We start from the raw sequence: 144,179 nt of genomic DNA, 5'->3' as shown, positions 1-144,179 counted from the left end.
CACACACACACACACACATTCCCTATAATCAAAAAGACAGACAGACTCACAACCCAACAGAAAGATATATATATTGTACATTTTAGTTTACAGCATTGACACTGGTCTGCTATGATGTCATTGCATGCGTCATCCATGGCCTGGAGAAGGGTGGCTTGTTGGGGGCCTATCATATACCTTCCACCTCCATGTGGAGAAAAATTCCTCAATCGGGTTAAGGAAAGGAGAGTATGGGGGTAAGTAGGTACAGGGTGGTAAATTGTGGATGGGCCTGAAACCTGCTTGCACCATTTGAGCATGGTGGAACCTGACATTATCCAACACAATGACATAGGTCACGCCATCAGCTCTACAGACCTGATTTAGCTAATCAAGGAAGGTTACCAGGAGAGCTGCATTATATGATCCAATATGAGGTATGCGTCCCACCACACCATCTCCGATGTAGCCGCACACATAGTGATGTTGGCACCATGTTGTCCAGGTGCTTGGATGGTTGCCCGCTGGCCAATGAAATTCCGACCTCTCCTCCTTGTCTTGGACAGTGTCATGACGTTGGCTTGTGGGTACAGTTTATGACCCCCCCCCCCCCCCCCCCCATAAATACCTTTCTCCCTTCCCTCTCTCTCTGACTCTACAGAGGGACTCTTTAATAGCCTTTGTTAAACATAGAGAGTATGGGGACATCAAACAAGTGGAGGGAACCATATTTTGGTAATAGAACCAGTTGAAAATATGCGTTGGTACTTAATGAATATGATGTCAGTTCGGTTGTCATCTGAGACATTATGACTGATGACAGGATGACATAAACTGTATCTGGGAAAGTCTACACATTATAGTTATCAGATTCACATGGAATTGTTGTGCGATTTAAATGTTTGTGAGAAGATTAAATGTAATTTTAGCTTCCAAATGAGAGAATTGGGTTTTCATAAGATTAGAGCTCTGCTCAATCAGTGGCCCGCCCCTGTGAAGAGACATGGGTTATAAACTATGAAACACACCCTTCTCTCCCTCCACTATATAAGCCCTTGACGAAAATGTAACCTCCTGTTCCGGGTACATTAGGACGACGGTCCGATGTCAGAAGGATTCAGATAATAACTACAGAACGAAGCCAACCTCAGCGTGAGCTTTGGTTGCGAATGGTATGAACTTTGAACTCTTATTCGCTACAGAAGTGATACCTCCTAGCCATTGAGTTAGCAATGGGCTAGGAGACGTGGGCTAGGAGAGGACAGACAGAGTATCCCGTCTACCACACAACGACGACACTACAACGTTTCCCGTTCACCACCAGAGACACTCTTCAAAGGACAAAGGACTCTGTTGGGCAACATGGCCTTCCATCTATCACCAGCTCAGAGTAAATATTTATTGCATTTTCCTTTTCCAAATGGGCGGTAATTTAGAATGCATAGGATACTGTATTTACAATAGCAGAGCTTCTCCCTTTGTTCCTCAGTCTTCCCGCTCTTTCACTCAAACCCAACCCCCTTTTCTTTGTGTAACCAGCTGTCATATCTGTTCCGTCCGCTAGGGACGTTTTCCTTTATGACATCATTTGTAATCAAGGTATGATTCATTCTGTGTATATGTAATTCTGTGTGATTAGTTAGGTATTTAGTAAATAAACCCAATTTTGTATTGCTGATTCAACTTGTTAGCCAGGGTTTGTTTAGATATCCAAGAATTTACAACTTTCAGATGACTGAAATAAGGTGACAATTAATATTGACTGCTATTGATGTAAAATATTACTAGGTCTTTAAGAGTTTATTCGGAAGATAACTGCTCTATAAATATTATTTCGTGGTGCCCCGACTTTCTAGTTAATTACATTTACATGATTAGCTCAATCAGGTAATATTAATTACAGAGAAAGGATTTTATAGAATAGCATGTCATATCACGACACCAGGTTGAAGCCTGCCTCATCCAAAAAGAGGAATTTGTGATGGTTTTCATCGGCATCCAGCTCCATCCCCCTCTACAATGTTGAGAGTAGCCTAATGTTTAGTGCATGCTGAAGACTTAACGGTTCTCATTGCGGAAAGTTTTGATGATTGGGCCACGGTTGATCTTCTGAGGTTTGGTTGAATCATTCTAGCTGCCTCAGTCATTGCCATGCAATGATTTACGACATGGTCTACAACTATTGCTTGGATTTCATTGGACACTCTTTGCTGTTGCTGCCGCTGTCTTGGTCCATGGCCTTGTCCTCTACCACGTTCACCCCCCTCAAACGAGGCCCACGACCACCTCTCAGAAGGGGTGCTTGTCCCCTGCCATTCCTTTGACCACCACGTCTTCCTCGTCTTCCTCCTCCCACTGCTTGACCTCTATTGTGACCTGGATCACCTGCCGGCTCCATGTTATCACTATGTTGTTGTAGGTGGACACCACTCATTTCACTATATACTCGTACCACAATGTGAAATCAATCATCAGTAACGAGTTAGCAGTGTTGGAAAAGCAATTACAAGGGCCTGCATACATACACTCACCGGCCACTTTATTAGGTACACCTGGGTGTTAACGCAAATAGCCTGCTCCTTCGAACGGCCAATTTTGTGGCTGCCTGCAACTCAACATATAGAGTATATAGAGTAGAGAGCTTTAGTTGTTGTTCGACCAAACATTAGAACGGGCAAGATGCGTAATCTAAGCAACTTTGACCGTGGTATGATTGTTGATGCCACACATGGTGGTTCCAGCATCTCAGAAACAGCTGCCCTCCTGGGATTTTTACGCACTACAGTCTCTTGAGTTTACAGAGAATGGTGCGATAAACGAAACACATTCAGTGAGCGGCAGTTCTGTGGGCAAAAACACCTTGTTAATGGAAGAGGTCAGAAGAGAATGTCCAGACTCGTTCAAGCTAGCAGAAAGGCCACAACTGCTCAAATAACAGCCGTTTAAAACAGTGGTGTGCAGAAGGGCATCTCTTAACGTACAACACCGTGAATAATTCAGGCTGTTGTGGAGGCAAAAGGGGGTCCTACCCAGTACTAGATAGGTGTACCTAATAAGGTGGCCAAGTGCACAGTAATGTGTAGAATAATGTCAAATCTGAAAACGTGGTCTGGAAAAGTGGTACATGAGACCATAGAAACAGTGTCTGATAAAGAATGATGATGAAATATTACATCCATAGATAATGTAGTCCAATTGGTTCATGTTCCACGGTAATTGGTGTCAATGGATCTCGTTATCCTGAAACTTTCATGATCTAAACATGGAAAATTGTTTGTCAGTTTCCATAAAACTACGCATTAAGAGTAATGCAACAGTTACTTATCATTCTGAGCAGTTGTGTCAATTGATAGTTAGATCATTGTAATGAAATTAATAGACAGTCATCTCAGATGTAATGTGTGAATTGCATTTTGAAATGGTAATACTGTGATGTTAAGTTGTGTCATTTTGAACAGGTGATTTTAGTTCAATGAACAAATGATCTTAGCTTTATGTGTGTTGTATCCAAGCAAAAGTGAAAAATGTTCATTTTGATCATCGGTTGTGAGTTTTGTGCCTAGAGTTTTGAAAAATGACATCAAGGTTCTGAAATTTGTGCCAAAGTGATTGTAAAAAACGGTAAATGTCTTTATTTGAACACCCCTATCTACATTTACATTTACATTTAAGTCATTTAGCAGACGCTCTTATCCAGAGCGACTTACAAATTGGTGCATTCACCTTATGATATCCAGTGGAACAACCACTTTACAATAGTGCATCTAACTCTTTTAAGGGGGGGGAGGGGGGGGTTAGAAGGATTACTTTATCCTATCCTAGGTATTCCTTAAAGAGGTGGGGTTTCAGGTGTCTCCGGAAGGTGGTGATTGACTCCGCTGACCTGGCGTCGTGAGGGAGTTTGTTCCACCATTGGGGTGCCAGAGCAGCGAACAGTTTTGACTGGGCTGAGCGGGAACTGTACTTCCTCAGAGGTAGGGAGGCGAGCAGGCCAGAGGTGGATGATCTACTGTACAGAGTCACTGGTTCACTTGAGGCAATAAAGCAAAGTGTTCATAGTGAAAAGGCTCAAACCAGTCAAAACACTGTCATTGGGCACTTTCGTCCAGTAAACTGTACATTTGTATTTATATTCATCCTGCAACAATTGTGCACTGATCACCTTGCGCTTAAGAGAGTTAACAACACAATGACACATGCATGCCACAGACAGCAGTTTAATGAGGGCTATAATGGGACTCTTCTAACTCACAGCTGGAGGCTATTCTATTAAAATGAAACGATTCATGCTTATCTACGTCTATACTGGGTCCCATTGCTCTTCCCCTCTCTTTCGTTGTTATAACTCTCTCTCCCTCAATCTTTATCTCACTTTGTTTCTCTTTGACTCAAAAGAGTCAAAGGTCGCTGTTTCTTTCACTCACATGCTGACACTGTTTTCTCTCTCTCTCTCTCTCTCTCTCTCTTGCTCTCTCTCTCTATCTCTAGGTCTAATTAGAATGGCTGGTAATTCTTTCATTATGGTAACATTTACCAATTACCCATAATTACCTGATACACACTGTATGCTCCCTGACTGGGAAAAACCATTAACCTCTGCCAGAACTCCGGCAGCCTCTCTCTCCGCTTTCCATACTCTGAATATCTGGATGTTCACCCTGTCTGGGAGCGAGCCGGCACTCCGATAGCATGGCAGAACACGAGCGGGAGTCTCCGGTGGGATTTCTGTGGAGATCCGGGGTCGTTGGGCTCCTAATTGCTGTGTGCCACAGAGGCCTCGGGAGCCAATCACATGGGCAATCTCCAAAGACGCCGGCCCGGTAATATGTTAACAATACTCCCACCTCTCTCTCCCTCACTTCATCTATCTTGCTCTCTCTTTGTCTTTCTCTCTCTCTCTCTCTTTATGTCTCTTTCTTCTTCTCTCTCTCTTCCTCTCCCTTTCTCTTGACCTCTCTCACTTTATCTTCACCTCTCTCTCTCTCTCTCTCTCTCTCTCTCTCTCTCTCTCTCTCTCTTCAGCTCTCCCTCTCTCTGTCTCTATTTCTCTTCTTTTATCCCTCTCTTTGTCTTTCTCTCTCCTCTCTTTCTCTGTATCTCTCCTAGTGTTCTCTTGCTGTCCCAGCAGTGTGTAATGACCTTGCTTGGGGTAGAGGTGCTGATGAGAGAGAGAGAGAGTCAGAGGCACTGACAGGACAAGACCACTCCTCAGTAGAACAGGGGATATTTGTGTTAGTTGTTGTGTGTATCTATTTGTCCATCTATTTGTCCAACTTCTAACTCTGTACTTATCTGTTTCTGGGTGCTTAAGTGTGTGTGTGTGTGTGTGTGTGTGTGTTGAAGACACACCTCAGAGAGCGTGAGAGCGGAGCAGCTGTGGTCAGATAGTGAACACACACTTTAGCTTTGGGTTTCATCCTTGGCTTGTTTGGAGGGAATTTGGCAGCTTGTTCTGTGTTTGTGTGTGTGTGTCTGTGTGTGTATTTGTGTGGGAGGGTGTGTGTGGTTCTGTGTGTGGTTGTGTGTGTGTCTGTGTGTGTGTGTGTGTGTGTGTGTTTGTGTGGGAGTGTGTGTGTGGTTGTGTGTATGTGTGTATATGTGTTGTATCATACCTCATATCCTTCTCAGGATCTCCAGCTTCAAAAGACTACTTTAAAAGTGTCTCTTTCACATACTCCACAAAGGCATCTCTCTGTGTGAAAACACACACCTCTTTCTTAAAACATGCTGCTTTCAGGGAAGTGAAGTGATACCGTGCCTTCAGAAAGTATTCTTACTCCTTGACTTATTCCACATTTGAATTCAAAATGGATTAAATAGATGTAATTTTCTCAACCCCTCTACACACAATACTCTATGATGACAAAGTGAAAACATGTTTTTAGAAATATGATGTGTCACTACAACTTGATTGGAGTCAACCTGTGGCTAATTCAATTGTTTGGACATGATTTAGAAAGAAGTAAACCTGTCTATACAAGCTCCCACAGTTGACAGTACATGTCAGAGAAGAAACCAAGGAACTGTCTCTAGATCTCCGAGATAGAATTGTGATGAGACATATATCTGGTGAAAGGTAAAAAATTGTTTTAGAGTGTTGAAAGTTTCAAAGAGCACAGTGGTCCTCATCATTGGGAAATGGAAAAATATGGAACTACCCAGACTCTGCCTAGAGCTGGATGTCCGACCTAACTGAGCAACCGGGCAAGAAAGACCTTGGTCAGGGAGGTGACCAAGAACTCAATGACCACTCTGACAGAACTACAGAGTTCCTTGGCTGAGATGGGAGAACCTGCCAGAAGCACAACAGTCTCTAAAGCACTTCATCAATCTGGGCTTTAAGGGAGAGTGGCCAGACGGTAGCTATTGCTGAGGAAAAGGCACATGACAGCACGCCTGGAGTTTGCAAAAAGGCACGTGAAAGACTCTGAAAGCATAATTATGTGGTCTGATGAGACAGAAATTGAACTCAGCTCATCACCCGTCTAACACCATCCCTACCGTGAAGCATGGTGCTGGCAGCATCATGCTATGGGGATGTTTTCAGAGGCAGGGACTGGGAGATTGGTAAGGATAGAGGGAACAATGAATGAAGCCAAATACAGGCAAATCCTTGATGAGAACCTACTTCAGAGTTCAAATGACCTTAGACTGGGGACGAAGATTTATGTTCCAACAGCACACGGACCTCAAGCACACAGTCAAAGCAACACTGGAATGGCTTCAGAACAATAATATGAAAGTCTTTGAGTTGCCCAGCCAAAGCCCAGACTTGAATCCTTTTGAAAATCTGTGGACTTGGAGATTGCTGTTCACCACCGCTCCCCATCTAACTTAAAAAAAGATTGAGAAAATATGCAAGGAAGAACGGGAGAAAATCCCCAAATCCAGATGTGCAAAGCTGATACAGACACACCCACGACGACTCAAAGCCGTAATCGCTGCCGAAGGTGCGTCTTCAAAGTGTTGACTCAAAGTAGTGAATGCTTATGTAAATTAGATATCTCTGTATTTCATTTTCCAACATTTCTAAAAACATGTTGCCACTTGGTCATTATGGAGTATTGTGTGTCGATGGGTGAGATTTGTTATTTATTTAATTCATTCAGGATTTAACACAACAAAAAGTCAAGCGGTACGAATACTTTCTGAAGGCGCTGTATGTCAGTGTGTAAATCTGGCACAGCAGTAACTGACTCCCTGGGAGAGAAGAGAAAATGAAGAAGACTTGATTTCTTTTAATTCCAGTTAATCTGCTGATGTTGTACCTCAAGCAATAGTTTTGAAACACACACCCCCACACAGACACCGAGAGACAAACACACAGACACAGGCATGCACACACGCACGCATGCACGCACGCACGCACGCACGCACGCACGCACGCACGCCCCCCCCCCCCCCACACACACACAGACACCGAGAGACAAACACACAGACACAGGCACGCACGCACCCCACCCACCCACCCACACACAGACACGCACACACACATGCACACAGACACACACACACACTGATCTCTTTGTCCTCTTATATGTACAAGACAGTATACCTAATGTCAATGACGCTAATGTTAGTTGGAAGCAAGTTACACACAGTCCATCACTTGCCGCGGGCAGCACTGTGGACATGCCCTGAGCTCTCCTAAAGCAAACATACAAACACACCACAAACTCACCTCCGCCTTCCTTCTCCATTTTGAGCTAAGTTAACATTGTGAGTGCACACACAAGTGAAACTAGCAATCTAAGTAAATACATTTCTTGTTTAATGTTATTCACGTTCTTCTTCTTACACTGATCTCTCTGTCCTTTGATATGTGCAAGACGGTATAGCTGATGTCAATGACACTAATGTTCGTGGAAGCTAGTTACACACGGTCATATAATACAACTGTCAAGCAACTCTGCTTCAATTGATCCTTCACAAGGTCAAAGTCCCAAACAGATACAGATTATCTAATTCATGATATCTATTTTGATTATAGCGCCATGTTGATAGCTACTGAAATTACGACTTTAAATCAGTTGTCACCTTGGGAGAAAAGAATGTTGCATTCAATCATAGTCTAATTGGATCTCAGAAGAAATTAATTATATATTCATCTTATGATGTGACAATGGTGGCTGAATACAGTAAAACACACACGCAACCCCCCCCCCCCCCCCCCCCCCCCCACACACACACACACTCGCGCACGCTCCAACGCACATTCACGCACACACACACACACACATGCATGGCAATGTATCTTGTTGGCAAAATGTCATAGACTTATCATGCTGACAAAATGAAGTCAGAGACTTATCATGCTGACCAAATGAAGCCAGAGACTTATCATGCTGACCAAATGAAGCCAGAGACTTATCATGCTGACCAAATGAAGCCAGAGACTTATTATCCTGACCAAATGAAGCCAGAGACTTATCATCCTGACCAAATGAAGCCAGAGACTTATCATGCTGACCAAATGAAGCCAGAGACTTATCATGCTGACCAAATGAAGCCAGAGACTTATCATGCTGACCAAATGAAGCCAGAGACTTATCATCCTGACCAAATGAAGCCAGAGACTTATCATCCTGACCAAATGAAGCCAGAGACTTATCATGCTGACCAAATGAAGCCAGAGACTTATCATCCTGACCAAATGAAGCCAGAGACTTATCATGCCAACAAAATGAAGCCAGAGACTCGTCATCCATTATCTTTAATTACTTTACCATGTAGGTCTGAAACAAGGCGCCCCACAGGTGATTCTAAACAGTTCTAGAAAGATACAGAATATAGCTACAAAAAGTTTCAATGGGGCTAAACCATATGCTTTCAGGATATTATATATAGATCGTGATAACATAACATAGAATGTTGTCTTGTATTCCTCAGATCAAACAGTCACCATGTCACTGTGGACATGCCCCGAGCTCTCCCTTTTGACCTCGGAGGCAGAACATGTCAGCATCCATTGTTAGAACCCAGGCAGGGGCTAGAGGTCATCCCACAGGTCCTCAGGGTCAAGGCATCCTAAGTCTCCTGCTGTGTCTATCCTAAAGGAGGATTTCAACATATTGTTGTGGATGGGCCTCTGGACATCATCGAAAAGACATGAAAATAAATGTGTTTTCTTGACAAGAGAAACCTTTTCTATTACAGCTAAATGAATGAAGAATAGTTGTGTATTACTGAATATACTACTGAATACTTTATGAGTATAAAGCTTTGGCCTTTTCCCTTGTGTGCCCCTGCAGAATGACCATGTAAATCCGATTCATCCTGACATGTGAACTTCAGCGGGTAATAAAAAATGCCTCTTTATCTTCTAAGCAAACATTAGAACGGGGGGAAAATGAATAACTACAAAAAAATGACCATAAGAATGGCTCAGCTGAGTGCGCCTGTAATGCTAAACTAACATTACAGCATGGTCGGGTAGGGCGGGCAGGGCAGGCAAGGCTGGCAGCAACAGCAGCAACACAAACTAATGAATGGTTTCACTGCTTAAGAATGTTGTTCCCGTTAGTGTTGAACACCACGACCGCTTCGCCGTGACGATGAGCAGGAGGAATGCCCCGAGAAGCAGACGATATTGTTCGGCAGCATCCACCCGAGTGCCCACCCCCTGTTTCTTGCCCCTTTACCCCCCCGACCCCCCTTCCCACCAGGCAAAGCCCATGCAGGCATCCCCTCTCTCTCTCCCAGACCCCCTGGAACCCCCCAGAGCCCCATGAAAGCCCCCAGACCCCCAGTCTCAGGCACAGGCCCCGGCTGACCAGGAGGAGCAGGCCGTTGGTTCCCAGGCCCGGCATGCACTTGTCATGTAAATGAAGAAGTCGCAACCAATTAGAGTAATTGCAGCGCATCGCCTTGTCTTCACTACAGAGTCGTGAGTCGCGGAAAGAAAGTGAGGTGGAAGGGAAAGAGGGAGGAAGGGAGGGAGAGCGGGAAGGGGAGGGAGGAAGGAGTGGGCGAGGTTGAGTTGAGAAGGGGTGTTGAGGTTCCCAGTCTCACATTTCTTGTTCCTTCTTGCAGAGCAGCATCCTTGTATGTGTATATTTTACATTATGTGTTTGTGTGTGTGTGTGTGTGTGTGTGTGTGTGTGTGTGTGTGTGTGTGTGTGTGTGTGTGTGTGTGTGTGTGTGTGTGTGTGTGTGTGTGTGTGTGTGTGTGTGTGTACACTTGGGGGGGGGAGGCTTCACAGCAGGTGATAGTGCTAATGGAATCCCCCTTGGCCTAGGGGGGGATTGGGGTGATAGGGGTGGGGTGATAGGGCGCTGTGATGTATCTTTACTGACAGAGCTGTTGTAGTCTACAAGAACCTCCACACACACACACACAGAGAGAAAGAGAGAGAGAGATAGAGGCATGTACAGTAGATAAATGTAAGCCTATAATGACAGATGGGAGAGGAAAAAAGAGAGATAAAGACAGAGAAGGAGGCAAAAAGAGGAGGTAGGAGAGGTAGACAACATGGACAAAATGAGAGAGAGAAAGAGAGAGTGCAAGAGAGAGAAAGAAGTGCAAGAGAGAGAAACATAGAAAGAAAGAGAAAGAGAGAGGAGGAAAGGGCCTGGGGGTCAATCTGTAACACACCGTGGTCAGTCAGCAGGACTACAATGCTTCTCATACATCAATTTACTGGCTCTATCCAACTGAGCACTGTGTCTGTATATTACTGCACAGGGCCTGGGGGTGGCTATATACAACTTACAAAAACATAGCATGGGTATTAGGGGTGGGGGGGAGTGGGGGTTAGTGAATAAAAGCCACTTTTCATGTTTGCCGGTTTCCCAAGAGGTTTCCCAGCTCCTAGACAGAATGTCCCTCACCTACAGTACAGCACAAACACATTTAGACACAAACATACAGTACACACACAAAGTCATAGCACATTGGAGCATCTAGAAAAAAAACAAGACAAGAAAAATAAGAAAGGAGCACAAGAACACAGACACACGCACGCACACACATTGTTGTTCAAAATCATCTGTATCAGACATTGATGTAACGTTACGGTAGTGATACTCAACGTCAACCTGACATATCCTGCGCGCGCACACACACACACACACACACACACACACACACACACACACACACACACACACACACACACACACACACACACACACACACACACACACACACACACACACACACGCACACAATCCCTTCCCTCCACAGGCACACACACACACACACACACACACACACACATTGCATTTAAATCCATTACTCTTTAATACACTGTGAACATTCCCATACAGTGTTTTCCTGTAGCGTTGGTGGGGGGTAGAGGGAGGGAGGGAACAGGGGATCGAGCCTGTCTGCCTCCATTTAGCCCCTGAAACATTCATGTGGAGAGGGACTCTCAGAAAGTCAGAGAGCAGCACCAACACACTCTGACCTCTCTAAAAGCAGCTCTGCTCAGGATTCCCTCCCATCTGCCTCATAAATATGATATGATGGTGTCTGTTAATTGATAAAACTTCATTACAGATATTGAAAAGGTTCAGTGATTCAGCTTTAATGGCTGTCATACTAGCATTAACAAACCAAGCTCTCCTAGCCTCCAGCTTTCACAGTGCGTTATCCAACCTGGTCCTAGCTTTACACTGCAGGAGGATTTCATCAAGTATTTCTCCAAGCTATACGTGCTAGCAGTCATGGCAGTTTGTAAGCGAGTGACCTCATAATAATCTGTAAGCGTGATTTAATGTGCAATATAATCAACAACTATTTATGTTGAGCAAACTCTAGTTAAGTGATGCCCGAGAAGCTTGGAGGATATATTGTCACGGCTGTTGTTTGCACGTGTGCCGGCCAAACAGTGCCAAAATATCCTGCAAACACCGGCTTCTTGGGCATTATCACTTTTATACAACGGGTTACCAACATATTCAAATAATGTGTCACGTTCCTGACCTGTTTTCTGTTAATTTTGTATGTGTTTAGTTGGTCAGGGCGTGAGTTGGGGTGGGCATTCTATGTTTTGTGTATCTATGTTTAGGTCAGGTGTAATTAGCCTTATATGGTTCTCAATCAGGGACAGGTGTTTGACGTTTCCTCTGATTGAGAACCATATAAAGGTAGGCTGTTCACACTGTTTGTTTGTGGGTGATTGTCTTCTGTGTCTGTGTATGTTGCACCACACGGGACTGTTTCGGTTTGTTCGTTCGTTTGTTGTAGTCTGTACCTGTTCGTGCGTTCTTCGTGTTATATGTAAGTTCACATAGTTCAGGTCTGTCTACGATTCGTTTGTTATTTTGTAGTTTGTTGAAGTGTTTTCGGTTTTCGTCTTTACTTTAATAAACTTAATTATGTCTACATTACACGCTGCGCTTTGGTCCAATCCCTACTCCTCCTCTTCTTCCGAAGAGGAGGAGGACACCCGTTACATAATGATTGACATATTTTCATTAAAAACGTTATTTTGATGAATTTATTCATACTATTTCATCCTTCCACAAGATACAGTCCCGAAACAAATCTAGGGTTGCTGCCCAAGCCGGCTGGTCGTTCGTTCTATTGGTTCGGCTGCCAGAGATGCGACCCAGTCGCTCAGGTTTTTTGTTCTGTATCTATGGACGCGGCCCAGTCGTTCGTTCTAAATGTTCCATTGCCGTACTGGCTGGTAATGTTCTTATCCCTTGCTTGCTAGCTAGCCAACTACGGCTAACTTACAGTCACGTCAAACAGTGCAGCCAGAATGACAACAGTAGCTGCATTTGCATTTGTTTAAGATGTTTTCTAGTGACATTTATTTGGATACATCCATAATAATGAGCTAGTGAGGCACAATTTCGCTTGGCATAGAAAATATGTTCTCTCGTCAGGACACTGTTGTTCAGAGGAGCTAGCCAACAACAACAACAATAACAATCACTTCAAACTGAACCTGGAAAGACTGCAAACTAGCTGCACTTTGTTTCATTTCACCTTTTTTCAATTCACATTTCTTTGTATATATCCATAAAAATGATGCCAACTGATTAATGATTTCATAGATTTAGCTGGTGGTAACTTGTGGAATAGACACCGGCTGGAACGCGCTTTTAACCAATCGGCATTCAGGATTAGACCCACCCATTGTATGATAAAATAATAACTTTCTTATAACGCACGTTGTTCATTTACATCACACTGTGAGATTGAGGTTTACATAGGTTTACATGCACTGTCGAAAAGGTCACCCTGAATGTCATAAATGTGATGAAAGTATTAGCCTGCAGCATGGTCTCATATTTAAACCTTGCAATTTGACGTTTATGGCAGTTGGACAAACATCTAGGATCAAATTGACATCAAAGATCGACGTGAGTTTATCCAGAAATAATGTCATGGGTCTGGGTCGGATCTGATCTGATTGTCACGGGTCTCTGGTATGTGTAATTTTAACCGACTGGTCCGAAAGTGTCCGTACAGATCCGAACACGATTTATGCTGCTGCTCTTGCTTTTCACGAAAGTGGAGCGTGGCGTGCGTATCATGTTGTTCGTCAATAATAAACAATCAAAGCAGCAATCGGCTACAGTCATAGAGCCTCTCTCCGTGTGTAGCAAAAGTTAGGAGATATCTCATCAATGGAAGATAGATTTGAATTACAGAATTAAAAGTTGAAAGAGAAGGATAGGCTACAATGACCAAGAACCAACAGGTAGGCTGGTACTTAATATTCTGAATGGAGTTGTTGTTATTTGTAACTGTAGGATGAGAAAGTGCATGCACTGCAGCCTCAGTTAGCCTAGCTAGCTAACGTTAGCTAGCTTAACAAACTTCTCCCGGATGTGATGGAGTCAAGACAGGTACTAAATAATCATATTTGATGATAAGTAACCTAGCTATGGCAGCTATTAGTCTATTATAACGTGAGTCGACTTGGTTGGTTGGTTGATGTCTATCATCTCTCCGTCCCGCCTCCTTGCTCACCTTGTCACTCACTCACAATAAGGCCCCTTCCCTGCCTGCTGGAGCGGCACTGCTGTCCCTCCTCTCGCACTTTATCAGCTCTGGTTAATAAAGTAGGTTAAAAAATGACTTTTCTGCTGCTTCCCTCACTCGGATCGGACCGGGTCTGGATCCAACCAGGTCTATACAGAACGGGTCTCTATATTTAAAAAATGTATTTATGCAGATCGGGTCCGGGTTGGAAAGCCCCAGGTCCATTTCGGAGCAGGTCCAACTTTTTGGACCCTTGAAGACCTCTAATAGGAAGGTTCTACTACATAAATGGTGCCCCCTGTGAGGAGAATCCTGCTGTACAACCAGTGACCAAGACCTCCAAAGTAGTCAGCTCTAATAGCTCTCCATTTATGCTTTCGTGGCATCCATGGTGTGGAGGGTTGCGCAGAGGGAATGAAGTAATCACAGTGAAAATCATGGCAGTGAATATTAGCCGAATTCAATTGGTACACCCGATGCCAGCCACTTTTCACATTTTTAAACAACACGGAAGCCTGCACAGGGCTCTACGTTCAATACATAGACGATGATTGGATGATTGGTTAATAAAACAACAACAAGCTTCTCCCTCTTGAATGTACCAGGGAGGTAGATAAACTCATTTGTTTGAATTATACTTTTCTCTGTCAATGGGCCATTTGTTCTTTCATCTTGAAATAGGAACGTCTACTATTATATTGGATGTTGACATGACTTGTTTTCATGAAGCAAATAATGCAGCTCAAATGGACGGAAGAGAAAATAAATTAGTGAATAAAGGATAGAACTTCAGAGAGGAAAGCAAAACAAAACAGAGAGGTCATGAATATGGAACGGCGATTTCAGTGTGATTTAAATATTCATGACAGGACGATTACTATGTCATAATGCTATTATCGGATTCAACACAGAAAATTTAAAAAACTCTGGCTTGATTGATCTCATCAGGACATCATCAATAATGGATGCCTCCAATCATAGTGCTGGGGATACACACACAGCCACACAGATGCACACACACAGACAGACACATACATACTCACACACAGTCACATAAACGCAAGCATGCATGCACGCACACAAATGCACATGTACACACACGGTTGCATGGTCCTGTGCACCCATGAGCGCACACACACACACGCACACACGCACACACACACACACACACACACACACACACACACACACACACACACACACACACACACACACACACACACACACACACACACACACACAAACCACTTTCTGACAGCATCAAGTATTAAACAAACAACACTTAGTACACAAAGTATAGATAGAAAATGTATGTTTTTTTGCAGATAAGAATTTATGCTACAAATTACAACATTCCATCAAAGCCTCTGTGCTTTTTTACAGTTTTTTTCAATTGTTTAAGCACAATTTTGAAAACAGGGCCCGGTTTGTCAAAACACTACACACAATTAGCACAACCCTACACCAAAGTAGCACAACACTTCAGATCATTTGCAGAATGGAACACTTTTGTCAAAACTATACACGACTTCATAAAAATGATATTTTGTTACCATACGAAACACACACATTTCATATGACTTCAATCTTTTTGAACCAGTTACACACTGCTGTTGCTAACCTAAAACACTTTTAGCAAGTCTAATTGTCAGTGATTAGAGTAGTGTAAATGAAGTACACAGAGAAAGTGCAACTATACAAACACTACACAAGACCAACGCTGCAGACTGAGGAAAATATAATTTATTTCTCTCCATATACCCAAATCAGTCAACATGTCAACATGGAGAATCACAACAAAACATGTCCCAGTTTTCATGCTACTACAGTAGTGTGCATAACACTGTTAGCTCAGCAAACAACAGACAAACTTAAAATACTGTATCCAGTACAGGTTACAATTACAGTAAATAACAACAACAACAAACATAAAAAATTATCAGAAAAAAACTGACAATATTGTACAGAAAATACTACAGTAAACATACTATACATTATCTCTTCGCCTAGCTGGATCTGGCCAGAGAATTTCATCATCACAAGCAATATCATCATTAGCAAGACAACGCGGGAAGAACCGTCTTGAATGTCGAATCCATCCTTGCACAGCTGCGCCGTCGACTTGGTCACAGGCGTCCTCCATGGCCTGAATGAGGGGTACCTGAGCCTGGGGCTGGAGATCGTAAACCTTCCACCGCCATGCAGAGAAAAACTCTTCGATAGGGTTTAGAAACGGAGAGTATGGTGGAAGGTATAGTACTGTCAACTGTGGATGGTGTTGAAACCAGTTCTGGACCAAAGCAGAGCGGTGGAATGACACATTGTCCCAGAAGACCGTGTATTGCATCTGGTGCATTTCATTACCTACTGTGACGATGTGGTGCAATCGGTCCAAAAATGAGAGAATGTGAGGTGTGTTGTAAAGGCCCATTTTGGCATGATGGAGGACAACCCCATGCTGTGAAATGGCAGCGCAAAGGGTGATGTTACCCCCACGTTGCCCTGTGACATTGATTATATTGGTTGAAGGCATTTTGGTTGAAGGCAGGTGAACCTACCTCCTGCATTTTTATAGTGCTTAAACCTGATTGGTGTGTCTACAATTTAGCAATCATGTGTTTGTGCACCTGATGGCTGTGTTTAACAGATTGGCTCATAGGTGTGGTAATTTGACAGTCAGTGCTTTTGAATTGCAAGGAAGTGACATTATGATATACCTCTGTGTCTGATGTATACAAGTGTGTTTAGTGTTTTGCAAATCACTGTGTGTAATGTTTTGCAAATAGTGTGAAGCTGACAATGTGCTTACAGTTGTGCAAATCTAGCCTTGTGTTTTGCTCCTTGAGTGTAAGGTTTTGCTAATTGTGGGAAAAGTTCAATTGTAGTGTGTCAGCAATCGTAAAAAACTGTAAGTTAATGGCTCTATTCAATCAGATCCACTTTAGCCATTGGCATGTCGGAGGTGGAACTGCGACAGAGCTGTCAAATCCACAAGAGGCTCCTGTTGTTATACCTAAAGCGACATTGCCATTGACTTGCATTAATAAAAATCCCATGCAGCCTAGTTTACAATTTCGAACACTAACCTCAATTAGGCTGATAGAAATCCTCATCATGTTGTTTAATGATTTTCAATTTGAGTGTTAATTGTTTCTATATAGCCTGCACTTTCTCCTTCTGAACTTCTAACGCGAGTGGGACGGGTGTGGCTTTGTGACAATGAACAAGAGCAGCTGCTCACCGGAGGGGGAACTGCTCCAACGCAGGCAGTTAGATCTCCGACGCCGTCAAAACATCAGCTATGCGGGTGGTGGCTATTGCCTGTTAACGTTTGATCTGATTGAATCTAGGCCTTAGCATCATCAAATTGTAAACGGTAAATATAAACCAATCATAATACTGACACACAGTGTCATTTGCTCTTTGACCCCCATTGAGTAGGCTAGGCACCCCAACCTCACTGAAGAAGTGTCACTCTACTACCGTGGAAGAAATTAGGCTAAAGAGCTAACATCACAAATTAGCCCTTCTTGACATTGAAGGACACTGAAGTCTAATGCTAGCATACTGTACATTCAGTGCTAGATAGGGAATATTTGTTGTAGTCGAATAATGGCAAACAACTGCTTCTTGTTTTGTAAAACGTCGTTGGGGACAGTATTAGTGAGGAAATGTTGTACACAAGGTTGGTTATTCTCCTCTTCCTCCCATCCCCCATCGCCTGCGGAGTGAATCTAACAGACATATCATGTGGAAGCCTTGAGCTGTGTGTGTGTGTGTGTGTGTGTGTGTGTGTGTGTGTGTGTGTGTGTGTGTGTGTGTGTGTGTGTGTGTGTGTGTGTGTGTGTGTGTGTGTGTGTGTGTGTGTGTGTGTGTGTGTGTGTGTGTGTGCACGTCTGTATTCTGAGAGGGTGAGCAGATAAGGCAGGATAGTGCTTCTGGATGGGTCTTCTACTCATAAAGTGTTCCATTCGTGCATAACGGTGCCCCGAGTGTCTAGACATGCCTACATGTAAAGCTCATTCTGATGCTCTTAAAAACCTTTCTCTTCCTTCTCTCAGTCTGTCTCACTTGCTCAATCCATCTCTCCTCCACAGTCTCTCACTGTCAACCTCCCTAAAGAGGCCTATAAAAACGACTATTCAAGTAAAATTCACAAAAGTCATATTGACATTTTACTTTGACTGTTTGATGAAATAATATGAACAGTAATGTAACTGCCTGGTAATAATGTGCACTTAAATGGTTATGAAGTCATTATGAGAGATGCTGAAAGGCATTAAAAGCATATAATTTAGAATAAGGTGCTCGAGATACACTACTTGACCATAAGTATGTGGACACCTGCTTGTCGAACATCTCATTCCAAAATCACGGTCATTAATATGGAGCTGGTCCCCCCTTTGCTGCTATAACAGCCTCTGGGAAGGCTTTCCACTAGATGTTGGAAAATTTCTGTGGGGACTTGCTTCCAATCAGCCACAAACACATTAGTGAGGTTGGGTACTGATGTTGGGCGATTAGGCCTGGCTCGCAGTCGGCATTCCAATTTATCCCAAAGGTGTCCGGTGGGGTTGATGTCAGGGCTCTGTGCAGGCCAGTCAAGTTCTTCCACACCGATCTTGACAAAACTTTTTTGTATGGACCTCGCTTTCTGCACGGGAGCATTGTCATGCTTGAACAAGAAAGGGCCTTCCCCAAACTGTTGCCACAAAGTTGGAAGCACAGAATCGTCTAGAATGTCATTGTATGCTGTAGCGTTAAGATTTCCCTTCCCTGGAACTAAGGGGCCTAGCCCGAACCATGAATAACAGCCCCAGACCATTATTCCTCCTCCACCAAACTTTACAGTTGGCACTATGAATTGGGGCAGGTAGCGTTCTCCTGGCATCCGCCGAACCCAGATTCGTCCATCGGACTGTCAGATGGTGAAGTGTGATTCATCACTCCAGAGAACGCGTTTCCCTGCACCGTAGTCCAATAGTGGCGAGCTTCACACCACTCCAGACTGCACTTGGCATTGCGCATGGTGATTTTAGGGTTGTGTGCAGCTGCTCGGCCATGGAAACCCATTTCATGAAGCTCCCAACGAACAGTTCTTGTGCTGACGTTGCTTCCAGATGCAGTTTGGAACTCGGTAGTGAGTGTTGCAACCGAGGACAGACGATTTTTATGAGCTACGCACATCACCACTCGGTGGCACCGTTCTGTGAGCTTGTGTGGCATATCACTTAGCAGCTGAGACGTTGTCGCTCCTAGACGTTTCCACTTCACAATAACAACACTTACAGTTGACCGTTGCAGCTCTGGCAGGGCAGAAATTTGACGAACTGATTTGTTGGAAAGGTGGCATCCTATATATAGTGTACGATAAGCCATGCCGGTATTAATTAGGGGGGAAAGCTACTGAAATACATGGTTAATTCAAAATGATTAGTGATCAGGATCAACGATAGCGACAAACAACACCACAAAAGTGCTCCATCCCAAAAAATAATATCCAGTTTTCCTTTTTATCTATATGTAGCTGTTACCCCACCCAGGATTGCACTATCTCTCTCTCTCTCTCTCTCTCTCTCTCTCTCTCTCTCTCTCTCTCTCTCTCTCTCTCTCTCTCTCTCTCGCTCTCTCTCTCTCTCTCGCTCTCTCTCTCTCTCTCTCTCGCTCTCTCTCTCTCTCTCTCTCTCCAAAAGCTTTATTGGCATGGAAACATACTGTATGTTTACATTGATAAAGCAAGTGAATTAGATAATAAACAAAAGTGAAATATACAATAAAAAATGTACAGTAAACATTACACACACCAATGTTCCAAAGGAATAGAGACATTTCAAACATCATATTATGTCTATATCCAGTGTTGTAACGATGTACAAATAGTTAAAAGGAAAAATAAATATGCATAAATATGGGTTGTATTTACAATGGTGTTTGTTCTTCACTGGTTGACCTTTTCATGTGGCAACAGGTCACAAATCTTGCTGCTGTGGTGGCACAGCAGTTTATCAACTTTCTATTTTTAAACTCGGACAAAACAGAGATGCTTGTTCTATGTCCCAAGAAACAAAGAGATCTTCTGTTGAATCTGACAATTCATCTTGATGGTTGTACAGTCGTCTCAAATACAACTGTGAAGGACCTCGGCGTTATTCTGGAGCCTGATCTCTCTTTTGACCAACATATCAAGACTGTTTCAAGGACAGCTTTTTTCCATCTACGTAACATTGCAAAAATCAGACATTTTCTGTCCAAATATGATGCAGAAAAATTAATCCATGCTTTTGTCACTTCTAGGTTAGACTACTGCAATGCTCTACTTTCCGGCTACCCGGATAAAGCACTAAATAAACTTCAGTTAGTGCTAAATACGGCTGCTAGAATCCTGACCAGAACCAAAACATTTGATCATATTACTCCAGTGCTAGCCTCTCTACACTGGCTTCCTGTTAAGGCAACGGCTGATTTCAAGGTTTTACTGCTAACCTACAAAGCATTACATGGGCTTGCTCCTACCTATCTTTCCGATTTGGTCCTGCCGTACATACCTACACGTACGCTACGGTCACAAGACGCAGGCCTCCTAATTGTCCCTAGAATTTCTAAGCAAACAGCTGGAGGCAGGGCTTTCCCCTATTGAGCTCCATTTTTATGGAATGGTCTGCCTACCCATGTGAGAGACGCAGACTCGGTCTCAACCTTTAAGTCTTTATTGAAGACTAATCTCTTCAGTAGGTCCTATGATTGAGTGTAGTCTGGCCCAGGAGTGTGAAGGTGAATGGAAAGGCACTGGAGCAACGAACCGCCCTTGCTGTCTCTGCCTGACCGGTTCCCCTCTCTCCACTGTGATTCTCTGCCTCTAACCTTATTACAGGGGCTGAGTCACTGGCCTACTGGTACTCTTCCATGCCGTCCCTAGGAGGGGTGCGTCACTTGAGTGGGTTGAGTCACTGACGTGGTCTTCCTGTCTGGGTTGGCGCCCCCCCTTGGGTTGTGCCGTGGTGGAGATCTTTGTGGGCTATACTCGGCCTTGTCTCAGGATGGTAAGTTGGTGGTTGGAGATATCCCTCTAGTGGTGTGGGGGCTGTGCTTTAGAAAAGTGGGTGGGGTTATATCATGCCTGTTTGGCCCTGTCTGGGGGTATCATCGGATGGGGCCACAGTGTCTCCTGACCCCTCCTGTCTCAGCCTCCAGTATTTATGCTGCAGTAGTTTATGTGTCGGGGGGCTAGGGTTAGTCTGGTATATCTGGAATATTTCTCCTGTCTTATCCAGTGTCCTGTGTGAATTTAAGTATGCTCTATCTAATTCTTTCTTTCTTTCTCTCTCTCGGAGGACCTGAGCCCTAGGACCATGCCTCAGGACTACCTGGCATGATGACTCCTTGCTGTCCCCAGTCCACCTGGCCGTGCTGCTGCTCCAGTTTCAACTGTTCTGCCTGCGGCTATGGAACCCTGACCTGTTCACCGGTCGTGCTACCTGTCCCAGACCTGCTGTTTTCAACTCTCTAGAAACAGCAGGAGCGGTAGAGATACTCTCAATGATCGGCTATGAAAAGCCAACTGACATTTACTCCTGAGGTGCTGACCTGTTGTACCCTCGACAACTACTGTGATTATCATTATTTGACTATGCTGGTCATTTATGAACATTTGATCATCTTGGCCATGTTCTGTTATAATCTCCACCCGGCACAGCCAGAAGAGGACTGGCCACCCCTCATAGCCTGGTTCCTCTCTAGGTTTCTTCCTAGGTTTTGGCCTTTCTAGGGAGATTTTCTTAGCCACCGTGCTTTTACACCTGCATAGCTTGCTGTTTGGGGTTTTAGGCTGGGTTTCTGTACAGCACTTTGAGATATCAGCTGATGTAAGAAGGGCTATATAAATACATTTGATTTGATCAAAATTGGACTTGTTTTCAAATTCTTTGTGGGTATGTCTAATCTGAGCTAAATATGTGTCTCTAATATGGTCATACATTTGGCAGGAGGTTAGGAAGTACAGCTCAGTTTCCACCTCATTTTGTGGGCAGTGTGCACATAGCCTGTCTTCTATTGAGAGCCAGGTCTGCCTACGGCGGCCTTTCTCAATAGCAAGGCTATGCTCACTGAGTCTACATAGTCAAGCGTTCCTTAATTTTGGGTCATTCACAGTGGTCAGGTATTCTGCCACTGTGAACTCTATGTTTAGGGCCAAATAACATTCTAGTTTGCTCAATTTATTGTTAATTTCTTCCAATGTGTCAAGTAATTATCTTTGTGTTTTCTCATGATTTGGTTGGGTCTAATTGTGTTGCTGTCCTGGGGCTCTGTGGGGTCTGTTTGTGTTTGTTACCAGAGCCCCAGGACTAGCTTGCTTACGGGACTCTTAACCAGGTTTATCTCTCTGTAGGTGATGGCTTTGATATTTGTGAATCACATCATTTTAGGTGGTTGTAGAATTTAACGGCTCTTTTCTGGATTTGGATAATTAGCGGGTATCGGCCTAATTCTGCTCTGCATGCATTATTTGGTGTTTTAAGTTGTACAGAGAAGATATTTTTGCAGAATTCTGCATGCAGAGTCTCAATTTGGTGTTTGTCCTATTTTGTGAATTCTTGGTTGGTGAGCGGACCCCAGACCTCACAACCATAAAGGCCAATGACTGATTTAAGTATTTTTAGCCATATCCTAATTGGTATGTCCAATTTGATGTTCCTTTTGATGGCGTAGAAGGTCCTTCATGACTCTCAGATCGTTCACAGCATTGTGGAAGTTACCTGTGGCACTGATGTTTAGGCCGAGGTAAAGTACCAGTCAAAGGATTGGACACACCTACTCATTCAAAGGTCTTTCTTTATTTGTACTGTTTTCTACATTGTAGAATAATAGTGAAATCATCAGAACAATGAAATAACACATATGGAATCATGTAGTAACCAAAAAAGTGTTAAAAAATCTAAATATATTTTAGATTTTATATTCTTCAAAGTAGCTTCCTTTTCCTTGATGACAGCTTTGCACACTTTTGGCCTTCTCTCAACCAGCTTCACCTGGAATGCTTTTCCAACAGTCTTGAAGGAGTTCCCACATATGCTAAGCACTTGTTGGCTGCTTTTCCGTCACTCTGTGGTCCAACTCATCCCAAACCATCTCAATTGGGGCAGCAGTGGGGTGGCAGCGTAGCCTAGTGGTTAGAGCGTTGGACTAGTAACCGAAAGGTTGCAAGTTCAAATCCCCAAGCTGACAAGGTTGTTGTTCTGCCCCTGAACAAGGTAGTTAAACCCACTGTTCCTAGGCCGTCATTGAAAATAAGAATTTGTTCATAACTGACTTGCCTAGTTAAATAAATAAAATAGAAAGGTTGGGTGATTGTGGAGGCCAGGCCATCTGATGCAGCACTCCTTCACTATCCTTCTTGGTCAAATAGACCTTACACAGCCTGGAGATGTGTGGAGTCATTGTCCTGTTGATAAACAAATGATAGTTCCACTAAGCACAAACCAGATGGGATGGCTTATCGCTGTAGAATGATGTGGTAGCCATGCTGGTTAACTGTGCCTTGAATTCTAAATAAATCACAGACAGCAAAACACCCCAACACCATCACACCTCCTTCTCCATACTTCACAGTGGGAAGCACACATGCAGAGATCATCCGTTCACCTACTCTGCGTCTCGCAAAGACACGGCGGTCGGAACCCAAAATCTCAAATTTGGACTCATCAGATCAAAGGACAGATTTCCACCAGTCTAATGTCCCTTGCTTGTGTTTCTTGGACCATGTAAGTCTCTTCTTCTTATTGGTGTCCTTTAATTGTGGTTTCTTCGTAGCAATTTGACCATGAAGGCCTGATTCACTCAGTCTCCTCTGAAAAGTTGATGTTGAGATGTGTCTGTTACTTGAACTCTGTGAAGCATTTATTTGGGCAGCAATCTGAGGTGCAGTTAACTACAATGAACTCATCCTCTGCGGCAGAGGTAACTCTGGGTCTTCATTTCCTGTGGCGGTTGTCATGGATCCCTTCGGAACTTTCATTACGCACACCTGACCCCTATTCCCACTGATTAGTACTTGTATAAGTGTGCCCTTTGGGCTGTCGATTATTGTTACAATGTCCATTGGTGCGTGTGAGTAACTGTGCTGTGTGTTTTGGGCTTTCGTGGCCTTGTGGATTGCGTAGAAGATTACGGGTCTCGTCCCGTGTGTTAATCATTGTGCGTGTGTGTTATTTATTCAAGGAACTCCTCGCTCTTTTGTTTTGGGTTTCTACCCTGTACCTTTCTACACGTACCATCACACGGGTGTGATCATTCTACAATGGTCCCTGAAGCATACGATCACACCCGTGTGATTAGAACGCTTATTTAGAACGCTTATTTAGAACGGCCAGTTTCGAATGACGTAACAATCAGCATTTGAGCTTTTTTTCAGAAACTATTTACACAAACACTGTCCTTACAACGTTATGTCCAGAATGTGAGCAGTTTATTTTTGGATGCAATGTTCAGATATTCACAGAAGTATCTATAGCATAACACAATCATTCAAACTGGAAAAATGTAGGCTACATTTATCCTAGCGCTAACTGAGGAAAGATTGACGCAACACAAGCGGTCATATTTTCTAACTCTCAGCTGACATAAACTTCAATATTACTATTTATAATTACTCACATCACGGGTGAGCTCACCATTGATAGAAATAATTGAGTTAAGCACTTTCTAGATCCGACGATGATTAGTTTCACGGTGCGCCGCCATGCTTTTTTTCCTCACAGAAACCAAAGATAATAAGAGAAGACAAGATGAGTTTGGTCTGTTTATTGTATGCATGTTGAAGGGGTGTGTCGTCTACCATCATTCACATCCCACCATTCACTTCCTGAAGTTCTCAAAAAATTACTGAACACTTACTCACCTCATTTTGTTACAGCATCTTTGATCCGACAGACGATTACGTGAAACCCAGAATGCATTGTATGTCAACAAACATGGCTCCACACATAGCTGGAATTAGCTTAGCTCATCATAATCAGTACAACCTTCAAAAAAGTATTTTACACACATAATGTGCCCATTACAATCTATGCAAGAATTGGAATGCATGATTTATCACCGGGACTTAACAAACGTGAATAAAACAGTAAATATATCAATAATTACCACACAAAACATTTTCTGATAGTGATTTATGGATACAAGTGGCGCGTGCCGGCAGTCAATCACGTAACCTCTCACTCCCACTCTGAGCCATTCAGTGTTGTTGTTTATGTATGTAGCTAGTGAGCTAAGCTGTAGCATTAGCAATGTCTTTCAAAAGGAGACAACTCACAAATGCGGAAATTCTGGAGATTTAAAAAAATTCTGACAATAAGTCTGAAAGTCAGGAATCAGATTCTGACAGTGACAGTGAGGCACCATTGAGAACCCTGAATCTGAGGACCCCTTGTCCACTGACAAAGTCCCAGTTCCCTTGGAAGATGCTGGTGGTGATGGAGGCAGACCGACAGTGGATGAAGTACAGGAGTGCTTGACTATAACCTCAAAATGGGGGCAGTGGATAGGGCGGACTTGATAAACAGCTTTGTGGAATGCACTCAGAAAACGACCAAGTGGTATAAGAAGATATTTTTCAATTTTCCAGGGTAGCTTCAAATGACAACAAGCCAATACTTCTCTGACGCAATTAGCATTGTTTTACTGAGCTAATAGAAGAATGTAGCTAGCTACATAAGCACGATTGAATATCACACCATCAAGGTTATGAAATGAGTAACGTGTGTTAATCATTGTGCGCGTGTGTATTTATTCGAGGTACTCCTCACTCTTTTGTTTGGGTTTCAACCCTGTGTTTTGTGTACGTGTTTGTTTGGTCTTCATCCTCGTGCCCTTACACGGCACACCGTAATTTGGGCTAAATTTTTTAAAACTCGTCTCTCGAGCTATGATACCAGCGTGACAGCGATTATGATTATTACACGGGACGAGACCCATAATCAACTGCACTTGAAGAAACTTTCAAAGTTCTTGAAAATTTCCAAATTGACTGACCTTCATGTCTTAAAGTAATGCTGGACTGTCATTTCTCTTCGGTTGTTTGAGCTGTTCTTGCCATAATATGGACTTGGTATTTTACCAAATAGGGCTATTTTCTGTATACCTCCCCTACCTTGTCACAACACAACTGATTGGCTCAAAAGCATTAAGAAGAAAGTAAATCCACAAATTAACTTTTAACAAGGCACACCTGTTAATTGAAATGCATTCCAGGTGACTACCTCATGAAGCTGGTTGAGAGAATGCCAAGCGTGTGCAAAGCTGTCATCAAGGCAAAGGGTGGCTACTTTGAAAAATCTCAAATCTCAAATATATTTTGATTTGTTTAGCACTTTTTTGGTTACTACATTCCATATGTGTTATTTCATAGTTTTGTTGTCTTCACTATTATTCTACAATGTAGAAAATGGTGTGTCCAAACTTTTGACTGGTACTGTATTTATCGTTTTTTTGTGTACTCTAGGGCAACGGTGTCTAGATGGAATTTGTATTTGTAGTCCTGGCAACTGGACCTTTTTTGTAACACAATAATTTTTGTCTTACTGAGATTTTCCTGTCTTTCTTTCTTTCTTTCTTTCTTTCTTTCTTTCTTTCTTTCTTTCTTTCTTTCTTTCTTTCTTTCTTTCTTTCTTTCTTTCTTTCTCTCTTTCTCTCTCTCTCTCTCTCTCTCTCTCTCTCTCTCTCTCTCTCTCTCTCTCTCTCTCTCTCTCTCTCTCCCTCCCTCAGATTTCCCTTCCTCGTTCTCTGTGGTTGCTCATCTCCTCGACTGGATTTTACTGCCTGAGGACTTGAGACATGTCCTTAATGTGTCTAGCTGCTTTACAGCTGTGCTCACTGCCATCCCCAGTCACCACGCAGAGAGCTCTGTGCCTAATAAAACAGTTCTGAGGCGAAGGCCAGCCATGCCCAACTCTCCTTCACACTCTCTGCTCTTTCTCTGCTCTCTTTATCATTCCACCAAGCCCTCTATGCCACCATTCTCTGTTTGATTTCTATTTTATTTAACCTTCATTTATTCTGGTTATAGTCTCGTTGAGATCATGAAATGTACTTTGGAAAGAGACGTGGTGCAAAATAGCTGCAGGGTGCTCTCGTCCGGTCTCTACTCTTTAGAAAATATTTATTTGACCTGTGGTGTTTAGAACAGGTCTGAGAGACTAGTGGGTTGAGGACACCAGTCTAATGTAGAGTTGGGATGTTTGGGCTGCACCCTACCATCAGCTCCAACATTACAATAAGCCAGGTGTCTCGGGTTTGATTACTGGATGAGATTTTCTCAACATTTATGAAGAAAAACAATGGATGGAAGCCATGCACACAGGATTCCATGTTACAGACTGTATTCTTTGGGGTAAATAAGAAAGCATTTTTTCTCTTTGCTGATGCTTCTTTTGTTCGCGAGGAGGAAGCAATATCTGCCTACTTCTCAGATTTCCTGTTCATCCTCTCGTATTCATTGGAACCACCGGTTATACAAAAACATACACAAACACACCCACACACACCATTTTTTCAAGACTTTTTGAGGAGTAAAAATGTATTCCCATTCAAAATCAAATTGTCCCTAACCCCTAACCTTAACCATAAACCTAACCTTAACTCCAAACCCATACCCTAGCTATATACATTAAACCTAAACCTAAACCTAACCTTAAACCTAACCCCTAACCTTAACCCCAAACCCTAATCCTAACCCTGAAGTCCAAAATAGCATAAAATCATGACTTTTCAAAAATGGTCTTCTTTTCCTACCTTTTCAGAACATTCTGGTGACTTTTCAGGACATTCTGGTGACGTTTCAGGACATTTTGGTGACTTTTCAGGACATTCTGGTGACTTTTCAGGACATTCTAGTGACTTTTCAGGACATTCTAGTGACTTTTCAGGACATTCTGGTGACGTTTCAGGACATTTTGGTGACTTTACAGGACATTCTAGTGACTTGTCTGGACATTCTGGTCCTGATAAGACAGGAAAACATGTACACACACACTAATAATGAAGAGATCAGAATGTGAGCTGACAGCTGGTGACTCATGGTTGTAGTGGATGGAGCTGTGATCTGCTCTTATCAAGGGAAACATGGGGGATCACATCTGGACTACAGACTTGGAGGGAGTAGGGGAGAAAAGGGGGATGATGGGGGGGGGGGTTACATGGCTAGATTCCCTTTAATGAATCATTGCCCCGCACACATGCTCCCCCCTCTGCCCCTTCTCCATCGCCCCCCTTTACCCTTCCCTACAGCATCCTACACCCTGCAGCACCCACTGCCATACAGCTGCCTCCCCCCCCACACCCAGACACACACGCACACACCTACAATACTACTATCTGACAGTATACTATGCACATGTGTTCTGTAGACATGCTGATTTCAATTCATTATTTGAAATAGCTGGGTTTTATTTCTATTGCCATTCAAAGAAAATGGAAAATACTGCATGCTTACATGTACAATTTATATTCATGAATACCTATATTTGCATGGATGCATCCTTTGAATTTCATATAAATGTAAAGACTGCCTGTAGTTAAATTGGCTCCCATGTAAATATCAACTAATGGCATTTTACTGACATTTCGCCGGGTACATTTTTTCATCGCAGACGGTGTGAATATTTTTGGTAATGCTCATTGTGCTGTGAGGCCTCCTAACAAGCACTCTTGCCCTGTGTGCGTGCGTGCATGCGTGTGTGCGTCTGTGCATGTATGCATGTATACATACATGCGTTCTTATGTATGTGAGTGTGTATGTGTTTGTTTGTGTTTGTGCAAATGTTTTTGTTGTTTCGTGAGTGCCTAGTGCTCCCTCCTGTTTCTGTTTCGGAAGTGAGGTTTCATGTCTGTCACACACACACACACAGTGGAGTGTGCATTGGAGTGCCTCTGTGCTTTGCTGATTGTGCTGGTCAATGTGCTTCACTGTGGGACTGCATGCCCCCAAGACTGAGGCTGAGTCTAGACACGAGCCAGCCGAGCCGCCCCGCTGACCTATATCCTACAGTAACACTGCACACCCGCACAGAGACAGGGAGTCAGAGAGAGAGAGAGAGAAAAAAAAGGGAGGGAGGGAGGGAGGGAGGGAGGGAGGGAGGGAGGGAGGGAGGGAGGGAGGGAGGGAGAACGGCCTGTGATAGAGATTTAGAAATAGGGAGCAGAAATAGAGTGGAGAAAGACACAGAGAGAGATAAAGGGAGGGAGAGAGAAAGACACAGCGGGACAGAGAGAGAGACAGATAGGGAGAGAGAAAGACACAGAGGGACAGAGAGAGAGACAGATAGGGAGAGAGAAAGACACAGAGAGACAGAGAGAGAGACAGATAGGGAGAGAGAAAGACACAGAGAGACAGAGAGAGAGACAGATAGGGAGACATAGGAAGGGCTGTGATAGAGAGTTAGAAATAGACTAACTGGAGAGAGAGCAGAGAGAGTAAAGTGAGATGGGGATGATGGGCTGAGAGGGAGAGAGATGTACTGTAGACATGCAGACATGAGGACAGGAAAGAGGGGGATGAAGGAAAGAAGAGATATTGGTATGGATAATTCAGAACGAGGTCCAAAGGGGGAAGGGATAGCAGGGTATGAGGAGAGATGGAAGTCACTGAAGCAAAATGAGAGAAAAATGGTTAAAGGCGAAGTTAACCCATTTTTACGTGGCCTTATTTTCACTCTTTCTGTGCTTGTAGTTGATCCCCCAAACAACTTTTTTTTAAATATTTTGTTTCGTTACAGAGAAAATTGGTTGTCACATTTTGCTGAGTCATCACTTGCCTTTGACCACAATTAATTATGAAAATATGTCTGAAGCATGTTAGAAAGCACTTCAAAACACTCCAACCAAGAAATATTACGTCAGAATCCCATTCTGAATGATGTCTCTGCAATACTTTTTTTTCCTTTATCTTCCACTGTCCCATAAATCCATGGGAATCCATGTGGAACACACCCCCCCCCCCCCCCCCCCCCCCCCCAAAAGAAAGAAAATAAAAACATCCCAGGAGAAGACAGCTTGGAGTATCTACAGTGCCTTTGGAAAGTATTCAGTGTCTTCGGAAATACTTTTTCCACATTTTGTTCTTGGTCAGGGAGGTGACCAAGAACCGATGGTCACTCTGACATTCTGAATGAATGTCAGAGTGACATTCATTCTCCTCTGTGGAGATGGGATAAACTTCCAGAAGGACAGCCATCTCTGCAGCACTCCACCAATTAGGCCTTTATGGTAGAGTGGCCAGACGGAAGCCACTGCTCAGTAAAAGGCACATGACAGCCCGCTTGGAGTTTACCAAAAGGCACTTAAAGACTCGCAGACCATGAGAAACAAGATTCTCTGGTCTGATGAAACCAGGATTTAACTCTTTGGACTGAATGCCAAGCATTCTGTCTGGAGCAAACCTGGCACCATCCCTATGGTGAAGCATGGTGGTGGCAGCATCATGCTGTGGGGATGTTTTTCAGTGGCATGGACTGGGAGACTAGTCAGGATCGAGACAAAGATGAACGGAGCAAAGTACAGAGAGATCCTTGATGAAAACCTGCTCCAGAGTGCTCAGGACCTCAGACGAAGGCGAAGGTTCACCTTCCAACAGGACAACGACCCTAAGCACACAGCCAAGACAATACAGGAGTGGCTTCAGAACAAGTCACTGAATGTCCTTGAGTGGCAAAGAAGAATGGGAAAAACTTCCCAAATACAGGTGTGCCAAGCTTGTAGCGTTATACCCAAGAAGAATCAAGGCTGTAATCGCTGCCAAAGGTGCTTCAACAAAGTGCTAAGTAAAGGGTTTGAATAATTATGTAAATGTAATATTTAAAAATTGTATTTTTAGTAAATTAGCAAAAAATGTCTCAAAACCAGTTGGGTATTGTGTGTAGATTGATAATGGGGAAAAATGTATTCAATTTTTGAATAAGGCTGTACCATAACAAAATGTGGAAAAAGTCAAGTGGCACTGTATACCTTAATGTCACTGAATGCCATAATAAAATACGCCAAAAACAAAAGTTTTAATAAACTATTGGAACTAGCGCTAGAGCAATGCTAGCAGATACCGTCGACCTCCAGTTTCATAATGTCACGCCCTGACCTTAGAGAGCCTTTTTATGTCTCTATTTGGTTTGGTCAGGGTGTGATTTGGGGTGGGCATTCTATGTTTTGTTTTCTATGTTTCTTTATTTCTATGTTTTGGCCAGGTATGGTTCTCAATCAGGGACAGCTGTCTATCGTTGTCTCTGATTGGGAACCATACTTAGGTAGCCCTTTTTCCCTCCTTTCAGTGTGGGTAGTTAACTTTGTTTGTGGCACTAATGCCCTGTAAGCTTCGCGGTTGTTTCTTTTGTTTGTTGTTTTGTTGGCGACATTTTAAATAAAAAAGGAAAATGTACGCTGACCACGCTGCACCTTGGTCTTCTTCCTCCAGCATCGGCCGTGACACATAAATGTGTCATTTGTAAAGGCGGGAGCTAAATGGTCAATATACAGTACTGCATGTCAAACACTTACAATTTGCATCTTTGGAAATACTTTGTTTGATTGTCTGCCTGTAGAATATGCCACTATTAAATAGCTTGTTAACATTACCAAACTGTTAGTAAATCATTATATATCATTTCCTCATGCATTCATTCATATTAGTAAATACTTGTTACTTTTATCTCTTATTCTTATCCGTATTTTTTTAAACTGCATTGTGGTTAGGGGCTCGTAAGTAAGCATTTCACTGTAAGGTCTACACATGTTGTATTTGGCGCATGTGACTAATACAATTTGATTTGATTTAATATATTCATAAATCATAAATCATGTACACATGTGGACTATGTAAATAAAATAGTTAGCTAGCTAGATAGCTTCAATAAATGTTTAGATTCACACCAGCAATGTATTAAAATCGATTCTTGCCGTTTTGTTCGATACAAATTACCGTAACCCAATAAACATTATTGCCTGGCTAGTATAATCGATTTCCCTTGCAATTTCCATGAACAAGCATTGCGTTGAGCATTCGTGGCCACGGGTTTTGTGATTTCCAGAAGCACAGTGTCCAAAAAACTATCGGCCAACGCAAATCGCCTCTCGAAGGGAGCAACTTATCTGAAACATCCGCAGAATCTCAGACTGCCCTCAAAAGCAAAGTAATGTACCATGACATACTTATAGTTTGTTCAATTCGGATGCAAATGTAAATAAACACTCAATGTACTACTGAAACTGTGCACATCTTGTGACTCTGATATTAACGCTCACTCGAATGTCTTCAAATTAGAAGCCAATCAAACGTGCAGTTGTAGTTGCTGCTGCCACGTGGTGCTCGCGCCGAGCTGCATGGAGAGAAACAACTTTTTCAACTAATGTTTATAAGCAGTTTAGAGCCAGTCCTCCAATTACATTACACTTCACGTCAAGTGTTACGGCATTATTCCTAGAGAAAGTTGAAACAATGATTTTGTAATGGTATCTAAAAACCATAATATCATACCATTCAAATAGTCTGAACAAAGTCTATAATGTAGTTGACATGTTACTTACATGATGAGCAACTGCATTTGATAAAATTGTAATTGTGTTTCACCACGACAAAACTCTAATGAAAACAACAACAGTTTAGATGTGAAATGTGTACGTCTAGCGTACTTGTGGTGGAGTAGTGGTTCCATTGTATTTCTTTATGAAATGGCACAGTATAGCCGATGTGAAGTAAAGTGTTTATCACTTCAACCAGAAACTAAAATGAACAAATCTGTCCACTTTTTCTTTCTCATCCCTCCAACTATGAGCGAGAGAAAGAATGAGCCAGACAGAGGAAGACAAAGACTTTACATGTTTTTCTCTCCTTTCTTCTTCGTATTGAGAGGATCAGCTGGACTGTACTAATGGTCTTTGTGTGTATGAATGGAACAGGGTGCTTTTTGTGTGTGTGTTCCAGACAGCAGCACATAAGGCAGAACTTAAGTATATGTTCATCAAAGCGTACGTAATACCAGAGAAATATCATGTAATCCCCGATGCGTCCCCTCCTCATTTTACAACACTGTCACATTAGCAATCAAATCCCCCCAAAACATTATTACAGTGTGTTTACTTACGAACTTATCCTCCGTGTGGTCAGATGAATCAACATACTGTAAATGAACCAACATCAAGAGTTATGTGAGGTCAAAACTCTAAATCAGATCTCATGCTTAGAGTGAGAGCTGATGATTTGGACTGATTTGGGAATATACTATATTTAGCATATTTTTTAGAATTATTCTTACTATACTGTATATTACGTAAGTCTACTGTATCATGACAAGGTTTTTTTCTTTCCACTAAAATCCGGTAACGTTATTAAACAAACAGAAACACACACACACACGCACACACCTCACCCCAAACAAAGAGAGATGTCAAATATTCGCCAACAGTTAAAGGTTATAGTCATATTAGCATGGTGGGGTGTGTGTGTTTCTATAGTCTAGTGAGTGAGTGATAGCGACACATTGATGGGCACACCTGGATACAAACACACATATATACAGTATATATACACACACACACACACACTGCTGTAGACATACCAGGCCCTGATCATACATGGTGGATGTATGGAGGGATGCTCTGATTGCATATAAAGTCATTGGCCTCGTGCTGACTGTAATATTGTCACATGCGGGGAGGGAAAACTGCTTATAGGCGTAATCTTATAGATGTGCTATAAGAAACGCTGCTTTCTGTCAAACAGTGGTGAGGGACACTGCCTTCTAATCCACATGCTAGACTTGGGATTAAAGAGGAGGGGGCGAGTGAGGGGTTAAAAACATGAGCCTCTGCTCTTCTACCCATGCCCACTCCCCCACATCCATACAGTCACTATCTCCAGATTAAAGTGCTTAGTGCTGCCCCTGTGGAACAGACTGTAAGAGGATCTATTGGTCCCCTGTAAAAGCTTCTGGCCAAGCATCCATCTGATAGGGCAGAAGTCTAAGGGTAACGGTTAGTGGTGGACAGGATTTGATAAAGTGCTGAGCGATAGGGGCCTGTGTGGTGTGTTATCATTCCGACAATAGGGATTTTGTCATTCCAGGTATAGACGTCACACATTGACAGGCCAGAAATGCCTTAAGAAAATAAGATAAATATATGGTGGAAATTCCTGATATTACTGAAAGAAAAACGATGAAAAAGTTCACCTTTTAATGACATTTACGCAGTCATAGCAAACATTACTATTGGAGACTGAATAATCGGAAACGGTAATAGAGTACCACAGTATGAGTCATAATACCCATAAAACCTAGCGGTCAAACAGGAAAATGGTTCCAATTGTTTTTGCAACATTCATTTTTATAGAAACACTTAAAATAAGGGCTGTGTTTCGTGTAGGCTTACCCTGGTGTGACGTTTTGCTAACCGTGTAAATCTCTCTTGGACAAGATTACTTTTATCAATATATTTGCATATATTTAACCCCCAAAAATGAAACGCTAATTACCTGCTAATGTGGCTATCATAAAGAACTACAAATGCCATAATGATCTGGACGAGACTGCCTGTAACGGCTTTCTTCCAGGGGTGAAGGAGAGGACCAAAGTGCAGCGCGGCTAGTGTTCAACATGTTTAATTAAAGAACAAGTGAAACACTACAAACAACATACAAAATAACAAATGTGAAAAAACCGAGACAGACCTATCTGGTGCAGACAAAACACAGAGACAGGATACAACCACCCACAATCCCCAACACAAAACAAGCCACCTATATATGATTCTCAATCAGGGACAACGATTGACAGCTGTCTCTGATTGAGAACCATATTAGGCTGGACACAGAAACAGACAAACTAGACACACAACATAGAATGCCCACCCCAACTCACGCCCTGACCATACTAAACAAATACAAAAACAAGGGAAAACAGGTCAGGAACGTGACACTGCCGAATCGAGGCAAAGGTAAGAATCTCTGGATGAACTGTCTAATGTTAGTTAAATGTAGTAATGAATAAATTGGCAACATTTCTTTAAATTGACAATTCTGTGAACTGTCTTGTACAAGTCTTAATTTGACACAATACCTGTTAGCAAAGGTGTCAGCTAGAGATGATGTGCAGGAAAGGGAAAGGAAAGGGAAAGGGGGATACCTAGTCAGTTGTACAGGAGCTTGCAGGGATTTGTAGTTTTGCTAAATTTGCATTTTTTTATCTGAGAGTAAATAGAGCCACATATATTGATAAAAGTCACGTTGTCCGAGAGAGATTTACATAGTTATCAAAATGTCCCACCAGGGTAAGCCCACACAAAACATTAATGGTGGGGAAATGATTGGAACCATTTCCCTGTTTGACCTCTAGGTTTTATGGGTATTATGACACCTCCACTGTGGGGTTCTATACTGTAGCCAGTGTTCTTGGTCTTTTTTGTTACTCATAGCTGCTATAAAGGATATTTTCCAATAAGGGCTGATGGGACAACCATTATTATTGATTTATGATGAAGTGTTCAACATTTAGAAATTCATCTGAGAACTTTATGTATTGTCTCCCTTGCCAGAGCCATCCAGAACATATCAGACAACAGTCCCTGAAAATGAAAGCTTCTGAGCCTCTGAGTGCTATTCCTCACCATTTCAACGTCAACGTTTATTAAGCTCTCCGAACGAAATCAACGACTAAATTATTTTCAAAGTGCGCCTCAGGCCATACAGTCATATTCCGAAGTGTAGTAAAATAAGGACAGTGGAAAAAAACGACTGACTCAAAGTAAAACGAGATTGAATATCTTAATGGTTTTGGGTGGAAAAAACAGGGATAATACAGAAATCCAATTAAATCAGATGATTGGTACTGTGAGGTATAGTGTTGGAAATAGGCCTGTTTGGTCGGATTGACTGACTCTATATAAAGCTTTGATGATATGATGCTGGTTACCACAGCCTTTTACTGTAACTGGAGTGCAACATTGTTTAACAAGAATAGGATCAGGCCTGTGCCTTGAATCAGATCCTACAGTCATTTTCATTATTCAATAATATTAATATGATTTCCCACATATTACAAATATAATGAAGTACATACATGATGAACAGCATACTGCGTGTGCATGCAGCACGTGCTTATTTTGATATTTTGTGAATTTGTTTGTGTGTGTGTGCGTGTGTGTGTGTGTGTGTGTGTGCGTGTGTGTGTGTGTGTGCGTGTGTGTGTGTGTGTGTGTGTGTGCGTGTGTGTGTGTGTGTGTGTGTGTGTGTGTGTGTGTGTGTGTGTGTGTGTGTGTGTGTGTGTGTGTGTGTGTGTGTGTGTGTGTGTGTGTGTGTGTGTGTGTGTGTGTGAGCTGACTTTTCCTAAAATGCTTCTCAAGGTGACACGGTCTTCCTCCTTCAGGGCTTTCCTTTCGATTCTTTTTGGGATTTAAATTATGATGAAGTAATTTTTCTCCAGAAATTGCCTATGTCACTTGTGGTATATCTCTGCAAATTTCTCAAGTGTATTTTCAATCTCTCTCTCTCCCTACCCCTCTCTCTCCCATTCTCTCTCTCTCACTCTCTCCCATTCTCTCTCTCTCTACTTTGACACTTTTGTCAATGTCATATCACAGTTGGGTAGATGATTGTGAAGCACGGGGGTAACCCCTTCATTTCAACTCAGAAAGTTCAAGGTGGATAATATCACACAGACACCCATTTATGCACACAGACACAAATGTTCCCTCACACAGATTTACACACGCACACGCACGCACGCATGCACGCACGCGCACACACACACACACACATACACACACACACACACACACACACACACACACACACACACACACACACACACACACACACACACACACACACACACACACACACGTTCATAGAGTGAAAATCACCTGCTTGTTTCGGGAGAAAATAAAAGGCAACGTTGTACATGTCATTTGAGACGAGAGGGGGAATCCTCAGAGACCCCTGGCCTAATTTCTTATTTTCAGGAGGAAACTTATCTAATTATATGTAAGTTAACTTCCTGATGGTCGACTCAAGGGCAGGACAGAGTTGTATGAATGAGTTTTACCCCCAAAAAAGGACTATCACATCTTGTTCTTTCTCTCCAGAACACAATCCTATTGCCTATACTCTCCTGTTCCTGCTCACACACAATAGTCCTCCCAATATCCTCTTTAATTATGTGGTGCATGTGTGTCTGTTTAGGTGGGTGGTTGCTTGTGTGTTGTAATAAGAACTGTATGTGGCACAAACTTCCTGACGGATAGGAGAAAAGAAGTCCAGGTTCACTGACTTCATCCTCAGGATGCTAGAATTGGAGGATGTGATGGGTTGGGATAGAAATACACACACAAACACACACACACACACACACACACACACACACACACACACACACACACACACACACACACACACACACACACACACACACACACACACACACACACACACACATATAGAATAAGGAGGATAATAATCCCAAGAAGGTAAAGCAAAGCAGAGGTACTGAATCAAGCAGACAGACAGACAGATGGACAGAGAGAGAGAGGGACCTTGGATTCTCTCTCTGGTCTGAGTGCTTTTCAGTGCTTTCTCTATGCTAAGCCCTTGGGCATGGCCAGATCTGTTCCTTTCTCACTCTGCTTAGACCAGCCAGGTCACTCGTGATACAAGTCAGTATTCGACGTCCATCTATGTCTGAGGCGGTCGGGAGATGACGTGGAAACCAGCCACTAGGAGCAACCTTGAGCGCTGTTACCTTCAAGTAGGTTTGAGTTTTACTAGGACGATGGGGGCGATAGTTGGGTGTAAACATCTGTCTCTGATGCCAAAGGTTCAATGTTCAAATCCAGACATAGAAAGTTGTTTTAGAGATTTTTGTTTTAAGCCTATCGCAAACCTTAACCCTTAACTTAACCATTCAGAGTTCATGCCTAACCTTAAGATTTCTGAGTTAATGCCTAAACTTAACCTTAAACACTTTGAAATTTGACATTTGGAACAACTTCGAAATTTGGGTGAATGTCTAAATCATTTTCAGAGAGCTTGTTGGCTTAGACACCATATGGCATCAGACTTCTTCAATTCAGAATTACACATTTAGTATACCGGCAATAGTATTTACAAGGAGGATTTTTGATAAGCCTATTAATATTATTCTATTTTTTTTCTATGGAGGTCTATCTTCCATTACATATCTAGAGGAACCTCCACTGACAGAACAATGTGTCCTCTCTTTTTTTACTTAACTTCATTTTTTCCCTTCTCAAGGAACAATCATTTCAGTTCCATGTCATCAATAGGTTTTCTCGCCGTTGATAAGGCATCAGTTTGAGAGGTAATCCTGCTTAATGGATCCTTAGTGCTCAGTGGCTCATGCTTGCGCTACTGTATGCCATTAAGATCACTGCACACAGAGATCATATGAGGACAGGTTTTATTGCCTGAACAAAAAGGAAAAGCTTTTGTATTTTGACACAGCTCACTCTTTTCTTTCTTCCCTTGTCTCTCTCTCTTTCTCTCTCTCTTTCTCTGTCTGTCTTTCTCTGTCTGTCTGTCTGTCTGTCTGTCTGTCTGTCTGTCTGTCTGTCTGTCTGTCTGTCTGTCTGTCTGTCTGTCTGTCTGTCTGTCTGTCTGTCTGTCTGTCTGTCTGTCTGTCTGCCTGTCTGTCTGTCTGTCTGTCTGTCTGTCTGTCACTCTTCAGGGACCATCTCACTTTGACCAGTCTAGGCTTTTGTCACGCTTGCTTTGGTCATTACATCACAATTATGGAGCTGTTGGTACGAGAGAAATGAAAGATGAAGAAAAGGATGGATGAAAAAAGCAAGGGATGAAATGTAGGTCAGTGGAGATGTGCTCGGGGCGTTCTGTCTCTCTCCCTCCCGCCTTCCATCTCTCGCACTCTCTCTCTCTCTCTCTTCTCCTCGCCAGGTCCAACACTCTGACGCCACGAATACAGGGGCTTAGTGGGACCTCTTAGGCTATAGCCTGCATTTAAAAACCAACATATACCCTTGCATGTAAAGGTGCTCACATCTGTGCTCAAAGTATGTCCAAGAGCCTAATATTCTCCATGAAATACAAGATGAACTACTGTAGCTGGGCTACTCAGAATGAAAACAAGGCGTGGTGTTAAAATATCAGTAAGGACAGTAATGGTCCCATAAGTGACAAGGTACAGTCTCTGTAATGCATGCTGAAACTGCTACTGTACGTAGGTACAGTGAGGCCAGAGCCGCCAGACATAATAGGAAGTCATGTGGGGTCAGTCTGGGGTCAGGGGTTAGAGCTGGTCAGGCTGGGGTAAGAGTGGCATAATAAGGTCTATGGGACAACTCCATGATCATCACCTCACATGACCTTTAATCACTCTTCATTATACAGGGGCACACATAAAAACTGGGTTTAATTTGAATGAAATCAGTCTGTGTGTGTGTGTGTGGGGCGGTGGGGCCTCAAGACATTGGGCTAAATACTGTGCCTTTATTTAGGTTGAAACGTATAGTGGTGGCAGGCCTTGTAGTAGTAGTAGTAGGCTAGTAGTCATTGTAGGTAGAAGAAGAATCAGGGAGGGTCATGTGCATAAGTGGCATAGGCGGTTGCCCAGGGCCCCGGCCCCAAGGTTTTTTGTTTTGTTTTTTAACAACTCAGTCGGGTCTCAACTTACTGTTGAGCATTAGATTAGTACGCTACACAAAGTGCCATGTCAAAATGTGGTTGGGCATCAGCAGTTTTCCTCTTGTTATGTCAGTCACAAACCAGGTTTCCATCCAACCTTTTTATGCGAGTAAAGTACTGAGAATAATGTCATGACAGGCCTGATGGAAACAGGAAATTGACAGTAAACTTTCCAAATGTCGGCAAAACAAAATACGCTAGACGAGGTGGGATCTTTTTGTGTCGGTGAAATTTATTATGCGAGAAATGTCAGTGGAAGTGCTTTTATGTAGAAATATTGATATACTGTACAGTATTAACCATCTTATCGAAGTAAACTTCAAGTCACAATATGTTGTGTGGTCCTCCAACTGAGACTCGTCGGGAAAGCATGCAGTTTATTAGGCTACAGATGATATAAATGATGATGAACTTCACAGGGTGGTGAAAAATCACGGTGATGAGCTTGATGCTACTTTCTAGTAAATATCGAGGATCTTATTCTGGTGACATGATCATCGTTGCTTGGCTGCCGTTTGAGATATAAAAATAGTGTTGCTCTTTTGTCCATAATAATTTCACCATGTAGACTATATCCACACTTTTATATGCAACTAGTCAATTTGATGGAAACATCTCTGGTAGGAAAATGCGCATATGATTTTTATTTCGTGACACTGATTAATGATTTGTAAATAATGGTAGGCCATGGTCCAGGTGGAGGCCATGTTGAAAAAGTAAGCCCCTTCATTTCTGTCCTGATCAGACAGATAAATGTTGGCATGCTGACAGTTTCAGGAGTACTTGAGGCCTGGTTATTTGGAGTACTCTGCTGTCCTGTTTGTTATTTTGTTTTGTACATGTTCCTGCACATAGTGGATAGTTTGCCAGCGTCTGCACTGTAAATAAACGCCCTCACCCTAGAAATATGCTCTGGGAAATACTTTATGTGCAGTAGAGAGGAAACATTAGACTGTAATATATGTATACTCTCAGTGACACATAAGCATTTAAACAGCTACATTTGACTGACAAACATTTAGTATTTCAATATCTATATTGCAGGTATTCGATATTTTTTCAGTGGTTCTCTTTTACTATTCAATCCACAGCCATTACAGTGTTTAACATCCAATATATTAAATATTTACCAGCGAGAGTGTTGAACTGTGTAACCAATAAACTATTTAGATTCAACCATTTTTCAAATCGCAATTCTGAAGGATTTCAAAATGTGCTAGTCTTACTGATGTAGCTTAATCTAACTAAGTGTGAGAGGTTAAGGCCTGCCTATACATAACAAAATAATTTCTTTGACTGTAAACTGTCTGTGAAATTAAAGAAACGTGTGATTTTGACCTCTTTCCATAGTCAACTCTAAAGATTATTGACGATGTAGGCATACACAGCCTGAACCCAAACGCTCCTCTTTAGTCTATAAAATGTTGTAGAAATATGGTTGTTAGATAGTTAGATGATGTGTTATTGTAGGCTAACTAACTGTTTGTAAACACCATATTAGGGAGGACGATATAACTAAAGTATCTCCACTGTTATGAAGGTACGTGCTGGATTAGGGCCTACAGTATGCTATGGGCTACTACACTGGCTCATTATTGGGGACGTCGAGAGTGGGAGGAGCAGAAAGTGCTAGTCCAATCCCTGCTCCTCTAAACCTCTCTAGCGCTCTCCCCTCCGCCGGGGGAAACAGTGAAAACCTCCCGTAGATGTTCAGGCGCAGATGTCATGTGAAAAGCCGCATGCTCGCTGAGCGGACGACTCAAACCGTCTGACCACCTCTCCACACTCCACGGCCCGCTCTCTGCTCCGCTCTGCCCAGCGCGTCAACAAGCACGAGCCTGTTCTGGTCTGGAATGCTTTTGCACAGAAACAACACTCCCCGAATGAACGTGGACGACGGCAAACATTAACATTGTTGTTGTTTTTTGCCCGAGGATTTTGCTTTTTTAAAGTATTTATGTTTGTTTCTTCATGACTGCTGCATTCGGAAGCGAGTCGCACAAACACCACCATGCGAGGTAAGGATCCGACTGCTTTTGACAGCTCATTTAAATAGCGGGCGCATCTACCCACTCACATCACTGGTATTCCCCACATCCATTCCGTACTGTAGTTCTGTTGTGTGTGCGCTGTGGGAACTTTACTAGGGAAGTTTTTTTTCTTCCAACTTGCTCATGCCTCAGTCTATTAGCCCCAGCTTGAGGATACAATTGCCATTTAGTCTCACTATTTAGTAACCTATTCGGATCTTTATACTGTGTGTGTGCGTGTGTGTTGTTCTCCATGAGACGTCCATGTATGGCCCATTTAAACACCTTGTATAAGTGAGTTAACGTCCCAGTGTTGGAGTTAACTCAACACTATTTAGTTTGGAGGAGCGTCAAGACTTCAGATGCTCTGGCTGAATAGAGATCATCGTCACGAAGGACATCATTTGCTATTGCCGTCAACTATTCCCGTCAACTATTGCCACTGACGATTTAAAGCGGCAATTCGCAGTTGAAACAATAACAAAGCCTTTCCCACCCCTGTTTCGGCAAAAAGCTGAGGGATGAGGCTGGAGAAATGTAAATGGTTTAGTAGAGCGCATGACACGTTGGAACACCTGCTTGGCCCTATAGCACCATGGGCTGCAGGACACACAGCCTATACATATTTGCTCTCTGAAAAAAAAAAATGCTAAGACATTTTTGTCTTTAAAGGGCAATCTGCTGTTGCAGCATCCATTTTTGGACTTAGAAATGATATGTACCCATTAATTCTTGAAGAATATAAGTTAGACATGCCTCATGAGCTTCGTTCAACTGTCGTACCCCATCAGAACCCCAAATATAAGCTTGTTTTCCATGTATAGGCTGTGTCCTACAGACCTCCGTGGTGATATAGGGCCAAGCAAGGAGCTTCTGTGTTGGAGTGCGCTCTACTAACCCATATCCATCAGTCAAGCGCAGCACCGCTCCGTAAGCATCGAAATGCAACATTAGTGACCCCCACGTCACACACACACACACACACACACACACACACACACACACACACACACACACACACACACGAAAGAGTGAGAGAAAGAGAGAGAGAGAGAGAGAGAGAGAGGGTAATGTCCCCATGTCTTCGAGATGGAAGTTCAATCCACAGCTCTCTCTCTCCTTTTCCCTCTTTCTCCCCTTACAATCATGTACATTGGATCCAAGGCCTTTAATACTGACTAGTAGGCCTGTTTTACCATTTACTCCTACAAATGATGTCAGACTAACGAAACATAGTGGCAATGCTGTTCTGTCCAATAATTGAAAATGAACATTTCCGTGATTTGTTGTCAAATTGCGTAGGTCTAGTGTTATTAATTTGTATGACCACTAGCCTATAGGCTACCTTGTGAATTGTAAAATAACTATCATCACTTAAACGGAAACCCGTGATGAATATAAGCCTACAGGAAATATTATGATAGTGTAAAAGTCTAAATGAAGTAACCAGTTTGTTCAATGAAAGACAGGTGATAGCCTCACTTAGAGGGAGTCTATATCTCTGTTGTTCAGGCTGCATTCTCATTCCTTCGTTGTAGGTGTATAGACCTATGACAAATGATGCAAAAACGCCATTGTGTTGATATTAATAAAGTGTCTTTAAACTAAACTGTACTGAATTATGGGTAATTTAACGTTAAACATAGATTATCAATGGCGAGCTTAATTTGAGTGTGTCATCATTAAAGATACAACATGCCCCGTACAGAAATGACTCTTAAAATAAATAACATTAAAATAATAATTATGATTATTCTAAGCCCATTGTTGAAGTTATAGCCATAAGACAATATTTAGACTAATTAATTAATATTTTTTTCAAAGTGCAACAATATTCTGTGATATTAATTAACAGTATTTTCCTATTTTTACATTCATATTATCGAGTCCAATGCTATTGCTATTTGGCTTTGAAAATTAAGCGCCTCATTCAACATTAGAAGGATTAAAATACACCTCTGTTTGCCTCTGAGATTAGCCATTTCAGCAATTTAGCAGGCCTTCTCTTATAACCCTGGAGAAAAAAGAGAACGAAAACTTTGTGGAGGACAAATCTCTCTCTCTCTCTCTCTCGCAAATGACTTAACTCGTCTCTCCCCGCCCACCTTGCAATAACTGTAGCCTACACTCACACTTTATTGGGCTTTGCGACCACTCTCGTGCATGGGCTTCTTGGGGGGATGCCGAAATCTCCGGCTTTATAGTTGTGGTGGGTAGAAGAGGGCCCGAAGCGTCTCTCTCTATCCTCCTGTCTTTCTCTCTCCGTCTATCCTGCTGAACGCCCCAAAGGGTTTGTCAGATAGAATTAAATCAGTGTGCGCCACGCGGCCCCTCTCCCAACCTTCGCAGCCTGTGGAGTCTGCACTGCTCACAGAGAAATGCAATCACATCCACGAGGTTATGAAAAATAGAGCCCCCCTCATATGCCTTGTTTAATGATCATTTAGCAATTGTCAAACCTCCTGTCCCGGCTGACCGACGGACGATGATGTAGCCTATACTAGAATGATGATCAAAACCAACCAAGGGAAGGAGAAAATGCTGTGGTGAAAAAGAGAAAAGTTTCTCGTCTTATACTGTTCAATTTCCGTTATTTAATGACAAGCAGTTATCCAATGACGAGAAGGAAACGTTCTGAAAATAGTTATAACCTGATGCACACGAAACACATACGAAAAGAACGCGCTCAGGGTCAAATGTTTTTTAAGTGCTTTTGATTAATTGTTGCTATTTTAATTTGGCTGATTCCATTCCATTACTTCGTCTTTAGGATTTAATGGTTGGGGTCCAAGCATTTTGTTTCCCAAGTTCAACCTCCCCATACATTTTCATTGCCAATTAAATAATTGAAAGCCATTTTGTTGAGAGGGCTATAGCCTATCGTTAATAGTTGGTTTATTCAAGTTCTGTATCATTCTAATCATGAACACCCTACTTTTTTTTTTCGAAAATTGTCCTTTCGACTTGAATAATTTTTCATTTTGAGGTTCTTTTTGCATCTTTTCCTAGGGTTTCAAACCTAAAAAAATCATATTTGCAGATGGGTTCATTTCTTTCGGTTTGATTATGTTTGGCCAGGGGGCTTCTGGAACCACGTGTACCTTTACACTTACTGTACACTCCCACCCTCATCCACAGTGACCCACAAGATACACCTTCAGTATAATACTATGATGCCACCACACATGCGCACATCACATGCAAACACACATGATCACACACACATGCTCACAGATATGCATACATGCATAAGCCTAACACAGGTGACCAAACGCACAATGTAATAATATGTATATGTTTGTATGTGTGTACATGCACAAATGCATTCCAACAGACACACACACAGACACACAATGACACACTACTGCAATGCAATGCCATTTTCACACAGGCTAACCCTCCCATAGACGGTATTGGTCACTGAGTTCAGTCCAGAGCAGGAGGAGGATGGGTCAGGGGTTGGGTGTGGTCTATGTGATCCTCTCTGTGAGTGAAAGGTGTCAATCACAATCTCCCACACTTCCTCTCTATTGTAAAATACAGAATTCCAGAGAGAGAGAGAGAGAAAGAGGGGTGGCGAAGGGGGTGTGGTGGGTAGATGTGAGACGGCAACACACTCCATAATCTACAGACGGCACCACAGAAGGCCCCACACGCCTTCATCTCTCTGTCTTTGTCTCTCTCTCTACATCTTCCTCTTCTCTCTCACTCTCTCACTCTCTCTGTCTCTCTCTCTACATCTTCCTCTTCTCTCACTCTCTCTGTCTCTCTCTCTACATCTTCCTCTTCTCTCCTCTCTCTCACTCTCACTCTCTCTTTCGTACACACACACACACACACACAAATACACACAAACACATACACCCACTCTGTTCTCAACTCTGGCCTGTAAAACACAAATAGCCACAATGCCATGCATGAGGTCCCAATGCCAATAGAATTTGAGGCATCCAGCATCTGCATTGATCAGCCAATCCCGGCGTTATCAGGGGATCGATGCTTCCTGAAGGTCTACGGAAGCAATCCACAGCATAATCTATACTGTGGTGCACAGTTTAATTTACATAATCTACTCCACATCATTTATATCACATTACACGATCTATCTCATCTCCTCATCAACATTACCCACAGCTTGAACAGCATTCTCTATATTGTCATAATTAGGAACATAAAACTTTATTTCACTGGGTAACATTCATTGTGGGGAAGGAGCAAGCAACACCTTAGTTGGTGGGAGGAAACAGTATAGAGGAAAATATACTCATCGTTTGTATGTGTACAGTGTGTATGTATGTGTATATGTGTGTGTGTGTGTATGTATGTGTGTGTGTGTGTGTGTGTTACTGACTAATGGCCCAGTGTTATGTAACTGGGGGAAAGATTACTCAAAGCCTGGGCCAGGAGAGCTAATCCTCCACACTGAGGCGTTGCACCATTACTCACACACACACATACACACGCGCGCACACACACACGCACATGCGCACACACACACGCACATGCTCACACACACACGCACATGCTCACACACACACACACTGTCACACACACACACAATTCATCCACGTATGACTACAGTATGTATAGCCTCTCGCTCTGTAACTGTGTTCCTCTATCCCCTCTGTCTCTTGGTCAGTGGTGGAAAAGTATTCAACTGTCATACTTGAGGAAAAGTAAAGAAAAGATACCTTAATAGAAAATGACTCAAGTAAAAGTGAAAGTAACCCAGTAAAATACTACTTGAGTAAAATTCTCAAAGTTTCTGGTTTTAAATATACTTAAGTACAGTGGTGGAAAAAGTACTCAACCGTCATACTTGAGTAAAATTAAAAAGTAACAGCTATTCATCAAATTCCTGATATTAAGCAAAGCAGACGGCCCGATTTTTTTCTTTTTTTATGGACAGTCAGGGGCACACTCCAACACTCAGACATATTTTACAAACACAGTATTTGTGTTTAGTGTGTCTGCCAGATCAGAGGCAGTAGGAATGACAACTTGTTATATTGATGGTGCGTGAATTGGACCATTTTGCTGTCCTGTCTGAGCAATCAAAATGTAACACGTGCTTTTGGGTGTCAGGGAAAATGTATGGGAGTAAAAAGTGCATATTTTCTTTTGGAATGTAGTGGAGCCAAAGCTGTCAAAAATAGAAATAGTAAAGTATAGATAGTCCCAAAAAACGACTTAAGTAGTACTTGAAAGACATTTGACTTAGTTACTTTACACTACTGCTCTTGCTCTAACCCTGTGTCCCTGTCTCTCCTCACTCGACCTGTCTGCTCTTCCGTCACTTGTGCTCTCAACTCAAATTAAGAGAGCTAATGTGTGTGTGAGGGTTTGTGTGTGTGTGTCTGCCTGCTGTTGCATGTTTGACTTATCAGTGTGTTTGAGATAATGTGGTTAACAGCAGCCTGTAGACCGTGCTTCTCTATCAGTGTGTGGTCCCAGTGGTTCTGAGCGTGAGGGTGGCATCCAAGCGCGCTTACTTAGCGACTGCTCCGTGTTGATTTTATTCCTCGGTGTCTGAGGGATTGTATGCGATACCCCGCTGAGAGGGATGGAATATGTTCAGTCAGTGGGGTGTGTGTGTGAGAAAGAGATAGAGAGTGCGTGTGCGTGACTAGCAGTACATTGCATCTAGTTTATATTGGCTGTGAGGGATCTCTTGCTATCGCCCCAGTGCTGCCTGACCCTGAGTTAAAGAAGTAGCCTTTCTCTCTTTAGAATGTCCTTGTTAAACACACTGGAAGTATCTCTCAATTATGCAGTGTATCCATACGCTGGCTGGTGGTGGTAGCAGAGGCACCCTGGTAGTATGGTGGAGTGTGATGTGGTGCACTATGGGATTGAACTTTGATCTCATCAGCTCACTTTTGTTCAGTAGTAACTAGACGTGTCTATTGTGGGTGGTAGTCATCATGACGTGAGTCACGTGGATACAAGAACAGGTAAGGAAGAAAGAGGGATGGGAGAGGGAAAGAGGGATGAAAGAGGGATGGGAGAGGGAAAGAGGGATGGGAGAGGGAAAGAGGGATGGGAGAGGGAAAGAGGGATGGGAGAGGGGGAGAGGGAAAGAGGGAAAGGAAAAAGATAAAGACAGTCAGATCGTGTGATCGTACAATCAGATCATGTGAGCGGTTAATTCAGCTTTCTGAATGTGTGCAATTCACCACCTGTGTGCGTGCGTCTATGCGGTGTCTTACTTAACAATTCAACAATGACAGCTAATAAACAGTTAATAAAATTTCTTGGACACAGTGTGAAGTCAGGCAGAACCCTTAGCTGTACTTTCTAGAGGCATTACAGTAGCCTCCACCATTCTCACATAAAAAAAAAAAATATTAATGGAAAATAAAACACAAATATATCTTGATTAGATAAGTATTCAACCCCCTGAGTCAATACATGTTTTGAATCACCTCTGGCAGTGATTACAGCTGGGATTATTTCTGGGTAGGTCTCTAAGAGCTTTGCACACCTGGATTGTACAATATATGCCCATTATTCTTTAGGTCTATCAAGATGGTTGTTGATCATTGCTAGACAGTCATTTTCATGTCTTGCCATAGATTCTCAAGACAATTTAAGTCAAAACTGTAACTAGGCCATTCAGTAACATTCAATGTCATCTTGGTAAGCAACCACTGTATAATTGGCTTGGTGTTTTAGGTAATTGTCCTGCTGAAAGGTTAATTTGTCTCCCAGTGTCTGTTGGAAAAGAGACTGAACAAGGTTTTCCTGTAGGATTTTGCCTGTGCTTAGCTCTACATTTCTTTTTATCCTAAAAAACTCCCTAGTCGTTGCCGATGACAAGCATACCCATAACATGTTGCTGCCACCACCATGCTTGAAAATATGAAGAGGGGTACTCAGTGATGTGTTTGCCCCAAACATAAGCCTTTCTATTCAGTATTTTACAGATAATTGTATGTGTGGGGTACAGAGACGCAGTAGTCATTTAAAAATCATGTTAAACACTATTATTGCACACAGAGTGCAATTTATTATGTGACTTGTTAAGCACATTTTTACTCCTGAACTTATTCGGGCTTGACATAACAACAGGGTTGAATACTTATTGACTCAATTACATTTTAGCTTTCTATTTGTAATTCATTTGTAAACATTTATAAAAACATAATTCCAATTTGACATTATAGTGTATTGTGACACAAAGTTGCAATTGAATCCATTTTAAATTCAGGCTGTAACACAACAAAATGTGGAATACTTTCTGAAGGCGCTGTAGTGTTACGTTATGTCCCTGTTACATTCCAGACTTTACTATGTCCTGGGAGGAAACTAGGTGTAATTTCTGTACACTTAATAGCGTGACCATGGCTACCATGGATGCAACTCCTTTTTAGTTACCTAAAGCTCTTTTCTGAAGACTATTTTATATAAGGACACTATTCAGAGCACTGAGGTTAGAGAAGACCTGGGTTAAAATACTACACTTTGAGCGTTTGCTTTGGCCTGTCTGTGGTACCAGATGGGCAGGGTTTATAGTTGTGGGAGCTACCAGCAGGTCAGTACCAGCAGATCTGCTACTGAGGTTCAAGATGAAGTGCAGCTCACAAGAGAGAAATAGAACTGATGATGCCCTGGAGAATCTCCTCAATGAGATTAGCTACTGACGCTAACACAGGCTAATCTTTGCCACTCACAAAACGCTAACCCCTATTAGAAGCTCATCCATATAGTTGACACAGTAAGTGCTATAAGTATGCTACCACAAACTTCCTTCTATGGAATACGATGGTGGGCAATACCTTTTTATAGCAGCTAATTGAGTTGTAGAATACACATGCTAAATGCATAATATAAAAAAAAGTAATATTTCATTATAGCCTCTTTGTTTTAAGCAGTGCCTTCATATTAATTTTCATAAAATACTGATATTGTGTGTCTGTGAGAGAGAGAGAGAGGGAAAGAGAGAGTGCAGGTGAAGCGAACACTTTGATTGTCTTTGTGATCAATTTGGCTCTTTGCGAAATATGCCCCTGGGGCCACTTTGGGGAAAACCTTGTTAGACTGAGTTAAATTGTGGCCTGAGGCGAGCTATTAGCGTCCATCCCTGAGAGAGACACACACACACACACACATTCTCTCTCACTCACTCACTCACTCACTCACTCACTCACTCACTCACTCACTCACTCACTCACTCACTCACTCACTCACTCACTCACACACACACACACACACACACACACACACACACACACACACACACACACACACACACACACACACACACACACACACACACACTGTCATCTACAATTAGGATTAAGACCATAGGAAGAACAGTGTGAGGTTAAGGGAGGGTTAAGGAGCAGGCAGTGACAACAAAATCATTTTTTCTCGAACCAGAATAGGTGGGATGCTACGATGACAGTGTGTGTCCATGCCTCCATGTGCTCCAGGCGTTTACTTATTTTTGTACACTCCAGCAAATACATGATTTGGATCATTCTTATCATTATCTCTGTACACAGTGTGTAGGCTACCCCTGCTCTCAGAATAGAGGGGGAGAGACCAGGTGCTGTGGTCACACATCATCCTTGGACTTGTTCCTTCCAGTCCGATGCACCCCCCCCCCCCCCCCCCCCCCTCTCTCTCTCAGGCCTGAAAGAAAGGTCAGAGGTCAAGCCCGGAGAGGCCTTACAAGTCACAGAGGATGGTGTTGGGAAGGAGATGGCACAGTGTACTTGAGAGGTAGACCTGAGGGGGCAGGGGGTGGGAGGGACGGGTTGGGGGCGATGGGATTGGGTCTACCCTGTGGAATATTTCCCACGCCTCCTTTGCATGCCTCCCCATCTCAGGGCCACTCACTAGGAACCCCACAATGTGTTGTGTGGGCTTCATTTCTAGTGGGCAGGGGGGTGAAGGCATGCAAGGGAGACGTGGGAAATACTCCACAGGATGGAGAAAAATACTGTATACTCATGCACACAGTTGTAGTTAAAACATAGGATGTATCAATGCCACATTAACACTATAGAAACACTGTCATGTGCGTACGTATGAGTGCATTTGTACGTGTGTATACATATGTACACTTTTGTGCGCGTGCATGTGTGTCTGTGTGTGTGTGAATCGATGCGTTGAATGTCAGCCAGTGGCCCCCTTCTGTTCCCTCTCTGGGGTGTACAATAGGAGCACAGAGCTGGATTCCATGAGCCCAGCGCAGCTGATCCCAGACCTGCCCCATGAGCAATTACCCACAGAGCATTGCAGCCTTGCGGCAAACTGGACGAGCCTGTGCCCTCTTACACATAAGGGAGGGGAGGAGGGCAACGGGGGAGTAACTAACATCCTTGATGCATCATGGCTACTGTCAACTGGACAAAGACATGTTTGCCCCACAACACAGGCAGGCATCAGGGGAGGGAAGGGGGAGGGGGGATAGTTCCCTGCTTGCCTGCCCTGTGTTATTCTTCACTCCAGCAGACTGTACGGAGACCATGGAGACAGTGCCAACCATACAGACAGGTCTGAGTAATTACCTACAATACCCGGCTGCTGCCATGATGCCAGAGCCGTCCAAGTGGGTCAATGTAGCCGTTGCTGACCCTAGTGAAAACACAGGTGCGAGGGTCTGGGAGTGTGTGTGTGTGTGAGCAGCAACGCAAGTAGCTACATAACCCCTATTGTTGCTACTCCACGGTCCCATCCCATGTAACAGCATGCTGAACATAGTACAGCCCCGGGTGTGTTTTTTTTGTAGCTAGTCCCCTCTAGTTAATAGATGAAACATGCATGTCCAATCTGCCCCTCCTGTTCACGCTGACACAAATAGCCGCTACGGCTGTTGAAATACAGCAACACCTAGTGGTAGAAAGATCACCCCACAGTTTATTGCTGTTCTAATAAGGGCTGGTATTGCGCTTGGTATTGATGTTTTTTTAAGGGGGGGTGGATCAGCTATGAAATTAGCAGATAGAATTGGAGTCTATCAAATACCATTACTGCATAATTTCTAATCCCCTTTTTATATATGTTTTATTATGCCCCTACTCCCCTCTTTCCTAGTTGAAGGACTTGGTGGAAAACATTACAGTTCAATATATAATGTTTATTTCCTAATCATACTGGATTCCAAGTTAATCAGCCAATCAACCAATCACTCTAATCTTAATTCCAACACTCAGATTTCCACAGACTAACCCATCTTTCCGAGTCAACTACCATTGTACTATTTCCTTTTGCAAACATCCTTCTATTTTACTGTGGTGTCTTACGAGGGTCTAAACCTCTCTCTTTGTACCATTTCTATCGAGATTGACCCCCAAAATAAATTGTTTACCTAAGAGTATAATCATATTTCCAATTGTTTGATCGTGGTTCTTCAGATCTCCTAACAGTACTGTTTGTAGGTCCATCTGAACACAGAAATTATGACTTAACAACCAGTCTTGGACCTGATTCCAAAAGTGAGCCACCGAAGGACAGAACCAAAAGAGATGATCTATTGATTATGTTTCCTCGAGTCTGAACAGGGCTGACTGTTCATTGCCATATATATTGAGCATGCTCTTTGTGGCGAGAATGACTTACTTAGGCCCATTGCTCCGTTGGGAACATAGGGCAATCGACGCAGTGGTGTTAAGTAGTACTTTAAAGTATTTTTACTTGGAATCTTTTTTTGTACTTTACTTTACTATTTATATTTGACAACTTTTACTTTTACTCCACTACATTCCTAAAGAATATAATGTACTTTTTACTCCATACATTTTCCTTGACACCCAAAAGTACTCGTTACATTTTAAATGCTTTGCAGGACAGAAATGGTCCAATTCATGCACTTATCAAGAGAACACCCCTGGTCATCCCTACTACCTCTGATCTGGCGGACTCACTAAACACAAACGCTTCGTTTGTAAATGATGTCTTGGTGTTGGAATGTGCCCGTCTATCCGTAAATAAAAGAAACAAGAAGAAAATCGTGCCGTCTGTTTTGCTTAATAAAAGGAATTTAAAATGATTTATTTTGATACTTAAGTATATCGATTACATTTACTTTTGACACTTAAGTAAATTTAAAACCAAATAATCAAGAAACATTTTAATGAGTGACTTTCACTTTTACTTGAGTCATTTTCTATTAAGGTATATTTACTCAAGTATGACAATTGGGTCCATTTTCCACCAGTGCGTTGACGACTCCTCTCTGTTCTAGGCAGTGTTCTCAGGCTCGTTCCACCCCATACTGGTTCTCCTTGTATCTGCCTCAAGCTCCTGCCTCCAAGTGTTTCTCGGGAGCCCTCTTTTTATTTTCCCTTGAGTTCCAGGATAGAGTTTACCTGGTGATGTTGGAGGGGGGGCTTTCAAAGGGTGTGGCCGAATCATCATCCCCATCTTCTCCTCTGGATCTCCTCTTCCACCGATACCTGGTTGGTGGGCTCCCACAGGTCAATGTTACTGACTCTGTCCATCCATTTGTTGTTAAGGATGCGTCGCAGGCACTTGTTTAGGTTGTTGTTATTGTGACTTTAGTTGGCCTCCATGTTTCCGAGCCATACAGCAGCACTGACTTAACATTGCTGTTGAAAAGACAGATTTGTGTGTTTATATTCTTGGAGCTCCAGATGTTTCTTAGGGAAACTAAGGTTATTCTTGCTTTTTGTTGTCTGGCCTTTACATCCTCCTCAGTTAGGGATACCTGGTCAGTTGCACAACTGAATGCATTCAACCGAAATGTGTCTTCTGCATTTAATCCAACCCCTCTGAATCAGAGATGTGCATGGGGCTGCCTTAATCGACGTCATCGGGACACCCGGGAAGCAGTGGTTGTTGGAGGTTAAGTGCCTTGCTCGAGGGCAGAACAGCAGATTTTTCCACCTTGCCATTTCAGGGATGCAAAACAGCAACCTTTCTCTTGCTGGCCCAACGCTCATAAATGCTATGCTACCTGCCATGCCTTGTTTGATGATAATGCTGCCCAGGTAGGTGAAGGGGATCACATCCTCCAGTGGTTATTTGAGGGTGATTGGACATTTGGATTTGTTGTTTTATTTAACTAGACAGGTCAGTTAAGAACAAATTCGTATTTACAATGAAGACCTAACAAAAGGCAAAAGGCCTCCTGCAGGGACGGGGGCCTGGGATTCAAATAAATGAATACAATATAAATATAGGACAAAACACACATCACAACAAGAGAGACAACACAACACTACATAAAGAGACCTAAGACTACAACATAGCAAGGCAGCAACGCATGACAACACAGCATGGTAGCAACACAACATAACAACAACATCGTAGCAACACAACATGGTAGCGGCACAAAATATGGTACAAACATTATTGGGCACAGACAACAGCACAAAGGGCAAGAAGGTAGAGACAGCAATACATCACACAAAGCAGCCACAATCTGATAGCCGAATGGTAAAGAACATCTAGCCACTCTAGAGCACCCTTACCTGCCAATCATTGAATTGTGTCTCCATAATCTAGCATGGGTAGGATGGTCATCTGAATCAGGGTTAGTTTGGCAGCTGGGGTGAAAGAGGCGCGATTACGATAGAGGAAACCAAACCACATGACCTTTGTTTTGGAGGTGTTCAGAACAAGGTTAAGGGTAGAGAAAGCTTGTTGGACACTAAGAAAGCTTTGTTGTAGAGCATTTAACACAAAATCCAGGGAGGGGCCATATATATAGATGAGAGAGCTTCCTACTGCCTGAGCTATGTTGATGTAAATTGAGAAGAGCGTGGGGCCTAGGATCGAGCCTTGGGGTACTCCCTTGGTGACAGTCAGTGGCTGAGACAGCAGATTTTCTGACTTTATAAACTGCACTCTTTGAGAGAGGTAGTTAGCAAATGAGGCCAAAGACCCCTCAGAGACACCAATACTCCTTAGCTGGCCCAGAAGAATGGAATGGTCTACCGTATCAAAAGCTTTGGCCAGGTCAATAAAAATAGCAGCACAATATTGCTTAGAATCAAGGGCAATAGTGACATCATTGAGGACCGTTAAGGTTGCAGTAACACATCCATAACCTGAGCGGAAACCAGATTGCATACCCAAGAGAATACTATAGACATCAAGAAAGCCAGTCAGTTGATTATTGACAAGTTTTTCCAACACTTTTGATAAAAAGGGCAAAATAGAAATAGGCCTATAACAGTTAGGATCAGCTTGATCTCCCCCTTTAAATAAAGGACGAACCGTGGCTGCCTTCCAAGCAATGGGAACCTCCCCAAAAAGAAGAGACAGGCTTGGCGATGATAGGGGCAACAACCTTAAAGAAGGAAGGGTCTAAACCATCTGACCCAGATGGATTTTTGGGGTCAAGTTTAAGGAGATCCTTTAGCACCTCAGACTCAGTGACTGCCTGCAGGGAGAAACTTTGTAGCGGGGCAGGGGGAAAATGGAGAGAAGCATCGGGGATAGTCTCATTAGAAGGGGTGGGAGATGAGGAAATGTTGGACGGGCAAGGAGGCATGGCTGAGTCAAATAGGAATCCTGACTTAATGAAGTGGTGATTAAAGAGCTCAGCCATGTGCTTCTTGTCAGTAACAACCACATCAACATTAAGGGACAGGGGTAGCTGTGAGAAGGAGGGTTTATTCTCCAGGTCTTTAACCGTTTCCCAGAACGTCTTGGGGTTAGACCCACAGAGAGAGAACTGCTCCTTAAAGTAACTACCTTTGGCCTTCTGGATAGCCTGAGTGCACTTATTTCTCATTTGCCTAAACGATAGCCAGTCAGCCTGAATGTGCTTGTGCCGAGCCTTTCGCCAAATGCAATTCTTGGAGGTGGAGTAACTGCAAGATCACGGTCGAACCAGGGGCTGAACAGTTGTTGAGCCTTATTATCTTGGTTTTGTTTCTGTGGATATGGAGTCCTAGTTGGGAGGATGTGGTGTCCAGGTCTGGTATTTTATCTTGAATTTGCTATTGACTGTGTGACAAAGATTATATTTTATGCATTTCTCCCAAGAAATTTGATCTTTCCTCTATAAGTACATTGGAGTTTTAGGCATATTATTTGCTGTAATATTTGTTCTGCCTCTTCTGGAGGATAAAATTGGAATTGTAACCAACTCTGTATTGCTTCATTTAAAAAGGATCATACTTTAAGCAGGGATCCGTTATCAATCCACCGGAAATGGTTGGTTTTAATCTGTATAATGGCAAAAAGACCACTTTGAACCTTGGATGTGCCTCTCTTAGTAGTCTGCTGCAAAACCAGTTTTGATTTAAATATCATCTCGAGAGAGGTTTAATGCCTTAATATTTCCTCGTTTTAACCCTCCTAACTCATGTTCATAATATAACGGTGGCCGTTTAATGGTTTGCCATTCCAAATAAAAAAGAAATCAAAAAATGTCTTGCATGGCTTGAAAAAGGACTCTCCTGGAGTCAGTAGAGCCATGAATAAATATGGAACCTGCGATATCAATAGAACATTAATCTGGGTAATTCTCCCGTAGATGGACAGGTATTTCCCTCTCCACAGTTTCGACATCCTATCTATTTTGATGTTTTCTGGGATATGTACATCAAGCACATCAACTTCAACTTCCGCCCATTTAATCAGGAGACCACATGGCAATTTCAGGTTTTGATGTTGTCTTGCTTTGTGCTCATATCCTCTGTGTGTGTGTGTGTGTGTGTGTGTTCTTTATAAATTGAGTTATGGTAAGCCAGTCCTCATGTACGGATGCTCCCATCTCCTCTAACGAAGCTAATTAAGGCTCTATTTAGAGAGTTGGGAACCCAGGAGACTGAGTGGAGTTCCTCACTTCATTAAAAATCAATTAACACACTCCACGTGCCAGTTCACTAAACATCACTCACTGCACCAACCAGACTACCCTACAAAACTGTCTCCCTTACTTTACTGTAACCCACCTGTCTGTCTGTTTGTTGGTGTCTGTGTCTCTCTCTTACTCTCTCTTGCTCTCTCTCTCTCTCCCTCCCTTTGAGGAGATTGTGGGGCTGAGCTCCTCTTAGCCATGGAATCGCCAGCGCTGCACTCTTACATAACCTTTAGATAACAAACAGCCAGCCAGTCAGAGGGTCAAAGGGCAGCCACGCCCACACAGCCAGCCAGTCAGAGGGCCTAGGAATCATTCATGCAGCTATTTATCTGCTATCTATATGCTATCTATCTGTTCTAAACTCATGTAGAATAGGATCCTGAAGCACGTGTTCCATATATACAGTAGTAACTGCACTCAATGTACCTGTCTGCATTACTACTACGTAAATACAGTTTTAGAGCCACTTGATTTGACTTGGTGAAAAATGCGACCATAGTGTTGGTGCACCAAGTGAGAGGAGGCAGTAAGAAGGGTAGGATGGTGATAGTAAGCAAGAAATACTCCAGAGTTTGGTGACATCACTTCCTGTAGGCGTGTGTGTGACAGCTCAGCAAATCATTGCTCTGACAGCCAGACGACAGAAGCGAGTGGGTGGTCGTCTTAGCAACAGCCAAGCTGTCACGACTGGCTCCTTATTCCACCTGACAGGCCCGGTGGCTATACACACACACACACACACACACACACACACACAATCTCTAACACACACAGAGACACACACACACACACACAGACACACACATAAGAATACAGACGCCTACACACAAATTCACATACACAAAATCACCCAAAAGCTTACACACTCATCCACACTCACCCACATGAACACAGAAACACTGACAGCCGGATTATAATCTTCGTCGGTTCACACCCCTCAAAACGTTATTATAAACTGTAGACTGGTCAGTTGATAAATGCGTTTTTAAGATGTCCATACTTGAAGTTCAATTAGGAGTTGTTCCTAAAGGAGCTACAAAGAGACATTCTGGGGAATATAGCAGAACGTGGTTGTAAATGAGAGCGGCTGAACACACACACAAACACAAAGAGTGTTGTTCTCTGTTTATTACGGCCATTTCCTGAGGCACAACTGACCTGTTTTTCACACTATAAATAGACATCTTCACTGCATCACACTGTGTGTGTTCCTTCCCAGTCCGGCCCAGTCCAGCCCGCTGCGCTGACCCAGTTTGTCACTGGCCAGGAACTGGTGGAAATGGGTCACCTCTAGAACAAACCCAGAGAGTCCTTCCTTCATGACACTCACAGTCCCAGTCCACACACACACACATACACACACCCCCTGAACACACAGTTAATGACTCGCGTTCACAATGGGTATGTAGGGCTTGTAAATCGATAAGGGAAAGGAATAAGTGGAAGATTATATAAATGGGGGTAAGCACAAACTGTCCTGTCTGCTGAGGGTTTTCAGCTCTCAAGAGGGCCTTGTCTTACCCCTCATCAGTTTTAACCCCTACTGTACCTCCTCTGTGGCTGACCACACCAGAGGGCCTTGTCTTACCCCTCATCAGTTTTAACCCCTACTGTACCTCCTCTGTAGCTGACCACACCAGAAAGAATGTTACAAAGACTGTTACAGTATATGGAGTCTCCATAACCCATACATGAATTCGGACATTGTTATCTTCAATCTTTCAGTTTCTGTCTATCTTGCTGATTCTGTCTGTCTGGAACATAATAGTGTCCTGGGTCGTGTGGGGTCAGGATCTTGTGTTACCACATGGTCTTAGACTCCGGGGTCACAGGGGTCAGGGTCTAACTAACCTTGTGTCACCACATGGTCTTAGACTCCATGGTTACAGGGGTCAGGGTCATTAAATCCGCAGTCGGAGCCTCTCTTACTCAGGCTTTGTGGGGGGAGTGGGACATCCCTCCCTGGGTAAAGAGGTACAAGACAGCTCCAGCTTAGGCAGCAGACAACTCTGAGTAGTCATTATCTCCCTGAGCTAATCCCATTGACACTATACACACACACAGATGACATACAAACCACATACACACACTCCATAAACACTGCTAATGCAGTGACGTAAACCAATCAGACACCCACACAACACGCATATGCACACAATCATTACCACACGCACATTAAAACACCTGTTATCCTGTTGTAGCTGCAACACAGAGCGGTGTGTGTAGGCTACATGTGTTTATGCATGTGTCTCCGTGGAGAATGAAAACGGATGCCATAGGTAAGACATACTTTTGGACATTGCCTTTGACCACAAATTACTACATTCATAGGCTAAAACGTTAGATGTCATTTCTCTGTGTACTTTGTACAGTGTACAGTTTTTCTGCTATTGCTCTACCACAGATCGTAATGAATAATTGGTTGTGTTCATTAGGGCACACGTAAAAATAATGTTTGCAACGTAAAATGAAAACTTGTGTTTCTTATTGGACAAATCCAGGTAGTCCCTTCCTGTTTCTGTCCATTTTTCTTCCGTTTGGTTCCAAATGAACACAACCCAGTTGGGGTCCCTTGTTTTTAGTGGTTTTGTGCTATTCTCAGGGTCATCAAAGTGCTATGTGTTTTTATCTGTTTCAGACTAAATCTGAAGGCTATTCATTCTCGTAGATTTGTGGAATATTACTGTTTCAGAAACTGAAAATAGGGCTATATTCAATCCGTATCACAGACGTTCTGCGTTACAGGGTAATTGAAATTTAAAGGCAATGTTCCCGTGTTAACAGAGACTGCAGTCATGGTAAATGCTGCATATGTCGCCTCAATTGGAAATTACCTCTACATTTCTAACATGCAATCTGTAACGCTTCAGCAACGCAGATTGAATAGTCCTAAAGCCTTGTTTATAATACCCATAAACACTCCATTACGTTGTGCCGGATGTCAATGGAAGACGGATACCGCATATTTTGAAAATGTTCAATCTTTGCGTCGTCTTTAGTCCAGCCAGAGTCCGTTGAAGAACAGGAAGTTACCAAAACAGGGAAGATGAAAATATGTAGTTTTTGGTGATGGCTTTATGGTATAGCTAGCAACTTGTAAACAATTAACCATTACTATAAGTGAGTACTGTTTTAATAGTAATGTTAAATAATAAACATGTTTAAAAAAGTATCATCTTTGTAAATTATATCATAACTCCACCAGTCCTATTTATGTCACACAGATTTACAATCAATTTTTACGGCATTACCGTAAAAATGGAAGAGGCAAGTGGAAGGGGGAAAAAGTAAGGAACTTGTCTTTAGGCTCTGCATTATAGACCAACATTTGTTAAAGATAATTGTGATAAATAAAAAAGTATACCAGTTTCATTTAAGGACCAAAAAATTGACAGCTATGCCATATAGATTGCAAAACAGTTGGGAAGAGATTTTCGATGTATCGATTCCGTGGCACATGCTTTATGAACTGATACATAAAACGACACCCGATTCAAAACATATAATTTTTCTATTTAAATGATCATACAAAATTCTTGCAACCAATAGAATTGTATATATATGGGGAATACAACCATCCCAGCTCTGCAACATTTGCTGTGAAGAGACAGAATCATTAGATAATTTGTTTTGGTACTGTCCATATGTAGCTTGTTTTTGGTCGCAGGTTCAGGAATGGCTGAAGGACTGCAACATTTACCTGGAGCTAACTCTGCAAATAGCACTGCTGGGTGATTTGAAAAATCTAAGTCAATCGATCAATAATTGAATAATACTTTTGGCAAAAAAATATTATTTCATTTACAATCTGTAAAATCGATGAGAATAGAAAGGTTCAGAACTTTTGTGAAACATCACAGCACAGTTGAAAAATATATGGCAAATAGAAATCAAAACTGGATGGTCTTGAGAGATAGATGGGAGGGGTTGAGGGAAGCTCAAGGATTGGATTAAAAACAAAAGATAACTACTGTAAAATGCATTGTGTCCGTAAAATGTATATAGTATATATAAGCTGGAAGTAGAAGCCTGGGTGTTGTCCATTAGTTTACTCCAATTAGGGGAGGGGTGGTAGGTTTAGGGGAAAATATTAATACATACATACATACATAGATATTTTTTATTATTTGTATGTATGTGTACAGTACCAGTCAAAAGTTGGGAAACACCTACTCATTCAAGGGTTTTTCTTTATTTGACTAATATATTGTTGAAGAATAGTGAAGATATCACAACGATGAAATAACACATTTGGAATCATATAGTAACCAAAAAAGTGTTAAACAAATCAAAATATATTTTATATTTGAGATTCTTCAAATAGCCACCCTTTGCCTTGACAGCTTTGCACACTCTTGGCATTCTCTCAACCAGCATAGATATGCCAATAGTGGGCAACCTTGTTTAACTCCTCTTGAGAGTTTAAAACTTTCTGATAAGTTATTTACTACTTTACAACTAGGGATACTATACATGACTTTAACCCATCTTATAAGAGACTCTTGAAAAGTTCTTGAAATTTTCCGTATTGACTGACCTTCATGTCTAAAAGTAATGATGGACTGTTTCTGTTTGCTTATTTGAGCTGTTCTTGCCATAATATGGACTTGGTATTTTACCAAATAGGGCTATCTTCTGTATACCACCCCTACCTTGTCACAACACAACTGATTGGCTCAAACACATTAAAAAGGAAAGAAATTCCACCAGTTAACTTTTAACAAGGCACACCTGTTAATTGAAATGCATTCCAGGTGATTACCTCATGAAACTAGTTGAGAGAATGCCAAGAGTGTGCAAAGCTGTCAAAGGCAAAGGGTGGCTACTTTGAAGAATCTGAAATATAAAATATATTTTGATTTGTTTAACACTTTTTTGGTTACTACATGATTCCATATGTGTTATTTCAAAGTTTTAATGTCTTCACTATTATTCTACAATGTAGAAAATAGTAAAAATTAAGAAAAACCCTGGAATGAGTAGGTGTGTCCAAGCTTTTGACTGGTACTGTATATATACAGTGCATTCGGAAAGTATTCAGACACCTAGACTTTTTCCACATTTTGTTACGTTACAGCCTTATTCTAAAATGGATTAAATAAAAATATACACACAATAAGCCATAATGACAAAGCAAAAACAGGTTTAAAAAAAAACAGAAATATCACATTTACATAAGTATTCAGACACTTTACTCAGTACTTTGTTGAAGAACCTTTGGCAGTGATTACAGCCTCGAGTCTTCTTGGGAATGGCACTATAAGCTTGGCACACCTGTATTTGGGGAGTTTCTCCCATTCTTCTCTGCAGATCCTCTCAATCTCGTGTCAGGTTGGATGGGGGAGCGTTACTGCACTGCTATTTTAAGGTCTCTGCATTGATGTTCAATCGGGTTCAAGTCCAGAATCTGGCTGGGCCACTCAAGGACATTCAGAGACTTGTCCTGAAGCCACTCCTGCGTTGTCTTGGCAGTGTGCTTAGGGTCGTTGTCCTGTTGGAAGGTGAACCTTCGCCCCAGTCTGAGGTCATGAGCACTCTGGAGCAGGTTTTCATCGAGGATCTCGCTGTACCTTGCTCCTTTCATCTTTCCCTCGATCCTGACTCGATCCCAGTCCCTGCCGCTGAAAAACATCCCCACAGCATGATGCTGCCACCACCATGCTTCACCACAGGGATGGTGGCAGGTTTCCTCCAGATGTGGCGCTTGAAATTCAGGCCAAAAATATCAATATTGGTGTCATCAGACCAGAGAATCTTTTTTCTCATGGTCTGAGAGTCCTTTAGGTGCCTTTTGGCAAACTCCAAGCGGGCTGTAATGTGCCTTTTACCGCCGGAGTGGCTTCCGTCTGGCCACTCTACCATAAGTGCTGCAGAGATGGTTGTCCTTCTGTAAGGTTCTCCCATCTCCACAGAGGAACTTTGGAGCTCTGTCTTGGGGACCTTCAATGCTGCAGAAATATTTTGGTACCCTTCCCTAGATCTGTGCCTCGACACAATCCTGTCTCGGAGCGTCGATCTCATGACTTGGTGTTTGCTATGGCATGCACTGTCAACTGCCTAGAAGGCCAGCATCCCGGAGTCGCCTCTTCACTGTTGACGTTGAGACTGGTGTTTTGTGTTTACTATTTAATGAAGCTGCCAGTTGAGGACTTGAGGAGTCTGTTTCTCAAACTAGACACTCTAATGTACTTGTCCTCTTGATCAGTTGTGCACCGGGGCCTCCCACTCCTCTTTCTATTCTGGCTAGAGCCAGTTTGCACTGTTCTGTGAAGGGAGTAGAACACAGCGTTGTACAAGATCTTCAGTTTCTTGGCAATTTCTCGCATGGAATAGCCTTCATTTCTCAGAAGGATAGACTGACGAGTTTCAGAAGAAAGTTTCTGGCCTGTAATCGAACCCACAAATGCTGATGCTCCAGATACTCAACTAGTCTAAATAAGTCCAGTTTTATTGCTTCTTTAATCAGGACAACAGTTTTCAGCTGTGCTAACAAAATTGCAAAGGGTTTTCTAATGATCAATTAGCCTTTTAAAATGATAAACTTGGATTAGCTAACACAAAATGCCATTGGAACACAGGAGTGATGGTTGCTGATAATGGGCCTCTGTACGCCTATGTAGATATTCCATAAAAAAATCTGCAATTTCCAGCTACAATAGTCATTTACAACATTAACAATGTCTACACTGTACCTCTGATCAATTTTATGTTATTTTAATGGACAGAAAAAATGTTTTTCTTTCAAAAACAAGGACATTTCTAAGTGACCCCCTAACTTTTGAATGGTCGTGTGTATATAAATATATATACATAACTGTTGCCTCCCATTTAAGTGTATTGTGATGGTAATTGTTAGGTTGAGGTTGCTAGCCACTATTTTATATTCAACCTATCTTTTAACTAGCTAACGTTTGCTGCTCTGCAGTGCAAGCTAGCTTGACTTGCAGTAAAGTTAGAGAACCATTTCAAGAAAAAAGTAACTAAACAAAACATGTTTTATTATCACCTGAAATGTCTGTTTAGTTTTTTAATAACCATCTTACCTGAGTCTACCAGGTACAGAAAGAATATTAGGGAATTGGTGCTTTGGATAAGCCAGTGTGCATCGCAAGGAAACAGCTTGGGAGGAAGGAAGTCATTTAGGATTAGATTGAGTGTCTAATCTCTTTATAGTGAGTGTGCAGTCTCAGCAGATATGTGCCACCTATCGCTCGATCTATCTGCCACTCTCCTTCTCCGTCTTGAACTACGTGGCTACACTGGTTACTGTGGTCACTGGACACTCCTAATGGTTTCTGTGTGTGGCGATTTCAGACCTACAGTACACAGTCCAGTCCCATAGTACACTACGTTTACAATGCGAGTGAGTGAATAAAGGAAGATACTTTGGTGATGTAACCCCACTACAATCCTGGGAGCACATCTAAGGACCCCTGTTCGTCCTCATGACAAAGTCTGTCACTAGTGTTCCTGTCATTACCACTACAAAAAAACACTGCTAAAATCAACAGGATGTCCCAATGTCACAGTGACCTGCTGACTGGAGAGGTTCCTTCTGATTGGGAGTGCTGTGCCCCCTCATATGTGACAGAAACACACACACACTAATGAGCCCCCCGACAGTGGGGGGCAAAGTTGAGCGGCCATTAACACTTGTACAGTACAGGCAAGTGTGTGTGATACAATAAAACGGTTATGTAACTCAGGTATGTGTGTTTTCCCCTCCCCCTCTCTCTGTCCACAGCCCAAATCGAAGTTATACCATGCAAAATTTGCGGAGACAAGTCATCAGGAATCCACTATGGAGTCATCACGTGTGAGGGCTGCAAAGTGAGTTGTCAACACAGCTCTGTTGTTCCCTCTGTCCATCCTTCTCCTCTGTCATTTTGTTTTATATCTTCTTTCCTATTCCGCCGTCTCCTTCCTACTCTCCGTGAGATCTCTTCTATTCTATTATTTTGTATTCTTTTCACGTCTTTTCCTTTATTTCCAAAACATTGACTGACCGCTCGTGTTTGTGATTGTCCTGTAGGGGTTCTTCAGACGTAGTCAGCAGAACAACGCTGCATACTCCTGCCCTCGCCAGAGGAACTGTCTGATCGACAGGACCAACCGAAACCGCTGCCAACACTGCCGCTTACAGAAGTGTCTCGCACTCGGAATGTCCAGAGATGGTGAGACCGCTTCGACACACACACACGAACGTACACACAAATACATACACAAACACAAGTGTAGACACTTGCTTACTTAAAGGGATAGTTTGTGATTTTGACAATGAAGCCCTTCATCTATTTCCCTAGAGTCAGCTGAACTCATGGATATAATTTTTGTCTCTGCGTCCAATATGAAGGAAGTTAGAGGTAGTTTTGCGAGCCAATGCTAACTAGCTTAGCGCAAAAACTGAAAGTCTTGTATCTGGACTTCCGGTCTTTACACTAAGATAGCGCTAACGCATTGGCTTGCGAAACTACCTCAAACTTCCTTCATACTGGGCGCAGAAACAAAAATGGTATCCACAAGTTTCTGACTCTAGGGAAGTAGATAAAAGGTCGTCATTGACAAAATCCCGGACTATCCCTTTAAGATTGTCAAATACTATTGTAATCTCTGGAATGTAAAAGCACAGGTGAAGCTGAGAGAGAAACCAAACACAATGTGACTAATAAAGATCCCTCCCTCTGTGCGTAGCGGTGAAGTTTGGCCGCATGTCAAAGAAGCAGCGAGACAGCCTGTACGCTGAGGTGCAGAAGCACCAGCAGCGGATCCTGAATGAGCGGCAGCAGCAGACTGGTGAGGCCGAGGCCCTGGCGCGCGTCTACTCCTCCAGCCTGACCAACGGCCTCAACACCCTCAACCACGAGATCGGAGGCACCTACGCCAACGGCCACGTCATCGAGCTTCCCAAGGGCCAGGTGAACGGTGGTGCCCCCGGCGGCTACTACCACAGTATGGACTCCACCCAGCCCTCCCCGGATCAGTCAGGCCTGGACATGGCGGGCATGAAGCACATAAAACAGGAGCCTGTGTACGACCTGACCCCTGTGACCAACCTGTTCAACTACAGCTCCTACCAGGACAGTCAGCTGGCGCCAAGCAATGTCAGCATGGGAGAGCTAGGTAACTAAGGGTTAGGGTTAAGTTTATTCACAGGTGTTAAATTGGACCATCAGTGCCGCCTTCAAAAACATTAGGTGCATGACATAATGAGGCCCGAGTGTTGTACGGGGCAGGAAGACACCAGGCCTTAGTTGAGGATTTGAACAGGAAGGTGTCATGGCGAGGCTAAGTGTGATAAGCTGTCAGTGTGATAAGCAGTGTGAGGGACCTGAGATCAGACTTTCTTAGGGGGGGGGGGGGGGGGGGGTTGGTGCGAGTGAGTGAGCTGACCCTGCATCATATTGAAGCTCAGCCCATCAATGCAAGAAACACCCTGTCAAATTGCAGAGTGAAGCTTGAGTGTTGCCTGCCTTACTAAGGTTGCAATGTCAACTCAGCTGAACACAGTTTTACTAGTGCACTCTCTATTGGAGTTGTCACATACTTGGATGGGGGTACACAATACATTAGCTGATTCTTTTAAAGATCCGTTCTGCTGTTTTCTCCACCTCGTTTCAATTAGCCCAACAATTATTTTCTACAATTCAGATTCAGATACATAAAAATAAACTTTGTCCCCAGGCTGGTGGACGAGACTACATAGAAAGTTGCATGAGGACTGAAACCTTCGGAAGTTGAATAAAGTTAGTTTTCATTAACCGTGTGTACGGTTCATCGGTTTCATGCTCCATAGACAATGAATGGTAAACTACCGTTTTGCTCGAATTGCGATCAAAGTGTGTCTGACTCTGTATCTTCACCCCCTCTCCCTCCATAGATCGTATCGCCCAGAATATTATAAAGTCTCACCTGGAGACCTGTCAGTACACAGCAGATGAGCTCCAGCAGCTGGCCTGGCAGACACACTCCTACGATGACATCAAGATGTACCAGAGCAAAGTGAGTGTGACTAGTGTGTGTACCTCACAGGAGGTTGGTGGCACCTTAATTGAGGAGGACGGGCTCGTGGAAATGACTGGAGCAGAATCAGGAGAATGGTTTCCATGGTTTCCAGGTGTTTGATGCCATTCCATTTGCACCGTTTCCGACCATTATTATAAGCCGTCCTCCCATCAGCAGCCTCCTGTGGTGTGTGTGTGTTCCTTGTGACCAGCCGAGTTTACACTGCTCACTAACCTACAGTACAACCTCTGAGCACCTCCCAACTCTATTGTCATCCAATGTCTCTTTTGTTCCCTATACCAACTGCCCTCATTCTCTCCCAAACTCTGGTTGTCTATAGAATCTCACCCCCCCTCTCTTTCTCTCTTTTTCCCCCCTCAAGTTCTCTCTTTCTCTGCTCGTTTCTCCTTCTTCTGTTTCTATCGCTCTCTCGCTCCTTTTCTCCGCCTGTGTGTGTGTGTGTGTGTGTGTGTGTGAAACAGCACTAGTTCCTTTATATCACCGTGACTTCTCTCATTCCTCTATGTCTAATGGATTATGGGTCATTACAGAAGAACCCTTTGAAATATTCTCCATAGAGATTCATCTTACAGACAGACACTATAGAACACACAAAAGCAATTTGCTGATATTGTACTTTGGATATTCTGAGTAGCGAGGGAGCTGACTATTTTCTAAGTATGCATTTTCCCAATTCCTGTATTGTACTTCATTGAACTGTTAAAAAGGGAGGACTTACCCAAATACAATTCTGCTTGTCTTGTTGTGTGCATAGTCCTGTGGCATAAACATGTGTGTTAAATACGGTTTGTGTTTGTTTGCACTTGCGGAAGTGCTATAGCAGTGTTTGAAAAGTGTGTATACGAGCTGTCATTACACGCGTCGATAGGTCTGCACAGAAGTCCCGAACTTGCCAACGTGTGTATTTTTCTGCAGACGCGAGACATGCTGTGGCAGCAGTGTGCCATCCAGATCACCCATGCCATCCAGTATGTGGTGGAGTTTGCCAAGCGCATCTCAGGCTTCATGGAGCTGTGCCAGAATGACCAGATCCTTCTGCTCAAGTCAGGTGAGCTGGCACTGCTGACCCACTGGAAACAAGCTGCTTGAAACACGTTTCCACATCCTTTAAAAAAAAATAAAGAAATGTATCAATGATGTAGCACCAACATGAAAAACATATTGGATTAGCAAAAAGTCATCAACGTCTCTCTCTAGGTTGTCTGGAGGTGGTCCTGGTTAGAATGTGTCGGGCGTTTAACCCGCTCAACAACACAGTGCTGTTTGAGGGGAAGTACGGGGGCATGCAGATGTTCAAAGCACTAGGTAAGGCACTGCTGCTAGCACTACTGTACCACCTCATCGACTGTCATCTAAGTAGCATGATGTACTACAGTACCCATAATGCTCTGGACAAGATATAACTATGACAATGAATTGACCGCCTCTCTATTGTCTCTCTCAGGCTGTGACGACCTGGTCAGCGCGGTGTTTGACTTTGCCAAGAGTCTGTGCTCTCTGCAGCTCACTGAGGAGGAGATCGCTCTGTTCTCCGCAGCAGTGCTCATCTCCACAGGTCAGTACTGACTACACACAGCCACAGCTAGCCTTCTGCCGCCACCTACAGGCACACCTTACTGAGGCAGTGCCTGGCTGGAGAATGCTGCGGTCACAGTGACTGACATTACTGAAGCTGTCTTTATTAGTAGTAAGACAGGCACAATTTATTCCTAGATTCCTGCCTTTACAGGGAGTTTTACGTAGCCACCGTGCTTCTACATCTGCATAGCTTCCTCTTTGGGGTTTTAGCCTGGGTTTCTGTATAAGCACTTTGTGCCATCTGCTGATGTAAAAAGGGCTTTATAAATACATTTGATTGATTGACATGTGATGTGGTTGCGTGTTCCTTTGTCAGACCGGCCGTGGCTGATGGAGCCCAGGAAGGTGCAGAAGCTCCAGGAGAAGATCTACTTTGCGCTGCAGCACATCATGCAGAAGAACCACATGGATGAGGACACGCTGGCTAAGGTAGGGCGCATCACCACTCAGATCACTGAGCCTCATACAGTACATCTGTTGTGAGGCTTCACATCGAAGAGCGTCACACCTAGGCACTGTTAGATGGCAGCAGCGGTGCAACTTTTGTTTTAAAAGTGGGGGGGACAATTATATATTTTTTTATCCAATCGGATAAACACTCCAAACAGCTTACCTGACCGCTTGGAGGCGTCCGCGTGGTCCTAAAGCACACCGTTGCCTCGTTTTGTATCACATTCCAATGATAAAACTGGGGGGGACAAAAATGCATTCCCCCCTTCCCCAGTGAAAGTTGCACCCCTGGATGGCAGTGTATTTTAGACAGCCTTTTTTGCTTTAGCTGCGGTTTGTACAGCCTGAGACTTCTTGACCCATCACCCCTGACCGCTGACTCCTCTCTGTCCTCTGTAGCTGATTGGTCGGATCCCCACGCTGTCGGCCCTGTGTACTCTCCACACCGAGGAGCTACAGGCCTTCCAGCAGCTTCATCCCGAGACGGTCAATGTGCTCTTCCCCCCACTCTACAAGGAGCTCTTCAATCCCGACCCCAATGCAGCCATCACCATACCCAAGTGACTGCCTACGGTCCAATCTCAGAGAGTGGACCACAACGTGAACGCGGACGCATCATTACCGCAACCGCAAAGCCCGGACCCCAGGCCCGGACCCTCCAGACACTTACAGCCGCAAACACTAGGAATGTCCAGCACTTATCCAACCCTATTCACCGATACAGTCTAAAGAATGTATATAATGCACTCATGACCAAGGGGCTCTTCAGAACTGATCAGAAATGTACAGACTTTAACTAGCACATTTAAGCTGTCTTTTAACTGGGTAAGTCAATTTGTTTATCTTTGATACATTTTTTTTTTTTTTTTTTTTACATGATATTATGATATTGAAGGTGGGGGAGGGATTCGTGTGGATTCAGAAAAACTATTGTAGGTATTCTTTAGTACAGAGCGGATTCCAGTATTACTTATTTTTCTGTTCATATTTTAGTCCTAATTTAAAACTACAGCTGCCCTATGTGGCTGATACCTTGTCTATGTGTTTTTTTTATTTGATAGATTCATGTGTACAGAATTTGTCAAGTTTAAATGAGACTTGTTAAAGAATATTGGGTTAAACCTGGGGGGTGCTTTCGGTACGTCGAGAAACCTTGTCTGGGCTCTGTTGATATGTGAAGAGGGTAGTGCATCTTTCAGTTGAGAACTATTAAACTGTAAAAGAAGGAGTAAAACAATTATGGCTACTCTTCAAGGTGAAGATATGTACATAAATATTCTATTTTGTGTGAAAAAAAGTTTCTGGCAGATTGCCATCCTGCCAGCCCCCCTAAACCTACCACCACCTCTGTCCACCCCACCTAGCCAAAACGACTGTGTTGATCTTGGTGTCTTTTCATGATGGCTTACTTAGTCAGTGAATATAAGAACCCCAGTCACTGCATAAACCTCTTCCTCTCTACATCCCCCTCATTTTGCACAATCTACGCCCATGCTAATCACTGGGCATCTTAAATGAAGAATACTTTCTTTCTCTCTGAGGAGATAGAACTTTCAAACTGCTTTATCCTTATCTTTGCATTTCTCTGTTCAGCCTCATCCTTCTAGAACAGTCAATCACAGGGTAGTCATGATTAGCTAGAGTGGATACACCGGGATGTCCACTGATCATTTCTTTCAATTTGACTGACAATCGGACGTTCAATCTTTCAGATTAAAATGGAAACTTGAAACACATTCCACATTACAGAGAGTGCTCTCTGGGACTGTAGATCTTGCACTGCTTATTCTAGGGGTAATGGATATTCTTCACTGAAACGTTTGCCACTTAAAGTTGCAATACATTGTATAATCTTTATAGTAAGCTATGATAGACAATCACTTCCTGTTTTGTTTAATTTATGAACAGTTTAGAATGTTTTTCAAATGCTTTTTAAATGTTAATGCTGAAGATCTTCGAGGATTTCCTTAGATGTTATAATAGACACGTTTACGTGTTTCGCACAGTTGCCAAATCCCTCTGAGCTTTTAGTGGAGAATAGATGCTAGCCAGTGCCAGTGTACAGAACAGTATGACCTGAGACATTTTCCTCCACTTCCCATATGCATTACCCCCCACCCTTTCCCATATGCAGTGAACACTATGTTGTCCTGTCATCCTCTGTATACACAGGATGAGCTTCTAGTCATAGCTCCCCACCCCCAACCCCCCATTCCATACACCCCCCCCGGCCCAAAAGTAGTTCCCATCCCTCTCCCCTCATAGGTCAGAGGTCAGTTGCTCGTTAAAGACAATCACTTGCATTTCGATGCACAACACAGCATCTCTCTCAGGGAGCAACAATTTTTCTGTCTTTGCATGAAAAGAAAATGTTTACATTTTTGAAAAATGTAAGCGTTTTTGGGAGAGATAAATAGGCTGGTGGCTCCCAGCGAAGGAACCTACCCAGACAAGGTGTGTGTGTGTGGGAAAGATTCACTGTCCGGGTCCATATAATGGGGAGAGCCATTATCTACAATAGTCCCAGAAATTCCTTTAATAATGTCCTGAAAATAACATTTTTGGGTGCATTCATAAAACCACCCCTGTTCTAGATATGCTGCTTGTGTTACAATGAAGGAAGACCATAACTAAGCTGGCGCCCAACCATTCCACGCCTATAGGACAGTGAATTCAAACCCACTTTGTTTTTATTTTCCATTTCTAGACTGTGAATCGGGGGGTTGGGTTTGGGGTTTGGGGTTGGTCATCTGAGTGACAAATCAACACTGTAAGGTACTGTAGCAATAATATCTGGAAAGCATTTACTACTGTATTGTAAGATTATTTGAATTTTATTACTATTACTATTATTATTATTATTGTTATTATTATTACTATTACTCTTATATTACTATTAGCCTATTGTCGTTCTGTTATCTTTGCATGCCGTTTCATGGCAATGAAACATTGGGGCTTTTGTGTTTTCTCAAGCGATGCTGTGGGTCAGGGGTGGGAGTGATGGCTGGGTTTGGCAGGGGTGGGATTATTTTATTCTGAATGTTATGGAGTAGCGTTTTCAGTGTGAGGGACTGAACGCATTATGCGCCTTTTACTCCATCAACAGACACCATGGAGCGCAGACAAAATGTGGTTGTTATCCCAACGAGACCACTGAACAACGTGCGCCGCCATTTTATATACTTAATCAAAAAACATTTCACATGCTTAGTCAAATACACTACACCCCCAACTTCTGCCTCCTTAGAGAACCTGTGTATGTGTGTGTTTGTGTGTGTGCGGGCTTGTGTAAGAGAGAGAGAGTGAGGCTGAAAGAGTGAATGAACGAGAGAGAGGGAGAATGAGGTTCTTTGTTCTATTGATGCGTTGTATACTTTCTTAATGCATTAAACGTGTGTGCTATTGGAGTAGTGTTGAAATTGTTAATTTATTGATTAGAATGTCTTTGCTTCCCAGGGTGAGAAAGTAAAGTAAATGTAGCATCTGTGACCAAAACCCTTAAAGGTATGGGGTACAGAAACTAAAAAAAAGGAACACGTTTTTTCAAGTGCCATAGTTAGAGAGGACAAGCTCGATTGGCGAAATGGGAAATAGTTGCTTTACTGTGTGAGTTTACTTGAGAACCAATCAAAAAGGGGGATTTTGAGGCAAATGTGTATTTCATTACATTGAATTGTTTGTTTATATGTTTGCTTTTTTCACTTGTTGAGTCAGCTCAGACCTTAGAACTTTGACCCAGCTTCGACCCAGCTGTGTGTGTGTGTGTGTGTGTGTGTGTGTGTGTGTGTGTGTGTGTGTGTGTGTGTGTGTGTGTGTGTGTGTGTGTGTGTGTGTGTGTGTGTGTGTGTGTGTGTGTGTGTGTGTGTGTGTGTGTGTGTGTGTGTGTGTGTGTGTGTGTGTGTGTGAGAGAGAGAGCTAGTGACATAAATGAAGAGCTTTGGTGATCCAGTTGTGTTGAAGTTCTGAGTTTTCCTGAGCCATCTCAGTGTCTCCTCCTTTAAGATGTAAATAATGAAGTCAAGGTCTGAAGTGATTTTTGTTAAATTCTATATTTTATCGCTTTTGTAGACATTTCTTTGTGGGAAGAAAAATAAAAGAAATGTTATGGATGCATTTCTGTCTTGTTCTTTTTCTATTCACACACAAACACAAACACACAAACACAAACTAGCATTTTGAGGGTAACAATGCTGACATCTTCAATGGGAACTGTGAAGGGACTAATAGCAGTATCTAAAAACCTGTGCTATCCATTATAATAATTGTAATAGTTTGAGTCTGAGCCATGCAAATTCCAACCACCAAGAGATCAGATCAGATTGAGTTATTCTTGTATTTTAATTCTGAATGTAAGCCATAAGCCATGCGTCAGCCCAGTTATGTCAATGCTCGATGAGAATAATCGTTTTTTTCATGTAACCAGTTTGAACATAAGCAGCATAAGAACACATTTTAGCGTTCAGCATTGCTAAAAAAATGAAAATATGAGTGTTTGAAAACAGAAAAAAAACATTTGAGAGGGACTGTTTTGCTGAAAAACAAATCCCATATTGAAGCTTTAATGTGCAATGTCTGATAAACAAATAGTATTTTTTTAGGTCAAGTTTTGTTATAATTTCATAAAGAATAACATCCTTGAGTCCAGCCAGAGTGATTTGGTCAGTGTCTCTAAAGACGGTTTCCTGTTGAGTCACAAGCTTGATAGTCGTTGCGTGCTAGGATTATGGGACCAAATACTAACTTTTGACTACATTAATACACTAAGTGTATTTGTCCAAATACTTATGACAACTTCAAATGGGGGACTAGATACATAAAGTGCTTTCATTTCTAAACGGTAAAACATTTCTAAACGGTATGAAAATACCCTCAAATAAAAGGTGACATTCTGAACTGTCGCCTCGTATGAAACATTTGATCTCAAATCCAAAATGCTGGAGTATAGGGCCAAATTTCACTTCACTGTCCAAATAAATACGGCGGGGAGTGTATGTACATAAAAGGTATTCGCCTTGGCCTCCCTCCACTATACACTCCATAGGTGGAACGAATGCAAGACTACGGCATCTGGCTTGCTGTTGAGACTAGTGCAATGTTAACCATTTTTAAAACCAAAGCCCTACCAGCCATCTAACACAAGAGGTAGTCCATATGAAGTTGTACACTATCCATTCAAAGCCACAAGTGAGTGCTTTTATTCGTGGTAGAAGTTTCCCTTAAGCACACCTCTGGATCAAGTAAGCCTTCCCAAATCCTATCCATAACCATTTAGGGAGATAAAAACTAAACTGATCAGTGTCTTTATGCTTTAATGGCAACTTCATCCCACCTGAACCAGAGGTTAGGATGGCGTACTTCTGCTTTCAAGTCAGAGGTTACACTCTGGTCACGATCACTCCACTTTCCTCTTCAGAAGATCTGTGTTCTGTTTTCCCGCAGCTGTCCGTGCTCCTCTTCAAATCTGACAACACAAACATCAATCAGCTACATGGCAGTCGACGTAGTCATTGCCACTTAAAAGATAATTGGATCAGACCGGAGAGGAAGTCCATGGATTTTTCATTAATAATATGTTTTGACTTTATGGGAATCTTGGAGAGATTCACAAGAAGAAAAGAAAAAAAAAGCACCTTTGAAAATATCAAAACCAGTATGGCTGAATGTTTGCGTGTGTGTTTGCTCACTTGTTTGTTTTGGAGTGAATTTCCGAGGCGAGGCTCCCTCTAGATGCTAGTATCGTGCATCTCGGGTCTACCCAGAGACTGCAATTAATATCTAATCAAAGCTAATGTCTCCACAGCACTCTGCCAGCACAAAGCCCTGTTTAATATGTAATCAAAGAGAGCCCAGCACACCGCACAAAGCAAGTCCCTCCCCCTGCCTCCAATGCTTTGTTGTCATCGAAATAAATTCTTCCCTTGGCTTAATTAGCTGGTTCTATCTTCATTTGAAGTTCAGGCATTCATCTCCAAGCCAACGAGACTCCCGGGTGAAGACATGAATGTGACACACACACACACACACACACACACACACACACACACACACACACACACACACACACACACACACACACACACACACACACACACACACACGTGTGAGCACTACAGGTCCACTCTCTGATTACAAAGGCCAAACAGACGACACATTCTCACACATTACAAGCACGCATACACACACACAATCTATCTCCTCCATAACCCCATTATGACAGTGGTGGTCTGAATAGTTCCTTTCTCTTACCTGAGAGTCCGAGGTTCTTGCAGCAGGAGTTGCAGGTGTGTTTGAGGACAAAGCTCTGGATGGCAGTGTCTCCCAGGTTAGCAGGACCAAACACCATGTCACCAGTCAAGCTACAGGTAGACCAGGGGCAGAAGAGGGTACCTCAAAAATCTATGTTTGTCAGATATACCTTTAAACCTCAAAAGAATGTATGTCAAGAAGATGATAAGTGTCGGTGTCACACACTGAACCTCCACCATGTGAGGCAAATACCTTTTGTCGTCCGCTCGGATGACTGATGGGTCTGTAAGCTCCGACCCCACTCCTGTGAAAGATTAAGGAAAGACAGAAGAGACTTCAATTCAATGTAGTAGTTTATAGGACAACCCTGTTAGGTGACGTGGGTGCAAAACAGTATAAATAATAAAGAGCAAAGCATGATGTTAACAAAATTCTGATCTATTCATAGTCAGACATACAGACAGCGCAACAGAATGTGACGGAGGGACAGACAGACAGAACAGGACAGAGAGACAGACCCTGTATGTCCAGCACCAGTAGTTCTCTACAGGAGTATTGGTAGGTCCAGTGGGAGAAGGCCAGGAGCGTTTCCTCCATTCCACTGCAGGGGGCGATCTCCTCTCCGCTGTTATTGTTGTACTTCCTGAAGTCACCCAACATGTTCCTCTCTATGGTCAACCACTGTCCGTCTGAGTGACAGTGAAGAAGAGACACATCCAGGAACCTAGGAGGGAGAAACACATTCAAATATGTAACACATATATCTCACACACACATTAGTTGATGCACATATGAACACACATGTGCACACATTCAAACTGTCATGGATTCCCCTGGTACTGCTGCTTATTCCGTTCACCAGCCTTCTAGCTGTCACTGAACTGGATAATCACCACCAACCGCGGACTGTCTTTTCTCATTATGCACACCTGGTTCCCATTCCCCCTGATTAGTATGTGTATATATGTGCCCTCTGTTCCCCCTTGTCCTTGTCGATCATTGTCCTATGTCCGTTGGTCTTCTGAGTACCTGTGCTCTGTTTCATTTGGTTTTTGGTGCTACATGTATTTTTGTTATTACGGGTCTCGTCCCATGAATTATTTTAGAGGTTTACACCTCGCTCTTTTGTTTTGGGTCGATAATTTTAAAAAACTATTACGTATTCCTGCGCCTGTCTCCCATCCTTACTCAACGTTACACAGACAGATTCAATCAGCTCACACAAGCACACACACACACACGTGTAATGTAGACAAGTCCTAGATGTTGAGTACAAACCTGGGAGAAAGGGGCACGTTTTCTGATTTGACTTGGTTGAACACATGCATGAGTTTCTGAGCAGCTCGCTGTTGCTGTATCTCCTGTAAGAACATGATATGGCCAGAATGATGCTATTAGTGGATGTAATACATGCCAAGTAAAACATTAGGGTAAAAATAAGAAGACAACGAATAGACACAACAAAAAAAAGGTGATGTGAACAGCTGTCTGTGGAAAGTGGATATACATAAGTAGGAGCTACACCAGGAGTTTTCCCTGATTATGTGGCCTGAACAAGTAAAGACTCTGAGCGCCAGTTATAGCCTATAACTATAGGATACTATAGGCTAACAATAACCAGGGCCCAGAGTTTAACAGGTCTCATAGTCAGAAAACACTCCTGGCCCAAACAACAATATATGATGTTACAGTATACAGTGTATATGATGAAGTTATATATTAATTGTATACCCGCAGACAGAGTTGGAGGGGGGTGTCGCTGTGGAAGACCCTCTGCCAGGTGCGGATCACCTTGGGCTGGAAGGCTTTGACCACGTACACACAGCCCACACTCAGGACGTCCCCCTCGGCCCAGGTACACAACACGCGCATGGCCCTCCGCAGCGCCCCATCTAGACAGCCCTCGCTGGACAGCGGCTGCAGCACTGCAGACAGCCCCCGGGGCGACCAGGAGATTACGGAGGACTCCGCACCTGCAGCTTCCACCTCCTCCAGGGAGTAGACACTCACCTCCTCTCCTGCTGCCAGGGACCATGCAACCACGGGGAAGATGGGTATTAGGGAGGCAATGGCATGCTTCTGAATCAATCCCTAACAGAGACAGCCAATTCCAGTAGCATTGCTATATTCTCATAAAAAGCTAGCCAGATTATTCTAGAAATTGCTACATAACCAGCTAACAAATTTTTGAACATTTTAGAGGAAACAAGTAACAAATCATCTAAAATTCAAAAACAGTGAACTATTCCTTTAACGTAACTGACTGATGACTTACCCATTATGGAGACAGGTGTGAAAGGTATGGTGTGAGCAAGCCTCATCAGGTTGTTCTTTTCCATGGCTAACATGGCAACAACACAACACATTTACAACGCAACACAATATAACACATCATAACACAACACAATGGAACACAATATAACACAACATAACCAGATAAAAACACACATGGAATGAGGTAATATAGTATTAGATATATTTTTGGGGTTCACAAAAAAGCTGTGAAACCTATTGTTTCTGTGTGTAATTTTTGTATTTTCTTGACATGGTCAAATAACTCCAGCACAGATTCACAGATTGTTTTTTTTTTACAATTATTTTCTAAATAACACCAAATGTAGTAGGTAAGCCCATGGTCCATCTCTTGACTTAGTTTGAGAAAAGCTAAGGGGTTGGTTAAGAGATGGCTGAATTATAGATAAAATCAGGAAATCAGATGTTATGTGTCTATTTAAATCCTTCATAAATCGACTCCACAATGGCCTATCTACTTGAAACATTTTAGGTTCATTAAAGCCATTACCACGATGAACCATATTCCGTTTGGCATTGATATCTTAAAAAATAACAAAACTATTAAGAATTCACTTTTTTTACAATGCTAATGCTTAAAATTATCATACAAAATCTACCTGTCATGAACTAAAAGTCAGATTCACTACAAATATGTTCTTTAGACTCATCACAAGTCCCTAAAGAGATTGAAAAAATAACGTAAATGCATTAAAATATGGCCACATTATACCAGTAGATGCATATTAGCACATTCGCTAATATGCTAAAATATGCACACAAAAAAAAAAAAATCTTCTCATGAACCATAGGAATGCAGGCCCATGGTACATGTCTTAACTTAGTTGAAAAAATCTAAGAGATTTGTCAAAAGATGGCTGAGTTATTGACAATAACCATCTGCAATCATCTTCTCCTCATGAACCACATATCAGATTCACTCCAGATGTTGGATTTAGACTTACTACATCAGTTTTTAATGGTTTGGAGAATGATTCATTGCTGCATTCAAATATGGCGGCACTGTACCTATAGATGCACGTTAGTACATATGCTAATGCTAAAAAACTTCTCATGAACCATAAAGTCAGATTGACTCCAGATTTGGTATATACTGTAGACAATGAATTAGCCTCTAATGAATTTGAGAATGATTCGCTGCTGTATTCAAAGTCAGACACGCTACACCACTGAGCCGATGGACATTGGGGCATGAAATTTGGTATGTAAATTTGATATATAAACTTTATGTATTTGTCCTTAGAAGCTGTGTGAATATAAAGTCACTGCAACCTTAGATGTCTGCACCAGACCCGTTGGTGGCACTCTGGATGTCATTGGCACCAGTGACACTATAGCATACAGGAGCAATAACTATTGATCAAGTGGACTTTGTCTTGTGCAAATTATTGTTAGATTTAAATTATGCAGACAAACAACGTGAAATATTGTGAAAACAACACTAACATAAACCATTAGTCGAATTAACCCCAGAATTGGTATATAAACTCAATACATTAAGTAATGACTTTAAGAATAATTCTGTGCTGCATTCAAAGATAATCAACCTACAGCACCAGATTAAACTTAACTTGCGTCAAGGGCCGGACTAGTCTATTTGGGGTGTTTTTCCAGTCTCCTTACATAATTGTGATGAGAGGTGTTTCAGACATAATTATGCACTATAGCAGTGTTTTAGAATTTTTGCGTCGGGAGAGTTCAACCAATGACGTCATTGTTTGATTGAGCCATGTTTTGTAGCAATTATTGTGGCCTTTGTGTTTCACCGATTGCATTATCACGCTAGCAGTGAGTAGATATGGTTGTCCTTGTTCAATAGAGCCATTGGACTTGTCTCAACGATGTTCCTGTCTGCCAGGACAATGCCGGATATCTAGTGTTATGACTTGCCAGTCCTGAGATGGAGATAGGGGGTGCTGGCCAGTTTTATGATGGTCGTAAATATCTTCCCTTGTCAAGCAGTATGGAAGGAGAGACCTTAGCAGAACAAAGGACCTTCTCCCACCAAAACTCCTACCGCCCCAAAATTGGAGAATTAAACAATATTTATATTTTTGAGAATGTGTAAATGTTCAGTGGAGACTGAAAGAACCCTTGTTGTGACATCATGAAAGACGGTAGAACCACATAACTGTACCTCTGATTGTATACACTTCTCAATTATGAGGTTTGCATCTGAATGTTGTATAAAATGAATGATTAATATCAGAATACTTTTAAAAATATAGAAATGTGATTTTAGTCTTCTAAATGAGAAAAAGGTTTTTTATGTAAAGTTTACCAAGTCAGTAACTACGCCCACGTGAGCACGGAGATTATGCAAAACGTAATGGAACACTGTTTTCCCCAAGTGTTTAAAAGGACGCACTGAATAATTAACATATGAGACCAGTTACGTGCAGCGCCGGCTGAATACGTTAGAAATGGTTCAGAAATCTACCGCTCTATAGACCAAGCAGACTGAGGCACGAGCCAAATGTTGTAAAACGGTTATAAACTCTGAAACTATTGATCACTACAGAAGAAGCAAATCCTAGACGTTGCGTTATCAGTCTGCAGCTGGAAACGTATGTACAGTCAAAGTCGGAAGTTTGCATACACCTTAGCCAAATACATTTAAACTCAGTTTTTCACAATTCCTGACATTTAATTCTAGTAAAAATGTCCTGTCTTAGGTCAGTTAGGATCCCCACTTTATTTTAAGAATGTGAAATGTCAGAATAATAGTAGAGAGAATGATTTATTTCAGCTTTTATTTCTTTCATTAAATTCCCAGTGGGTCAGAAGTTTACATACACTCAATTAGTATTTGGTAGCATTGCCTTTAAATTGTTTAACTTGGGTCAAACTTTCGGGTAGCCTTCCACAAGCTTCCCACAATAAGTTGGGTGAATTTTGGCTCATTCCTCCTGACAGAGCTGGTGTAACTGAGTCAGGTTTGTAAGGCCTCTTTGCTCGCACACGCTTTTTCAGTTCTGCCCACACATTTTCTATAGGATTAAGGTCAGGGCTTTGTGATGGCCACTCCAATACCTTGACTTTGTTGTCCTTAAGGCATTTTGACACAACTTTGGAAGTATGCTTGGGTCATTGTCCATTTGGAAGACCCATTTGCGACCAAGCTTTAACTTCCTGACTGATGTCTTGAGATGTTGCTTCAATATATCCACATCATTTTCCTGCCTCATGATGTCATCTATTTTGTGAAGTGCATCAGACCCTCCTGCAGCAAAGCACCCCCACAACATGATGCTGCCACCCCCGTACTTCACGGTTGGGATGGTGTTCTTCGGCTTGCAAGCGTCCCCCTTTTTCCTCCAAACATAACGATGGTCATTATGGCCAAACAGTTATATTTTTGTTTCATCAGACCAAAAAATACGATCTTTGTCCCCATGTGCAGTTGCAAACCGTAGTCTGGCTTTTTTATGGCGGTTTTTGAGCAGTGGCTTCTTCCTTGCTGAGCGGCCTTTCAGGTTATGTCGATATAGGACTCGTTTTATTGTGGATATAGATACTTTTATACCTGTTTCCTCCAGCATCTTCACAAGGTCCTTTGCTGTTGTTCTGGGATTAATTTGCACCTTAAGCACCAAGTACGTTCATCTCTAGGAGACAGAACGCGTCTCCTTCCTGAGCGGTATGACGTCTGCGTCGTCCCATGGTGTTTATACTTGCATACTATTATTTGTACAGATGAACGTGGTACCTTCGGGCGTTTGGAAATTGCTCCCAAGGATGAACCAGACTTGTGGAGGTCTACAAAATCAGGCCTTGGCTGATTTATTTTGATTTTCCATTGATGTCAAGCAAAGAGGCACTGTCTGTGAGATGTCTCATGTTATACATCATGCTGCTACAGTAGAAATACAGACAGTACACAACAATTGCCCATGAATGTCTAATGGACACAGACAATACCACTTGGATACAAAGAAGTTGATGACTCTCAAGAGGAGATGTGAAAGGTCACATAACAACAATCTCCCCTTGTAGCAAAGTGACTGCGAACACCTAATGCACCACCCAAACACACCGTATGCAAGTATTCCCTTTGTAGAACTGTAATACTTATTAAAGGCGTTAGTAGTACATTTTAATTCTACGGTATGTATATGTCATACATTGCCATAACTGTTCCTGCATACTGCTTTGTAAACTCACTTCAGTCTCTAGAGCAAATAAGCCATGTCTTCTTATTTGCTATATTGACAGACTAATGTACTGTTTTATTGAAACTTTACTTGCGAACAAATGAAAGTTTAAATGATACACCAACTTCCTGCATCATTTGTTTTAGCAGGGAGATTGGAGCTAGTTTATCCAAATACATTTCATGGATATCACAATGAACCGATCCAGAAGTTGAAGTCAACACTTTATTGGTTTCTGATGCAGCTGGAATCATTTAGTCAGTTGACAGTACTTATATAAAACAAAATTATATACATATGTGCAGCTAGCAATATCTATACCACAATGCAGTTGGGAGCATACTAGGCATTCTATATTATACTACAACATCAGTCTAACTGAATATGGATATTGTGTTGGTTGAATATTGCAGCAGGTTCCAGAATGTTCTTCAACTGGTGCGACTCTTGTGTTGGGTAATGGTTTAGCAGGTTTTGGCGCTGTGGCGATGTTGGCAGGGATGTTGGCTTTGGGGAGCTGTGACTCTGGCTCCTTGTAGACATCTATCTGGTCCTTTCTGCACTCCACAACAAGGTGGAAAAGCCTCTCCCTGAAGTGGTGGGTTCTGGGCTTGTACACTTTGTTCAGCCCCCACTGCTTCTACCACTCGCAGAAGATTTGTTTGTACTGCAAGTGTCCTGGAAAGACATGAAGACTGATCATGAGGATGTGTAACTATACAAGAAACCATGTTAATCTGTAAATTAAAAAAAGGTACAGCAGACTGGTATGTGTCAATAACGGGGCAGTGAGATGGGCTGTTAACAAAGATGTGAAAAGTTTTAGGGGGGCTTGACTTGTAGAGTCTAGTCATGTATTTTTGTGTATAAGCACCTACAGCATCTACACCTAGCGTGAATAGGCTAGAAGAAAATACTAACAGACCCTCTCCCCATGCCAAAGAACTGACTGCAATGGTGTGGTAAAGTTTTGTTTTCTCAAGAGGGTATTGTGCTTTCAGAATCAGATGACGTGGAGCTCGCGCTTGTTCCGGGCTGAAATCTTTGTCCAATGGGTCTACAGGCTGTGTTCTACTAAAGCTGGTGTCAAGGTCATAGTCATCAGTAGCAGGGTTAGTCTGTAGGACACACAGTAGTCAATGATTAGCCAACATGTTACTACTTTGTCCCCATCAATACACACTCAAACAAGGTACTATATCCACCCACCCCCCTCGTGTCAATAGGTCATGCATGCTAGCCTTTACACACAATACCACCCCCAACAGACACCAGTCAGCTACCCCACACCATCCCCTCCACACAATACCCACCCCCAACAGACACCAGTCAGCTGCCCCACACCATCCCCTCCACACAATACCCACCTCCAACAGACACCAGTCAGCTGCCCCACACCATCCCCTCCACACAATACCCACCCCCAACAGAAACCAGTCAGTCACCCCACACCATCCCCTCCACACAATACCCACCCCCAACAGAAACCAGTCAGTCACCCCACACCATCCCCTCCACACAATACCCACCCCCAACAGAAACCAGTCAGTCACCCCACACCATCCCCTCCACACAATACCCACCCCCAACAGAAACCAGTCAGTCACCCCACACCATCCCCTCCACACAATACCCACCCCCAACAGAAACCAGTCAGTCACCCCACACCATCCCCTCCACACAATACCCACCCCCAACAGAAACCAGTCAGTCACCCCACACCATCCCCTCCACACAATACCCACCCCCAACAGAAACCAGTCAGTCACCCCACACCATCCCCTCCACACAATACCCACCCCCAACAGAAACCAGTCAGTCACCCCACACCATCCCGTCCACACAATACCCACCCCCAACAGAAACCAGTCAGTCACCCCACACCATCCCCTCCACACAATACCCACCCCCAACAGAAACCAGTCAGTCACCCCACACCATCCCCTCCACACAATACCCACCCCCAACAGAAACCAGTCAGTCACCCCACACCATCCCCTCCACACAATACCCACCCCCAACAGAAACCAGTCAGTCACCGAGACCTTATTTTCTGCAAATTAGACTTCAAGTCTTGCATGAACAATCAACTTAGTCTCCATAATACAGATAAAACTACAGTAGAAGTTGTAGCTTACTTGTAAATACGCCAACTATGACAACAAAACATGGACCATGTTTATGCCTCAGTATATTTATAGTGCGTTCGGGAAGTATTTAGACCCATTGACTTTTTTCACATTTTGTTACGTTACAGCCTTATTCTAAATGAATTAAATAGTTTTTTCCCCTCATCAATCCACACACAATACCCCATAATGAGAAACCAAAAACAGGTTTTTATAATTGTTTGGGAAAAAAATTAAATATAACATTTACATAAGTATTCAGGTACTATTTAATGAAGCTGCCAGTTGAGGACTGTGAGGAGTCTGTTTCTCAAACTAACACTAATGTACTTGTCCTCTTGCTCAGTTGTGCACCGGGGTCTCCCACTCCTCTTTCTATTCTGGTTAGAGCCAGTTTGCGCTGTTCTGTGAAGGGAGTAGTACACAGCGTTGAACGAGATCTTCAGTCTCTTGGCAATTTCTCGCATGGTATAGTATTAATTTCTCAGAACAAGAATAGACTGACAAGTTTCAGAAGAAAGTACTTTGTTTCTGGCCATTTTGAGCCTGTTATCGAACCCACAAATGCTGATGCTCCAGATTCTCAACTAGTCCAAAGAAGGCCAGTTTTATTGCTTCTTTAATCAGAACAACAGTTTTCAGTTGTGCTAACAAAATTGCAAAAGGGTTTTCTAATGATCAATTAGCCTTTTAAAATGATAAACTTGGATTAGCTAACACAACATGCCATTGGAACACAGGAGTGATGGTTGCTGATAATGGGCCTCTATGTAGATATTCCATAAAAAATCTGCCATTTCCAACTACAATTGTCATTTACAACATTAACAATGTCTACACTGTATTTCTGATCAATTTGATGTTATTTTAATGGACAAAAAAAATTGCTTTTCTTTCAAAAACAAGGACATTTCTAAGTGATCCCACACTTTTGAATGGTAGTGTACAGTCGTGGCCAAATGTTTTGAGAATGACACAAATATTAATCTTCACAAAGTCTGCTGCCTCAGTTTGTATGATGGCAATTTGCATATACTCCAGAATGTTATGAAGAATGATCAGATGACTTGCAATTAATTGCAAAGTCCCTCTTTGCCATGCAAATGAACTGAATCCCCAAAAAACATTTCCACTGCATTTCAGCCTTGCCACAAAAGGACCAGCTGACATCATGTCAGTGATTCTCTCGTTAACTTCTTTGGGAAAGGGGGGCAGTATTGAGTAGCTTGAATGAATAAGGTGCCCAGAGTAAACTGCTTGTTACCCAGGCCCAGAAGCTATGATATGCATATAAGTAGTAGAGTTGGATAGAAAACACGCTAAAGTTTCCAAAACTGTTAAAATAATCTCTGTGAGTATAACAGAACTCATATGGCTGGCAAAAACCTGAGACAAATCCAACCAGGAAGTGGGAAATCTGAGGTTTGTAGTTTCATTTAAGTGATTGCCTATCCAATATGCTGTGTCTATGGGGCCAGATTACACTTCCCAAGGCTTCCAGCAGATGTCAACAGTCTTTAGAAAGTTGTTTGAGGCTTCTATTGTGGAAGGGGGTCGAATAAGAGCTGTTTCAACAAGTGGACTAGGCTGAGGCCAATGAGTTGTTTAATGCGCGGTCACGCGGGCGCGCCGTTCCTTCTTTTTCCTCTGTAATGAATACGCTATTGTCCGGTTGGAATATTATTGAAGATTTATTATAAAAAGACCCTAAGGATTGATTGTAAACATCGTTTGACATGTTTCTACAAACTGTAATGGAACTCTTTTGACTTTGTCTGGATTTTGCGCTCGCGCATTGTGCCTTTGTAATAGTGAACTAAACGTGCGAACAAAACGGAGGTATTTGGACATAATCGAACAAAACAAACATTCTTTGTGGAAGTGCTCCCAGTCAAAAGAGTTCCATTACCTCCGTTTTGTTCGTGGGAGAGCATTCCGACGAAGATCAGCAAAGGTAAGTGAAGATTTATAATGCTATTTCTGACTTTTGTTGACTCCACAAATTGGCGGGTAACTGTATGGCTTGCTTTGGTGGCTGAACGCTGCACTCAGATTATTGAGCTGTTGCGCCTTCTTCACCACACTGTCTGTGTGGGTGGACCATTTCAGTTTGTCCGTGATGTGTACGCCGAGGAACTTAAAACGTTCCACCTTCTCCACTACTGTCCAGTCGATGTGGATAGCGGGGTGCTCCCTCTGCTGTTTCCTGAAGTCCACGATCATCTCCTTTGTTTTGTTGACGTTGAGTGAGAGGTTATTTTCCTGACACCACACTCAGAGGGCCCTCCCCTCCCTGTAGGTCGTCTCGTCGTTGTTTGTAATCAAGCCTACCACTGTAGTGTCGTCTGCAAACTTGATGATTGAGTTGGAGGCGTGCATGGCCACGCAGTCATGGGTGAACAGGGAGTACAGGAGAGGGCTGAGAATGCACCCTTGTGGGGCCCCAGTGTTGAGGATCAGCGGGGTGGAGATGTTGTTTCCTACCCTCACCACCTGGGGGCGGCCCGTCAGGAAGTCCAGGACCCAGTTGCACAGGGCGGGGTCGAGACCCAGGGTCTCAAGCTTAATGACTAGTTTGGAGGGTACTATGGTGTTAAATGCTGAGCTGTAGTTGATGAACAGCATTCTTACATAGGTATTCCTCTTGTCCAGATGGGTTAGGACAGTGTGCAGTGTGATTGCGATTGCGTCGTCTGTGAACCTATTGGGGCGTTAAGCAAATTGGAGTTGGTCTAGGGTGTCAGGTAGGGTGGAGGTGATATGATCCTTGACTAGTCTCTCAAAGCACTTCATGATGACGGAGGTGAGTGCTACGGGTGGTAGTCATTTAGCCCAGTTACCTTAGCTTTCTTGGGAACTGGAACAATGGTGGCCCTCTTGAAGCATGGGGGAACAGCAGACTGGGATAAGGATTGATTGAATATGTCCGTAAACACACCAGCCAGCTGGTCTCCGCTTGCTCTGAGGATGCGGCTAGGGATGCCGTCTGGGCCGGCAGCCTTGCAAGGGTTAACACGTTTAAATGCTTTACTCACATTGGCTGCGGTGAAGGAGAGCCCGCAGGTTTTGGTAGCGGGCCGTGTCGTTGGCACTGTATTGTCCTCAAAGCGAGCAAAGAAGTTGTTTAGTTTGTCTGGGACCAGGACATCATGGTCCGCGACGGGGCTGGTTTTCTTTTTGTAGTCCGTGATTGACTGTAGACCCTGCCACATACCTCTCGTGTCTGAGCCGTTGAATTGCGACTCTACTTTGTCTCTATACTGACGCTTAGCTTGTTTGATTGCCTTGCGGAGGGAATAGCTACACTGTTTGTATTCGGTCATGTTTCCGGTTGCCTTGCCGTGATTAAAAGCAGTGGTTCGCGCTTTCAGTTTTGCACGAATGCTGCCATCAATCCACGGTTTCTGGTTGGGGAAGGTTTTAATAGTTGCTGTGGGTACAACATCACCGATGAACTTGCTAATAAACTCGCTCACCGAATCAGCGTATTCATCAATGTTATTGTCCGACGCTATGCGGAACATATCCCAGTCCACGTGATCGAAGCAATCTTGAAGCGTGGAATCAGATTGGTCAGACCAGCGTTGAACAGACCTGAGCACGGGCGTTTCCTGTTTTAGTTTCTGTCTATAGGCTGGGAGCAACAAAATGGAGCCGCGGTCAGATTTTCCGAAAGGAGGGCGGGCAGGGATTTGTATGCGTCGCGGAAGTTAGAGTAACAATGGTCCAGGATTTTTCCCGCCCGGGTAGTGCATTCGATATGCTGAACATTTTTTGGGAGTCTTGTTTTCAGATTAGCCTTGTTAAAATCCCCAGCTACAATGAATGCAGCCTCAGGATATGTGATTTCCAGTTTACATAGAGTCCAATGAAGTTCATTCAGGGCCATCGATGTGTCTGCTTGGGGCGGATATATACGGCTGTGATTATAATCGAAGAGAATTCTCTTGGTAGATAATGCGGTCGACATTTGATTGTAAGGAATTCTAGGTCAGGTGAGCAAAAGGACTTGAGTTCCTGTATGTTGTTATGACCACACCACGTCTCGTTAATCATAAGGCATACCCCCCCGCCCTTCTTCTTACCAGAGAGATGTTTGTTTCTGTCGGCGCGATGCGTGAAGAAACCAGGTGGCTGTACCGACTCCGATAGCGTGTCTCAAGTGAGCCACGTTTCCGTGAAACAAAGAACGTTACAATCTCTAACGTCTCTCTGGAAGGCAACCCTTGCTCGGATTTCGTCTACCTTGTTGTCAAGAAACTGGACGTTGGCGAGTAGTAAACTTGGGAGCGGTGCGCGATGTGCCCGTCTACGGAGCCTAACCAGAAAACCGCTTCTTCTGCCCCTCCTACGGCGCCGTTGTTTTGGGTCGCCGGCTGGGATCCGATCCATTGTCCTGGGTGGTGGACCAAACAGAGGATCCTCTTCGGGAAAGTCGTATTCCTGGTTGTAATGTTGGTAAGTTGACGTTGCTCATATATCCAATAGTTCCTCCCGGCTGTATGTAATAAAACTTAAGATTTCCTGGGGTAACAATGTAAGAAATAATACATAAAAAAACTAAATACTGCATAGTTTCCTGAGAACGCGAAGCGAGGCGGCCATCTCTGTCGGCACCAGATGTTATGTACTATATATTTTGCTAGGATTTTTGCATCACAACATTGTAAGGGGCCTCGGAGATATGGCTTTTTCTTTGCGACAAAATATTAAAGAAAAAATTGAAGAGTGGGAGAAACTCCCCAGATACAGGTGTGCCAAAGGGATCTTTATATTTACCACTTGTATCCTGTTTCAGTAATAATGAATTCAGACCTTCTTGTTGAGTGTCCGATAATCCACCATTTACATAAGAGTGGTTAAAACATGCTAATAACAGTCATCTGAGTATATCAAAAAAAGTTTGGTATACCTCAACTGGTATGCCATCCAGCCCTGGAGTTTTCCCAGACTTAAAACCTCTTAAGGATTGGCCCCTTTCTTTTCCAATTTTCGCCTAAAATGACATACCCAAATCTAACTGCCTGTAGCTCAGGCCCTGAAGCAAGGATATGCATATTCTTGGTACCATTTGGAAGGAAACACTTTGAAGTTTGTGGAAACGTTAAAGGATTGTAGGAGAATATAACACATTAGATCTGGTAAAAGATAATACAAAAAAATATATAATAATATTTTTTTTGTACCATCATCTTTGAAATGAAAGACAAAGGCCAGGTGCAGTTTAGATTTTGGCCAGATATTGTCCCTAACATTCTTACCCCCTAGCAACAGATGTGGGATACACACACACACACTTACATACTCAACCCCTTTCCCCCACAATCAACCATAAGCGCATATGCTTAACAGTTGTTACATCCCAGAGCTCAACTCAAAAAAGGACTTGATTTACGAATGCATATACAGTTACAGCTGTTTGAGAAAGCATGCAAGATTGAGAACATTTGCAAAAATGGGGAGATTTGATTAACCAATGTCAAGTCCTAGGTGATGGAGATCAGATACACCCCCTTCCCCTGAAACACACACATTGGTCCCCCGTTGTGACCATTTTCCCAAGCACCTCTGTGCAGTCAGACCTTTGATTATTTTGTGCCACCAGGGTCACAATAATATAACCTCTCTCTGATTGTCCAAGTGTGACCCCCCCCCCATAGGTTACTGCAGCCAGTGTTGTCAGCACTACCACTACCTAGGTGGGGGTACCCCACCAGAATCCACACCGGCTAGGTACAAGGTCGTCAAGGTTCTCATTAGCAGCTTTGAGATTTTCTTTGTATATTATGCTCTCCCATCAGGGGGTTCTGGCTTTGTAGGACCAACCCTGCATTTACCACAGGTGGACTGCAATCAAGTTGTAGAAACATCTCAAGGATGATCAATGGAAACAGGATGCACCTGAGCTCAATTTCAAGTCTCATAACAAAGGGTCTGAATACTTATGTAAATAAGGTATTTCTGTTTTTTTGTTTTAATACATTTGCAACGTTTAAAAAAAAAAATGGTTTTGCTTTGTCATTATGGGGTATTGTGTGTAGATTGATTAGGAAAACAATTAATTTAATGCATTTTAGAATAAGGCTATACTGTAACAAAATATGAGAAAAGTCAAGGGGTCTGACTACTTTCTGAATGCACTGTATCTGCTCATCATGGAGCCATAGTGCTGAGCTTGATGTTGATGCGATCGGACTCTAAATACGTGGTCATGTTAGCTCATTAAAAAAAACGTGGTCAGCCTCTCCGGTAGTTAGCTAGCTAGCTAACGGTTAGATACGGTCCGGTAGGCTGTAACTGACGTAATCTAACGAAGCTAACGTTAGCTTGCAAAGATACAAATCACGTCACCAGATAGCAGCTGGCTAATTATATTGATTTGCTTTGGAATGTCTAGCAAGCATATTATTAAATCTAGCTAGCTAGATAGATTTTGGTTTAGATAAACAAATGTAGTTCGCTAGCTAATTAGCTAGGTAATGTTAGCTACGTTACCTCAGCTTGACTTCTTTTCTGCTGCGCTGATGCTGGCTGATCGGATGCCTTCTTTTTTTGATGGGAAAAATCGATGGAATAGCTTCACTTTTCAACACTTGACGACCTGGCAACCCCATCAGTTTAGAAATCCTCTGGCCGAAAGTGCTGGTTACAAACACAGACATTTTGCTATTTCTCAACATAAACTGGATCCACCTTCAACGGGGCGGTACAATGTCCTGAAATCGCAATGAATTCTAGATATTGTGTTTTGCTTACAACAATGAAATGAGATGCAGTAACGCTGGTATTTGCGTGTAGTGAAGAAATTATCTATTTTTATGACACATGATATGTTAATAACATATTAATGGACATATATAGTGGAATATTTTTAACATTTTTAAAGCTAATTTCCTGCAATTCAACACATTTTGCTATCATATGCTATCTGGGGGGGCCCCGACCTCCAGGGGGCCCACAACCCAAAAAATGAATAAATACATTTGGTTGGGGGGCCCCGGAGGTCGGGGACCACTTTGTGCCCGTTCTGTAATCTGGTCCTGCTAGTGTCATCCTTGTGGTATTGAGAGATAAACATGGTAATGCTTTCACTGTTTGCACATAAAGGAAGATAGTTCATACATGATAAACTGCTTACTTTGTTATCCAACTGATCTTGTGTCCTATCTGTAAACCTGTGAACACCGTTCATTGCTGCTTGCAGCTATATTTTTTAAATATGACTTATGTGATTGTTGGGGAGTACCTGAGTAGTGTGGGTCCAGGTCTTCCATCGATTGAAATGTAACAGACAAACACAGAGGTAACAAAGAACAGAACAAAATGAACAATTACAGTTAACAATTACGACTTTGATTTGGAAGGTGAATATTCTAGCAGAGGGGAAAGATGAGAAAAAGAATGAGAGGGAAAACAAATATATACATTTTTTACATACAAGCAATTTATCTAGACATGAGTCAGGTTACCTACCTTCAGGTGCGATCCCACCCTGCACTCTAAAACAGAAGAACATACAGAACTGATAAAACTATCCTACTATACACAACTTCAGTACTTCCACAATGACTACTTTCTCCACAATTCCACCACTACTCCATGCAGACCTGAGATCAAATGTGTTTTCTTTCAAATACTAGCTGCTCGCTAACTGCTAGCCAATCACTAGCTGTGGTTGATTGATCTTGCCTGGCGCAATGGAACCAATGGGATAGTACAAACACAGTAAACCCCGCCCATCTGTCACTCCAGGTAGGCTCAATCAAACACTGAAAGTATTTGAAAGTTCAATAACATTTTTTAACCCAGGTTGGACTCCATTTGGGCTTTTTACACTACTAAGCCGAACAGAGATAGTGTAAAAATGGTACATGTACAGTACATGTGATCTCATAAGCTCGTTCCGCCCCATGCAGACTTACGAAGAGCAGGCCCAGCTGGTCCACACGGACTGACTGGAGTCCTACAGGACAAGAGCAGAGCATCCATAACAGTTGTTGCATTGCATCAACCAATAGTTGATTGCTATGTCATCGACTGCACAGTCGGGCATCAGATTGCTACAGTGCCTAGTGAAAGTCTACACACCTCTTGCACAGTGTGCACATACTGCTGCCTTAAATATTTATTTTAAACTATTAAATTAGATTTTTTTCCTTCCGATCAACACAACTTACTCTACATTTTCAAAGTGAAAGAAAATGTATAAAACATTTCAAAAATGACTAATAATAATAATAACTAACTGATATCTTGATTGCAAAGGTCTTCACACCCCAGAGTTAATACTTGCTGGAAGAATCGTTGGCAGCAATTGCAGCTGTTGTCACGTTCGTCGTAATGTGGAAGAGAGGACGACCAAGGCGCAGCGTGATATGAATACATCTTCTATTTATTATAACGAAGAACACTTAACCAAACTTTACAAAAACAACAAAACGAACGTGACACTATATAGAAAATAGTGCTGAACACAAAACATAGACAATCACCCACAACCCACAATGACAAAACAGGCTACCTAAATATGGTTCCCAATCAGAGACAACGACTAACACCTGCCTCTGATTGAGAACCATATCAGGCCAAACACAGAAACAGACAAACTAGACATACAACATAGAATGCCCACTCAGATCACACCCTGACCAAACAAAACATATAAACATACAAAGCAAACTATGGTCAGGGCGTGACAGCTGTGAATCATTTTGAATAATATTCCACCAATTTTGTACAACTTTTAGGCCGACATAATATCTATTGTTCTTGTCAAAATTGCTCAAGCTCAGTCAGTTTGGTTGGAAATGATTGATGTATAGCAATATTCTCTATACACTATCCTCTGACGTTATAGAGGCAGTGTCACGCCCTGATCTGTTTCACCTGTCCTTGTGCTTGTCTCCACCCCCCTCCAGGTGTCACCCATCTTCCCCACTTATCCCCTGGGTATTTATACCTGTGTTTTCTGTCAGTCTGGGCCAGTTCGTCTTTTTTTGTCAAGCTTACCAGCGTTTGTCCTGTCAGCTCCTGTCTTTTCCCAGCCTCTCTTTTTCTCGTCCTCCTGGTTTTTGACCCTTGCCTGCCCTGACCCTGTACCCGCCCGCCTGACTTACTGAACTCTGCCTGTCCCTGACCCTGAGCCTGCCTTCCGTCCTGCACCTTTGCTCCTACTCTGGATTATCGACTCTTACCTGCCATGACCTGTCGTTTGCCTTGTTGTTACAATAAACATTGTTACTTCACACCGTCTGCACTTGGGTCTTACCTTGATACTTGATAGGCAGAGGAAGTTGCTCTCAAATTAAGAGAGCCACTACTTTTGCAAACAGATGGACCCCAATCAAGAAATTGTGATTCTTTATGAAAATATTTGCTCCTGAATGTATTTAGATGTGTCACAGCAAGGGGTGTGAATACCTTTGCAATCAAGAAGTCTTGGTTAAAAATGTTGCATTCATTTCTGATGACATCATTTTTCTTTGACTTAAATGTGGAGTAAACTGTAGATCAGTGGTGGGGAAAATAGAAATTTAAGGCAAAGAAATATATGGTTAGCTGATAATTAAACAACTATCCAGATGCTGTGAGATCTGGCAGGCAACTGCAATGTAGTCAGCTTGGAACGCAGTCATAATCTTAGCTGAACATTTTTAAACAGTCTTCAACCTATATAGAGATATCGCTATACAGTATACATCTCCACGTTTTTATTACTTAAGGGCCCAGTGCAGTCAAAAACGTGATTTCCCTGTTTTTTGTATATATTTTCACACTACGAGGTTGGAATAATACTATGAAATTGTGAAAATTATGATAATGACCTTTTAGTGTAAGAGCTGTTTGAAAAGACTGACATTTCAGCCTGTTTAGGTGGGATGGAGTTTTGGCCTTCCAAGATGACATCACTACACAGTAAATTAGTTAATAGACAAATACGAAAGAATTCCAAACTGCTCTGCCAATAACAGAAAAATTCTTGCTTGAGAAATTGCCCATTGCTAAGAAGCTTTTTTTTTAACCATTTTAACTGAAAACAATCACAGTTAAGGTACTTCATTGTTACCCAGAAATTAATTGATATTGAGATAAAAACGACTGCATTGGACCTTTAACATGTTTATAATACAGGAAATATATCTGCTTATACACAACATAAAATCTTACCTGATGTGAAAAATGTTCTTTCTGCAAAGAATCCAGGGGTTCAAAATCTGTAACAATATTGACATGAGAGGGTGTTTGGTGAAACGATAATGGTGAATCGTCAAAAGCTGATATGAAGTCAATTAGGTGCAGTTCATCAACACTCTCAGAAAAAAGGTGCTATCTAGAACCTAAAAGGGTTCTTTACACAGAGGGTTCGACATGGAAACAGAAAAGCCTTCTACCTGCAACCAAAAAGGGTTCTCCTATGGGGACAGCCGAAGAATCCTTTTGTAACCCTTTTTTATAAGTGTAGGATATATCCATAGCTTTAGGTTAGGGTACATTCAGACATTTTGGGTAGAGCACTGTCATAGAGATGGAGAGCAGCTTTAGCATGCTGTCACAGAAGTGATCTATGGCAAAGAAAGGAGGTGTGCCCTGTTTCTGTCTCTATGGGAACTGCACATTGACACATACTGAACTTGTTGAGGCTAGCAGATGCAGACCAGCATACAGGCTCTCCTCCCCTGCGCCTCCTCTTCCTGCACACGTCAGAGAGGTAAGAGTCCACCTGTTTCACCTGAGAGCAAAGAGGTCAATGAAGGGTCATCTCAAATCAATCGATATACATGGGCTATAAACAGCTTTACATGTACTGATATAAATAGCTATGGATCCATTAGACTGGCACTGTGCAGGACCTAGTAGTAAATGGCTGATGCCGTTTGGATATATGATTGAACAGATTCAGTGTTCAGACGTCTGTCTGTCTGTCTTACAGCATCTGAAGAACTCCCCTCCAAAATCTTGACTGTCTTCCTGGCCTGACACCTCTCTCTGCTCCCTGAGGTCATCGCCAGGTCAGATGACTTGGACCACTCTGCATAACACAACCAGGACAGGTAGAATCACTAGAGATACATTGAGAAATGGATTAGTGTCATGGAATCTTTACCTTATGGGTATTCGTACATGGGTATGTGGCCAAGGTAACGTCAAGGTAACCTGTCTAAATAACTATCGTCCCATAGCATTCACATCTGCACCGTTGAGAACATCTTGACTGGCTATATCACCGCTTCGTATGGCAACTGCTTGGCATCCGACCGCAAGGCTCTACAGAGGGTAGTGTGGATGGCCCAGGACATCACTGGGGCCGAGCTCCCTGCCATCCAGGACCTCTATACCAGGCGGTGTCAGAGGAAGGCCCTAGGGCCCTAAAAAGACTCCAGCCACCCAAGTCATAGACTTTTCTCTCTGCTACCACACGGTAAGCGGTACCACTGAACAGCTCCTATACCTAAGCTATAAAACTGCTTTTAATTTTAGAATTGTTTTATTTAACCTTTATTTAAGTAGGCAAGTCAGTTAATAACACATTCTTATTTACAATGACGGCCTACAGCTAAATAGTTAGTTAAATAGTTAACCAATAGCTACATTGAACTATTTTGCCTCATCAAATACTGCACGCTGCTGTTACTGTTTATTATCTATCCCATTGCCTAGTCACTTTATCCCTACCTATATGTACATATCTACCTCAATTACCTCGTACCCCCTGCACATCAACTCAGTACTGGTACCCTGTGTATACAGCCAAGTTATCGTTACTCATTATGTATTTATTCCTTGTGTTATTATTCTTCTACTATTTCAAAAAAAAAATCTTTCTGCATTTTTGGGAAGGGCCCATAAATAAGCATTTCATTGTTAGTCTACACCTGTTGTTTACGAAGCATGTGACAAGTAACATTTGATTTGATTTGAAATGTGGTACATAATACAAATGTGATGACAAAATAAAATATTGGGTAACTGAGCCTTCTTTGCATGTTGTTGCTAATGCTCACCAAGCATAAGAGGGTGGTACAGTACCTCTGCTTTTACTGCAGCCAAGGGGTATGTCAGCTGTGAAGCTCCGCTCCCCTGATAGGCAGTCGAGGGCGGGGAAAGAGGCTTGTAGTGGCCTCAGGGAGGGATTAGATAGAGCCATGTTCTCCATGCTAGAGGAAGGAGAGCGGCTGTGTCTGTGCGGCTGGTCCCTGGACAGACATGTCCACCGACGAGGACACTTCCTGCCCCACTGGCCCAGTCTGGAGCTTGCTGCCCCAGGGTCGTCATCCTTACAGAAGGAAGGGTTCACCAAACCCATGGCCCCACAGCCTCTCTCGAACTGGGGGTCCAACAACAGAAAGTCATGGCTAGAGGCCCTCGACACATCCACATCAAAGGGCTGCCCAACCTCCCCCTCTTCGTCCTCCTCCATGGACATCTCAGGGTCGCAGTAGGCCCAGGGTTTGCAGTGGGGGGGTTCCAGAGAACCCTCTACAGCCCAGGTCCAGGGGTGCAGAAGAGAGCCACAGTGGGATGGCCCGCACGACTCACAGGGGGTCCTGTCCCTGAGCCCTGCACCGCCCAGTTGAGGGAGAGAGTCATGGGGGGCAAAGCCATAACCAAGCGGCCATACCTCGCCACCGTGATGCACTATGATACTCTGTACCTCCTCTTCCTCTTTCGTCTCGCCAGCCCCCCACCCCTCACAGCCACCGTCCCCCCATGTTCCCGGGTGCCACTCCAGTGGCGGACGGTGGCTGCGGGAGGTGTGTTCCCACAGCAGGGAGGGTGGGGTGCTGCGGTAGGCCTTGGGTGTGTGGCAGGGCGTGATGTCAATGTGGGGGAGGGTACAGCTATTGGGTGAGTGGTGATGGGAGTGGGCAATTGGCCGGCAGTGTCCCAGGTGGGCTTCCTTCTGCTGCAGGCTGTCAGAGGCTGACAGTAGGGTGAGGGTGTCCACGGCCAGGGCGGACAGGACCTGCAGCTGGCCCAGCTGGCTGTCCAGCACCTGCAGGCTGTCCTGGATGAAATTGACCCTTTCAGACACCTCACCAATAACTACACCCATCTCCTCAGCCCTGTCAGGTCAAGGACACAGAGACATTCAGGGGAGTCACAAAAAGGGTATCTCTATGGCTATTGAGAGGTAGTTGGACTCTTTCGAAATCTCAGACTCACCTTTCTGCAGTGGCTCGGATCCTGTGGATCTGGCTGCAGAGAACATCTTGTTTTTTCTTGTGGAAATACGCTACCACACACCTATCCTCAAACTCATGAAGCCTCTTCAGCTCCTCTCGGCCCAGGTAAAGCTCTGACAGAGGGAGAGAAAATTACAAACAAGTCCATATTTCAAACAAACTCACTTAGAAGTACTGTAGCATTTTCCTACCACGTGAAAATGCTTTGAATCAATACTGTCATAGAACAACAGCGTAGTAGACTAAGGCTAAATCAGTTGTACTCATCCAAAAACACACACACACACACACACACACACACACACACACTCACTAAGCCGACAGGAGTCCCTCTCCTTCTCAGACAAGCCCCTGTGTTTCCGGTAAATGGCGGTCACACACAGGGTCATGTGACTCAGGCTGATGAGGGGCGGGGGCAGCCACGGCTTCTCCTGATAGGTCATGATGTAACGGTAACGGTTGTACATCCACAGCTTTTTGGACGCGAACTTCATTTTAAAGTAGACATTGCTGTCAAAAAAAGATCCATAACAAACCATAAAGCACTGAGAGATGCTGCAAAACCCAATTTGTACATAAAGCATAAACATCAGGCAGAAAAAGACAGATTCAAAAGACAATTTATATTTTTGATGGAGGGTTTAGAGTCCCTACTTGAGAAGGGCAAGGAGGACATTGACCATGATGAGGTACTGGAAGAAGAGGTAGACGGCCTGGAGGAAAGGGTGGAGGAAAGCCCCGGGGGCACACGGCTTGCCTTCTGCACAGGCTGCCATAAACACAAAAGGGACGGGGGTCTCAAATGGCATCATATTCCCATTGACTGTGGCCCATACAGGAGTCACCCCCACAACTCTGGTGTTGCAAGCAACTCCAATCAAACGGAACCACTACTGTAACTGGTCACTGGTTAGTAGTTACTCACCGTCTATTTCATCGGGGTACCCTTCTCCAAACATCATCCAGTACGGCTGGTTGACCACATCTCTGAGCAGGGTCCATGAAGGAGCTTCGTCTGGAGACAAGATGGCCTTCCTGGACACCCCGAAACTCAGCAGCACGATGGCCATCATGACCACAATGTAAAACATGTTACTGGTCTGAGCAAATGGGTCGAGAACATAGAGGATTTTTTTTTTTAAATGGGCGATTCCACGCAAGCGGGAGTGGTAAATATTTTTGGTATCTCAGAGTGTTCTGGCAATTCTCACATGGAAACTTCATTGAGAGGAAGGATGTTTGACATACTTTTTACATTTGTATCAAACATTGTTTTTTGTTTTTTCACCATGATAAAATGTTCCATTTTAAGCCCTTTTTAGAACTACGGTGCATTCGGGAAGTATTCAGACCCCTTGACTTTTTTCCACATTTTGTTCCGTTACAGAATTATTCTAAAATTGACAAAATAAAAATAAATCCTCATCAATCTACACACAATACCCCAAAATGACAAAGTGAAAACAGGTTTTTACAAATGTTTACAAATTTATTAAAAAAGTAAAACTGAAATACCTTATTTACATAAGTATTCAGACCTTCGCTATGAGACTGGAACTTGAGGTGCATCCGGTTTCCATTGATCATCCTTGTTTTTACACCTGTGGTAAATTCAATTGATTGGACATGATTTGGAAATGCCCACACCTGTCTATATAAGGTCCCACAGTTGACAGCGCATGTCAGAGCAAAAACCAAGCCATGAGGTCGAAGAATTGTCCGTACAGTTCCGAGACAGATTGTGTCGAGGCACAGATTTGGGAAAGGTTACCAAAAAATGTCTGCAGCGTTGAAGGTCCCCAAGAACACAGGGGCCTCCATCAAGTAAAGTGGTCTGAATACTTCCCTATGCTGTGGCATTAGGGCTGGCACAGTTACCGTATAACTGTGTAACCAATGGTTATGAATGAAGACCACCATGAAAATAAAATAACCGGCATAACTGTTTTCTTTTTTGTGGAACGAACAGCTGACTGAAGAAGAGATGGCCAGGCATTTGTGTGGTTGAGCCCGTTTCTGCGGTAACATGGACTCTTTACAACATAATGAAACTTTGTTGCTCCTTGCTGAAACAAGCCTTCGGGTGCCTAGGCAACGCCGCGCTCCCTGCAGCAGCAGCACACCTAGAAATATAATGAATAGAACGGGCTTGGAACATCTAAGCCTGGAAATTTGGCTAGTAAACTCATGGATACCCTCGCAATGGCTGGCTGGTAATTTCCATGGTAATCACATCACAAATCGCAAATCATAGGACATATTGATGGGTACACTTCCTGCTTTTATTTCCTGCTTTGATCCTATGGGTACACTCGCAATGGCCACCAGTACACCCATTATGCCATAATTTATTTGAATGGGGACGCCGGTTCTACTAATTCTATAATGGTGACCACGGTCATTTGGCTGACCAATAAATGTTATCCAAAATTCCATGACCGTCACATCCCTATGTGGCATAAGTCAGTGTTTTTCATTCTGGTGTTAGGGGGGCACACAAGGGTGCACATTTTAGTTGTACAAGCAACAAAATAAAATCCCTGATTCTCATCAACAAGCCCTTGATTCGCATTATCAGGTATTTTATTGCTAAACTAGAACTAAAATGTTCATCCCTTTGGGTCCCTATAGACCAGGGGTATTCAACTCTTACCCTACGAGGTCCGGAGCCTGCTGGTTTTCTGTTCTACCTGATAATTAATTGCACACACCTGGTATCCCAGGTCTAAATCAGTCCCTGATTAAAGGGGAACAATGGAAAAATGCAGTGGAACTGGCTTTGAGTTCCAGAGTTGTGTTTGAGGGCTATAGACCAAGATTTTAAAAACACTGGGCTGTGATTAGGTGGAGCTATGTATTTTATTTAACTTGGCAAGTCAGTTAAGAACAAATTCTTATTTACAATGACGACCTACCCCGGCCAAACCCTCTCCTAACCCGGACGACGCTGGGCCAATTGTGAGCCGCCTGTTGTGATACAGCCCGCGATTGAACACTGGCCTGTAGTGACGCCTCTAGCACTGCGATGCAGTGCCTTAAACCGCTGCGTCACTCAGGATCTCTATTACACTAACCCAGTAGAGTGTGCCTGAAATGGCTTACAAAAGTAGTGCACTATATAGGGAATATAGTTTTGTACGTACCCTAGATGTTAGCCCAAGGAAGGAAACGCTGTACTCACCATCTTGGTGATCATGGTGAGGTAGTGTCCAGCGTGCTGGTTGACCGCTAGCAGGTCCAGCATCCGGACATACCAGAAGATGATGTCCAGGCAGTAGGTGATCCGCCCTGCTGTCCGGTAGGACCCGCTGTGCCAGCGCAGTGCCAGCCCCACCAGGAAGAGGAGGATGGCCAGGAAGTCAGACACGTTCCAGTACTCTCCGAACCACACCTTCAGCTTCTGACTGGGCTTCCTCGGCTCCGACATGAACACCTAACAGGTAGACACAAACCACACATTTGTCACATTTACTGATTTCTTTGGCTATACTAGGCGGTATTACAGTCGTAGTTTGAAAAGAGCCAAGTTGGAGAGACTTTCCATTTCTCTTGAGCTACGTTTTATAGCCTACCTTTTAGGAGTGCGATGATTTTTAACGGAGACAAATATGAGTGTAACTGACATAAAGGCCACAAGATGTCACCCAATTATTTTCCAAACACTTTCACTGGCTGCCACTGCTCTTGCTCAACAAAAAATTCCCTCTGTTTCATCACAACTTTTGGGGATATTTCAACAAATCTGCTAAATGACTTAAATGTAAATGTAAATGTAAAACGATGTTGTGGTTAAATTGATCTAATTTTTTGAAATTTTGAAAAAGTTGTAGATATATTCCAATGACGTTAGATCTATAATTTCTTTTTTTAAATATACAAGTAGAAAAGCCTTAAGGTAAATGTAGATCATTTGAGTAAAGTAGTAATATGTTGGATGAGTGTGTTGGGGTCAACCGCCCCCCCTCTACTATGAGGTAACTGGCCCCTCTTTTTCATGAATTAAAAACTATTGAAACCCTTTTGCTCCTGAATATCATTTTAAAGACTACAGGGATTTAAAATATTGCATTATTCAAATACTACTTAGTGTAATTGTACATAATGTATTGTTTTGAAAAGGAACAACAAAGAAAATTAATGTGCAGGTGAGTTAAAAAGAGGGACTTTACATCAAATCTCCTCATAGAGTGGATATTAATGGTGACATGCGCAACACCCCCCCACCCCCCATATTTTATTTAAATAATTAGTATTACTTACTAAAGAATTTCCAAATAAAACTGATTAAATTGATTTTAACACACCCACACTGTGTGAGATCCTATGCCATGCTTCCCAAAATATTTGACCAATAAAAATTACAACATTTCTCTCATCTCTGTTTTCATAATTTCCCATCAATTCGGAAGTGGCTGAATCTCACCGGAGAAATTATCTGAGCGAGAAATGCAGAGCCCCTTTCTCAGTATGTGTAGCCACGATGCTGTCTGGAACAAAATAGTATAGCTGGTAGCATTTGATTGATTGATGCCAGAAAGCATTTGGCCTACCTTGATCATTTAAAAAAAATAAAGGACAGCCAATCAGCATTGAGCTGAGCTCAACTGTGGGTAGTCCTGGTGCAGCAAAACTCCCACCAAGGTAGGCAGACCAGTTTGGATTTGGCTTCACACCAATCAAATCACATCCTAAGCAAAACATTGTCAGAAAAACATGTCTGTTTCTGGTCTGCTTGTGTTGATGTCCTGCAGTAGCTAGCTTGCTAAATCAACCCTTTCCTAAGACATGGATGGGGATTTAGACTTGTGGTTTTGACTTAATTCTCTGTACGGGCCAATTATTATGATGGCGATTCTGACCTAACCATAAATTAACATATTATGCCACTGGCCTGAGAGGCTTGAAGTTCAATATGTGGCCTAGATGTTAACTAGCTAGCTAACCTAGCTGGTTCATTGTTGCACATGCGAGGAAGTTAGGCTAGCAAGCATTTTAGCTAGGTAGCCTATGACAACAAAAAGTGTAGTGTATGACAGAGCCATATAGGTTTTGCCAACATGAAAGAGAGGAGGATGGCATTGACATTCAACTAGTACAAGTAGAGTAAGAGAAACCTTTTTTATTGTACACACACACTCTCACTCACACACACACACACACACACACACACACACACAGAGAGAGAAACCTGCACCATGGACAGCCACATTATATTTAGCAACATTGACTTGACTAAATCGTTTTTTGGTATCTATAAGTTTGTTTTCAGTATATTAAACTGAACATGTATAGCCCTGTTGATTTGATGTTTAAATGTTTACGTTGAAATGGTGCTGGAATAACAGAGGCAGTGCTCCTGGTTCTAAATCAGTAGCCAGTTGTTAAGTAAACTCTAGAAAACATTAACTTGCTTGACCATGCTGCAGGTCATATTACTGTTTGTTACATGTAATATTTGCTTTGTGGACTTCATGAAACAGATGTTGGTCTCTGGTTTTGGCATTAAACAAATGTATGTGTAGTTGAATTTATTCTGCCACTGACTGTTTTCTTTTTGTTGTCAAGGTCTTATTGTAGACCTATATCAAGGTGGCATATTATTAAGGAATGGGTAATAGAGCAAAAAACGTATATATGTGTATATGTATGTTGTAATATAGATTTTATTTTTTACTAGTTTGGCATGGCTTCATCAGCTGTAGCCTACATTATCTACTTAATTACAGCGCCCCTGATCTCTCACGTATGGCTCCTGAACTTGAATCAGCAGCAATAACAGAGGACACTTGCACTTTTTCTCGAGCTAGGTTTTGTAGCCTAAAAGCCTAACTTTTAGGAGGATGATTTGCAGGCAGAGACAAATAACTGGGGATTCAATGTTAATTGAAAATGAAAACGAGCAATGCTCGCTCACCATGGTAGACTGTGTGCGTGTTGCGCCTTTTCCCTTTCAATGATGATCACATTTTTGGATTGCACATCGACTCACTTGCCCTCCTCCTTTCCATTATAAATATTTGTTTACGGACACTGTAAACAAATATTTGCGCTACAGTCCCATAGCCCTCTAGTGCAGAGGGAGTTTAACACTTTCTTTACTGCAATACTGTAGCGGTAGAGGTTGTAGTAGTATGAGTAGACTACAGCGGTCTGATCCTTTTTTTAAACCTTTATTTTATCAGGGAGTCATACTGAGACCAAGGTCTCTTTTACAGATGAGCACTGAATTACAGAAATGAGTCAATTACAGAGGGAAACTGAAGAAGGTGGTTTGGTGTCTGATGTATTGTTGCCTATGGAAACTGTCTGCATCACAATGATGTCACAGAGTATGTTTTTGATGTAATAATGGTGAACAGAATAATTCAATCAGTGTTTGCCACTGTTGTTGAACCATAGCCTATGATTTGCAGTAACATGATAATACAGCTTAATTTGTTGTCAGATAGTGTTCCTCAAGTAGGCTACATTAGGCTACAGGTAAGTAGCCTAAATATGTAGTCAGAAAATGTTATTAATTTATGTTTTACTAGTTGTAGGCTACTGATTCTGAAATAGTGTAGTTGTGGTGATTTTATACCAGGGGTTAAATGATAATACAACAAAGTTGAAATCCATAAAAAATATAATTTTATACCCTTTTCAGACACAGGGGCACAACTTTCACTGGTGACAGGGAGGACATGACCCCCCACACACACACATTTTGAAATTGCATTTTTCTCCCCCCCAGTTTTATCATTCTATTGTGATACAAACAGAGGCATCGGAGTGCTTTAGGACCATGTGGACACCTCGGAGCGGTCGGGTAGGCTGTTTGGTGGTTTCAGCCAGATGGATTTAGGACTGCGCCGGACACCACAAAGCGTGCAGAGGTACTCTTTATTTAACTGATGTAGCTGGCAAGGTAACTACTGTTTGACTTAATAGAAGAAGAAGAAACATGTTCCCAGAGCTGAGCTAGTAGTGTAACTGACATGTAATGTTCGCTAATGTTTCATCCCCTCTCGACTGAAGTTCAGTCTGAAGTGAATGAGCTAGCTAGCTAGTAGCTGCTAGAGGCTAGAGCTGAACTGGCTATCTGTCAGGTAGTTGTGTGTGTGGAAATGTTTTGTCCCGTTTCAACAGCCAGGGAAGACCAGTCTGAATTTTGCAGTAAATTGTGACAATCAGTGAATGGATATAACGTTCCATCTTGAGTTGATGGGTAGACTACAGTCTGGGATCTGGGAATTATGGTCATTTCAATGATTGAACCATTGATTCTGTTCTTGGATAATATAATGTATAAATGTACACCAAGGTCATTCTTTGTTATGCCTCATCTGAGCAGGATCAGATGGTGACAGGTCTCCGCTGGGTCAAGCAACCAGAGAAGACCAGTCTGTGGTGGAGCTGAGGTGAACTTTTGTAGATGCAATACTTTATTATCTCTGAGCAGAAAACACTGGACAAGCAAGAAGCTTCATGCTATTTTAAGAGTCTGACAAACCTCAAGTTGATTTCCAAACTGTATCAAAGGTTGATAGGCTTTTCCCAATGGCACAAAACATGTAGAACAAAAATGTGAGAAAGACCTTCGAGACACTATTGATGATAATGAATGGATACAGATATGTTAGAATGCCCAGTCATGGAGACTGTTATCAGAAGAAACTGTAGCATTTATAGCGGCTAAGAAATGCATTGCTATTAATTTGAAGGTTGGTTATCCTCCCACAATGTCACAATGGATGGCAGAAATGTCAAGTTATCACTAGATTTGATTTATTACCAGATTAAGGGTATATTGTGCAACTTTCATAAGGTCTGGATGCCTTATATGGAATACTGTACGACAAAGGAGTCTGTACTGAAAACAGGCCCACGTCAAGGGAGATACCTATTTAGGCAATCCCTAGCTGCTGGGCTGCTCAGTCCTGGTACTGGGGGTCTGCTGTACTGTTGTCTCTCTGACCTTGGCTTAACACACCTGAAACCAATAATGAATGTTTCACTAAGATCCGAAAGCTGAGTGGGGTGGGTTGTGGCGATGTAGGGCGGTGAACCCCTAGGGGCAGGACGAGGCGACCCAGCTATATTGTGTGCAAGTATAAAGAGCTCTACAGTACTATTAGGCCTACGATATGATTTACAGTGCCCTCTGTAATTCTTCTTTTGGCTCAATGCTCAAAGTTTGGATTTGAAATCAAACAATGACTACGAAGTTAAAGTGCAATTGTAAATAAACGTAAGTATCAAAAGTAAAAGTAAGTAAAATTCCTTATATTAAGCAAAGCAGATGGCACCATTTTCTTGATGACATTTTTTACAGCTAGCCAGGGGTACACTCCAACACTCAGACATGTTTTACAGCTAGCCAGGGGTACACTCCAACACTCAGACATGTTTTACAGCTAGCCAGGGGTACACTCCAACACTCAGACATGTTTTACAGCTAGCCAGGGGTACACTCCAACACTCAGACATGTTTTACAGCTAGCCAGGGGTACACTCCAACACTCAGACATTTTTTACAGCTAGCCAGGGGTACACTCCAACACTCAGACATTTTTTACAGCTAGCCAGGGGTACACTCCAACACTCAGACATGTTTTACAGCTAGCCAGGGGTACACTCCAACACATCATTTACAAGCCATGTATTTGCGTTTAGTGAGTCTGCCAGATGGTAGTAGGGATGACCACGTGTTCTCTTCATAAGTGCGTGAATTGGACCATTTCCCTGTCCTGCTAAGCATTCAACATGTAATGTGTACTTTTGGGAGTCGTGGAAAATATTTGGAGTAAAAAGTACATCCTTTTCTTTAGGAATGTAGTGAAGTAATTGTAAAAAAAAATACCCCAGAAAACTACTTACAGTAAGTAGTACTTTAAAGTATTTTTACTTAAGTGCTTTACACCACTGATTGTTGAATTGTGAGGTGGCAGGTAGCCTAGTGGTTAGAGCGTTGGGCCACTAATCGAAAGGTTGCTAGATCGAATCCCCGAGCTGACAAGGTAAAAATCTGTTGTTCTGCCCCTGAACAAGGCAGTTAACACTAGACCGTCATTGTAAAGAAATAATTTGTTCTTAACTGACTTGCCTAGTTAAATACAAATTGTTTGTCAATTTCTCAGAGATTGTTACTACATTCAAAATGTGATAGGAACAACTTCCATCTGTCTGCTACAAATTTGTATAAGTACACTCAAAAAATTAGGGGTTCAACAAGGGTTCTTCTAAGATCCCCAAAGTTCTTTGGAGAACCTTTGGGTTCTTGGCACTGAACATGGCCCCAAAATGTTCTTCCAAGAACCCCATTGGAGGTAGGGTTCATCGAGAAGGCTCCTTAGTTGGTGGGGGATCTTGCAGGAACCTAACTGCTCAACTGAAACATTTGGATTTGAAAGAACAGTAGGTCTAGGCACTTACCCTAAATTGAGGAGGTCGTTACATTTCAGTTAAGGTTTGTCCCTATATAGAAAATGTGTCCCTATAAAGAAAATGGTGAATGTAATCTGCATAATACTAAACCAATACCAATTGACATACCTTTGTTTGCCTCCTTGTCTGTATACCTACAGACACAAAAGTGAGCAGTTCAGTCATCTGCACGCAATACAGCTAGCCTTCAACATATTCTTATGGCCTACATATTCTCACCTCTTTGTTTATTGATATCCATTGAATTGTGTCCATTTTCTGTTTTAGAAAGATTTGCACAAATATGAAAAGATAGATGGTATTGTCATAAAACAATATCAATTTAGATCATATAAGGGACAAACCTTAAATTGAAGAGATCTTTACATTTTTCAGTTAATACCTGCACCTGCTGTCCTTTTAAAATTCAAATTCAAATGTTTCAGTTGGGCTGTTAGGTTCCTGCAAGAACCCCCACCAACTAAGGAGGTTCCTTGATAAACCCCACCGCCTATGGGGTTCTTGAAAGAACCTTTTGGGGGCAATTTTCAGTACCAAGAACCCTAAGGTTCTTCGACGAACTTTGGGGATCTTAGAAGAACCGTTGTTGAACCCCTCATTTTTTTTAATGTACTTTGAAGTTTGTTAAATACAATGACTTACCAATACAGTTAGTAGAAAGAAAACACATCGAGCTACCATAAAAACTGCTGAAAAACAACCCAACAGCACATCAATCAGCAATGTTTGTTGTTGTCAGGGAAACAATACTGAACATTCTATGCCAGAGTACTCTACTTTCTGAAAAGGTACAGACTCTTCTGATGCAACACTTTTTTTTTAATTGTCTGAAAGGTTAAACACTTTGAAATGTGATGTTTGGAACAACTTCAAATGTGCCATTTGAGAAAAATGGATGAACGTCTAATTCTGATGTGAAACTGTGAGAGTTGGTAGGAAGAATCACTATGTAAAGTCTCATGCAAAGTAGGAACAGTCTATTATTGTGGGGTTTAAAGAGATTCTCCGGTAGTTTTGTATACTTTTTAGCCAGCAGTTCTGAAAGTAGTGCTCGAGCCAAAAGTGGTCCCAGAAAATTGCATACTACATCACATATGTACACAACGTCATTGCTCTCTCTCTCTCGCCACTTGCTAGCTCACTTAAATGGCAAGGGGCTGAAGCTCATTAGCTAGAACTCTAATTGCTAGGGGGCTTACCCACACGTGGGGAAAATGTAGGGATAATGGCACTGCACAGCTACCAGTAAACCGTCACTTTCAAACTAGGGATTTTGTGGCTAATTGAGGTAAGACTAATTCCGCTCATAGATTATGCATGTATGAACTACACATTAACATATCCAGCCCAAAGCAGGAGGTTTATAAAATACGTGTTAGTCACCAAAGTTCCGGCGCATGTCTTTAAGTCATACAAACATGATGTCAATAGATGTATTGGTCTTGATGAAATGAATGATAACTTAAATATAGATTGAAAAAAACTGGTGGCACTTAATGCCCCTGACACAAGGTCCATTTAGCAATGCTCCTCTCCCCATTAGTAGGTATCCTCTAGGCTAATCTCTATTTCCCTTAGTTCAGTTATGCACTACACTCTCCTCAAAAGTAGTAGCCTATTCCAGAGATTGCCTACTCTATGTAGGATGTGATTTGAGAAGCATAATGTGGCTAGTGATTTGTTGGCTCCCGTGGCAACCTCTTACTTCACAATGGTGACGTCATAAAACATACTGTATAATTAATGACAGGCAGTGTGATTGGTTATCATTGTGATTCTCATATGCTTGATGGTCAGTTGAATTAAAAAGAAGAAGAACTTTATTTTCCCCGCAAGGGAACTTCTTTTTGGAGTGGTTCAGAAAATAAATAAATAACATAAACATAATAGGTTAGGCTACACAGCAGCTACCAGGGCGTGTTCTCAGAGCATGTACAGAAAGGGATATTAACAGTAATTTTCAACCTCTCCTTGTCCCAGTCTGTAATCCCCACATGTTTTAAGATGACCACCATCATTCCTGTTCCCAAGAACTCTAAGGCTTCATGCCATAATGACTACCGCCCTGTAACACTCACATCTGTAATCATGAAGTGCTTTGAGAGGCTGGTTATGGCACACAGCAACTCCATCATCCCAGACACCCTAGACCCACTCCAATTTGCATACCGCTCCAACAGATCCATAGACGATGCAATCTCAATTGCACTCCACACTGCCCTCACCCACCTAGATAAGAAGAATACCTATGTGAGAATGCTGTTCATTGACTACAGTTCAGCGTTTGTCCACACACTATGGTCCACTCCAAGCTTAGGACTCTGGGACTGAACTCCTCCCTCTGCAACTGGATCCTGGACATCCTGACGGGCCGACCCCAGGTAGTGAGGGTAGGCAACATCACATCCGCCACGCTGACCCTCAACACGGGGGCCCCACAGGGGTGTGTGCTTTGTCCCCTCCTGTACTTCATCATTAAATCATTAACGACTCCAACCACCCAAGCCATAGACTGTTCTCTCTGCTTCCACATGGCAAGCGTTACCAGTGCATTGTCTGACACCAATAGGCTCCTAAACAGCTTCTATCCCCATGCCAAAATGACTGCTTAATAGCTAAAAATATGCACTGTCTCTATGCACACTCACAGCGCCCTACACACTTACTCACACTGACACTCCAACACACATACAAACACTCACTCTATCATTTGCTCACACGCACACATTTATACTGACTCTACACACATCCACTCACATACAATCATCATATACGCTGCTGGTACTCTTCAATCATCAAGTTTGAATTACAAACAAGTGCATTTTTAAGGTTAGCAATTACAATGTCCTGCTAAGTTAAAGACGAGACTGCATGCAAAATAAAGGAAATGTGTGAAGTTGTATTCCTACTGGGTATGAGGTTGAACAGTGATAAAAGAGGGGGAGAACATGTGAAAAGAGAACGAGACGAGTGAGAGCAAGAGAAATAGAGAGGAAAATGATAGAGATGTGAAATTCCCTATCAGGTATAACAGATAAACTGTGTCAGACCTTTTGAGTCTAACATGCCAGAAATAAGACCGCTGTTCTCAGAGCAAGTTTAGTCTTCAATTTATTACACACTCACCTCTCTTATTTTCTCCACCGCAGTGGATACAATATAGGCAATGACCAGCCACTCCTGAGTGCTGGGCCGATCCTCCATCTTCACCAGAACAATGTAGGAGAACAGCATGAGAAAGGCCAGGTAGGACATCTAGACCACACAGTGAAAAAGCATCAGCTCACGGACCAGAGTGAAAACATCACCAAGACACAGGGATCTAGTGAATCGAATCACTGTCATTCGTATCAGACTGAGGAATATTTTCAACAAAAGGTCTTTGTATAATACGCATGTCCTGAGGCGTAGAAGAGTATGATTCCTTTTTTCCCCCTCGACATATTGCAAACTGTATGGGAGAAATGACAGTGATTAACAGACGTGGGGTGGGTGCATGCTGCTAGCTCACCGTGTGGAACATGAACTTGACGACAGGAGCGTTGTAGAACTCGTACAGCCTCCTGGTCCAGAAGAGACACGGCGTGGTAACGGGTATGACTGTGTCAGCTTCGGGGTCTGAGATCCTCTCCCAGCATGCTGACCCCTTCTCCACATCCTGGCCCTCCTTCAGAGCACCACGAGATCCGGGCCACGTTCATTAGGGCACACATCAGAAAAGGTTTTGCAACGGAAATCAATAATGAGAAAAGTCCCTCCCTGTTTCAGTCCATTTCCTACCATTTGATGTCTAATAAAAACGACCCCGGTATCAACATTAGCATCAATCTCACATTAGAATACCAACCTAGATGACAGGAATTTGAAGGACTGAAATTCAGAGTACGGTGTACATTTTGGCACCTTAGTTACTGTATGCCCCTCCTCCTGGGCTGCCTCTGGTCTCCCCGTGTCCCAAATAAACTGCAAAGCCTCCTGGGACTGGGGCACATGGGACATATCCGCCTGGCTCTTAAAGTCTAGTAGCAGGATGGCAGGGGGCATGAGGATGCTCAGGATGATCTGACACACACAATATTGAGACACATAAACAAAAATCTAATCTGAGGGGTGACTGTTAGAACAGTACAACATCGACTGATATTACTACAATAATAATATTAATAGACTAATAGACTATTAATAGACCAATCATATGAATATACTAATTGACATAAGAATACACTTGAACTAATGCTTATTTATGCTGTCATTCAATCTTATCATGGAAAGAACATTGAGGTGCACGGGTTTTACATTACTTTCCAGAATCTTAAAAGGAGACAAGGTGCCTAGAACACTCAAACTGTTGGCCCTTGGGCTAGATACAGCCCATGAACTGATTTAATGCGATCTGCGGTTGTCTTAGTAAGTACGGCCCGTGGCTTTTGAGGGCAAGGCCATACAGGGTGGCCCTCCAGACCGTGTTGAAGACAAAATGAGTTTGAGACCCTCACTTTGAACCAGGAGTTCTTCCTCATGTTGAGGCGGCCGGTCCACAGGTCGGTGAGCAGCATCTGGGTGCAGGAGTGGGAGACGAAGGGGCGGAGCCGGGAGGACACGGCCATCTGCAGGCAGGTGAAGTGGCTCCAGGCCTCCATCTCCGAGGTCAGCAACTTCATGGCCATGCGCTCGTTCTGCCTGAAGGCATTGTCCAGTACGTCTACAGCCAGTTGACCAAAGTCCCTGCGGCCATCCATGCCACAACACACGAACATTGATAAACACAGACCGGAAAACACACACTCATAAACATAGTAATATACACACACAACCACAAAAGTCCACTCTGCTGAAACAACATACACAAAACCCCAGAGACACACTACTACTAAACAAACATTTCAAGATGTGTACAAGGAAAGACTGACAGCGAGTAGGTTTTGAGTTGCTCCGCTGTGGTGTCATCCATGTTGTTTTGCTGAGCCTCGTGGGCCATGGCGCGGTACAGCTTACAAGCCACCGTAGCCCGGACCATGGCCTCCTCCCCGTGCTGCCACAGGAACAGCGCCATCTGCTGGCGTCTCTGCAGCACGGCCCACACAAACAGGTCGTTGAAGTTGAACACAACCAGAGAAGAGTCGCCTAGCTTGGAGCTCTGCTGCTGGGCTTCCTTCGGGTCCCTGGGGACCATGGATCTCTCCTGGAGAGAAAGGAGGGATGGGAGAGGCGGCCAGCCAATGAGAACACTAATGCACATGGGGTATTTGTAGCCACAGAATATACTAGCAATCAATAGGCTGTGTGTGTGTGTGTGTGTGTGTGTGTGTGTGTGTGTGTGTGTGTGTGTGTGTGTGTGTGTGTGTGTGTGTGTGTGTGTGTGTGTGTGTGTGTGTGAGTGAGTGTGGAGACAAGTGTCTTTAAAAGACTGCATTTGTAGGTGAAAAGTTAGCGTAGTCCCAGATCGGTTTGTGCTTGTCCCAGATCTCTCACAGACCTTGCGTTTGTAGGGCTGAGCAGTGTGGAAGACAGGTGGGCTTGACGGACTGTTGTTAGGGCTTTGGGGTGGGTGAAGGGTGCAGGCTTCCCTGTTTGGTCCGGGGTCCTGAACTATCCTGTCCAGTCCAGTGTCCTGGAAATGATGGCCACTCAAATCAGTGCAAAGTGAAATGTACACCAGGTTACATTTCAAAATAAAAACATAACAAACAAAAAAGAATACTGCTATATTATTGGTGTCCATTTTTACAACTGCTTGACGGCCAAGGGTGATATCTTGCCCTGCGTGTACTGTACACAGACATTTAACATGGGCTTTGTTATAGACCAACTACATTGTAGTCACACTGCATGCAACATCCAATGGCTGTGTGCCATGCTATCGACTAAGTAGTGGGGCTCCACATTACTATGGTTGTGTTCCTCTGCCAAGACGTTGCTGACGCATGCCAGATCTTACAACACCTGGATAGGTATTATATGTAGGCTGATGAAAAACTTGAAATATCCTTATTCATGTCACTGAGCGAGAGAGGGGAATGTAGAACGTTTACATTCTGTCAGAATATTCTAGTGCTAGACATCAGGGATCCTATGGATGGAGAATGGCGACAGTCTGGTACAAGTCATGACAGCCTTGAGTTGGGGAGAAGTGAGGAATTTGGACATAGGTCAGATGAAGTGAGGAAGAACAGATATCACTAAAGTTCTGTCTAGCACAGAGGTGTATTGGCTGTTCAGCGATGTAAGGAGGAGACTCAACATGGGAGGAATGGTTAAATACCAGGGCTTGTGTGAATATGTCTTGGTCTGTTCAGCAGTCTGACCCTTTGGGGGAATAAACTTGGTTTGAGCTTTAACAATCGTCCGTGAGTTTTTACTCAGTTCATTTAGAACCTAACAAGGCCAATCAGCTAACCACATCACACACTGAGTATACAAAACATTTAGAACACCTGTTCTTTCCATGACATAGAATGACCAGGTGAAAGCTATGATTCCTTATTGATGTCACTTGTTAACTCCACATCAATCAGTGTAGATGAAGGGGAGGAGACAGGATAAAGAAGGATTTTTAAGCCTTGAGACAATTGAGACATGGATTTTGTATCTGTGCCAATCAGAGGGTGAATGGGCAAGACAAAAGTGCCTTTGAACGGGTTATGGTAATAGGTGCCAGGCCCAGGTTTGTGTCATGAACTGCAACGCTGCTGGGTTTGTCACACTCAACAGTTTCCTGTGTGTATCAAGAATGGTCCACCACCCAAAAAACATCCATCCAACTTCACACAACTGTGGGAAGCATTGGAGTCAACATGGGCCAGAATCCCTGGGGAACACGTTCGATATGCCCAGACGAATTGAGGCTGTTCTGCGGGCAAAAGGGAGGGGTGAAACTCAATATTAGGAAGGTTCCTAATGTTTTGAATACTCAGTGTACGTTATAGCAATATGGTGCCCGACGGCACAGTCGATGACTTGACACGCAAACATTGGTTGATGCATGCAACGTCTGAGCAGAGGAACACAACCTATATCGTATGATGCGGTCAGTTGATAGGACTAGGTTAAACACCTATCCAGACGCTGTGACATCTGGCAGGCAACTGCAAAATAGTCGGCCTGAAACGCGACCATGGCCACTTACCATGCAGTGGGCATGTAAGCGGTTATAGTAGGCCCGGAAGTGTTTCCGTGTGTATGTGCTCCGATAGGCTCCTCCTATCAGATACTCAATCACCTGCCCCACGTCTATGAGGGAGACTCTGTATCCTTTGGGTATATGGTTCTACACACAAATGCACACACACGCACAAAAACACACGCACACACACACATAAATATTTCCACACACAAATACTATAGAAACACACATAGGAAAACCTTACATTTTCACCAATGTTGCATGTTCAACAGTATTCACCTGTTTCACATCTTCCACAAGGTGATGGAGGAAATTGTCTGTTGGTCCCTGTTGCTACAAAAAGTGATGACATGTCATGTCTTCATTATCCACAATCAACTCAGAAACAACCAAATGCCAACCAGAATAATACATAAATGGCTAGTTATCTGGATTATAATACATTTGTTCCTACGGAATGAAGTGGTAGACCAGATAAAAAATGACCATAATTTTAACTTTCAGAAAACAAACTTCCACAATTTTATATGATCATATATGTTGTTACTTGTCTCCTTATGGAGCTACATCGTTTAAAAAGTGATGAATTATTGAATATTGTTTATAACTGGAAAGATCATACACAGCTGGACTCATGACAAAGAGCTATGTGTTCTACAAAACATCTTCAAACAGTGGGAAAACCAAACAATCAAAGAGATACTTCCACTGTATTTTTTTACCTTTATTTAACTAGGCAAGTCAGTTAATTAAGAACAAATTCTTATTTTCAATGACGGCCTAGGAACAGTTGTTCAGGGGCAGAACGACAGATTTGTACCTTTTCAGCTCGGGATTTGATCTTGCAACCTTTCGGTTACTAGTCCAACGCTCTAACCACTAGGCTACACTGCCAGCCCCACTGTATTATTGTGATTGCAAATAAAACCACTGCTATGGCAATTATGGTATATGAGTAAGCTAATAGTACTGTCAATATGAAAACACAGAATTGCTTCTTTATGTACAGCATACAATATATTGTAACTCATAAATACAGAGCTGAAAAGGTGATAAGAGAGAAAGAGATTAAGTCATTACCGTGTTATAGAGCTCTTCCAGACGTGAAACGGTCAGGAAGTGGTTCATGGTCATACCGTTGTCGATCAACAGTTTGACAAAGCCAACCCGGTCCATGATGAGAGCATCCAGCATGGCCTGCTCCAACGAGCCAACCTGACAGACAACAACCACCACCATCAAGCATGACTGTCATACCATCAAACACAGCAGTTCCATTTTACTTCCTGAATACAAAAAAATACAAAAAAAATTCAGCATAAAATCAATGACACTGGGCAGCCTTGCCCTGGCTGCCTCCTTGTCTGTGTTACCTGCCAGTACTGGCCGTACACTTGGATGTGTTTGTTAGCCACGTCTGCTCTGTCCCAAGCCAGAGCCGTACTGAGCTGCTCCGCTGGAGATGACTTGGTACCTGTCAATTGTCACAAAATCTGTTAACGACTGTGGGCCGATCCTAACGCAACATCTGCCCTGCCTAACTCACAATTTTAAAGATCATGTATAGATTTATTGGACATTTGAGTGAACTCATATTTCAAGTTAGGATTCAGCCCTGAGAACACATAGAACAGGCACGACTAGGGCTGTTATGGTGACCGAGACATGACCGCGGTCAAATTCCATGTGACTGTTAAGTCACAGTCTCCTCCAAGCTCTGATGCTGCTGATGGTCATTAGTAGCCTACCAAACTTGCTAGCTGCCTGGTACTCAGCACTCTATTGTCCCTCTAATCACTCTGACCTTTCCAATAGTTAATGCAATTCCATGAGAAAACAAAGTTTTGATGGCCTCTATTAAAATGAGGATCCCCTCAGCTTTCTATAGGCTAGGTCAACTATATTTATTTCTCAACTTCCCTAATATTAAGCACTTTGTTTCTCTTTACAACAGGTTTACAGCCTACCTGGCTGGCATGAAAACGAACCACGGGAAATGTGTCCTCCATTCCCTATTTAAGAGCATAAATTATATGTATTTTTTCCCCTGCCCGTTTCGAAACAGGTGCATGATAATGGTCAATTCGAAATCAAAACAAATTTCACAGATATATTATTTATAAACTCAAAAAAAGCAAAAAAAGAAACGTCCTCTCACTGTCAACTGCATTTATTTTCAGCAAACTTAACATGTGTAAATATTTGTATGAACAGAACAAGATTCAACAACTGAGACATAAACTGAACAAGTTCCACAGACATGTGACTAACAGAAATGGAATAATGTGTCCCTGAACAAAGTGGGGGTTAAAATCAAAAGTAACAGTCAGTATCTGGTGTGGCCACCAGCTGCAATAAGTACTGCAGTGCATCTCCTCCTCATGGACTGCACTAGATTTGCCAGTTTTTGCTGTGAGATGTTACCCCACTCTTCCACCAAGGCACCTGCAAGTTTCTGGGGGGAATGGCCCTAGCCCTCACCCTCCGATCCAACAGGTCCCAGACGTGCTCAATGGGATTGAGATCCCGGCTCTTCGCTGGCCATGGCAGAACACTGACATTCCTGTCTTGCAGGAAATCACGCACAGAACGAGAAGTATGGCTGGTGGCATTGTCATGCTGGAGGGTCATGTCAGGATGAGCCTGCAGGAAGGGTACCACATGAGGGATGTCTTCCCTGTAACACACAGCGTTGAGATTGCCTACAATGACAACAAGCTCAGTCCGATGATGCTGTGACACATCGCCCCAGACCATGACGGACCCTCCACCTCCAAATCGATCCCGCTCCAGAGTACAGGCCTCGGTGTAACGCTCATTCCTTCGACAATAAACGCAAATCCGACCATCACGCCTGGTGTGACGACCCTCCCACTCTGTCTGCCGTATTCTTTCTCTGCTCGTTTTCCTTATTAGGATGTCGGCGGGCGGAGCTGGGAGGGTTGTCAGCAACATGGGACACACCTGGGCCCGGGTGTGCAAACACTCACTCACACTACTGATTACTGACTACACACATCATTGTTAATTGTATTTAGTTTACTTCCGTTAATAAATATATTTTGTTATTCCTTATCTCCACTTTGTCTCCCTTTTTGTTACGAACTTCGAGCCGGTTCGTGACAAGTGGGGGCTCATCCGGGATCGTAAGGTTGGTTCCTAGACATTTTGGCGTATAGCACTTTGTTGCATTATGAAGGACTAATACTAGTGTCGTTGGGCTTACTAGTATGTGTGTTGTGTTTGGGAGAAAATGTGGAGTTAATGTTAAACTCTGTAGGTGCTTTGTTTGCATCTTTTGTTACAGCTTGTTTGAGTTGTAATGTTTGGTAGGACCAGTACTGGTTGCCTTTGTTTGTTTGGTAAACTTGCCACTGCAGTGGATAGTTGGTTGTGTGCTGCGTTGGAGAGAGTACACTGGTTAGTTTCCAGGCCCCTGCCCAGGCTGGAAACTCTTGCTCTACTTGCTGTTGGGACATCGGTTTGAGGAGGTGAGTACTGTGTTCCTCAGTGGGAGATTTGGGTAGGGTAGTGACACTTACTACCCGGAGCTATAGCCTTTCTTCTTCCCCTGTTAGGCTTAGTGACGTATCTCACTTTGGAATACGTTGGGCATGGTTATTTTGTTTGTAATTTTTGTGGTGTCTGTGGACTGAGCAGTTGTCTAGGGGGCACATCCGTGGCTTGGGGGAATCTGCCAGCACGTGCTGGGTGTTTTTCTTTTCTTCCCTTGCCAGCTGGCTACAGTGCGTAATTACCCACCGAAAATCCGCACGAAGACTAGGGTTGAGTTGTTGTAGGTTTTGGGGAAGCTCCATATATATCTCATCTCTCTTCTGTGGTGCCCGGTGTGATTGTCATTTCTCTTGTGGTCCGGTCTGGTGTGCTCACCAGAGGGGAAGAGCAAGATTTTTTTTTTTTGTATTTACTTGTGACTATATCGTCTTACGTAAACGAGTTTATTCGCTTTCCATCAGAGGAACTGTTAGAATTATGTACTAAAGAACAGCTGTTGAAGATCGCTGAACACTACAAGGTTGAAATTAGTGGTAAACATCTAAAAAATTATATTAGGTTAATATTGAAGGCCAATCTGATGGAGGTATTCTTGAAGTTACCACTATTTCTGTCCTCACCGTCTCCCCGTAACGTTACAATGGCCGCTCCATCGGTTAGTCCTAGTAGTCTTCTTTTTGAACAGCAGAAAGAACTGCTTCTGTTACAGCTAGAGCATGATCGTGAGAAGCTAGAGCATGACCGTGTAAAGTATGAAAAATAATTGGCATTTTAACAGGATTTGGAGCTTGATGATCGGGTAAAGTATGAAAAGGAATTGGAATTTAAACAGGATTTGGAGCGTGCTAAAATCAAGCTGCAACAAGAGCGGCTAGAGTTGGTTAGGGAAGGAAAGCACTCAGGGGAGAGTTTGCTCTGGGAAGGTGACCCAGATTTACCTAGGTGTTGCTCCTCTTTCGGTCGTGCCCCGAACACATTTGATATTGTTGGGAACTTACGGTTGTTGCCAAAATTTAATGAGAAGGACCCTGAGACATTCTTTTTGTTGTTTGAGCGTGTTGCTGACGCTAGGAGTTGGCCTAATTCTGACCGCACTTTAATGTTGCAGTGTGTGTTGACTGGTAAAGCGCAGGAAGCATATTCAGCTCTTAGTGTAGCCGACAGTGTCAGTTATGATGAGGTTAAAATGGCTGTGTTACAGATTTACGAATTGGTTCCTGAGGCTTACCGCCAACGATTTAGAACTTTAAAAAGGGATGATAAACAGACTCATGTTGAGTTTGCGCGAGAGTTATCTTCACAGTTTAATCGATGGTGTTCCGCCTCGGCAGTTATGACTTTCCATTGGCTGTGTGATCTGATTATGCTAGAGCAATTTAAGGACACAATCCCTGATCGTATAGCCGCGTACATCAACGAACGAAAAGTAAAGACTGTCACTGAGGCTGCGGTTTTGGCGGACGAGTATGTTTTGACTCACAAAAGTGTCTTTGCAGAGCCCCGTATTCGGAGTGAGTGGGGGCTTTCAGAGAGATTTGGGCCTCGCTCACGGAGATACTCTGGTTCACAGGCAGAGTTTCATTCAACTAGGATTGAACCTGACTCCCGTGGTAAAGCTGACTTTGGTCAAGAGTGTCACTACTGTCAAGGTTCAGGTCATTGGAAAAACGAATGTCCGGTTCTCAGGGCTAAGGGTAAATTCAATACTTGCGCTTACGTTAAATCTAAGCCTACGTCGTTAGCAGCGCCCGTCCCACATCAGTTCACTTCTGACACACTGTCTCGTGCTCAGGGGCATGTGAAAGTCCATATTGACCCAGACTATTTACCTTTCATTACAGAGGGTTTTGTGTCTATGTTAGAAAGTAACGACCTTGTGCCAGTGAAGATCCTGAGAGACACAGGTGCCTCTGAGTCGTTTGTGTTGGAGTCTGTGTTACCCTTCTCTGCTGAGACTGATTCAGGAAGTAGTGTTCTAATTAGGGGAATAGGTTTGAACACTGTCAGTTCCATTGCATAAACTGATGTTGTGGACTGGTGAAAGGTGAGGTTGTTGTGGGGGTGCGTCCTTCGTTGCCTATTGAGGGTATCGACGTTATCCTTGGGAATAACTTGGCTGGTGAGCGTGTATGGCCTGTCGTGCTTTTATCTCTAGTGGTTTCCACTAAGCCGTCATTTGTAGGGATTCCTGATGAGAGGAGATGCTAAATGTGTTTATGTTAATTAACGGTCAATTAGCGAACCGGCAGTTATTTGCTTGACAATCACCAGCTGACAAAATGTCATGACCACCACAGACGTAGGCACGACATGACTAGGTCAAGTCTCATCTGAGTATCTACTGAATGACATCACACATTCCAGTGAAAGACACAAGCATAAAGGGCAGGAGGAGGGGTACCTTTCAGTGTGGCCATCAAAATGGCGCAGTCTGCCTCCTGTTGACCTTCGGATTCTGAGTCGAAGATTGTGATCTGTGTTTTATAAATATAGAAATAGTTCTATGCAGTGAACGACAGTCATTGGATTTCCACCCTTTATGTGAACATTATACTAAGCCTGGGAGCCTGTTGAAAGGTAGAAAATAATCATGAACTGAACATGGATGGGATGGTTTCCTAGACCCAGGTTCAGCCTAAATCATTCTTTAAAGGAGAATCTCAATTGAAAGTGCATTTCAGTCCATGAGTAGGCAACCGGCCCACAGTCACATTACTCACAGACTGTTTGTAGTCCATACACTCCATCAGAAGGTTGTAGAGCTGGTTGACGTCTGCTCTCTCCAGACCAAACATGCCCCCTATCCTCAGAAGGAAGTCCTCCTTGATGTCTGTGTCCAGCTGCCTGTGCACAGTACCAACACAGTAAGTATAGACTGATACACCAGTGAGGTACAGTAAGACACAGGCTAACAACATGGGTCCATTTGGCATGACCATATGCTGAGATATGAGGTCTCGGTTGGCTTCCTCTTCCGCTCAGTTCAAATTTTTGTCATGTTTTGGCCCAAAAAACGGCATGTTATGCGTTTGTATACTGTACCTACATACAGTATTCTGCATACACACTGACTACAGAGCTACGCATACACATGAGTAGAGCCCTGAGATTTTCCTGAGCCCGTAACCTGACCAGGAAAAACTCTGGGTCTTCCACTGGATTAGGGACAGATCTAAATTTACTGTTGGGGAGGGGTGATCCAAATAGGGGAGGGTTGTCCAATTGTTTTTGTTGTTGCTTTGGGCAGGGTTGTGTGTTTTTTGGGGGGCACAGGGGAGATTTTGTCTTCTGCTTGTATAAACAATGGCTTGACTTACTTTTGATATTACCCTAATGAAGTTTAGAAACGTTTGTGAAGGTTTGGTATGGTATGGCTATTATTAAGCTTTAGCTACTGTATGCCTATGATATGAAGGCAGTGCACCCTGACGCTCCAACAGAGTTCGACAGTTGAACTTGAGGTGAGGAAGACTGTTTCAGGCCTACCAGATTTACTCCTATAATCCAACAATATCTGAATGTATATGGATGTCTGTAAAATTTATAAAATATCCGGTAAAATAAAATGAAAACTCTGAAATGGCCTATTGTTTTTATGAAGATTTTAGAATATTCACATAAATCTGTCGCCAATTGGATGGAAACTAGCGCACTCTGGCAAGTGCGTTAGTCCAGTGTCACTGTGATTATACCTGCACATCATGGTTCACCAGCAGCCCCAAACATCTAATGAATAAGCTACCAGCCAAACAAGCTTGTAAGAATTGTATTTAACCCCCCCCCCCCCCCTCCCATACTCATCTTGAGGTTGAGCATTTGTTGTCTCTATCTCTGTAATGTGTCTGTATCTGTGTAATTGTATATGTATTTGTGTAATGTATCTCTGTAATGTGTCTATCTATGTAATTGTATATGTATTTATGTAATGTGTCTGTATCTATGTAATTGTATATGTATTTATGTAATGTGTCTGTATCTATGTAATTGTATATGTATTTGTGTAATGTATCTCTGTAATGTGTCTGTATCTATGTAATTGTATATGTATTTATGTAATGTATCTCTGTAATGTGTCTGTATCTATGTAATTGTATATGTATTTATGTAAAAGAAATAAGGACCACAATGGAAATAAGTTCCCGACTTCATTGTGCAATCTCGGGCACTTAAAATATTTGTGTATACAGTGCATTCGGAAAGTATTCAGACCCCTTCACTTTTTCCACATTTTGTTAAGTTACAGCCTTATTCTAAAATGGATTAAATTGTTTTTTCCCCCCTCAATCTACAATCAATACCCCATAATGACAAAGCAATTTTGTTTTAAATGAAATATCAAATTTACATAAGTATTCATACCCTTTACTCAGTACTTTGTTGAAGCACCTTTGGCAGCGATTACAGCCTTCTTGGGTATGACGCTACAAGCTTGGCACACCTGTATTTGGGGAGTTTCTCCCATTCTTGTCTGCAGATCCTCTCAAACTCTGTCAGGTTGGATGGGAAGCGTTGCTGCACAGATATTTTCAGGTCTCTCCAGAGATGTTCAAGTCTGGGTTCTGGCTGGGCCACTCAAGGACATTCAGAGCCTTGTCGCAAAGCCACTCCTGCGTTGTCTTGGCTGTGTGCTTAGGGTCATTGTCCTTTTGGAAGGTGAACCTTTGCCTCAGTCTGAGGTCCTGAGCGCCCTGAAGCAGGTTTTCATCAAGGATCTGTCTGTACTTTGCTCCGTTCATCTTTCCGATCCTGACTAGTCTCCCAGTCCCTGCCGCTGAAAAACATCCTCACAGCATGATGCTGCCACCACCATGCTTCACCGTAGGGATGGTACTGGCCAGGTGATGAGCGGTGCCTGGCTTCCTCCAGACGTGACGCTTGCCAAAGAGTTCAATCATGGTTTCGTCAGACCAGAGCATCTTGTTTCTCATGGTCTGAGAGTCCTTTAGATGCCTTTTGGCAAACTCCAAGCGGGCTGTCATGTGCCATTAACTGAGGAGTGGCATCCGTCTGGCCACTCTTCCATAAAGGCCTGATTCATTCAACCTCATGGCTTGGTTTTTTCTCTGACATGTGCTGTCAACTGTGGAACCTTATATAGACAGGTGTGTGCCTTTCCAAATCATGTCCAATCAATTGTATTTACCACAGGTGGACTCCAATCAAGTTGTAGAAACATCTCAATGATGATCAATGGAAACAGGATGCATCTGAGCTCAATTTCGAGACTCATGGCAAAGGGTCTGTAAATAAAGTATTTCTGTTTTTATTTTTAATAAATGTGCAAACATGTCTAAAACTATTTTCGCTTAGTCAATATGGGATATTGTGTGTAGATTGATGAGTAAAAAAATATTTAATCAATTGCAGAATAATGCTGTAAAGTAACAAAATGTAAAAAAAGTGAAGGGGTCTGAATTCTTTCAGAATGCACTGTATGTGTATTTTTTTAACCGACAATTAAAATCAATCAATTCATCCAAACTGTGCAGCGGCCAATTGATGAAAAGAAAGAGACATCTGTTACGAAACACCAAACAGTTTAATGACATTCAGACATTGTCAAGCCAAGCCTTCGATACTGGGTAAGCCTACAAGGTAGGGAGGGATGTATTTTCTGTTTGTCAGGATTGACAAAGCCTATCTATTGCAGTGTTGAAAACGCAAACCATGATATTGAAGTGCACGAATTCGACATGCTTTGTTGATTGGTTGTGTGGTGCATTGACACAGAAATCTGTTGGTGGAAAATGAGTTGCATATATTTTACATAATTATAAATACTGCATCAAAATGTTGAAAATCAGATTTTCCCCTAGCTGATCATTGTCTGCAGCCAGCTCTGATCGTAGTGTAAATGAAACAGGCAGGGAGAGTGAGCTCGTCTGTGGTGGTCGATTAACTCTCAACCTTCTGGCCCGTAGCCATGCAGGGCATCGACAGTGCCACAAAAGTGGCAAAGTCAATATCCCCGTTTATTAACACAGGGTCGCTACAGTTATTTGTGGTCGTAAACATTATTTGGAGTTAATTCTATGAGGGGGGAGGGTGTTCAATTTATTTTACAGTATAAGGGGAGGGTCATGTCAAATTATGTTTTACTTTTGGGAGGGGGGGTGTGCCTTTTTTTATTACACCTTAAGTTGGACCAGCCCCTCCCCCCTAGTAAATTTCAATCTGTCCTTTAGGGCTCAGCATTTTCCTTGGACAGGTCACGCGATAGTCAGGGAAACCTCAGGGCTCTATTCAGTCATGTGTCTCTGTAGCTCTGTAGTTCCTCTACATGGACAAGCACCAAAGTCTTCAACATGTAAGCAGTGTTTCCCCTGTATTAATTTAGCAGTGACGTACCGCCGCTGCTAAATTGTTGCCGCCACCCCCAAAAAATATTGAACCGTAAAAAAAAATGCGATGTTAATGAAAGCCTTCTGGTAGATGGAAAGGAGTTCCAAAAAACTTCCCAAATAAATGTGAACTATGGAATGAAGCCTATGCCTACCTGGCAGAATGATATCATGATTATTTGCATCAATCCAGTGGGAATTTGTTTTGCAAACTCCATCACGTGTGCCCCACAGAAACGCTGCTAACCAAACAACAGTGCTAGATGCATTCACACTTGAAGTAACCGGTAACTACGCAAAAAAAATGTAACTTTTCTTTTTTTACTTTTGGTTTTATCATTGTTGTGTACTTAGAACATCCAATTATGTTGTTTTTCAATTTTTTTAAGTGTTATTTTTGAGAGCGAAAACCTGAAAAAACATATAGATGACTACAGTGGCACCGCACACCTATCCATAGCGGTCTGTTTGTGTAAGAATGCCAGCAAGTCAGCCGCCCGGCCTGATCCCTCGAAGACGAACACAGGCACGGGGGGCACACTGCTCACATAGTCCAGCACCATGGACACAATGTCAGGGCCACCCTCCACCACCACACACACCACTGGCACACCCTGGTTAACCCCTGCCAGAGAGAGATACACACACACACACACACGCATAGACTGTTAAACACGTATGTATTACAATACTCACACACACACATTGCAATCTCTCTTTTTCTTACACACACACACACACACACACATCAACACATTCACATACACACTCTCATTCACACACACAGACAAACACATGCACAAAGCCACACACATACTCACTAGGATGGATCTTCTGCAGTTGAATGTGTCTCTCCAGCTTCCTCCTGAGTCCCAGCTGGCAGCCATGTTTTCCCAGAGTTCCATCGTCCACTAACAGGAAGTGGGAGTGCAGGCTGTTCAAACACACCGTTTTGCTCAAGGGGCTTCTCAGGGGCTGGTAAGGCCTGAGCACCTGGGTTAGGTATCAGAAAACAGGTCAGAAAAGCAGGTCAGGAAGCAGGTTGAGAGAAATTAGAGGAGGATTTGGGATAGTCCAAGCAGAAAAGTGAGAGCACATGGCAGCTCAAAGGAGATAAAAGGTGACATTTCTGTGGCTAAAATTAGTACAGATCTGTGCAAAAAATACAGCAAACTTTCTTACAAGGTGGCAGAATGGTGTAGCTCTTTCCTGCAGTCAAATGACCTAGTGGCCTCATGGGTGGAGTGTTATTCATATTTTTCATAATTTCATAAAGAAACAAAGATTATTTCAAAAAAGCCGCTTAAAATCCAGTGTTTCTATGTCAAATGGTTTTATTATATTTCAGTCTTCTGTGATGTATAAAAGTGTAATATTGGGATGCACTCAAAATGGAATACATTTCAACTCTATATCTGACATGGTCGTTGCGTCTTCTTTTTTTAAGCCCATAACCATGTGTGTGAGGTGTATGCTTTTGTTTCAAAGTAAATTTGTTTAAGACTACCAAGAAACATTCTGTGTGACCCTGATTTAGCCTGCTGCAGTAAAAGGTTCATTTGAAACGTTCCATTAAAGCACTGATATCTTTACAGAGAACGACACTCACATCTCTCCCTATAAGGTCACCGTGGTTGTCAATTACGCCCCAGGGCGTGACCCCTACAGCGTTCCTCTTCCGGTGGCCATTGGTGCCGTATGCTTTCACAGCCTCCCCTACATACAGGGACACACCTAGGAAGGGTCGGATACTCAGTCCGCTTACACACATATAAACGTAATCCCACACACACAGTACAATACATGTAGTCAGCCAAAATCACACACACAGATGCTCACATTCACCCATGCTTACTGTCTTAATTAAAGCCCCAGTGCAAAATGAATCTGCATTATTTCACACACCTGTGTTGATGCCGTCTGTGATTATCCAGGCTCCAGTGCTCTGAGCTGCGGTGATCAGGCCTTTGCTGAAGGCCTGTCTAACCTTGAGGGGGAGAGGGAAGTTCTCTGCCCCCCCGTGGACCGTCAGCAGTAGTTTAGGCCGTTCCATCTGCCACTCCCTCAGCATCAGCTGCAGCAGAGCCTCAGCCTTTGCGTCGACCGCAACACGAACGTACTGCACAGTCATCACATAAAGCATGGTCAACCACATGAATATGAGATAACAGTTCCTAACAAGCTTCCAAGTGGTAAATACAAGTGGGAAACTCGGGTAGCATCGTTACACGCCCAGTTGGATATTTCTGAGTTTCCTAGTTTCGACTAGCACATGAATGCAGCAATAGCTACAGACCTTGGCATGGCAGTTACGTTCAGCGCTGTCCTGGAAGTCAATGGTTCCATAGGCATCGGTGGCACTGGCTTGTGTGTGACACTCCACTGACCACCTCTCTTCTTGCACTGCCTGGGGCCCAGGCCAGCGGGACATGAAGGGGCCAGTCTCCAGCCAGGTGTGCTCCCCTACCAGACGTCCGCAGCAGCATCTGGGGGGAGAGAGGAAAAACTCAAACCTTTCTAGTTGTTAAACATTGGCACAAAAATGCATTGCTGTCCCTATAAATGTCATGATAGTATAAATGGAATTACTGTGTTAGTTTACCTTCACACTAAAATGGGAAATCTCACTCTCAAAATATACACACACGCACACACTCACACACAAACACAGTAAAGTCATACCTTATTAGGTTTTGGCATACTTGACACACAGTCCCTTCAGGATTCCGCAGAGATTTTTTATGATATCTGTGGGCTAAAATTCTGCTGCTGCAATTATGACATTTTACATGGCAATATGTGAAGATTTTGTCAAATTTGTTTTAAAAAATGCAATGAGGAGGGAAAACATTTGTTGGCATGTGGCTTGATTGAACCATATTACGCTGTAAATGTGAGGTGATTGGTTGAAATTACAAGCCCTCTTCTTGTACTGCGGCAATGGGTCCATTTTATGCAATAATATTGGAATGATTTGACTGTTTTATGCGGTCAAATATGCAAGTCCTCGCATAACATGCGAATTGTTGATTTTGCAAAAAAATTCTGCTATCACAGAATCGAGGAATCCTGGAGGGACTGAACATCTGCAATAAACAGGAAATGATACATGAGCAACATAACCACATAGCTAGAGTTTCCCTGGAACCGTTAGTATGGTTACCAAAAGTTAGCTTTTTCAAAAACCAGACATGGTAAAAGTTATTACAATTATTATTCCAGCACTTCTATCATATGACATATTGACATTTTTCAGCAAATACCAAATCCAGCTCACCTGTGTATGTCTCGACATGCTGGGATGAATTTAATACACTCTCTCTTGCAGAAGGTGTCGTCAATCCAAGACCTCTGTGACTGGAACACAACACACAACATTAAGGTCTAAGGGCCTGGGGCTGACTTTCTACTTAGCTAACATATGGAATTGTTTTAAGATGGTACCAAGGACCATTTAGATATTTGATTTTGAATTTCAGGACCCCTGTAGCCTCACAAAGCCGCCTGATCCCGCAAGCTTACATTAAACGCTGCACGGATATCAGTCTGGCAGGGCTGTGATTCAAACAATGAGGTATAACTAGATTGTAACTTTACAAGTAAAATTGTGAGGCTTGCTAAAGCTCTTTAAAAGTTATTTTTGTGGTAGTGGAAGAAAATGAGAAAGACCAACATTTTGTCTATACTCTGATTAAAGTGATACACGAGAAAAACATGAAAACTGCCTATCTTGTTACACCGTTTGACTTGTTCTGAAAAATCTACTTTCCCTGAAAACATCTTGCATTTTTTCAATATGTTTTCTCGTTCATATTAACATAATGATGCTCATTCATGATTGTTTTAATCTTGTGTAGAATAATGACATACTGTACAGTCAACTGCTAAGGAAGAATTGATTCTGCCGGATCATCCTACACATAACCACTGTTTGTCTACAGTACATACACATATAGTTTTAATGAATTTTTCTGCAAAAGGTGGGTAAACTGTATTTGCATTTACCATCTACTACACCGCTGCTCTTGATTTTTTCACATCATAAGAAACAGAAATTCCGGAACGTTTCTTTTGAAACGTCTCTCGGGTTGATGAGAGAATGGCCAGACTGTTGCTATTGATACACTAACAGGTACATTTTCCAGAAAGTATATATTTCCATCTGTCTTGTAGGAGTATTTCTCATCCATCTTCACTTAATGCTGCTCACATATTTTTGGTCAGTAGTTATGGTCAGTATTTGTGTGGTTGTGGTCAGTAGTTGTGGACAGGAGTTGAGGTAAGTAGTTATGGTCTGTAGTTGTGTTGGTGTGGTCAGTAGTTGTGGCCAGTAGTTGTGTGGTCAGTAGTTATGTGGTTGTGGTCAGTTGTTGTGTGGTTGTGGTCAGTAGTTGTGGTCATTAGTTGTTGTCAGTAGTTGTATGGTTGTGGTCTGTAGTTGTGTGGTTGTGGTCAGTAGTTGTGGTCAGTAGTTGTGTGGTCAGTAGGTGTGTGGTTGTGGTCTGTAGTTGTGTGGTTGTGGCCTGTAGTTGTGTTCTGTGGTTGTGGTCAGTAAGTACGCTTTTCTTTAGGAATCTAGTGAAGTAAAAGCAGTCAAAAATATAAATAGTAAAGTACAGATAACCCAAAAAACTACTTAAGTAATACTTTCAAGTATTTTTACTTAAGTACTATACCCTACTGGATTAGACTATTGCAATGCTCTACTCTCCGGCTACCCGGATAAAGCACGAAATAAACTTCAGTTCGTGCTAAATATGTCTGCTTGAATCTTGACTAGAACCCAATTTTTTTTATATATTACTCCAGTGCTAGCCGCTTGACACTGGCTTCCTGTTAAGGCTAGGGCTGATTTCAAGGTTTTACTGATAACCTACAAAGCATTACATGGACTACGATTTGGTCCTGCTGTACATACCTACACGTACGCTACGGTCACAAGACGCAGGCCTCCTTATTGTCCCTAGAATTTCTAAGAAAACAGCTGGAGGCAGGACTTTCTCCTATAGCGCTCCATTTTTATGGAATGATCTGCCTACCCACGTGAGAGACGCAGACTCAGTCTCAACCTTTTAAGTCTTTACTGAAGACTTGTCTCTTCAGTAGGTCCTATGATTGAGTGTAGCCTGGCCCAGGGGTACGAATGTGAACTGCAAGGCACGGGAGTGACGAACTGTCCACGCTGTCTCTGCCTGGACGGCTCCCCTCTCTCCACTGGGATTCTCTGTCCCTGACCCTATTACGGGGGCTGAGTTATTGGTTTACTAGTGCTTTTTCATGCTATACCTAGGAGGGGTGTGTCACATCGTGGCTTTTTTCGTTATACTCGACTTAAGTGGGTTGAGTCACTGACATGATCTTCCTGTCCGGTTTTGCTCCCCCTCGGGCACGTGCGGTGGAGGAGAACTTTGTGGGCTATACTCAGCCTTGTCTCAGGGTAGTAAGTTGGTGGTCTGTTGATATCCCTCTAGTGGTGTGGGGGCTGTGCTTTGGCAAAGTGGGTTGGGTTATATCCTGTCTGGTTGGCTATCGTCGGACAGGGTCACAGTGTCTCCCCCTGTCTCAGCTTCCATTGTCTATGCTACAATAGTCTATGTGCCGTGGGATAGGGTCAGTCTAAATTGAAGTATGCTCCCTCTAATTAATTAATTAATATCTCTCTCTCTCTCTCTCTCTCTCTCTCTCTCTCTCTTCTCTCTCTTCTCTCTCTTCTCTCTCTCTCTCAGGACTACCTGGCCTGATGACTCCTGGCAGTTTTGCCTGAGGCTATGGAACCCTGACCTGTTCACCAGACGTGCTGCTGCTCCAGTTTCAACTGTTCTGCCTGCGGCTATGTAACCATGACCCGTTCACCAGAGGTGCTACCTTGTCCCGGACCTGCTGTTTTCGACCCGCTCTCTCTCTCCTGCACCTGCTGTCTCGACCTCTGAATGCTCAGCTATGAAAAGCCAACTGACATTTACTCCTGAGGTGCTGAACTGATGCACCTTCTACAACCACTGTGATTATTATTTGACATTGCTGGTCGTCTATGAACGTTCTGGCCTTAATGGCCATGTACTCTTATAATCTCCACCTGGCAAAGCCAGAAGAGGACTGGCCACCCCTCAGAGCCTGGGTCCTCTCTAGGTTTATTCCTAGGTTCCTGCCTTTCTAGGGAGTTTTTCCTAGCCATCGTGCTTCTACATCTGCATTGCTTGCTGTTTGTGGTTTTAAGCTGGGTTTCTGTATAAGCACTTTATGACATCTGAGGATATGAAAATAACTTCATAAAAACATTTGATTTGATTTGTTTTACTGTAATATCTGTGTTTTTGCATGTACATTGAATGGTTGATAAATTTTATGCTACACACTGATAAAGAACATACAGTTTTCTAAACTAATCCAATCTGTTAGTGATTGGATTCATTGCAAATGTTACTGCGATTATTGTTTCAGTTTAGATGATTGAGGTAGTCTCAGTATTCAATTTTCCCTACCCTGGCACTCATTCTGAATGCAGGTTGCGGGTGATTTGACAATTCCACGTGTTGGATATCCTAACTGGCTGGATTCCAATAGGAACTTCACATCACTTTGCAAGCCAGCATAGTGTGACTTGCAGGCCTGATGCAACCTGTAAACCAGAAGATTCCTAACACTACTATATTAGGGTATAACTAGGGCCTCAAAGAAAGGCCTTATGACATATGTAATGTCATTAATAATTCAATTTAAAAGGCTAATAAGGCTGGTGGGTGTAATATTTGTGTTGAGGAGAAAATTACCAGGCACGAGACGGGAGTAGAGTTTAGTGTTGTTTAGTAAGAACATCTTGTGCCGGGCCAATAGTGCGCATGTCAAATCCAAATCAAATGTTATCGGTCACATACACATGGTTAGCAGATGTCATAACATAACACTGCCTTAATATATTAATGATTAGTAACAGCATAGTAACTAATATTAGACAGCTATTGGTCACCAATAATACTACAGTGAGTTCTACCCGTTCATAGAGGGTTCTAGGAAGAACTCTCGAAATATAAAAGGGTAATTTTCTTGCATAGCATGTAAATGTTTTAATCAAACTATTGTATTCATCTGACTATCCACAATAATCACAGTGTGCATGTAACCATGTAACTCAATGCTGAATACTACCTCTAGCGCTGGGGTGCGCAGGACTTGGGACGCGGAGTAAATGAAATGGCACAGAATACTCAGGGTGTTCTCTCTATAAAAGTCGATGGCCACATACCAGATTTTCATAACATTCGAGGCTCAGTCCTGTAGAACAGAGGCTGAGGGGGTTGCGGGTCAGAGAAAAAAATAATTTCTTACAATTCTAGGAAGGACTAGACATTACAATATTTTAAAAAGTATACCACACAAAATGACAAGCTCCTCTGACATTGGCATACTGAGATCATTAAACAAACGACCCAAGTCTTAAATGCAACCAATGGCCAATGAAGAGTGGATGCACAGATCTTAGGTCTACAATATGAGGAAATTATAGTCCACCAACTTTCCAGTGGCACTCACTTATCCAAACAGTTTTTTCCAGTTTTTCCGTTTAGCAGGATTCCCGACTGTAGGCCTATAAGCTCGTAATGTTATAAAACACAAATCTGCAGAAAAAATAATTATGTGGCTAAATTATTATCTCTGGTGTAGTATTTAATGATTTTATTTATTTCTGTAGACACAGGAGTAATTATAGAATTTGGCAAATTGATTTCAATTTATCTGCAGCCCAATGAAGCCAATAGTGGTTTCAGCTATTTTGTTATTGAAACAGTGTAGGCCTTATGACCTTCTTAACCAATAAGAAAAGATGACTTGAATAACCTATGGGAAAAGTGTAAAAATGTGTATTGGAAAGTTCAGGAAACATTAGAAGGCATTAGGCCTAATGTGTGTGTGTGTGTGTGTGTGTGTGTGTGTGTGTGTGTGTGTGTGTGTGTGTGTGTGTGTGTGTGTGTGTGTGTGTGTGTGTGTGTGTGTGTGTGTGTGTGTGTGTGTGTGTGTGTGTGTGTGTGTGTGTGTGTGTGTAGGCCTAAATGTAACCAAATATCCAAAGGAGACTCAGTGAAAATAAAAATCTGATGTTGATTGGTTTATCAAGACGAGTTCCGATGCTTGTCTCAAAGCAGCGCAATGACACTGTCCCAATCAAAACGGTGCTGGAATTATCAGTTGACCACACATGGCAAATGCTTTACATTTATTATAACCAGTGGTGTAAAGCTATTTTTTTAGGTAGCCACAATGTTTTATTATTACGTCATCATTTCAGAATGAAAGTTGGTACCGACATTTAGCCTATTGTATAACATCCTTTTAGAATATACATACATTGCATCATCCAAATTGCACGATTGCCTATGCCTACGCATACAGTACCAGTCAAAAGTTAGGGCACACCTACTCATTCAAGGGTTTTTCTTTATTTTTAAAATTTTCTACATTGTAGAATAATAGTCAAGACATCGAAACTATGAAATAACACATGTGGAATCATGTAGTAACCAAAAACCATCAAGCGCTATGATGTAACTGGCTCTCATGAGGATCACCACAGGAAAGGAAGACCCAGAGTTACCTCTGCTGCAGAGGATACGTTCATTAGAGTTACCAGCCTCAGATTGCAGACCAAATAAATGCTTCACAAAGTTAAAGTAACAGACACATCTCAACATCAGCTTTTCAGAGGAGACTGCGTGAATCAGGCCTTCATGGTTGAATTGCTGCAAAGAAACCACTATTAAAGGACAACAATAAGAAGAGACTTGCTTGGGCCAAGAAACATGAGCTATGGACATTAGACCGGTGGAAATCTGTGCTTTGGTCTGATGAGTCCAAGTTTGAAATTTTTGGTTCCAACCACCGTATCTTTGTGAGACGCAGAGTAGGTGAACGGATGATCTCTGCATGTGTGGTTCCCACCATGATGCATGGAGGAGGAGGTGTGGGGGTGCTTTGCTAGTGACACTGTCAGTGATTTATTTAGAATTCAATGCACAATTAACCTGCGTGGCTACCACAGCATTCTGAAGTGATACACCATCCCATCTGGTTTGCGCTTAGTGGGACTATCATTTGTTGTTCAACAGGACAATGACCCAACACACATCCAGGCTGTGTAAGGGCTATTTGACCAAGAAAGAGAGTGATGGAGTGCTGCATCAGATGACCTGGCCTCCACAATCACCCGACCTCAACCCAATTGAGATAGTTTGGGATGAGTTGGACTGCAGAGTGAAGGAAAAGCAGCCAACAAGTGCTCAGCATATGGGGGAATTCCTTTGTTGGAAAAGTATTCCAGGTGAAGCTGGTTGAGAGAGTGTGATAAACTGAAATTAGGTGAACTATTTGAATTATAGCAAACAGGAAATGGATGAGCGATTTCTGCATAGTGCATCTTTAAGCAGTGCGACACCCCAAACGTTTGCTCCCCTGTTCTATTGATTTCAGCGTGATATCGATGGAAGTGATTAGGGCGTGAATGTTATTTATATTGAGGGATACCTGGAGGTATCGGACCTCTTTGAAATGAAAATGGGTGGCCCTCCTCCTGAGGAAAATATTTTTTTACCTGGCCCTCCCCGAGAGTTTGAAAAATGATAATTGAAAATCAAATAGCAGGGAATATTAAATAACTTTTTATTAGGCTATCAACGTTGCAGTCGTGATTTCAAACAAATCAATCCGTGGTTGAGAATCACTGCTGTATTCACACCCCAAAACATTTTTGCCCGCGCTACAGAAGGCTGTATAGGTCCGCTAATACAGGATTAGTAAAGGCCCAGTGCACTACTTTTGTGAGAATAAAATAAAATCCACCCAAAAATATTCATTTTTTATTATAATTTTTCATAATTGTATAATTTTTATAATTGTAGCACCCTCAGCACCCCTACGTCCTGCAGCTATGCATCATGTCATTGCTTGCCTCCTCAAGTGGTTTGCAAGGGATTTCCATTTTTCTAATGATGTCAATTCGTTTGGATCTTCTTCTTCCATATGCTCGTCACTGTCTGTCCTGTGCAACCACTTACTACATCAGTGCAACAATGTTATCATCACTGGACTGGCCAGTGATGCACTCTCTCGCTGCATCTTTCCCTGACAGTGTCATGTTTTGTCTTTGATCATGTCTTGTCCCTGTGCTTCCCTCTGCTGGTCTTATTAGGTTCTTTCCCTCTTTCTCTCTCTCTCTCTCCTCCTCCCTCTCTCCCTCTCCCGCTCTCTCTCTCTATCGTTCCGTTCCTGCTCCCAGCTGTTTCTCATTCTCCTAACGACCTCATTTACTCTTTCACACCTGTCCCCTATTTTGCCCTCTGATTAGAGTCCCTATTTCTCCCTCTGTTTTCCGCTTCTGTCCTTGTCGGATTCTTGTTTGACGTTTGCTGTTCCTGTGTCCTTGTTCCGCCCTGTCGTGTTCTTTGCCTTCTTCAGATGCTGCGTGTGAGCAGGTGTCTATGTCAGCTACGGCCAGTGCCTTCCTGAAGCGACCTGCAGTCTGTGGTCGCGTCTCCAGTCGTTCCTCTCTATTGACGAGAGGATTTCAGTTTCCTGTTTTGGATTGACCATTGATAATATCCAGGAGAATCATTATTTGTTTAATACTGGAATAAAGACTCTGTTACTATTACGTCGCTTTTGGGTCCTCATTCACCAGCATAACAGAAGAATCCGACCAAGATGGACCCAGCGACTATGGATTCTCTCAACACTGCCGTCGAGTTCCAGGGAGCAATGCTCGGCAGACACGAGCAGGAATTGTTTGCTGCTCGTCATGCCGTTGAGATCCTGGCCGCTCAGGTCTCCGATCTCTCTGGACAGTTTCAGAGTCTTCGTCTCGTGCCACCAGCTACTTCCTGGTCTTCCGAGTCTCCGGAACCTAGGGTTAATAACCCACCATGTTACTCTGGGCAGCCCACTGAGTGTCGCTCTTTTCTCACCCAGTGTGATATTGTGTTCTCTCTCCAGCCCAACACGTACTCTAGTGAGAGAGCTCGGATCGCTTACGTCATATCACTCCTTACTGGTCGGGCTCGGGAGTGGGGCACAGCTATCTGGGAGGCAAGGGCTGAGTGTTCTAACGATTATCAGAACTTTAAAGAGGAGATGATACGGGTTTTTGATCGTTCAGTTTTTGGGAAGGAGGCTTCCAGGGCCCTGGCTTCCCTATGTCAAGGTGATCGATCCATAACGGATTACTCTATAGAGTTTCGCACTCTTGCTGCATCCAGTGACTGGAACGAGCCGGCGTTGCTCGCTCGTTTTCTGGAGGGACTCCACGCTGAGGTTAAGGATGAGATTCTCTCCCGGGAGGTTCCTTCCAGCGTGGACTCTTTGATTGCACTCGCCATCCGCATAGAACGACGGGTAGATCTTCGTCACCGAGCTCGTGGAAGAGAGCTCGCGTTAACGGTGTTTCCCCTCTCCGCATCTCAACCATCTCCTCCCACCGGCTCAGAGACTGAGCCCATGCAGCTGGGAGGTATTCGCATCTCGACTAAGGAGAGGGAACGGAGAATCACCAACCGCCTTTGCCTCTATTGCGGTTCCGCTGGACATTTTGTCATGTCATGTCCAGTAAAAGCCAGAGCTCATCAGTAAGCGGAGGGCTACTGGTGAGCGCTACTACTCAGGTCTCTCCATCAAGATCCTGTACTACCTTGTCGGTCCATCTACGCTGGACCGGTTCGGCTGCTTCCTGCAGTGCCTTGATAGACTCTGGGGCTGAGGGTTGTTTTATGGACGAAGCATGGGCTCGGAAACATGACATTCCTCTCAGACAGTTAGGGAAGCCCACGCCCATGTTCGCCTTAGATGGTAGTCTTCTCCCCAGTATCAGATGTGAGACACTACCTTTAACCCTCACAGTATCTGGTAACCACAGTGAGACCATTTCCTTTTTGATTTTTCGTTCACCTTTTACACCTGTTGTTTTGGGTCATCCCTGGCTAGTATGTCATAATCCTTCTATTAATTGGTCTAGTAATTCTATCCTATCCTGGAACGTTTCTTGTCATGTGAAGTGTTTAATGTCTGCTATCCCTCCTGTGTCTTCTGTCCCCTCTACTCAGGAGGAACCTGGTGATTTGACAGGAGTGCCGGAGGAATATCATGATCTGCGCACGGTCTTCAGTCGGTCCAGAGCCAGCTCCCTTCCTCCTCACCGGTCGTATGATTGTTGTATTGATCTCCTTCCGGGGACCACTCCCCCTCGGGGTAGACTATACTCTCTGTCGGCTCCCGAACGTAAGGCTCTCGAGGATTATCTGTCTGTTTCTCTCGACGCCGGTACCGTGGTGCCTTCTTCCTCTCCCGCCGGAGCGGGATTTTTCTTTGTTAAGAAGAAGGACGGTACTCTGCGCCCCTGCGTGGATTATCGAGGGCTGAATGACATAACGGTTAAGAATCGTTATCCGCTTCCCCTTATGTCGTCAGCCTTCGAGATTTTGCAGGGAGCCAGGTGCTTTACTAAGTTGGACCTTCGTAACGCTTACCATCTCGTACGCATCAGAGAGGGGGACGAGTGGAAAACGGCGTTTAACACTCCGTTAGGGCATTTTGAATACCGGGTTCTGCCGTTCGGTCTCGCTAATGCTCCAGCTGTCTTTCAGGCATTAGTTAATGATGTACTGAGAGACATGCTGAACATTTTTGTTTTCGTTTACCTTGACGATATCCTGATTTTTTTCACCGTCACTCGAGATTCATGTTCAGCACGTTCGACGTGTACTCCAGCGCCTTTTAGAGAATTGTCTCTACGTGAAGGCTGAGAAGTGCGCCTTTCATGTCTCCTCTGTCACATTTCTCGGTTCTGTTATTTCCGCTGAAGGCATTCAGATGGATCCCGCTAAGGTCCAGGCTGTCAGCGATTGGTCCGTCCCTAAGTCACGTGTCGAGTTGCAGCGCTTTCTCGGTTTCGCTAATTTCTATCGGCGTTTCATTCGTAATTTCGGTCAAGTGGCTGCCCCTCTCACAGCTCTGACTTCTGTCAAGACTTGCTTTAAGTGGTCCGGTTCCGCCCAGGGAGCTTTTGATCTCCTCAAGAAGCGTTTTACATCCGCCCCTATCCTTGTTACTCCTGACGTCACTAAACAATTCATTGTCGAGGTTGACGCTTCAGAGGTGGGCGTGAGAGCCATTCTGTCTCAGCGCTTCCATTCTGACGATAAGGTTCATCCTTGCGCTTACTTTTCTCATCGCCTGTCGCCATCGGAGCGCAACTATGATGTGGGTAACCGCGAACTGCTCGCCATCCGCTTAGCCATAGGCGAATGGCGACAGTGGTTGGAGGGGGCGACCGTCCCTTTTGTCGTTTGGACTGACCATAAGAACCTTGAGTACATCCGTTCTGCCAAACGACTTAATGCACGTCAAGCTCGTTGGGCGTTGTTTTTCGCTCGTTTCGAGTTCGTGATTTCCTATCGCCCGGGAAATAAGAACACCAAGCCTGATGCCTTATCCCGTCTCTTTAGTTCTTCTGTGGCTTCTACCGACCCCGAGGGGATTCTCCCTGAAGGGCGTGTTGTCGGGTTGACTGTCTGGGGAATTGAGAGACAGGTGAAGCAAGCACTCACTCACACTGCGTCGCCGCGCGCTTGTCCTAGTAACCTTCTGTTCGTTCCTGTCTCTACTCGTCTGGCTGTTCTTCAGTGGGCTCACTCTGCCAAGTTAGCTGGCCACCCCGGCGTTCGGGGTACGCTTGCTTCTATTCGCCAGCGGTTTTGGTGGCCTACTCAGGAGCGGGACACGCGTCGTTTCGTGGCTGCTTGTTCGGACTGCGCGCAGACTAAGTCAGGTAACTCTCCTCCTGCCGGTCGTCTCAGACCGCTTCCCATTCCTTCTCGACCATGGTCTCACATCGCCTTAGACTTTATTACCGGTCTGCCTTCGTCTGCGGGGAAGACTGTGATTCTTACGGTTATCGATAGGTTCTCTAAGGCGGCACATTTCATTCCCCTCGCTAAGCTTCCTTCCGCTAAGGAGACGGCACAAATCATCATTGAGAATGTGTTCAGAATTCATGGCCTCCCGTTAGACGCCGTTTCAGACAGAGGTCCGCAATTCACGTCACAGTTTTGGAGGGAGTTCTGTCGTTTGATTGGTGCTTCCGTCAGTCTCTCTTCCGGGTTTCATCCCCAGTCTAACGGTCAAGCAGAAAGGGCCAATCAGTCGATTGGTCGCATATTACGCAGCCTTTCGTTTCGAAACCCTGCGTCTTGGGCAGAACAGCTCCCCTGGGCTGAGTACGCTCACAACTCGCTTCCTTCGTCTGCTACCGGTCTATCTCCGTTTCAGAGTAGTCTTGGGTACCAGCCTCCTCTGTTCTCGTCCCAGCTCGCCGAGTCCAGCGTTCCCTCCGCTCAGGCTTTTGTCCAACGTTGTGAGCGCACCTGGAGGAGGGTCAGGTCTGCACTTTGCCGTTACAGGGCGCAGACTGTGAGAGCCGCCAATAAACGTAGGATTAAGAGTCCTAGGTATTGTCGCGGTCAGAGAGTGTGGCTTTCCACTCGTAACCTTCCCCTTACGACAGCTTCTCGCAAGTTGACTCCGCGGTTCATTGGTCCGTTCCGTGTCTCTCAGGTCGTCAATCCTGTCGCTGTGCGACTGCTTCTTCCGCAACATCTTCGTCGCGTCCACCCTGTCTTCCATGTCTCTTGTGTCAAGCCTTTTCTTCGCGCCCCCGTTCGTCTTCCCTCCCCCCCCCCCGTCCTTGTCGAGGGCGCTCCTATTTACAAGGTACGGAAGATCATGGACATGCGTTCTCGGGGACGTGGTCACCAGTACTTAGTGGATTGGGAGGGTTACGGTCCTGAGGAGAGGAGTTGGGTTCCATCTCGGGACGTGCTGGACCGTTCGTTGATTGATGATTTCCTTCGTTGCCGCCAGGGTTCCTCCTCGAGTGCGCCAGGAGGCGCTCGGTGAGTGGGGGGGTACTGTCATGTTTTGTCTTTGATCATGTCTTGTCCCTGTGCTTCCCTCTGCTGGTCTTATTAGGTTCTTTCCCTCTTTCTCTCTCTCTCTCTCCTCCTCCCTCTCTCCCTCTCCCGCTCTCTCTCTCTATCGTTCCGTTCCTGCTCCCAGCTGTTTCTCATTCTCCTAACGACCTCATTTACTCTTTCACACCTGTCCCCTATTTCTCCCTCTGTTTTCCGCTTCTGTCCTTGTCGGATTCTTGTTTGACGTTTGCTGTTCCTGTGTCCTTGTTCCGCCCTGTCGTGTTCTTTGCCTTCTTCAGATGCTGCGTGTGAGCAGGTGTCTATGTCAGCTACGGCCAGTGCCTTCCTGAAGCGACCTGCAGTCTGTGGTCGCGTCTCCAGTCGTTCCTCTCTATTGACGAGAGGATTTCAGTTTCCTGTTTTGGATTGACCATTGATAATATCCAGGAGAATCATTATTTGTTTAATACTGGAATAAAGACTCTGTTACTATTACGTCGCTTTTGGGTCCTCATTCACCAGCATAACAGACAGTTCATTTGGCCTATGCCTATTTTACATTAAGCAATTAGCAAGAGCAAGCCTGCTTCTCTCCACAAAAAGCCTATTACGCCTAGTATAAAAAATGTACCTCCTATAGATTTTGTAGCCTATAGCTTTTCCTGGGATTTCATGAGAAGAGGAATAGCGGAGAGTCTTGTGTCAGTAGCCTACACTCTTAGAAAAAAAGGTGCTATCTAGAACTTAAAAGGGTTCCCCTGCTGTCCCCTTAGGAGAACCCTTTGAAGAACCCTTTTTGGTTCCACGTAGAACTCTTTTAGGTTACATGTACAACCATTTTCACAGAGGGTTCTACCTGGAACCAAAAAGGGTTCTCCTATGGGGACAGCCAAAGAACCCTTTTGGAGTGCCTATTACGCAAGAGAGAGGCTATTGTGTAGCTGAAGAAGCTAAATATTAGCTAGATATTAGGCCACTTATTAGCTAAATATTACAGGGTATAAATACTTATCTGTCAAAATGCAAGAAAAAAAAGTTTGATAATCAAATGGCAGATCTGTGTGTTCCTCCAGGCTGCGCTCTGCACCAGTCGGGCATGCAAAGCTCCACTATTGAAAAGGCATACGTTTTTAGACAATAACATTATCCTACCTAGGCTACAACAACACAGAGGAAAGTATTATTGTCATCAAGTGAGTACGCAATTATTGGCTAAGGCTGTAAACTGCAGTTATGTAGGCTAATTAGAATTTTGGTATAAAAAATATATACATGTGATTAGGATCCTCATTAGCTGTGGTGACTGCAACAGCTACTCTTCCTGGGGTCCACACAAAAAAAATGAAACATGACGTAATACAGAACAATAATAGACAAGAATAGCTGAAGGACAGAACTACACTACCATTGAAAAGTTTGGGGTCACTTAGAAATGTCCTTGTTTTCCACGAAAACATACATGAAATAAGTTGCAAAATTATTAGTAAATATAGTCAAGACGTTGACAAGGTTAGAAATAATGATTTTTAATTGAAATAATAATTGTGACCTTACGTCAAAGAATCCTCCATTTGCAGAAATTACAGCCTTGCAGACCTTTGGCATTCTAGTTGTCAATTTGTTGAGGTAATCTGAAGAGATTTCACCCCATGCTTCCTGAAGCACCTCCCACAAGTTGGATTGGCTTGAAGGGCACTTTGAGATCTGGTGACTGTGCTGGCCACTCCATTATAGACAGAATACCAGCTGACTGCTTCTTCCCTAAATAGTTATTGCATAGTTTGGAGCTGTGATTTGGGTCATTGTCCTGTTGTAGGAGTAAATTGGCTCCAATTAAGCGCCGTCCACAGGGTATGGCATGGCGTTGCAAAATGGAGTGATAGCCTTCCTTCTTCAAGATCCCTTTTACCCTGTACAAATCTCCCACTTTATCACGAATGTTCTTCCTTGTGATCCGAACACCTCAAACTTAGATTAGTCTGTCCATAATACTTTGTCCAATCTTCCTCTGTCCAGTGTGTGTTCTTTTGCCCATCTTAATCTTTTATTTTTATTGGCCAGTCTGAGATATGGCTTTTTCTTTGCAACTCTGCCTAGAAGGCCAGCATCCCGGAGTCGCCGCTTCACTGTTGATGTTGAGACTGGTGTTTTGTGGGTTCTATTTAATGAAGCTGCCAGTTGAGGACTTGTGAGGCGTCTGTTTCTCAAACTAGACACTCTAATGTACTTGTCCTCTTGATCAGTTGTGCAGCGGGGCCTCCCACTCCTCTTTCTATTCTGGTGAGAGCCAGTTTGCGCTGTTCTGTGACGGGAGTAGTACACAGCGTTGTACGAGATCTTCAGTTTCTTGGCAATTTCTCGCATGGAATTTGACTTCATTTCTGAGAACAAGAATAGACTGACGAGTTTCAGAAGAAAGTTTCTGGCCATTTTGAGCCTGTAATCGAGCCCACAAATGTTGATGCTCCAGATACTCAACTAGTCTGAAGAAGGCCAGTTTTATTGCTTCTTTAATCAGGACAACCGTTTTCAGCTGTGCTAACATGATTGCAAAAGGGTTTTCTAATAATCAATTAGCGTTTTAATATGATAAGCTTGGATTAGCTAACACAACGTGCCATTGGAACACAGGAGTGATGGTTGCTGATAATGGGCCTATGTTCGCCTAAGTAGATATTTTGTAAAAAAGAGTCATTTACAACATTAACAATGTCTACACTGTATTTCTGATCAATTTGATGTTGTATTAATTGACAAAAAAAATTGCTTTTCTTTCAAAAACAAGGACATTTCTAAGTAACCCCAAAAACAAGGACATTTCTAAGTAACCCCAAAAACAAGGACATTTCTAAGTAACCCCAAAAACAAGGACATTTCTAAGTAACCTCAAAAACAAGGACATTTCTAAGTAACCCCAAAAACAAGGACATTTCTAAGTAACCTCAAAAACAAGGACATTTCTAAGTAACCCCAAAAACAAGGACATTTCTAAGTAACCTCAAAAACAAGGACATTTCTAAGTAACCCCAAAAACAAGGACATTTCTAAGTGACCCCAAACTTTTGAACGGTAGTGTACATACATTTAAAATGTCACACATAGCTGGTGAGGTAAGTGTGTGTGTCAGTGCTGTGTGCAAGTTGACTATGGAAAAATTTGCAATTTAACATATTAATGCTTCTTATATTAAAACAAAAAGTGAGGCAGTCAGTCTCTCCTTTACTTTTAGCCAAGAGAGAGTGGCATGCATAGTATTGATATTAGCCCTCTGATTACAGTGAAGAGCAAGACAATAACCACTCAAACGTCCTTTTTTGAATGCTTCATACCAAAATAACTGCACAAAATCAAATCACATTTTATTTGCCACGTGCCGAATACAACTTTTGTAGACTTTACCGTGACATGCTTGCTTACGAGCAATGTTCCCTCTAAGCTGCGAACAGGCGCACAGCTCTCCCAGAAGAAATATCAGCCCATGCAGAGAAGCAACGAGATTGAACTTTACTCAACGTTCTAGTTATCCCCTTTAGTTAACACTATCAACGTTAACCTTTACTGTGGGAATTGTGATTGAATCAACACAATATTAGTCACTTTCAATGCAACATAACGAAACAAAACAAACTATGACAGATCTTTTCTTGTATGCAGAGTGCATTGGAGTAGGATTCTCTTGCATTGACAGAAACAACTCAGGCCCATACCCTACACAGACCGGTGCACCGTATCCAATCAGAGCTGCAGTATCCCTACAGTGTATGCAAATAGACCATTGCCATATATGGATCTGTGCCATTCATTTTGAACTGGACTTTGTTTACAGCATGAGTGGTTGCGAGTAGATGCGCTTGTTTTGAGATCACATTTGTTCATATTCTTTGCTAGTAAATCAGTTAATAGCCCAGTTATAGCTAATTTCAGCAATGGAAGTGGATGCTTCCTACAAGAGCACAAAACGTGTGCATTTCTAGCCATCTTTGAAAAGCAAGTCAGGTAAAGAGCTTTTTTTCTGTCTTAAGGGGCAGTGTTGTATTTTGAGACAGGCTTGAATAAGTTAAGTGGCCAATAGGCAGAGGGTAGCATAATTTGTCTGATTCTCTGTTATAATGGTAAGGGAATAATAATGCTTTTTATTTTGTAAAGTGGTTTCTTGCATCAAACAACACATTTTCAGTCACTTCCTTTTCTGAAGGACAAGTGGATAAACAGGTTCATGTCAATCCCTACATGTTTTTTTCAAAAGTTTCATTGAATGTAGGCCTACATTGAACACCACACATTGCCTGCTACTGTATTCAGGTAGGTCCCTCCAATTTTCGGTCCGTTTGCGAAACATTTTGCAACAGAATCGGCGTAATGAATACGCCCCCAGTTCTTTTGGTTTCTTCATTTATAAATCAGCAAGCAAGAGCAAGCTGTAGTAGTAAATACATTTTTCAAAATAAGTGTACAACAAGCTATTATAGGCCAAGTCTACCTTTTGCCCCAATGGTTCCCAACCAGGGGTACTAGGACCCCTCCAGTTACTTAGCCTATCCACTAGCGGTACTTGAGAAGACTCATGAGACCATAGGTCTACTAGTAAAATGCACATGGGGGGGTACTTCAGGGGTACTCCGGGCAGAGCCAAATTCTGTTGGTGGTACAGTAACCGAAAAAGGTAGGGAACTACTGTTTTATCCTATACCCAAAGAATTTACAGTCAATTTCAACAACAAAAAAATTACAAATTAGATTTATATGAAATGACAGGCAGACTAGGATAAACGTATTGCTCGAAAAAGGAGGAGAACAACTCATAGGCATACAGATAGTCCTGCCTTCCACATGTACTGTTGTCCTCCCCATTTGGTAACAACTCCTCAAACACCTGATTTAATCCAATCACTTTTTTCCTCATTGAGGAACCATCTTCTTTTGACTTCCATTGTACTTATCCTCAACGGACAAAGACTGCAAGAAACCCTTAAATTCACAAGCTGTGGTCTCGCATAATTGAGTTTTTTGGTGCTTTCAAGACAACTGGGAACTCGAGAGAAAAAAACCTAGCTCAAATAATGACGGAAAGTCTGAGCTTTAGAAAGATGCCCAAGTTTCTGACTTTAAATACAGAGTTGGATTACCATTCAGAACTATTTTCCCAGTCGTAGTTCGTTTGTTTCCCGAGTTCTTAGTTGTCTTGAATGCACTGAAGTTGGAGATTTCAGAGTTCCCAGTTGTTTTGAATGCAGCATTTCTGTTGCGCGCTAGCTCCCTACATCATCACTACAAGCGCTATTTAATTAGCCAGATACTCTACACGCCCACTTTCTGGATATGCCAAGCACAAAGAGGCACTGATCGAACAGCCAACGGAAAGCCAAAAGCGAAATGCCCACCCAGACCGCCTCAGAGAGGAGAGAGAGAGAGAGAGAGAGAGTGAGTGAGTGAGTGAGCAGGGTTGTACACAAAAGTTACACATAGTAGAATCCAATATGTAAATGCTGACATTTAATCGATTACAAATGACATGACCGTCCCCTGGATTAAAGAAAAATATACTAAACCCTCCCCGACTGAAATTGAAAAAGCATGACCTTTCCCCATTTTCCTCTCGGTAACAAATGCATACATTTTGACCGGCCCTGTCCCTTAACCAAAACATTTAGCATTACACATATGGTGTTGGCGACCCACTTGAATCCAAATGCAATACTTCAAAATGTAGCTAGCTGTCTTCTCCCCCTGTGCAGTTTATAAGGGGCTATAACTGCAATGCTTGCAGTTAGCCACTGTCACGATTCCTTCCAAACCACTCATTGTTGAATTTGCGATTTCCAACTTGTTGTGTAATGTTTCTGTCCAATGGCCGATGAGCACCGATACGTTTTATCTATAATTTCTCTTCATTATTTATATTCATATGACAAGGACTAAAAAGGATTTGCCAGTAGATTGCTGACTTGATTCATGATGATGACTGCTATCTAAGATTTTAATAATAAGATGTTGACATGATCAGTACAATCACAGCTACTGTACATATAACGTGATTTGATGTCATTTTATCTGTGGCCAATGACCTTGAGCCTTCTTGGAAGGGCACTACTAATGTAACTCTAAGGCAGGACCCAAAGGGCTTGAATTTTCGATGTCTACCCTTACTAAGGACTTAAACTTGGCGGTGACTAGTGTCCCCATGAGTGACAGAACACGGAGCCAATCACAGCGCAACGCTCCTATTTTCTGCTTGCTTGCCTCACCATCACAGAAAGCACTGAGCTAGGCTGAAACACCTGCATATTGGAGCTGCCTTACTCAAGAAAACAAAAAAAGAGAC

The 144,179-nt window shown here is 43.0% G+C and overlaps 2 protein-coding genes across 2 annotated transcripts; one reads left to right on the top strand and one right to left on the bottom strand.

Annotated features, from left to right (window-relative positions):
- Positions 1 to 47,562: 47,562 nt before the first annotated feature.
- LOC120063547 (nuclear receptor ROR-beta-like) lies at positions 47,563 to 69,229 on the top strand. The gene is made up of 10 exons (XM_039013906.1): positions 47,563 to 47,567; positions 64,133 to 64,256; positions 64,459 to 64,600; positions 65,118 to 65,546; positions 66,304 to 66,425; positions 67,365 to 67,497; positions 67,647 to 67,754; positions 67,894 to 68,004; positions 68,344 to 68,456; positions 68,877 to 69,229. The coding sequence occupies exons 1-10, from the start codon at positions 47,563 to 47,565 to the stop codon at positions 69,039 to 69,041; spliced, it is 1,452 nt and encodes a 483-aa protein (XP_038869834.1). The 3' UTR covers positions 69,042 to 69,229.
- A 4,139-nt stretch (positions 69,230 to 73,368) lies between these two features.
- Positions 73,369 to 125,859, bottom strand: LOC120063546 (transient receptor potential cation channel subfamily M member 6-like). The gene is made up of 37 exons (XM_039013905.1): positions 125,826 to 125,859; positions 125,592 to 125,625; positions 125,206 to 125,395; positions 124,815 to 125,028; positions 124,519 to 124,643; positions 123,731 to 123,902; positions 123,360 to 123,534; positions 119,289 to 119,412; positions 118,970 to 119,042; positions 114,426 to 114,526; positions 114,133 to 114,267; positions 113,332 to 113,385; positions 113,056 to 113,196; positions 110,840 to 111,111; positions 110,426 to 110,654; positions 109,866 to 109,991; positions 109,441 to 109,587; positions 109,056 to 109,184; positions 99,685 to 99,936; positions 97,429 to 97,603; positions 97,158 to 97,272; positions 96,817 to 97,013; positions 96,484 to 96,616; positions 95,347 to 96,383; positions 94,248 to 94,348; positions 93,946 to 94,048; positions 93,487 to 93,533; positions 91,242 to 91,282; positions 90,793 to 90,818; positions 90,566 to 90,586; positions 76,999 to 77,064; positions 76,455 to 76,744; positions 76,002 to 76,084; positions 75,242 to 75,447; positions 74,976 to 75,027; positions 74,724 to 74,833; positions 73,369 to 73,938 (listed from the first exon to the last, which is right to left on the bottom strand). Exons 1-37 carry the CDS (start codon positions 125,857 to 125,859, stop codon positions 73,853 to 73,855), a joined length of 5,616 nt encoding a protein of 1,871 aa, XP_038869833.1. The 3' UTR covers positions 73,369 to 73,852.
- Positions 125,860 to 144,179: the final 18,320 nt, after the last annotated feature.

Source organism: Salvelinus namaycush, chromosome 18, assembly GCF_016432855.1.
Source record: "Salvelinus namaycush isolate Seneca chromosome 18, SaNama_1.0, whole genome shotgun sequence".
In the NCBI taxonomy this organism is placed as follows: Eukaryota; Metazoa; Chordata; class Actinopteri; order Salmoniformes; family Salmonidae; genus Salvelinus; species Salvelinus namaycush.
This window is presented reverse-complemented; position numbering and strand designations above follow the sequence as displayed.

Coding starts and splice junctions, on each gene's coding strand:
- LOC120063547 (XM_039013906.1), top strand. Junction 64,257..64,458: donor TCACGTGTGAGGGCTGCAAA/GTGAGTTGTCAA, acceptor ATTGTCCTGTAG/GGGTTCTTCAGACGTAGTCA. Junction 68,005..68,343: donor AGCAGTGCTCATCTCCACAG/GTCAGTACTGAC, acceptor TTCCTTTGTCAG/ACCGGCCGTGGCTGATGGAG.
- LOC120063546 (XM_039013905.1), bottom strand. CDS start 125,859: ATGGACCCATTGCCGCAGTACAAGAAGAGGGCTT. Junction 91,283..93,486: donor AAGAACATTTTTCACATCAG/GTAAGATTTTAT, acceptor CTTGTCCTGTAG/GACTCCAGTCAGTCCGTGTG. Junction 90,819..91,241: donor ACCAGCTGGGCCTGCTCTTC/GTAAGTCTGCAT, acceptor CTTCTGTTTTAG/AGTGCAGGGTGGGATCGCAC.